Below are 144,179 nucleotides of genomic sequence, written 5' to 3'. Positions count from 1 at the left end.
CTTTCATCAAGAGGCTTTTTAGTTCTTTGCTTTCTACCATAAGAGTGGTGTCATCTCCTTACCTGAGGTTATTGCTATTTCTCCCAGCAATCTTGATTCCAGCTTGTGCTTCATCCAGCCCAGCATTTCTTATGATGTACTCTGCATATAAGTTAAATAAGCAGGGTGACAATATACAGTCATGACGTTCTTTCCCAATTTGAAACCAGTCCATTTTTCTGTGTCCAGTTCTAACTGTTGCTTCTTGACCTGCATACAGATTTCTCAGGAGTGTCCCACAAAACCTGTATCCTGTCTACCAGTTTCCCCCTGTGTCTAGAATCCTGCTATAAGTTTCATTCTTGGGCTTAAAACACAGGCATCTCCAGAAATCTTTCCTTTTCATTACTGATAGTATAGGAATTGATAACACGTAGTTTTATTTCATTTTGTTTTGAATTTTTATCAGGAACTCTGTAGCTTCTTAGCTCAAGAAAATCACTGCTCACCCCTGACACCTGGCTGAAGCAAGTTGTTGGGACTAAATGAGGATTTTGAGAAAGATCGAAAAGAAGCCCAGAACATTCTAGCTACTATTTGAGAGGCTGGGCAGGGAGGGGGGGGCGGGGGCTGATTGCCCAAGGCAGTACCCTTCAGAGAACAGAGGAGATCTAGTAACTGACATGCTGAGTCACTGAAGGGCTGGGCAGGAGCGTCTTCACTGCAAGCTCCCGAGGTGAGGCCCCGCTGCCTGTGTGGAGGGACTTCATTCTTCTCCTGTTTGTCTCTAGCTGAAGTTCCACATCCAGCACACGGGGGTCCAAAAGTCGTTTTTGCTCTTCAGTGAGTATGGGAATCACCTGGAGAGCTCCTTGAAGCCAATTCCTGGGCCCTACGTCAGAGATTCTGATTGGTGGAAGGCCACGAATTTGCTTTTCCAACTGCTGGCTGCCTGGCACTGACTTTGAGTGGTGAGCTTTAGACAACATATCTCCAGGCAGCATCTGCAACCCTGGCACAGCAGCCAATTTGATGTCCCAGCATAAGCTGAAGTTCTAACGTGGGCGTTTTCTGACATGCTGCAAAGATGAGCCCAGCAAACTCGTCTCCAAAACATATCATCTAGGAATATCTGCTGTTCAGTCTCTCGTGGTGGTGTCCTTGTCTTTTTAAGCTTAGTCACACAGGAAGATCAAGATTTTTTATTGATGGCTTGTGTGCCAAGGTATCGGGAGGATAAAGAACAGAAATTCAGTAGGCATAGAACCTCAAAATCATTTTTGTCAGTTTCCTGGCCGTGGTGGGTTGAATTGGTTGAAATCCACAGTGTACTGGCGGATGCTCAGCAGGAGTTAGGGATGATACTGTTTTAAATGTAGCAGGCTTTTCTTGGCAGAATCTCTTAAGAACTTTGATAGAGATATTTTAAGAACTTGGAAATTCTTAGTTTTTTTTTGGTTTGTTTTTTTGTTTCTGGAATTAAGAATTAAACACTGAAAATACATTGAAAAAGCATTCATAGACTACTGGAAAAAACTTCTTAAATTTCTTGTCTCCTTAAAACAATGCTTATTATATTATGGCTAAGGTAAAGGATAAAGATGAGGCTAATTATAAAATGGCTAATTATAAAGTGGTAAAGAATCTGCCTGCCAAGCAAGAGATGCGGGTTCGATCCCTGAATCGGGACGATCCTCTGGAGAAGGAAATGGCAACCTACTCCGGTATTCTTGCCTGAAGAATCCCATGGACAAAGCAGCCTGCCGGGCTACAGTCCATGGGTTCACAAGAGTCAGATGTGACTAAACAACAACATGTATAAAATATTTTAACTTGAAGGAGATTTCAGTCTCTGTTATTGAAACAGCTTAAAATACAAAACTTGTTTGCAACCAGCATCTCCCTTTCCATTTTAATCAGTTCTTTTTTCTCCAGTATCTTTGTGTCGTTATCCTTATGAGAAAATATGGTTACAGTTTTTAATAATCATTACTTCAGTATTAATAATCATTAATTTAAGGATTATCAGAATTTGTCTCAAAAATTATACCAAATATTAAAAATATTTTTAAAGCATGTTAAATATAGAGGTTTTTTTCACCTTTAAATCAGTTTTACTTTTATTAATATGTAGCTATTCTCTTTGAGCCATCGTGTGCTGTAACTTGTAAAGTTGTTCTCAGTGGGCATGCGTTTAGGAGCGTTAGCTTATTAGCTCATTGGAGATTTGTGAGAACTGATAAATAATAAAGTACCCTGTGCCACAGCTGAGTATTTCAATTGGAAATAGCTAAGAAACTTTAGTTACATAACAACATGTATTATATGAAATGACAGTAATAAGATTTGTCAAGTGTTGCTTGTTAAGAGTCTGGTCTGCTTAGCACTGCTAATCTCAATAAATCTATCGAGAGCACATTTCTTTTCCTTCCATATTTATAGAAACCTCTAGGACATTTACTGTAGTGGATGGATTTCTTAGGTACCGTTCAGTTTTAATAATTCAGTTACATTACTTCCTGTTCTTTCACTATAAGATTTTCAAATGGGATAACTTTACCCAACAGCACAGGCCAATTTCCTTTGTTATATGCCGTCCATAAGCAGGCTTTTTTATTAGCAGAAATCACTGTAGTCCGTAACTAAGGTATTTTCTTATTTGTGGGTCTGTTTGACTATACATCGTCACGTGTGCTTCTGAGCACATGTGCACAAGGAGCATGCCTTACTTGCAACTCAAGAACTGCTTTTTATTAGTTGTAATTTACTATGAAAGAGTTTTCTAAACTCACAAGTAACAGATACTATTTCTCTAGGTCATCGGTCTCAGGGACCATTCAGAAGTGTGTTAATGGTTGTTAAATGTGTACTTTGGTCCCTCAAATGTCTCTCTAGTTCAAGTAAAAGAGAGGTGATTTCTAGCTGCTGTCTTCCTTCTGTTAAAATGTGGCTGCTTTGATTTTTTCTCTCTGAATTCCTACAATAAGCCTGGCAACCCATGGGCTGTGGCTGCTGCTGCCTCTGCCCCACAGTCCCCAACCCCCTGTCCTTGGAGCCATCACTTCACACAAAGCCTGCGTCTTCCATGATGGAAGCTAGTAAGTCTTGAGAAGCAACATCTCCTCCATATCATGAAACCATACTTTTCTGCTTACACTGCTGGTGAGCCTGGCAGCTCTCTGTAGCTGGAGACTATTGGAAATCTTGTTTGTCTCACCCTAGACTATGAGTAGGCTCCTTGGAAACATGGTCATCATTCTTCTGTAATCACAGTCTAACAACGATGGACACATTTTTGTGCCCTTAGTAAATCTTTGGAACAAATCATATTTGAGGTTATTTTTCTACTTCTGTCCTAGGAACTTGAAGCTTCCATTTTGCTCCTCCTGGTAAAGTCGAACCTCTTCCCCACCCCTCTGCTGAAGACCATCATCAAAGGAGCTTGCTAGCCAGGCTTCTGAAACTATGAGTTATCTCTTAGCATTCTCAACACAAGCCAGCCTGAGCATTCTCTCCTAGCTCTTGCAGGGAGATGTGTGCTCATCAGCTAGGCTATGTCCTAGCTATGTGGCCTTGCCAGTCACATGTCTCCCACTTCTGGGCATAATTTCCTGTGAGAGAGGGTAAGTGGCTTTTTGACTTGAGAAATGTGCATTCGTTAAAATGCAACATGAAGGAAATAAATATTTTGCGTCAAATTTGTTTCTATGTTTAACCTTATTGCTATTTGAGGGAAGGGGTTGTAGATACAAAATGTTTCATGAGTTTTATGAACTTGAAATAAAAACCCTCGGGCTGTCTGCACCATTTCCATTTCTTTCTGTCTTTAATAGGAAAATTGTTTTAGACCTTAAGAGCATGCTTGGCTTCTCCTCACCCCAGTTTTCATCAAGATAGTACCTTTCTTTCCTCTGTCTTTATGGTATATTTTTTACAGTATCATCTTTTAATCTGGGTTAATTACATCTTTAGTTTTGTGACAGAACCAAACTTTGGTCAACTTGCCTGTGTGCAGTAAACTACTGACATCAGTTCGTGGTGAGGGGAATTACAGCATTTACTGCAGGGCTCCAAGCGAGGAGTCCAGGACAGCTAGTGCTCAGAAACACTGATGTCCCCAAAAGCTGGCAGCAAAGCATTTATTCACTTACTTACAACATTTATTTTTGGCAGTGCTGGGTCTTTGTTGCTGCATGCGGGCTTTCTCTAGCTGTGGCGAGTGGGGGCTCACATTGCAGTGGCTTCCCATTGCGGAGTGTTGGCTCTGGAGCACGTGGGCTTCAGCAGTGGTGGCACTTGGGCTTAGTTGCCCTACAACATGTGGGATCTTCCCAGACCAAAAATCAACTCATGTCCCCTGCTTTGGAAGGTGGATTCTTAACCACTGCACTGCCAGGAAAGTCCCAGCAAAACATTTTTAAAGGCAAGGTGAGGGAGGGGCATCCCAGGGTATGTGATCAGCTCATGGGCAATGCTCTGATATGTTGGCAGTGAGGTAACAGGGCAGTGTGTCACAGGGTAAGTGTGCCGCTTACCCCCTCTCATGGGAAATTATGCCCAGAAGTGGGAGACGTGGCTGGCAAGGCCACATAGCTAGGACACAACCTAGCTGATGAGCACACATCTCCCTGCAAGAGCTAGGAGAGAATGCTCAGGCTGGCTTGTGTTGAGAATGCTAAGAGATAACTCATAGTTTCAGAAGCCTGGCTAGCAAGCTCCTTTGATGATGGTCTTCAGCAGAGGGGTGGGGAAGAGGTTCAACTTTACCAGGAGGAGCAAAATGGAAGTGTTTCATTATCAATCCCTAGTCTTCAGTAGGCTGGGGAGGGATGGGTGGGGGCTACATGGTGGGGGTTTCAGCATCTAAAACAACTCAGGGAATGGGTATCAAATGCTCTTATATAGAAACTGCAGAGAGAAGCTAGAGAGCAGAGGATATGGGGTAGAGGTCTGTCCCTGGAAGGCTCCATAGGGTCCTACTTGGTTACAGTTTTATGCTCAGTAGAGAATTATGATTTGATTGTTACTCTAAAGCTTTTAACAAGGTTTTGTTTTTCTAGTTTATGGGGAGCAGACAAAATTTGATTAGTTAAGTTTATCAATATTACACAGTAAGACAGTCATGTAGTATGGCAGTTAATTACATGGGCTGTTTATCTAGAGTAAATTACTTCTCTGGTTTAAATTTTTCATCTATAAGATACACATTACAGTAATACTTATTTTTTAAGGTTGCTGTAATGAGATTCAGGTTGTCAGAGATACTGGAAACGTAGCCTCTGTGTACCAATGCTGAATTGAATCTTGGAGGCAGAGTTTTGGATTCAGCAGAAAAGAATAGCTTTATTACTTTGCCAGGCGAAAGGGGACACGGTGAGCCCCTGCTCTCAAACTGTGTATCCCAACCTGGGAGAATTTGATAAGGAGTTTTATAGCAGTGGGTGAAGTGAAGTTGCTCAGTCATGTCTGACTATTTGCGACCCGGTGGACGGTAGCCTACCAGGCTCCTCCCTCCATGGGATTCTCCAGGCAAGAGTACTGGAGTGGGTTGCCATTGCCTTCGGGCAGAGCTAATGATGAGAGTGTGTGTACAGGGCCTGCGCTCCTTTAATCTGGTCTCAGGTAATCTCTTGATGAGTTTCTCTAGCTTTTTTAATCTGACCTCAGGTGGTCTTCTCTGGAATGAAGAAGGCTGACTTCACTTGTTCTTGTGTTCATTTGCTCTTGTTGAGTAGCTAAGCCTCACCAGCTGTTTGGGACCACATGAGCTGCAACATGCCACATCTCCACCCTTCACTGCTTCCTGGAGTTTACTCAAGCTCAGGTCCATTAAGTCTGTGATGATATCCAACCATCTGTCCTCTATCGACCCTTTCTCCTCCCGTGTTCTGTATCTCCCAGCATCAGGGTATCTTCTCATGAGTCATCTCTCCAAATCAGATGGCTAAAATATTGGAGCTTCAGCATCAGTCCTTCCAATGAAAATTCAGGGTTGATTTCCTTTAGGATGGACTGGTTTGATTCTCCTTGCAGTCCAAGGGACTCTCAAGAGTCTTCTCCAGTACCACAGTTCAAAAGCATCAATTCTTCAATGCTCAGGTTTCTTTATAGTCCAACTCTCACATCCATACATGACTCCTGGAAAAACCATACCTCTGACTAAATGGACCTTTGTTGGCAAAGTGATGTCTCTGCTTTTTAATACTCTGTCTAGATTTGTCATAGCTTTTCTTCCAAGGAACAAGCACCTTTTAAATTTCTTGGTTGTACTCACCATCTGCAGTGATTAGGGAGCCCAAGAAAATAAAGTCTGCCACTGTTTCCATTGTTTCCCCATGTATTTCACATTACGTGATGGGACCAGATGTCATAATCTTAGTTTTTTGAATGTTGAGTTTTAAACCAGCTTTTTTTACTTTCCTCTTTCACCTGCATCAGGCGGCTCTTCAGTTCCTCTTTGCTTTCTGCCGTTAGAATGGTATTATCTGCATATCTGAGGCTGTTGATATTTCTCTCATCAATCTTGATTCCAGCTTGTGCTTCATCTATCCCAGCATTTTTCACAATGTACTCTGCATAGAAGTTAATTAAGCAGAGTGTCAATATACAGCTTTGATGTACTCCTTTCCCAATTTTGAACCAGACCATTGTTGCATGTCCTGTTCTAACTGTTGCTTCTCAACCTGCATGCAGGTTTCTTAGGAGGCAGGTAAGGTGGTCTGGTATTCCTATGCCTTTAAGAATTTTTTATAGTTTGTTGTGATCCACGCAGTGAAAGGCTTTAGCATAGTCAGTGAAGCAGAAGTAGATGTTTTTCTGAAATTCTCTTGCTTTTTCTATGATCCAACAGATATTGGCAATTTGATTTCTGGTTCCTCTGCCTTTTCTAAATCCAGGTTGTACCATATGAAAATCCTCAGTTCACACACTGTTGAAGCCTAGCTTGAAGAATTTTGAGCATTATCTTGCTAGCCGGTGAAATGAGTACAGTTATGCAGTACTTTGAACATTCTTTGGCATTACCCTTCCTTGGGATTGGAATGAAAACTGATCTTTTTCAGTCCTGTGGCCACTGCTGAGTTTTCTAAATTTGCTGGCATATTGAGTGCAGCACTTTAAGAGCATCATCTTTTAGGATTTGAAATAGCTCAGCTGGAATTCCATCACCTCCATTAGCTTTGTTCATAGTAATACTTCCAAAGGCCCACTTAACTTCACATTTGAGGATGTTTGGCTCGAGGTGAGGGACCACACCATTGTGGTTTGGGGGGTCATTAAGACCTTTTTTTATATAGTTCTGTGTATTCTTGCCTCTTCTTAATCTTCTTAACCTCTTCTTAATCTCTTCTGTTTCTGTTAGGTATTTGCCATTGTGCCTGTGTTTGCATGAAATGTTCCCTTGCTATCTCCAATTTTCTCAAAGAGGTCTTTTCCATTATAATCGTTTCCTCTGTTTCTTTGCATTGATCACTTAGGAAGGCTTTCTTATCTCTCCTTGCTGTTCTCTGGAACTCTGCATTCATTTGGGTATATTTTTCCCTTTCTCTGCCTTTTGCTTCCCTCTTTTCTCTGCTGTTTGTAAGGCCTCCTCAGACAACCATTTTGCATTCTTGTATTTATTTTTCTTGGGATGGTTTTGGTCACCACCTCTTGTACCATGTTGTTCTTCGGTCACTCAGTCATTTCCAACTCTGTGACCCCCACGGACTGCAGCACACCTTCCCTATCCTTCATCATCTCCCAGAGCTTACTCAAACTCATGTCCATTGAGTCATTGATACCATCCAACCATCTTGTCCTCTGTCATCCCCTTCTCCTCTTCCCTTCAGTCTTTGCTAGCATCAGGGTCTTTTCTGAGTCAGCTCATCGCATCAGGTGGCCAAAGTACTGAAACTTCAGCTTCAGCATCAGTCCTTCCAATGAATATTCAGGATTGATTTCCTTTGACATGACTGGCTTGATCTCCTTGCAGTCCAAAGAACTTTCAAGAGTCTTCTCCAACACTACAGTTCAAAAGCATCAATTCTTCGGCGCTTAGCCTTCTTTATGGTCCAACTCTCATATCCATGTGTGACTACTGGAAAAACAATAGCTTTGACTAGGTGGACCTTTGTTGGCAAAGTAATAATGTCTCTGCTTTTTAATATGCTGTCTAGGTTTATCATAGCTTTTTTTCCAAGGAGCAAGCATCTTTTAATTTCAGGGCTGCAATCACCAGCTGCAGTGATTTTAGAGCCCCCCCAAATAAAGTCTTTCACTGTTTCCATTGTTTTCCCATCTATTTGTCATGAAGTGATGGGACTGGATGCCGTGATCTTTATTTTTGGAATGTTGAGTTTTAAGCCAGCTTTTTCACTCTTCTCTTTAACCTTCATCAAGAGGCTCTTTAGTTCCTCTTCACTTTCTGCCATACGGGTGATGTCATTTGCATATCTGAGGTCATTGATATTTCTCCCTGCAAACTTGATGCCAGTTTTTGCTTTATCCAGCGTGGCATTTTGCATGATATACTCTGCATATAAGTGAAATAAGGAGGGTGATAATATACAGTCTCATTTTGCATGATGTACTCTGCATATAGGTTAAATAAGCAGAGTGACAATATACAACCTTGATGTACTACTTTCCTAATTTGGAAACCAGTCTGTTGTCCCGTATCTGGTTCTAACTGTTGCTTCTTGACCTGCAAGCAGATTTCTCCGGAGGCAGGTAAGGTGGTCTGGTAGTCCCGTATCTTTAAGTATTTTTCCGCAGTTTGTTGTGATCCACAGAGTCAAGGCTTTAGTGTAGTCAATGAAGCAGAAGTAGATGTCCATCTGGAGTTCTTGCTATTTCTATTATCAGTTTGATGTTGATGATTTGATCTCTGGTTCCTCTGCCTTTTCTAAATTGAGCTGGTACATCTGGAAGTTCTCGGTTCATGTATTGTTGAAGCCTTGCTTGGAAAATTTTGAGCATTACTTTGCTAGCATGTGAAATGAGTGCAATTGTGCGATAGTTTGAGCATTCTTTGGCATTGCCCTTCCTTGGGATTGGAATGAAAATTGACCATTTCCAGTCCTGTGGCCACTGCTGAGTTTTCCAAATTGCTGACATGTTGAGCACAGCACCTTAACAGCATCATCTTTAAGGATTTGAAATAGCTCAGCTGGAATTTCATAGCTTCCACTAGCTTTGTTCATAGTGATGTTTCCTAAGGTATACCATGCTAGGAACCTCCATCTAAGCTCTTCAGACACTCTTATCAGATATGATCCCTTCAATCTATTTGTCACCTCCACTGTAAGGGATTTGATTTAGGTCATACCTGAGTGGCCTAGTGGTTTTCCCTACTTTCCTCAATTTAAGCCTCAATTTGGCAATAAGGAGTTCATAATCTGTGCCATAGTCAGCTCCCAGTCTTGTTTTTGCTGACTGTATAGAGCTTCTCCATCTTTGGCTGCAAAGAAGATAATCAGTCTGATTTCAGTACTGACCATCTGATGATGTCCATGTGGAGCATCATCTCCTGTGTTTGTTGGAAGAAGGTGTTTGCTATGACCAACTCGTTCTCTTGACAAAACTCTGTTAGCCTTTGCCCTGCTTCATTTTATACTCCAAGTGCAAATTTTCCTGTTATTCCTAGTATCTCTTGACTTCCTACTTTCCAGTCCAGTCCCCTATGATGAAAAGGACATCTTTTTTGGTGTTAGTTATAGAAGGTCTTGGAGGTCTTCATAAAACCATGACTTCAGCTTCTTCAGCGTTAGTGGTTGGGGCACAGTCTTGGATTACTGTGATGTTGAATGGTTTGCCTTGGAAACAAACAGAGATCATTCTGTCATTTCTGAGACTGCACCCAAGTACTGCATTTCAGACATTTCTGTTAACCTGGGGCTACTCCATATCTTCTATGCGATTCTTGCCCGCAGTAGTAGATATAGTGGTCATCTGAATCAAATTCACCCATTCCTGTCCATTTTACTTCACTGATTTCTAAAATGTCAACATTCACCCTTGTCATCTCCTGCTTGACCGTGTCCAATTTGCCTTAACTCTTGAACCTAATATTACAGGTTCCTATGCAATGTTATTCTTTATAGCATTGGACTTTCCCACCAGACACATCCACAGCTGGGTGTTATTTCTGCTTTGGCCCAGCCTCTTCATTATTTCCGGAGTTATTTCACCACTCTTCCCCAGTAGTATATTGGACATGTGCTGACCTGGGGGGCTGATCTTCCAGAGTCATATCTTATTTCCTTCTCAGACTGTTCATGGTGTTCTCAAGGCAAGAATACTGAAGTGGTTTGCCATTCCCTTCTCCACGTTTTGTCAGAACTCTCCACCATGACTTGTTCATCTTGGTTAGCCCAGCACAGCATGGGTTATTATTTCATCGAGTTACATAAGGCTGTGATCCATGTGATCATTTTTGGTTAGCTTCCTGTGATTGTTGTTTTTATTCTGGAGGTTCTGAGATTATAGATCTTGTAGAAGGCAAAGATATTATTATGAGTCTTCCTTAGTGCTGAAGCCAGACCCTGCCCCAAGGCTGCTCTATTATTTCTCGGATGTTCCTCCCTTGTCTGCATGTCCCCTTCCTTCCCTGATTAACAACTGTTTGAATCTGCCCTTTGAGAATCAGGAAGGTCATGAAATCTGGAATCTGTTACCTACAAACTAGGAATGGGAGACTGAAAGGCTTCCATGCCCAGGATGCCCACAGGGTCCTGCTTGGTTTCGTCAGTAGCATAACTCTACTTGAGCCTAGCATGAATTAGGTGCTCCATCAGGGTCAGTTACTGTGTTTTTGAATGTCTGATAAGTTCCTCATAATTTTTATTTTCAGAAAAGAGTCTAGATGACTTAACTAGTTCTCTTTCTATCTAACTTCATGATTAACTACACCTTCTTATAGGGGGCTTATTTCTTTATTTTGCATCAGCACTTCTGGCCACAGATGAATTAAAAAAAAAAAGATGGAATAATAAAGCAGCAGGTAAGTAGTGTCACAGAAAGTCTCCTTATCATGTTACAAAAGGATTCACGCTTCTGCCGGAATCCCAGAACACTTTCTTGTAGTAACTTCATGAGGCTATTTTGTATTTGGGAAATGTCTGAATAAATATCTTCACTATTGTCTGGTCCTAAATATGTTTAACCCTACTGAGGACAGATTTCCTGACCATGTACAATGGAGAGGTCCCTAGCGCATGTGTGCACTGCTTTTCTTTTCCTGACGGTTCTAAGTTTGCCACCACTGAGTATTTAATTGTGCTCTCAATAAGTGGCATCCAATCTTTCAGAACTTGGCTCTAGGAATTGGTAGCAACAAGAATAAGGCAACAACATTCTTGTTCTTTTTGATCATCACTTCCTATTTTGTATAATTTTACTCTTTGCTATTTCGCTTTCAGGAACTATTTGGAGGAACCAAGGTAGGGAGGCTTCCCTTATGCTTCCCTTGTGCTTTCTTGTGGCTCAGCTGGTAAAGAATCCACCTGCAGTGCAGAAGACCTGGGTCTGATCCCTGGGTTGGGAAGATCCCCCGGAGAAGGGAAAGTATACTACCCACTCCAGTATTCTGGCCTGGAGAATTCCGTGGACTGTGTAGTCCATGGAGTCGCAAAGAGTTGGACATGACTGAGCGACTTTCACTCACTCACAAGGTAGGGAGGTGGAGTAGATATGCTTCAAGAGAAATCATTTGAAATGTTTTTCTTTCTTGAGTCCATAATTCAGGTTTCCCTACTTTCAGAGATTTTTTTTCTGTCAATGTCTTTTGATTTTTTTCTACGCTGCCACATTCCTCATTAGCATGGGTGCTCTTTTTATCATGACTCCCTTTGTTACACACACAGGATATACACACTCCTTTAAGTCAAATGAAAATAATGCCTTCACTTTATCTGACCTAAGATACCTGTGAAAGGGGTGATTCCTTTTTCCTTCCTCAGGGGTAAGCAGCAGGGTGCAGGCTGGTAGTGGGCACTGTTTTGTACAGGCTTTAGGAGTCTCAGGAGAGAGCAGGGGTAGTTAATAGATATATGAAGGAGCACGACCATCTTCAAGACTCCACCCAGAGCTCGTGTTAAAAGGTCACTCTAATTCCTAGAGTCAGGATCCGAATGAAGAAAGAGCTGAACTATAGGGTCTAGTCGAGGTGTGCAGTGTTATTACCCATAGGAAGCCTGTGCAGCGCTGAATGATCAAAAGTGTGTAGCACTGTAAAAGCAGGATACATCACCCTCCTATAGAGGCATAGAAGAGGGAGAACAATCTAGAGAGGGGAGGCATCAAGTATTAAAAGGGCTGATAGAGCAGATGGCATTGCTGAGATTCCTAGGAGCAGAGTTAATTGACTTACTGACTAATTGGATAAGAACCAAAGGGAGTGAATTTTTTTAAATGACCCTGAACCTTCTAGTTTGGATGACTTGCTACATAGTCACGCTGTCAATCAAGAAAGGAGATATTAGGAAGGAAGAGGGGATGAGAACTCACCACAGCTGTGCCTTGCCATCTCCAAGTAGGAGTTCTTTGATTCCTTAATAAACCTCAATACAGGAAATTTTATTGAAACTTAGGATCTTGCCCAAGTTTGCAAAGCTAAAGTGGCAGAGCCAAGATTCAAATTCAGAACCAGCCACTATAGAGTCAGTGGCCTTTCGTTACACCAAAGAGAATAGAACATGAAGCGCTCTGTCTTAGGGTGCTTCTTATCTTGCTAGCACTGCACCCCAATAATAAAAATGATCCTACATTTTAGGATCATTTAGGAAATGCCCCCCGGCTAAAATTAATCATTGTAAGGACTCAATGTCTGCAACAACCTGCCCAGTCTGACTTTCTCAATTTACATCAGATGCAGTTTATTTAATTTAAACTTATCCACACAGCTGAACCAGCAGACACACAGCACTGAAGTGTTTTCCTGTTTTGATGTAGCAAACCTCCTTTACTGGAAATTTTCAAATTAGAGCCTGCCCTTCCCTAGTGCAGGGTGCTGTTGCAGGCATGATTAACAGCCTCAGAACCCAAACTGGCTCAGGTCCTGAACAATATTGGCAGGAGACCCATCAAATTTATTTCCATTTCTCACTATGGAGAGCATAGGCCCTATGTTGTCCAAGATCTAAGCAGTGTATCTTAAAGCGTGCGTGGTTCCACAACTCTTCATCTGGGCTGAAGTTAATATAAGAATGCTTGTTGTTTTTCTGATGCTCAGTCATATCCAACTCTGTGACCCCATGGACTACAGCACGCCAGTCTTTCCCGTCCTTCACCATCTCCCAGAGTCCCCTCTCATGTCCATTGAGTCGGTGATGCCATCCAACCGTCTCATCCTCTGTCATCCCCTTCTCCTCCTGCCCTCAATCTTTCCCAGCATCAGGGTCTCTTCCAATGAATAGGCTCTTCACATCAGGTGGCCAAAGTATTGGAGCTTAAGCTTCAGCATCAGTCCTTCCAATGAATATTCAGAGTTGATTTCCTTTAGGATTGACTGGTTGGATCTCCTTGCAGTCCAAGGGACTCCCAAGAGTCTTCTCCAACACCACAGTTCAAAGGCATCAATTCTTCAGTGCTCAGCCTTTTTTATTGTCCAGCTGTCACATCTGTACATGGCTACTTGAAAAACTCCAAATGTATTCACACAAATTATTGCAGAGTGATCCAAGAATCTGTATTTTAATGAACATCTAACATAATTTTCATATACTCTTAACGTTTTTAACAGCTGGTAGAGATGTGTGTAGACAGGTCACTGTTACAACTGGGTCCTAGACAGCAGAGGCTTTCTTTCCAAGAGAACAGGGAACAGGTTCTTAGAAATACTTTTTTCTACAACTGTATATATTGTTCATTTGTTTTCTATGAAAGTAAAAGCGTTAGTTGCTCTGGCATGTCTGACTCTTTCTGACCACATGAACTGTAGCCCTGTCGCGCTCTACTGTCCAGGCAAGAATACTGGAGTTGGTAGCCATTCTCTTCTCCAGGGGAATCTTCCCAACCCAGGGATCAAACCTGGGTCTCCCACACTGCAGGCAGATTCTTTACCACCTGAGCTACCAGGGAAGCCCCTCGTTTTCTATAAGTGATGCCATAAACTTGGCTTCCGTGGTTGCTCATGTTCAGTCACTTCAGTCCTGTCTGACTCTTTGCAGTCCCATGGATGGTAGCCTGCCAGGCTCCCCTGTCCGTGAGCTTCTCCAGGCAAGAACACTGGAGGGGTGGCCATTTCCTTCTCCAGTCTTCTGTGCACTGGTGCTGAATCGAATCTCAGAGTTTTGGGTGAAATAGAAAAGAATTGCTTTGCCAGACAAAGGGGGACATAGCCAGCTTGTGCCCTGAAAAGCTATGTCCCCACCCAGGAGGGTTTGGTGAGGAATTTTATAGCAATGGTTGCTGATAAGGATCAGGGCATATGCAGGGACTACAGTCTTTTAATCTGACTTCAGATGGTCTGCTGATGAGCTTCTCAAGGTTATTAAACTGATCTTCTTTGGAAATAGAATGCTAACATCTCCCATTTGTTAGATGTTTTTTTTCTATAATGAGCTCAAAGATATTATATGTATCCCTTGAGTTTGGAACCAGGACCCTGACCCAAAGCTGCATTATTGTTTGTTGACTGTTCCTTCTTTGTCTCTGCATCCCTTCCCTTTCCTGATTACCAATTCTTTGATACAGTCAAGATACCCAGGTGATAGCAACAACTTTCTAAAAAGCTGCCTTTTTCTGGTTAAAAATGTATATGCTCTGGTGAGAGGGACATTTAATATTCTATAAAACACTGGTGTTTAATTTTCATGACATTGTCCTTTTTTAATTTATGTAGTAGTAATCTGTGGTGATTTTTGTTGAAGTTGGCCAAGAATATTTTTCTTCCAAGTAATGCACTTATAAAATGTTGTGCTGGGCTATCCCCAAACAATGCTCAACTAGTGAAGCTAGAAGCAAGATGTGCCCCAGAGGGAGCATAGCTTGTCATCATCACTGATTTTTTTTTATAGTATCGTATGAAACCAAGAGTGATCAAGAAAGAGCAAAGCCAAGTGTTTCTATGGACAAATTTGTGGCTTCAAAATATCATTGTTTCTATATTTATAGAACGATCAATAAAATAATTTGAGGGATGCACCCATCCTTGCTGTTAACTGTGAGAGGTATTGACTGAAGATGCTTAGCTAAAAGCGTTATGTCCAGAAAACTATACTTATTATAAAAATGGAGTCCTTTTTGAGAGATATCTCAATAAATGTTTGATAAATAAGCACCAGAGATCTGTTCTACTCACTGGAGCCCAAGTCCTAACCTTCCAAAATGACATGTTTTGTAGCTTGTCATTATGATGAAGGTTAATCTGAGAGTATCAGCCAAAGGATTGTGACACAAAATTAGTATAAAATCTCAAAAAAATGAGAATTAACCAGATTTTGTTATTCGTAAAACATTCGTAAAATGACTTTCACTTCATTAAGTTTACTGGCCCCTTCCCTGCAGTGGCTTAGAGACTAAGGTAAATGCATCTGAAAAGATAGGGACTAATCATCAATTCAATTCAGTTCAGTTCAGTTCAGTCGCTCAGTCGTGTCCAACTCTTTGCGACCCCATGAATCACTGCACGCCAGGCCTCCCTGTCCATCCCCAACTCCCGGGGTTCACTCAGACTCATGTCCATCGAGTTGGTGATGCCACTCAGCCACCTCATCCTCTGTTGTCCTGTTCTCCTCCTGCCCCCAATCCCTCCCAGCATCAGGATCTTTCCCAATGAGTCAACTCTTCGCATGAGGTGGCCAAAGTATTGGATTTCAGCTTTAGCATCAGTCCTTCTAATGAACACCCATGACTGATCTCCTTTAGGATGGACTGGTTGGATCTCCTTGCAGTCCAAGGGACTCTCAAGAGTCTTCTCCAACACCACAGTTCAAAAGCATCAATTCTTTGGCACTTAGCTTTCTTCCCAGTCCAACTCTCACATCCATACATGACCACAGGAAAAACCATAGCCTTGACTAGATGGACCTTAGTTGGCAAAGTAATATCTCTGCTTTTCAATATACTATCTAGGTTGGTCATAACTTTCCTTCCAAGGAGTAAGCGTCTTTTAATTTCATGGCTGCAGTCACCATCTGCAGTGATTTTGAAGCCCCAAAAAATAAAGTCAGCCACTGTTTCCTCTGTTTCCCCATCTATCCCATGAAGTGATGGGATCAGATGCCATGATCTTCGTTTTCTGAATGTTGAGCTTTAAGCCAACTTTTTCAGTCTCCTCTTTCACTTTCATCAAGAGGCTTTTAGTTCCTCTTTACTTTCTGCCATCTGTGTATCTGAAGTTATTGATATTTCTCCCGGCAATCTTGATTCCAGCTTGTGCTTCTTTCAGCCCAGCGTTTCTCATGATGTACTCTGCATATAAGTTAAATAATCAGGGTGACAATATACAGTCTTGACATGCTCCTTTTCCTATTTGGATCCAGTCTGTTCCATGTCCAGTTTTAACTGTTTCTTCCTGACCTGCATACAGGTTTTTCAAGAGGCATGTCAGATGGTCTGGTATTCCCATCTCTCAGAATTTTCCACAGTTTATTGTGATCCACACAGTCAAAGGCTTTGACATAGTCCATAAAGCAGAAATAGAGGTTTTTCTGGAACTCTCTTGCTTTTTCGATGATCCAGCGGATGTTGGCAATTTGATCTCTGGTTCCTCTGCCTTTTCTAAAACCAGCTTGAACATCTGGAAGTTCACAGTTCACATATTGCTGAATCCTAGCTTGGAGAATTTTGAGCATTACTTTACTAGCATGTGAGATGAATGCAGTTGTGCGGTAGTTTGAGCATTCTTTGGCATTGCCTTTCTTTGGGATTGGAATGAAAACTGACCTTTTCTAGTCCTGTGGCCACTGCTGGGTTTTCCAAATTTGCTGGCATATTGAGTGCAGCACTTTCACAGCATCATCTTTCAGGATTTGAAATAACTCAACTGGAATTCCATCACCTCCACTAGCTTTGTTCGTAGTGATGCTTTCTAAGGCCCACTTGACTTCACATTCCAGAATGTCTGGCTCTAGGTGAGTGATCACACCATTGTGATTATTTGGGTTGTGAAGCTCTTTTTTTGTACAGTTCTTCTGTGTATTCTTGCCACCTCTTCTTAATATCTTTCTTCTGCTTCTGTTAGGTCCATATCATTTCTGTCCTTTATCGAGCCCATCTTTGAATGAAATGTTCCCATTAATGTTGGAGAGTGGGGTGGGTAGAGAAGAGGCTGGATCTGGGCTGGACTAATCAGAAAGGTTTCCTGGAAGAAGTGGCTATTGAGCTGAATGAACCTTGATAGGAATTAAGTAGGGAGCAGAAAGTGAAAGTGAAGGTGAAAGTGAAGTCACTCAGTCGTGTCCAACTCTTAGCAACCCCATGGACTGCAGCCTACCAGGCTCCTCTGTCCATGGGATTTTCCAGGCAAGAGTACTGGAGTGGGGTGCCATTGCCTTCTCCAGAAGGTGGGAGGAAAGGACGGTAATACCTCCCATTATGATGAAAAAAGCATGTTTTGGTAGATGGTATGCTGAGAAATTAGAGAAGGAAATGGCAACCCACTCTAGTGTTCTTGCCTGGAGAATCCCAGGGACAGTGGAGCCTGGTGGGCTGCAGACTGTGGGGTCACACAGAGTCGGACATGACTGAAGCGACTTAGCAGCAGCAGCATGCTGAGAAAAAATTTTAGGAAAATACTTATTTTAAAAAAGGAATGAAAATAAGGTTGAAAAAGTGAATTTACTGAAAACAAGAAGTTCCTTGCGGATTGTGGGGTGCATGCAACATCTTCTGCCCTGAGGATTTCAAAATATATTCTTCTGAGAGTAAAAGTACCAGCATACAGATGAAAGCCCTTCTTAGCATCCAACACACACTGAAGGCCAATGGGGAAACAGTGGCAATATGAATTTGCATCACAGCCAAGCAAATACCTTAAAGTAGCGCAGTCCTGTAGAATAGTCCTTCCCCAGCCCCACTGCCACCAAGGGTTTCATTGACTCCTCTCACCTTCCCAGTTTTCTTTCTATCTTGCTGGCTCTCCTCCCTCCTTCTCTCTGACCTTTACCCACGTTTGCCCCCTTTCATTTAGAGCTGGAAAAAACAAATGACAAATCCCTCTCTTCATCCCATGCTTAGTGGCTTCACGGTCCTCTGACATCTTGCTTCCCACAGTGCTTTGCACTAAGAGGGAATGAAGAACACAGGTCAAAGGTGGTTCTCTCCCCAGAGCGATTCTGGTGCTAGCTGTGGAAGTCCTGAGGAAAAGTTAACTTCATTGCACAAACGAGGACTAGAGGAAAAAAGTATTTTCTCCAGGCTCTCTTAGCTTCCCCTGTAGCTCAAGCTCTATGTCTCACTAACTTCGACACACTGCCTACACACCCTTTATAAATGGCAGCTGGTTTATTTCCTGGTGACCAGGCCCCTCCTCCCCCAACCCCTCCCTCTTCTCGCCCCCTTCTGTCCCCTGTGGTGACGAGAGAGAAATAGAACTCCCCCTGCCAAGAAAACTCAGTTAGGACCTGGTGTCCTTTGCAATGCTCCCTGGAAGCAACTAATATTCATTACTGGTTAATGACATCTTGCCCAACATAATGTGGATTTTACATTCACATAGCTTCTCTTATGTAATTATCTCCATAACCTTGTAAGAGAGGGATAATTATCCCCATTTTTATAGAAGTGGGAACACAAGATTTGAGAAATGAAATAACCTGTCCAAGACAACACAGCAAATTCAAGATAGAATAAAGACTCGAAACCAACTCTGTCTTTAGGGATTTAAGAATAAGCTAGTTGATTCGTTACTGTTTTCTACTATTTTGGCTTCTCTTCCAAAGTTTTCTTCAGTTCGTGGCTTGACTGAGAGAAGAATTGCAGCTGGTGATGAACATACCACCAGCATGTCATCCCTTAAATTACTATTAAAATTACAAAGATGTTTCATCTTAATGATCCTCTTTATGCATTTCCCTATGCTGCATTCACACAAAACACCTGTCAGTTTATCTCTGCTTTTTCATTCTCTGTGCTGAGGATTTCTTTAGAGCATGTCCTATATTACGTAGTTCAGACTCATCCCTCTCAGCTTGCAACTCTACTCTCGGTATATCCCTAAAAACACTCTTATACTAGTCAGATTCTCCAGAGAAACAGAACCAGTAGGATGTGTGTCTATAAACACAAGAGATGGTAAATATCAATCAAAAGAGAGATGTATTTTAAGGAACAGGTCCTAATGACTATGGAAGCAAAGGCAAAATCTGCAAGGTGGGCTGGCAGGCTGAAGACCCTGGAAAAAATTTCAATTTGTGTTCAAAAACAGGCTCAGAGACAAAATTTCTTCTTCCCTTAGGGCTTTTGGTCTTTTCCCTTAATGTCTTCAGCTGATTAGATGTGGCCCACCCACCATATGGAGCATTATTTGATTTACCCAAAGTGTAATGATTAAATGATTAAATATTAATCCCACCTCAAAAATTTCTTCACTGAAACCTCTAGAATAGTGTTTAACCAAATATCTGGATACCATGTCATACCCACATTGACACAAAATTAACCATAACAACTACTTACCCCCAAGCCGTGTCTTTTACTTAGGTGCACTTTGCAAGTGTGGGGAAAAAGAAATGACCTGAAGTATATACACTGAACGACTGGAGAGGATACGTCACCTTGGGCAGTCGGGGTGGGAAGAAAATTACATTTTTGGTAGGACTGTTCTTCATTGCTTGAATTTTTTCAGAGTGCATTGTGATCACTATTACTTATACAGTCATTCCTTGGTACCTGTGGGGGATTGGTTTCAAGACTGTCATGGATACCAAAATCCACAGATGCTCAAATATCATAGTCAGCTAGCCATATCCATGGTTCTGTATCCATGGATTTAACCAACCATGGATCATGAGGTATTGGAGTATTATTTTTAAAAATACTGGCATATGAGTAGACCCAAGCAGTTCCAACCTGTTGCTCAATGGTTAGCTGCATTTTCAAATTAGTTTTTAATCAAAATAGAATATACCTACAATTAAAGTAAAGCAGTAGTACAAAGCTTATGAGGAACTTCCTAGGCATCTGTTCCACCGCGCCCTACCTTCTGATTCTTATTTCCCTCAGGCTTTCACTTTTTACTCTTTACTTTTTTTTTTTTCTGGTTTTAATCTCTGTTTTCAGTAGCACATTTTTACAGCTGCATCTTGCTATTCCAATTTGAGACACTATCTCTTGACACAACACTTTATCAGGGAAGTTGGAGCTTTGCGTTACCTCCTCCAGTACTTTCTCCACATTCCCCTTATTCCATTCCCCACAAGCCAGGCCAGATTTGGGTTAAATATATATTTCGTGTTACATTATTATGAGAGTGTAAGCAATATATTATTTTATAATTAAATTTATTTTCTTATACAGCTTACTTCCCCCCATTGTCCAATTTGATTTTGTTTCCTTAGTTTTCTATATTCTTATTGTTAATTTATTTCCATAATATTACATATCTAAAACTTGTCTTAATATAGTATAATACATAGCTAACCTATCAGTTTAAATGTTTTCCTCAAAGTCAGCACTTTGAAACTACTTCCATTCTAGTCCTAATCACATACTAGTAATTATTTAATAATTTATTTCCTGTTTATTTTATCTGAATTAGTTTTTGGAACTCTTATTAAGTGATATTGGGACTCATCTGATTCCATTATTTTCTTATTTTTTCTCTCCTATTTTCATGTTTTCTGGTTTTGTTTTGTTTAATTTCTAAGATATATCCTCAACATTGCCTTCCAACCTGTTATTGAATCTTTTATTCTGTTTCTTTATTTCAAGAGATTGTTCTTATTCTCAGAATATACCTTTCTCTAATATCTTGCTCTTTTGGGGAGATATTTATATATATATGTATATTATATATTATATATATATTTTTTTTACTGAAGGAGAGTGAAAAAGCTGGTTTAAAATTCAACATTCAAAAAAATGAAGGTCATGGCATCCAATTCCATCACTTCCTGGCAAATAGATGGTGAAACAATGGAAACAGTGATAGACTTTAGTTCCTTGGGTTCCAAAATCACTGCAGATGGTGATTGCAGCCATGAAATTAAAAGATGTTTGCTCCTTGGAAGAAAACCTATGATAAACCTAGACAGCATATTAAAAAGCAGAGACATTGCTTTGCCAGCAAAGGTATGTATAGTCCAAGCTATGGTTTTTCCAGTAGTCATATATGGATGTAAGAGTTGGACCATAAAGAAAGCTGAGCACCAAAGAATCGATGCTTTTGAACTCTGATGCTGGAGAAGACTCCCAAGAGTCCCTTGGACTGCAAGGAGATGCAAACAGTCATTCCTAAAGGAAATCAGTCCTAAATATTCATTGGAAGGACTGATGCTGAAACTGAAGCTCCAACACTTTGTCCACCTGATGCAAAGAACTGACTCCTTGGAAAAGAACCTGATGCTGGGAAAGATTGAAGACAGGAGGAGAAGGGGACGACAGAGGATGAAATGGGTTGGATGGCATCACTGACTCTATGGATATGAGTTTAAGCAAGCTGTGAGAGTTGGTGATGGACAGGGAGGCCTGGTGTGCTACAGTCCATGGAGTCTCAAACAGTTGGACATAACTGAGCGACGGAACTGAACTGATAGTTGACTTACATTGTTTCAGGCGCATAGCAAGGTGGTTCAGTTATACAAATATACATATATTATTTTTGAAATTCTTTTCCATCATAAGTTATTACAAGATATTGACTAGAGCTCCCTGTGCTCTTCAGTAAACCTTGCTGCTTGTGGCATATCTATTTTTAAAATAGAAATCTAGCATTCTATTCATAGAGTCCAACAAGTAGAATGAAAATATCATAATATTTTTTAGTTAGGCAAAAATTCATAAGTTTCCTAAAATATATTTACATATTTATACATATGTATAGAAAAACTATTCTACTACACTTGATAAAGAACATCAAAAAAGGAAAAAAGAAGAGATAAGAAATTAGAAAACATAAACTAAATGAAATAGGAGCATTAAATATGAAATAGAATAAATGAAACAAACTAGGTAAAAGTAAAAGATCATCATATAGTACAGTTGTTTTTAAACATGATTGCTCATTAGAAACATCTGGAGCTCTGGGGAAAAAAGAAATACTAGGCATTTGTATTTTTCAAAAAATTTCAAGGTAATAATTTTGATATGCATCTGGATTTTAAAAAGTGATTACAGGTTTTTCAATTAGATCCTAGTTTTGGTGATAATAGACTTCTATTATTTTTCTGTTGACCAATCATGATACAATGGTATTGCATTCATACATGCTAAATCACTTCAGTTGTATTCAACTCTATGCAACCCTATGGACAGCAGCCAACCAGGCTCCTCTGTCCACAGGATTCTCTAGGCAAAAATACTGGAGTGGGTTGCCATTTCCTTCTCCAACAATGGTATTAGGTGAGTAATAGTTACATAATTACAGCAGTAAAAGATATCTTCACAACCAATGTGCATGTGTTAGTCATTCATTCATGTCTGACTCTTTGCAACTCCGTGGATGGTAGCCTGCCGGGCTCCTTTGTCTTTGCCTGGAATTCACCAGGCTAGAATGCTGGAGTGGGTTGCCATTTCCTTCTCTGGGGATGTTCCCAACTCAGGGATTGAACCTGGATCTTCTGCATTGGAAGGCAGAGTCTTTACTGTCTAAGCCACAATTTTTGATACACAATCAATAGCCAGACCAAAAAAAAAAAAAAAAAAGATAATTACTGCAAGCCATCAGAGAAAAGAAACAATTTAATCACATGGACCACAGCCTTGTAAACTCAGGGAAACTACGAGCCATGCCATGTAGGGCCACCCAAGATGGATGGGTCATGATGGAGAGTTCTGACAAAATGAGGTCCAAAGGAGAAGGGAATGGCAAACCACATCAGTATTCTTGCCTCAAGAACCCCATGAACAGTATGAAAAGGCAAAAAGATAAGACACTGAAAGATGAACTCCCCGGGTTGGTAGGCCCCCAATATTCTACTGGAGATCAGTGGAGAAATAACTACAGAAAGAATGAAGAGACAGAGCCAAAACAAAAACAACACACCGCTGTGGATGTGACTGGTGATAGAAACAAAGTCCAGTGCTGTAAAGAGCAATATTGCATAAGAACCTGAAATGTCAGGTCCATGAATCAAGGCAAATTGGAAGTGGTCAAACAGGAGATGGCAAGAGTGAACATCAACATTCTAGGAATCAGCGAACTAAAATGGACTGGAATGGGTGAATTTAACTCAGATGACCGTTATATCTACTACTGTGGCAAGAATCCATTAGAAGAAATGGAGTGGCCATCATAGTCAACAAAGAGTCCAAAATGTAGCACTTGGATGCAATCTTCGAAATGACAGAATGATCTCTTTTTGTTTCCAAGGCAAACCATTCAATATCACAGTAATCCAAGTCTATGCCCCAACCAGTAATGCTGAAGAAGCTGAAGTTGAACGGTTCTATGAAGACCTACAAGACCTTCTAGAACTAACACCCAGAAAAGATGTCCTTTTCATTATAGGGGACTGGATGCAAAAGTAGGAATCCAAGAAACACCTGTAGTAACAGGCAAATTTGGCCTTGGAGTACAGAATGAAGCAGGGCAAAGGCTAATACAGTTTTGTCAAGAGAATGCACTGGCAGAGCAAACACCCTCTTCCAACAACATGAAAGAAGATTCTACACATGGACATCACCAGATGGCCAACACCGAAATCAAATCGATTATATTTTTTGCAGCCAAAGATGGAGAAGCTCTATACAGTCAGCAAAAACAAGACTGGGAGCTGACTGTGGCTCAGATCATGAGCTCCTTTTTGCCAAATTCAGACTTAAATTGAAGAAAGTGGTGGAAAACCACTAGACCATTCAGGTATGACCTAAATCAAATCCCTTATGATTATACAGTGGAAGTGAGAAATAGATTTAAGAGACTAGATCTGATAGACAGAGTGCCTGATAAACTATGGACAGAGGTTCGTGACATTGTGCAAGAGACAGGGATCAAGATCTTCCCTAAGAAAAAGAAATGCAAAAAGGCAAAATGGCTGTCTGAGGAGCCCTTACAAATAGCTGTGAAAAGAAAAGAAGCCAAAAGCAAAGGAGAAAAAGAAAGATGTACCCAATTGAATGGTTAGTTCCAAAGAATAGTAAGGAGCTATAAGAAAGCCTTCCTGAGTGAGAAACAAATAGAGGAAAACAATAGAATGGAAAAGACTAGAGATCTCTTCAAGAAAATTAGAGATACCATGGGAACATGTCATGCAAAGATGGGCACAATAAAGGGTAGAAATGGTATGGACCTAACAGAAGCAGAAGAGATTAAGAAGAGGTGGCAAGAATACACAGAAAAACTACAAAAAAAGATCTTCAAGACCCAGATAATCATGATGGTGTGATCGCTCACCTAGAGTCAGACATCCTGGAAGACAAACTCAAGTGAGCCTTAGAAACCATCACTACAAAAAATGCTAGTGGAGGTGATGGAATTCCAGTTGAGCTATTTCAAATCCTAAAAGATGATGCTGTGAAAGTGCTGCATTCAATATGCCAGCAAATTTGGAAAACTCAGCAGTGGCCACAGGACTGGAAAAGGTCAGTTTTCATTCCAATCCCTAAGTAAGGCAATGCCAAAGAATGCTCAAACTACTGCACAATTGCACTCATCTCACATGCTAGTAAAGTAATGCTCAAAATTCTCCAAGCCAGGCTTCAGCAATACATGAACTATGAACTTCCAGATGTTCAAGCTGGTTTTAGAAAAGGCAGAGGAACCAGAGATCAAATTGCCAATATCCGCTGGATCATGTAAAAAGCAAGAGAGTTCCAGAAAACATCTATTTCTGCTTTATTGACTATGCCAAAGCCTTTGACTGTGTGGATCACCACAAACTGTGGAAAATTCTGAAAGAGATGAAAATACCACACCACCTAACCTGCCTCCTGAGAAATCTGTGTGCAGGTCAGGAAGCAACAATTAGAACTGGACATGGAACAACATATTGGTTCCAAATAGGAAAAGGAGTACGTCAAGGCTTTATATTGACTGCTTATTTAACTTCTATGCAGAGTACATCATGAGAAACGCTGGGCTGGATGAAGACCTGGAATGACCTGGAATGCTGGGCTGAAGAAACCTGGAATCAAGATTGCTGGGAGAAATATCAATAACCTCAGATATGCAGATGACACCACCCTTATGTCAGAAAGTGAAGAGGAACTAAAGAACTTCTTGATGACAGCGAAAGAGATTAAAAAGTTGGCTTAAAGCTCAACATTCAAAAAAATGAAGATCATGGCATCCAATCTCATCACTTCATGGCAAATAGATGAGGAGACAATGGAAACAGTGGCAGACTTTATTTTCTTGGGACCCATAATTGCTGCAGATGATGACTGCAACCATGAAATTAAAAGATGCTTGCTCCTTGGAAGAAAAGCTATGACCAACCTAGACAGTATATTAAAAAGCAGAGACATTACTTTGCCAACAAAGGTCCATCTAGTCAAAGCTATGGTTTTTCCAGTAGTCATGTATGGATGTGAGAGTTGGACCATAAAGAAAGGTGAGTGCTGAAGAATTGATGCTTTTGAACTGTGGTGTTGGAGAAGACTCTTGAGAGTCCCTTGGACTTTAAGGAGATCCAACCAGTCCATCCTAAAGGAGATCAGTCCTGAATATTCATTGACTGATGCTGAAGCTGAAACCCTACTTTGGACACCTGATGCAAAGAGCTAACTCATTGGAAAAGACTTTGAGGCTGGGAAAGAAATCGAACGCGGTAGGAGACGGGGACAACAGAGGATGAGATGGTTGGATGGCATCACCAACTCAATGGACATAAGTTTAGATAAACGCCAGAAGTTGGTGATGGACAGGCCGGCCTGGCGTGGTGCAGTCCATGATGTTGCAAAGAGTCGGACATGACAGCAATTGAGCTGAAATGAACTGAACTGAACTGCAAGCCATAATGGGAACGTGATTAACTTAACAATATAAAATAATCACATACAATTCTGAGTGAGGGAGTCAACCAGAGTGATGTGGTAAGAGGCAGTGCATACATGCACATATTTTTATCCACCCAGTCAGTCTATGTCTTTTGGTTGGTGCATTTAATCCATTTACATTTAATTAATTATCAATGTGTATGATCGTATTACTATTTTCTTAATTGTTTTAGGTTTATTTTCTATAGATCTTTTTCTTCTCTTGTGTTTCCTGCCTAGAGAAGTTCCTTTAGCATTTGTTGTAAATCTGGTTTGGTGGTGCTGAATTTTCTTAACCTTTGCTTGTCTAGAAAGCTTTGATTTTTCCATCAAATCTGAAGAAGTGTCCTGCTGGGTAGAATATTCTTGGATTGTAGGTTCTTCCCTTCCATCACTTTAAATATATCATGCCATTCCCTTCTGGCTTATAGAGTTTCTGTTGAGAAATCAGCTGATAGCCTGATGGGGGTTCCCTTGTATGGTTTTTTCATTTTTCCCTTCATGCTTTTAATATTTTATCTCTGTCTTTAATTTTTGTCAGTTTGATTACTATGTGTCTCAGTGTGTTCCTCCTTGGGTTTATCCTTCCTGGGACTCTCTGTGCTTCCTGGACTTGGCTGACTATTTCCTTTCCCATGTTAGGGAAGTTTTCAGTTATTATCTCTTTAAGTATTTTCTCAGGTCCTTTCTCTCTTCTCCTTCTATGACCCCTATAATGTGAATGTTGATGCGTTTAATGTTGTCCCAGAGGTCTCTGAGGCTGTCTTCATTTCTTTTCATTCTTTTTCAATATTCTGTTTTATGGCAGTGATTTCCACCATTCTGTCCTCCAAGTCATTTATCTGTGCTTCTGCCTCAGTTATTCTGTTATTGATTCCTTCTAGTGTATTATTCTTGGAGAAGGCAATGGCACCCCACTCCAGTACTCTTGCATGGAAAATCCCATGGGTGGAGGAGCCTGGTGGACTGCAGTCCATGGGGTCGTTAAGAGTCGGACACGACTGAGCGACTTCACTTTCACTTTTTTCTTTCATGCATTGGAGAAGGAAATGGCAACCCACTCCAGTGTTCTTGCCTGGAGAATTCCAGGGATGGAGGAGCCTGGTGGGCTGCCGTCTATGGGGTCACACAGAGTTGGACACGACTGAAGTGACTCAGCAGTAGCAGCAGTAGCAGTGTATTATTCATCTCCATTCTGGGACATAATAGACAACTCTAGGACATAACAGACAGCTTTTTCATCGTGATTAACTTTCTATATATGGTTTTTGTTTTAGCTGCTGTGAGACTGTGCTTCTTGCTTCTGTCTGCCCTCTGATGGCTAAGGCTAAGAGGACTGTGTAAGCTTCTTGATGGGAAGGTCTGTTGATGGGAAAAACAGTCTTTCTCTGGTGCCAGGGCCTTGCTCATATAACTTTATTCCAATTATCTGTTGATGAGTGGGGTTGCACCCCCTCCCTGGTAGTTGTTTAGACTGAGGCAACCCAGCCAGGGGGTCTACGGGCTCTGTGGTAGGATTAATGGCAAACTCCAAGCGGGTTTATGCCAAGGGAGGCCTGGGACCTTCCAGTGCCACCGTCCCTGTGTTGAGCCCCTGCAGACACACACCTTCACAGGAGGCCCTCCAACACTAGCAGGTGATTTTGGTTCAGTCTCCTGTGCGGTCACTCCTCCTCTTCTCTTGGCGCACGCAAAATTTTGTTTGTGCCCTCCAAGACTGGAGTCTGTTTCCCCTAGTCCTCTGGAAGGTCTATAATCAAATCCTGCTGGCCAGATTCCCCAGGGATTCCCAGTCCCTTTGTTGGATCCCCAGGCTGGCAAGCCGGGTGTGGGGTTGAGAACCTGCACAACAGTGGGAGAACTTATGTGGTATTGTTATTGTGCTCCAGTTTGTAGCTTACCCATCTGGCGGGTATGGGATTTGAATTTACTGTGATTGTGCCCCTCCTGCCGTCTCACTGCAGCCTCTTCTTTGTCTTTGGACATGTGGTATCTTTTTTTTTTTTTTTTTGGTGGGTTCCAGCATCCTCCTGTCGATGATTGTTCAACAGCTAGTTGCAGTTTTTGTGCTCTTGCAGTAGGAGATAAGCGCACGTCCTTATCCTCCGTCATCTCGAACCAGAAGCCTTTATCTTATTCTTTTTTCACGAATGCAGTATTTCTCTGTCTCTTTAAACTTTTCTTCTACTCACTGCCTTTTTCTTGATTCTTCCAAATATTATTCTGCTTCATTTGGTTTCTCTCTTTCACGTCAGATGGTTTCCTTGAACACCAGGTGATTTTTTTTTTAAAAGTCTATTGAATTTGTTACAATTCTGCTTATATACTGTGTTTTGAGTTTCTGGCTTAGAGGCATGTAGAAATCTCAGCTCCCTGACCAGCGATCAGAGATCAAAACCGTACCCCCTTCATTGAGAGGCAAAGTCTTAACCACTGGACCACCGGGGAAACCCCACGCAAATTTACAATGAACCTTGTTCTTTGTCAGTTTTATCAGTCTCTCTCTGTGGCTATGGGTGTAGCCTCATTTGGAAGATAATGGCTAACAGCACAGTTCTTTGTGACAGTTGATATCAGTTCAGATGGTCCCGATCTCATTTCCTTCCTTAGTGATGACTGTATGCACTGGGACTTCCCTGATGGTCCAGTGGCTAAAACTCTGTGCTCCCAATGCAGGAGACCTGGGTTTTATCCCTGACCAGGGAGCTAGATCACACATGTCTCAACTATGACCCAGCACAGCCAAATAAATAGATTTTATTTTTACAAAAAGGATTATACATATTTCTTTACCTTTACCTCCTAAGAGTTCTTGACTTTTCTGTTTTTAATATTTTTAAACATCTGTTGATCAACTAGTGCTGCCTACAACATACTTTTCTCAAGCAGTTCAGCCCAGAGTATGTGCCCAAAACATCTTTGAAAAGAATGTTCCTCAACTCAGGTCTCTAGAGTTTGTCAAACTGTGAGAGTAAAATGGTTTTACTATTTCACTACTTTATGCCTTTTACAAATGATTTCCCTCCTTGGGACTATTGTATCAATATTTCATTTTATAGAGAAAAATGAAAAGTTCCGTTTTGTCACAGTTACGTTAAACATGACGAAGTTTTCTTCAAATGAAAAATTTCAGAGGTTTTATTGATTAAAAAAAAAAAAGCCACATGAAATACTTAGCTTTTTTTCACGTACTGTTTTTTAGGATTAAAATGTATCTAGTTTTAAATAGGGAATACATCCACATGGTTTAAGGTATAAAACAACAGTATCCTTCCCAATTTGGCTTCCCACTCCTCCAGGTCCCTCTGTGATGGTAATTTTTCCAGCTTCTTGTCGTCCTTCCAGAGAGACTGTATACATGTAAGAGAAAACATGTTTTCGTAGAAGTGATAGTTTGTAAAACACATTGTTCTACATCTTGTTTTTCCCTCACTTAACCAAATATCTGAGAGACTGTTCCTCAGCTAGAAAAAGGTCTCTTTTATGCTATACTTAAGGGCTGTGCCATAATTTACATAAACTGAGCACCAGTGAAGCTTACAAATAATTGTGTCATCTTGCACAGATAGCAGGCTTCCCTAGTGGCTCAGACCATAAGAATCTGCCTGCCATTGCCAGAGACCTGGGTTCAATCCCTAGATTGAGAAGATCCCCTGGACAAGGGAATGGCAACCCACCCAGTATTCTTGCCTAGAGAATTCTATGGACAAAGGAGTCTGGCAGGCTACAATCCATGGGATAGCAGAGTCGGACACGACTGAGTGACTAACACTGGGAGAACACTGTATGTATAACAGTTCAGACACATAGAATTTATCTGTAGGTTCTGTAATGTAGGATAAACCCCTAAAACAAAGCAAAAATGGCTTTGCTGCTAAGTCACTTCAGTTGTGTCTGACTCTGCGACCCCCTGGACGGCAGCCCACCAGGCTCCCCTGTCCTTGGGATTCTCCAGGCAAGAACACTGGAGTGGGTTGCCATTTCCTTCTGCAATGCATGAAAGTGAAAAGTGAAAGTGAAGTCGCTCAGTCGTGTCCGACCCTTAGCATGGACTGCAGCCTACCAGGCTCCTCCATCCATGGGATTTTCCAGGCAAGAGTATTGGAGTAGGGTGCCATTGCCTTCTCCCAAAAGGGCTCTAATAATGTTTTAATTTTAATTGATAGCATTCTATGAATTTTGTGAGGAAGTAGATCTTAAGACCTAGAAATTGTGTCTGTACTTGCTTTTGCTTGGTTTCCCTATCTTTTTCTTTTTCCTATTCATATTCTCTTTGCTGTACTTTTTTTCCTCCTGTTTCCCTCCCTTCTTTCCTCTCCTTCCTTCCTCCTCTTCTCCGTTTGTTGTGATCACAACAGCTTCTGTTTGGCTTATTAACGTGCCGATTGAGAGCTTCGTAGCCACTAGGTGGTGGTACAGGAACACAGGGAGTGGTATTTCTGTAAACAGATGAAGACTTAGTTTTGTTCCTGCTTGGTTTTTAGACTGCTATCCACTTAGGCCCTTTAATACCTCCTAAGGGACATCATTGTGATCGCTGTTTAGCAGTTGAGCCAACATAAAATTGATGTTGAGCTTTACAACAGCTGTTATAGACCACTTTATGCTGATGTTGAGACTTTTTAAAAATGCTCATGGCTTGAAAATGTTAACTCTTCGATTGGAATCTTAAGTTTTCTGAGTGACTTGAAGGGCTTGCTTTTATTTCTGACTGATTTACAAATCTTAAAATGTTACAGTGGAGACTACTTAGATTTTACCTTCATGCTTTATTTAGCTGGCTGAATTTTCCGTCAAAGAAAAACAAAAACGGCAGTTTCCTAGCTCCTTCCTATGGAAACAAAACAGGCATCTGCTTACTGTGCTTTTACCCTGTTGCCTGCAATTCAGAGTTTTATACAAACTTGTAACATTGATCTTCTAAATAAATAAATAGGTGCTTTAATGATTTTGGAATTTGATGCGAAAGTATTTTTTGTGGGTGAGTTTGCTTAATAAGTGTTTGGAAGTCTATCCTGTCCTTTTTAATACTAGGAATCTGTGTTTATATTTTTTTGTAGTGAATGCTGCTGCTGCTAAGTCACTTCAGTTGTGTCCGACTGTGCGACCCCGCAGACGGCAGCCCACCAGGCTCCCCCGTCCCTGGGATTCTCCAGGCAAGAACACTGGAGTGGGTTACCACTTCCTTCTCCAATGCAGGAAAGTGAAAAGTGAAAGTGAAGTCGCTCAGTCATGTCCGACCCTCAGCGACCTCACAGACTGCAGCCCACCAGGCTTCTCCATCGATGGGATTTGCCAGGCAAGAGTACTGGAGTGGGATGCCATGGCCTCCTCCATACTGAATGATTCTCCTTAAATCTCTCTTTTTCACTTACACATGCATGAATCCAACATAAATATTGAAAGATCTTTGCTTATTTTAGAATTGTATGATCATTTACATTCACTCTATAAAATGCTGCATAAAGTATTCAGTACAGGAGTGTGGTTATGTGAAATACTCTGGTGGAAGACGCACACACAAGCTCTCATCCTGTGTAACATCCCTCTTGGATTTGTGGAAGTGGATATACAGCCACCTGCTCTGTCGCAGCATGTTCATGTCAAGTGAATCTCATATCAAGTCAAGCTCACCTCTTCCTGAGACATAACCTTACAACAAAGTACCTACTGACTTGCTTTGACGGGTCAGATATTTTTGGACAAGTGTTGAGGCATGTCACCTCATTTCCATAGCTATTAATAGTTCTACATATAATTTTTGCCAGTGCTCACTGGGTTAGAAAATGAAGAAGCAAATGTTTTTGCTAAATTGTTTCACAGGTTTTAATGCCAATTGTGCCTTCTTACCATTTAACATGTCTAATCTTCCTAATGAAATTCTGTGATCTAGTATCCAATAGGGATCTGTTATGGCATCACACCTGAAGCCTTCATTTAAGGCATTGGGTGTTTCACTAAAGGGAAAACTGCCTTCTTTGTACCTGTTAACACATTAGGGGAAAAAAAAAAATAATTGCAGGGTTCAGTTCAATAGAAGAACACTAATTTAAAAGAATTCTCCCTTAAATGATGAAACCATTATAGCATTATTCCAGGGAATAAAATCAACTGCAGCTGATTTCTTGATTTTATTAGGAAAGATAGCCCATTTGGTGATCTGCAATGTTTAAATCAATTGAACGATAGTGAAATCTCTCCCCTGAAATGGCTATTACACAGCTTGCAACCTTTTGTTCAAGAGATTAAGTTTGCATCTCCTCGCATTATCTCCTTGTAATTGGAAAACTTTCATTTTGACAGAGAAAATGTGCCAGTACCCCTGTGAGCTTTGCCACAAGCCAATGCAGAATGCCATCTGGAGGATGCCTGCCCCAGTCATGCAACAGCCTCCTGTCGGCTTGTATCTGGAACTTTGCAGCAGAACAACTAATAGCATCTTAAGCTCCATTTGTCTAGCTCGCTAGTGCTCTTGGCAGAGGTCATAACCAGCAGTGGTTTTGTTGATTTGCTGCATCAAATGTAATTAGGTTAAAGCACTCACTGACAGAGGCTCTGATAATGGCATAAAAGCCTCAGGCTTAAGTTTACCCATTGTGTCAAATTTAAGTTTAGGTCGACAAAGACATACTAATTTCATCACTAGAACAATAGAACTTAATAATTTTTAAAGATGCTTATTTGGGATAACAAGATTTCCTTTTCTTTGGACCTCACAATTGTCTCGTTTTTCCTTGTATTTTTCAGTCTTCGGCTTCCAATGAAGTGGTTGATACCTCCTGCTGGAAGAGGTTAGTGTCATAGTACGCCAGCCATACATCCCCTCTGAACCTTACTTTTGAGTGTCTTGTGGAAAACGAGATGTTTTTATCAGGATAGATCAAATATCTTTGAACTCTAGCAGTTTCATATTCAGAGGGTAGAGGTAACATTATTACTGACCCTTTAACCCTTGCTTACTGGGAAACGTCAGTTGTGTCAGAAGCCTCTTTATAAATGAGTAAGTTTCAGGCTCTGAGTAAGATGGAGAAACTATTACTTGGGGTCGAATATAGGGCAAAGCTGGGCCCAGGACATACGACTCTTAGTTGCTATTGACTCAAGAGAAAAATACAAAAAGTTTTGCTGAGAAGGAAAAATTCAGCAGGTATAAGGTTTAACAGTTTCCTGCATAAATGTCTTGTAACAAGTCAGCAGGGGCCTGTGCAAGAGAGGCAGAGCAGGGACTTGGTCTCAGCGGGGTGGTAGCACTTCCCTGGAATGGCTGGGCTGATCATCTGGATAAAGCTTCTTAAAGAACTAGCAGAGGAGTAAAGTGTGATGTCATATGCAAAAAATAACTTGTGCATATTTTTTTGACCTCTAAATTTCCTCTCCCGTCTATTGATTGTCTAACATCCCTCCAATACTAGCGCCTGCAAAGAAATCACTCTGAAATTTCTAGGAGTGAGCGGGGGTGGTGACAGTGATTTTGGTGGACTTTGTACCTCGCTGTAGAAGCTGTCTTAGTTTGAGTGTTCCAGGTACGTTGTTTTTGATAAAAGCGACAGACATAATGTGAGAATGAGGTTAAATAAGTGTTTATTTGAGGATTTAATATCTCACACACTCTAGGAATAAAGCAATTATCGTGCTGTTAATTTCATATTCATGTATGGCTTATTTATTTGTTGTTTACCTCTCTGCATAATGAAAATGCCATAGAAATCTGCATCTTCTGGTGCTCTAATTTTAAATGATGCTAAATGTTATGTATAATTTTAAGTTAAAGATTGCTAATTCCATTCTATTTTAAATACTCTATGTATGAGATGCCCCTATGTTCTTGCAGAATCCTTTTTAAGCAGAATCAAAGTGTAATTGTCTAAGTAATTACAGAATAAGTAGTTAATTAAAACATGAATTTTAAGCATTATATTTTGAACTATATATTTATTGGAACCACATATTTATATATGTATGTATATATATATATATATATATATATATATCTATCTCCTGTACCTCTAAGAATCAACACCATAATTACTTTTTTGACAAATGTAATATAGGCAGAAGATAACAGCACGTTGCCCCTACTGGTAAATTATTTGTATCTGGTTTACTTATTATCTCATGGCAGAATCAGTGTTTGAAGTGGTTCTGAAAGCTTCAGGGCACTATTTTCATCTATTTACATGACATGATATTTTTAAAGAAACTGTCCCTGGCAGAATGCTAAGCCAATTCATCTTCTGGGGATATAACTAAGAAAAAGAAATTCATATCCAATGTATGTGCAGTCTCTCCAGTCTGGGAATCCACTCAAGTTACATGCCTCAAATTCCACTTCCTGATCCTTCCTGACTCTTCTCTGCTGAATACCAGATCCATACCTAGTACGCCACACACACATCCAAGTTTGTCTAAATATTTTATTTATTCAACAAGTATTACTGTGTGCCCTCCATGTACATAGATAAGGTCCCTGCTCCTGGGCATCTGTGCCCAGAATGAGAGGATAACACACAGATATGAAATACTGAATAAATCATACTGCAAGTCAGTGTACATTTAAATACTCCAAAGGCAGAGACTGTTGAGGAAACTCATTTCTGAACACCCTTAACACAGTCTGCAAAGCTTGGTGTGTGCCAGTTGTTCAATTTCCATTGTTATTTACAAAAGTGAAGCTTCGAATTAAGAAAGAAAAAAAAAAGCACCATCTGCCTACCAGAGTAATAATGCTTGGTTTTATTCCCAAGCATATCAACCACTGGCTTGGCATTTTAACTAACAGAATCACTTTTCTCATTAGAGTGTGTCTATGTCTACAAAGGACCTTTTTTCCCTGGTTGCTCATTTTAACATTTCTGCCCTCTGATTTAGCCTTTTGATGAACTTGAAAGCTTTCTATTTATTAGTATGGTCAGCTTGTCAAATGACCCTTGCATTCTAGGTAACTCATGTACAGACTATTAGCTTTTGCCAGTTACTTAGTAAATCCTTTTTTTTTTTTTTTTTTTTTTTTTTTTTAGCAGCAACAATGCTTTATTTACTTATTGTTCTAGGATAGTTTTTTTTAATTTATGGTTTTTTTTTAAATCAATTGACAGTTTATATTGAGTGCCTAGTTTTTGGAGACACAAAAAGCATATATAGCTCTTAAAAGATGCAAGTCAAAGAAAAAATGCATATAAAAATACTGTTTTAAGAACCTTCTTATTGCCAGATTGAATGTTACATATTTATTCATTCAGTCAATCATTTACTCAACAAATATTTATTGAGTGTTGTGATGTGTCAAGTACTCTGTGATTCACTGGAGATATAAAGATGAATAAATTATGCATGATGTCTGCCCTGCTCTCTGTGCATTTAGAGGAAGTAGATAGCTCTGCCAGCTAGAACCTTGTTACTCAAAGTGTACCTGAGGGCTTCACCTAGAAGCTTGTTAGAAATGCATACTCTCCTTCTGTATTTTTAACAAAATACCCAAGTGAATTGAAGTTGGAAAAGCCAGGAGGATTATGGAATGCTTTATAGAAAAGCTTATAAACAGAAGTCATCAAGTTTTATTAAAAAAGGAAGGAAGACACATTTAGGCAGGTTATAGTGCTTTCTTATTCAGTTTGGGCTGCTGTAAGAGAGTATCAGAGACTAGGTGGCTTATCAACAACAGAAATTTCTTTAACACAGTTCTGAAGGCTGAGAAGTTCAAGATCAAGGTGCCTAGGAGATTTGGTGTTTGCTGTGGGCCTGCTTCCTGGTTCATAGACTGCCTCTTCACACTGTATCCTCACATGGGATAAGGGCAGTGGGACTTTTGGGGTCTTTTTGATTAGGGCACTAATCCCATACAGGAAGGCTCTGCTCTTATGACTCAACCACCTCCCAAAGGTGAGTGAGTGAGTGAAGTCACTCAGTCATGTCCGACTCTTTGCGACCCCATGGACAGTAGCCTCTTTGCAACCCCATGGACTGTAGCCTACCAGGCTCCTCCCTCCATGAGATTCTCCAGGCAAGAGTACTGGAGTGGGTTGCCATTTCCTTCCCCAGGGGATCTTCCTGACCCAGGGATTGAACCCTGGTCTCCTGCATTCCAGGCAGACGCTTTAACCTCTGAGCCACCAGGGAAGCCCCACCCTCTAATACCAGGACACTGGTGATTAGGTTTCAACATATGACTTTTGGTGGGGCCTGGGGAACACAAACATTCAGTCATAGCAGAGAGGATTAGACATAAATCTAAAACGTAACTCAAGATGTAAGCTAGTTGGAAATATTTTAAGAAAAGATGGGAAGTGACCCAGTAATTGGTTGATAATCCAGAGTGGGGGTAGTAGTGATTGATACAATTTGGTAAGATGAGACTCAAGGCTGAGAGGAGGCAGAATGATTTGGATTTGGGACTCTAGAAGTAGGGACCAGTTGTCAATGATAATGCAGCGATGCGGGGTGGGACTTTCTTATCCAGAGCATGTCAAGGTAACTATTAGTGTTTTCAAAGGTGATTTCTAAATTAATTTTTAGGGCTGACATTTTTTGAATCTTTAAGTTTTAGTGAAAATCAACACGTAGTACTCTTGCCTGGAAAATCCCATGGACGGAGGAGCCTGGGAGGCTGCAGTCCATAGGGTTGCTAAGAGTCGGACACGACTGAACGACTTCACTTTCACTTTTCACTTTCATGCATTGGAGAAGGAAATGGCAACCCACTCCAGTGTTCTTGCCTGGAGAATCCCAGGGACGGGGGAGCCTGGTGGGCTGCTGTCTCTGGGGTCACACAGAGTCAGATACGACTGAAGCGACTTAGCAGCAGATATAAATCAAGGTATAGTGTCTTGAAGTGAAAGTGAAGTCGCTCAGTTGTGCCCGACTCTTTACGGCCCCATGGACAGTAGCCTGCACCAAGCTCCTCCATCCATGGGATTTTCTAGGCAAGAGTACTGGAGTGGGTTGCCATTTCCTTCTCCAGGGAATCTTCCCGACCCAGGGATCAAACCCAGGTCTCCCGCATTGTAGGCAGACGCTTTACCATCTGAGCCACCAGGGAAGTCCAACAGTGTCTTACATACATCAATTTTTCTAAAATACCTATGATTGATTAGACCTTAGGTATGGGGAAAAAGGAGTTAGGTAAACTGGATTAATAATCTTGCTTCAAAATTAATGGTGAATGCTAGTAGGAGAAAAAGGCTCCTTACATCTTTATCTGCATAGCGTTGTATCTTTATAATCAAGCAAGGTCCTACCAAAACTGTGAGAAAATCAGTTCTATCTGTGGTGCCTTGATCATACTTTCTGTTCCCCTCTTCTCAGCTGTCATAATCTTGAACACACAAAGGAATAAAGATACCGTTATGGGGAAAGTCAGTGAGGGTATTATTGAGGGACTGGTAACCTTTTCAAATACATCCTTTTGAATCACACCATGTCAAGCAGTTTCTGTCCCCTTGTGAGGCCCATCCTCTACACAGGACTGCTTCCATTCTCAAGTTGGAAAGAATTTGGAGGGGGCAATTCTGTGTAAACCAATCAACCCTAAGATAATCATAAAAAATGTCCATTGGCTGATTAGGCCCTTAAGATGGCCTCTGAAAATGATTTCATTTCTGAGATACTTTAAAAATGACATCTATCCCGGAGGAAAAAAAAGATAAAAAATAATGAAAAAAGAAAGATATCTATATCTCACATTTTATGGGCATCTGTTAGTGTGGCATCCAGTGGGCTTTACACACATGACTTATCTGCACATAAACCTGAGCTGACAGGGAGAAGCCTGCGGCCCTCCAGTAAATGACAGACTGAATCAGTGAGATGCAGAGCCCAGAGCAGTGTCCTGGACAAAGTTTACCTTACAAAGCTCAGAGAACACCCTCTGAACATCTTTAATGCTGATATTTCCAGTGTATCAGCACAACTGTGAGGAGTTATTCTCTTCTCTGAAGAAAGTGTCTCAAGACAACGTGATGGATGAGTCCAGGATTTTTGTCTTTATCAGAAAGTATGGGAAGCTGGACATGTGAGAGTAACTATGCAGGGGTTTGGAAGAAGAGTTTTTTAGCTGGAGATGGGGTCCATTTGTGAAATTTTTGTGGCAGACTGAGATTAAGTGATTGAATCATTTGAAATGCTATTTTCAAAGTGAATTTTTAAAAATAATTTAGACCCATTTTGGGGTGAACATTTTCTACACAGCCATAGAAGTGTGCCCCCATGAAATGAAATAGTAGGCATACTGAGCACTTCTCATAACTGTAGTTCCACAGGTAAAGATGTTGCATTACAAACCGCTAGTGGCAACTCTTCAGCATTTAAGGATGGATTTGATATTTTATTTATAGAGATCTTAGATTTCTAGTAAATTAGGTTGAAAGAAAGATGGAATGAAGAATGGATGAAAGGAAGGAGGGAAAGGAAAAAAGAAAGACCATGTAACTGTGAAGTAAGTACGCTTTTACACATATGTATTGAAAATCTCTCATTAGTTCCACAGGGAACCAGCAAGGCTTTACAATTCCTTTCAAAGAAACTGTGATGGAAGCAAACATTTGGATATCTGTGTTCCAGTGTGTTTGTCTCAAATATATGTCATTGTCCTGTGGTCTGATTTAATGCTTATGAGTTACTTGATTTTAGCAGTTACTTTTCAGTCGTTAGTTCTATAATGAAAGCCACACCACACATAAAAATGCGCTATTTCTATCACTGCTAAAAGTAGAAGTTCTCAGTCTGATTATTTTATGCATGACAATGAGAATTTATCAAACAAAATAAACATCATATAATTGGAAAGTACAGAGCAAGTCAGAATATTTTCTTTAATTCCTCAATGGATAGCTGCATGTTATGAGAAAATTCATGAGGATTCACAAATACTGGGTTGTTCAAAAAGTTCATTCAGTTTTTTCCATATGATTACCATTTCTGAAAATTTGAGGTAGAGTCAAAAATTATTTTCTAACAGATACACTAAGAACATATTTTCCCCTCCTATCTACACTGGACATCCTTTGGCTCAGTGTCAGTTCTATATTTTGTCTCTCTTTATGCCAATATTTTATCTCAAACTTTTTTCCCAGTGCTTCAGAGTCCCACCAGTGAGAATGACTCAAAATAGCTTTCCCAGTTAAGGGAAATCAAAACAAAAAAAGATCTGTGTGCGGACAGAGTGACTGGCTCCTGGGGCTCAGCCTGTGAAAGCGAAAAATGTGGCAGCCCCAGTGGCACCGCAGAAATGGTCATCAGTGGGAATGCCACGCGCCGTGTGGCCTCTGTCTCTTAGTTTAATACGATGCACTTGAGTGTAGAAATAATGGGCTCTGTCAGCCTTATTAATTATCTATGCTTGCTCTAGAAGTCAGGATCATGAGATGCCGCCGAACCACCTGATGTAATGGGCCATTTTAGAGCTTTATATGCAAGTCTCTGAGCGAGCAATTGGCAATCCCCACAGCTAGCTCATCTGCAGTCAGGGATGTTGTGCTGAGCTGAACTCGCATACCAGCAATATTGCCACAAGATGATGGAATAATCGATCTTTCTAGAGTGGATTTCTTTAGCCTGGTGGGACAAATTTCCTAGTTAATGAAAACATTTTGATGCCTGGGGCGCTTCCCTAGCTCATGCTGCCTCTGTTTGTCCATTATAGTTTAAATATACTGCATTGAGGTTAATGGTGGAAGCAAATCAGTCTGTTATAATTACTCACATTCATTTATTTGGTGTATTCTTTCACATGGTCCTTTGAAAGCAAGAGGATAATCTAGAAGATAGCTAGCTTGGGAGCTATTAATACCTTCATGCCTGAGAATTTACTAATGGGACATTTCAGGGAAAAAAAATTGTGGCTGCTGAGGGCCGTTGCTTCTCTCATTCTTCAAGTAGGCTGATCCATCTCAGTGTGTGCGTGTATGTGTGTGTGTGTGCATTTACACTGAGCTGCTGTTGAGACCATGTCTCTCTTTCTGACTTGGATCTCTGTGTTAAGTACACAATGATCCTGTAATGCCTGTTTGTGAGGGGATAGGTATTCTAGTGAAAGCACACAAAGTTTGGGTAAAGAAACTTAGGTTTCAGTTCTGTTTGATACTTGCTGGCTATTTGACCTTGGGCAAGTCACTTATCTTCTCTGAATCTCTGTTTCTCACCTGTAAAATAATTATAATAATATCCATTCAACTTATGAGATTATTATTTGAGGATCAAATTAGATTATGGAACTAATAATAAAATGCTTTCTTGGTGTTTGATGCCATTATCCCTCCATTACTACTACTACTAGCAATGGTACTGCTCCTATCACTAAGTAAACTTTAAGATCTGGTCTACTCAAGGAGATTTCTAATATTGTGATACTCTTTCTTACGAAGTTCAGGAAATCATTTTATTGCTTTTGTTGTCTATGTGTCCATGTAGCTAGTATCCAAAGAATGGCAATCTTCTTAGGTCATTCTGGAAAGAAAAATCATCATGAGTGAATAAAGGTGAAAACGTTATCAAATATTTAGGTCTACGTACCACATAAGAGTTAGGCAGCAATCTAGCTAGATGAAGATGATTACTTAGTCTCTTCCCATTGTAACTGGATTGATAACCAAATTTAGTGATGCCATTTAGATGTATGTCTAACCAGCACAGAATAATTGGTAAATTAATATATCCCAACCGAGCTGCTCCCTTTATTCTTTAACAGGGAAAGCTAACTGTTCAACTGAAGTGATAGGACAGAGTAAGTCATTTAACCCACCTGAGTTTTAGTTTTATTGTATAAAATGAGGGAATAATGATTAAATGAAGCTAAATGATTTCCAAAGCCCTCTTTAGCTCTGAAAAGATTTGCTCTTTGATCTGCATGTCTTTGAGTATGACGCAGTCAATGATATTATACTTTTCACACCAGGAAAATAATCATCTTCAGCCATTTGAAATAGCTCTTCTCATTCAACTTTTATTGATTATATTACCTGTTCATTTCCTTTATAGATCTTACCACAGTCTCTATTTATCTTGTTTATTTGCTTACTTTCCTGTTTAGGGTTTGCCTCTCTGTGAGGTTAGAGACTTTTTGATCACAGATAGATGTCCAGTGCCTTGAAAAGGGAGAGAATGGCACATAATTGGGAGTCCAATAAGTATTTGTTGAATGAATAAATAAATGAGTTCATGAATTCTGCTGTTTCTCAAGTACAGCCTTCTTACTTTAAAAAAAAAAATAACTTCATTGCTTGATTGTGCTGGGTCTTTATTGCTGTGCGAGCTTGTCTCTATTTGCTGAGAGTGGAGGGTGCTCTGTCATTGCAAGGTGAGGGCTTCTCATTGACATGGCTTCTCTTGCTGTGGAGCATGGGCTCTAAGACACACGGCCTTCCGTAGTTACAGCTCCCAAGCTCCAGAGCACAGGCTCAGCAGTTGGGGTGCACGGGCTTAGTTGCTCTGAGCCACGTGGGATCCTCCCAGACCAGGGACCAAACCTGCGTCTCCTGCATTGTCAGGTGGGCTTCCCACCACTGAGCCACCAGGGAAGCCCCCAACAGCCTTCTTATTCCTTAGAATAGTTTCACCAGAGTTCAGTGGGATAAAGTTGTGGTTGAATCTACTATTCATGTAAAAGAATCACTAGGGAATATAATTAAATCTTTTGTTTTCTATATATGAGAACCATCTGTATTTTATTTATATATGGCTTTATTACTTTGGCTAATCTAGAGTGGGATTTTTATCAGTAAGTTTTTTATGTGCTTGGTTTTTTTTGCAAATAAATTTGATTAGCTACATTTGTTCCTAAAATTTATGATTAGTTGTCATACTTGAATGAATACTAATTCTAAATAAAATTTTGCAATTATTTTATTTTGCAGAATGAATTTGTCCGTTAGGGGCATGCATTTCCATGTGACAGGAAAATTTTATCACCATTAAATGTGAACTTAAAATTTTATAATTCACTATGAAAGTAATACACCTTGAAATTTCCTACCAAGATATTAGAACATTACCCATTCTTCCTCACTTATGTAGTTTCCCATAACATGAAAATGTTTGAAGATCTTGACATTTATCTGTCATGAACTCGCTGAATTACTCCTTGCTTCGACACACATTCAAGTTAATGTCAACTGGGGAGCTATTTTCTCAGCTTTAAATTGGTTGGAAATGTAGATCTTTCTTTGTAAGACATTACCCCTTGTACTTTGGCTCCCTTTAATTCCTTAGTTCTTTTCAAATTAGAAAAAAGAATTCAAATTGATTTGGAGTGCAGAATTGTGAATATCAGTGACTGCAGAGTCTGTTATTCCCTGTCATAGAACTCTAATCACTCTCTTTTGAACAGTTAATGGGGGCATTATCTTTATTGTCCTTGTTTATATATAACATGAAATAGTTTTCCTAGCAATGCTAACTGTATAAGCTAATAATTTTTCTCCATTGAAAAGCTGTCACATTTTGGTAGAGTGTATTAACGACAGTTTGTTGGAGACAAACCTTTGCAACCATCTCTTATGATGCCCCTGCCCCTGCCCTTGGACCTAGGCATTATTCCTAACGGTACAATTAAACTCATGCGTGTTTCATAAGAATACTTCAGAGTACAAATTAGACAGGAGGTGAGAGCAAGCCTAGTGCCACACTAAGGAATGCACATTGTGGTGACATGGTCAGGAAAAGAGAAAGAAAACAATTTCCCTTCGCTGGCTGCTAGCTATTAGTATTGTGGCCGTGGACAAAACACTCTTCAGAATACCCTTGCTGTGCAGCAAGAATTGAACAAGAGACTCATCACAAACTTCTTTCAGGATCACACATGTGTGTGCATGTATTTTCATGATACTTTTATTTTGACAATTCTTGAATGCAACACTTTGCATATTAATTGAGTACAACTGGTTTTGAATAGTCTATAAGAAGGTGCAAATTATGGCTTCAAAGTGACCCAATAGAGGTGCAAATGAACGTTAGCACAACGTTTCTAAAATGAAATCATTTAAAATATACACATATAGTTATGAATTCAGAGTCAGTCTACTTCATTTTTTAGTTGGGAGTTTATTGCCTTAAAATGGGAAATAAATGTGTGAATGCGATCCAAGGTGTGAAATTCTCCATTTGTACCGACTGGAAACTTGGTAATAATTATGAATATAGAAACAGCAGAAACTATACAGAAGTTTAGGAAACATTTTAATTTTAAATGCAAGTATTTCAGAGGAAGAATTTAAGATCTGCTTGGAGAGATTTTTTTCTTGCAGGCTTTGATATTAAAAAGTTAGGGATTTCCATATAGCCAAAAATGATACTTTTCTTGTCATTTTAAAAAAGAAAATTGCGTTGACTAATCTGTTTTCTTTCTAAAGCTGCTTATTCTAAATGTCTGAATCTGATAAACCCACGAGCCCCAACTTAACCCAACCTCAATTGAAACTTAACCTTTTCTCTCTCCTCACATCTGTGGACAATGGGCCTCAGCTGCAGGGAGCATTCGAGAAGCTTGCCTAAACTCTAGGCCAGCTGGAAAGCTAGGCTCCCCTGCTTTCAGCCAAATAGACACTGGCACTGAGTTACCCGAGGGCAGAGGTTTAACACGGCTTGAATGAAGTTTGGATTTGAAAGTATCCATCCCCTTAGGTTGATGTCACTGGGAGTCCAAGACTCTTCTTTCATTAACCAGCCTCTCACATCGATAGCAACGGTGACACAAAACAGCCAACCCCTAAAACAGTTGGTTCTTTTTTATTATTTGTAATTTTGTCTATTTGCATGAGAGCCTGGCAGCATATGGCCTGATGAATTAAAAAAAACAAAACCCTGTACAACCCTCATCTACTGGCTAGAGCCTCCAGTTTGTGGCATCAGTAGGGGCTGGTGTGGCTCCACCTGCCACTTGTCTGGAGAGTCAGGGCATAAACTGATGACCTATGAGGCTTCCACAGCCAGATAGTGCTCAGCTAATGCCATGATTTAATTCCTAACAGTATTGTCAGAAATGGCTAAAAGTGGCAACACCCACTGTTTCAATAGTAAATCTGGTTGGCAAGCTACCCGTTCTCTGCCCTGACTAATATTCTACACTAATTACATCATATCAGGCCAACAGGAATAGAAAGTAGTTTGAGATGCTTCAAAACCATGCACACAGGTCAGCTGTGGGTAGAAATACATAGGGATGTATACTCATATTATTGTTCCCTATTAAAAGAGACCAGCAGCAAACCAGGGGAAGAAACAAACCTCTTTTCAGTGCATTGATTTACGTTTTTATTCACTTGATCTTTCAAAGTCAAAGATTTATATGGTTCCTGCATTTTGGTTTTTCTGTATTAGCCATTTTCTTTAGTAATAGTGTTGGAGAAAAAAATTATGATAGTTTTTGAGAACTGAATCTTTTTTGCCTGAAATATAGAAATCACAATTTGGATTAATACTTCATAGTTAAATGAAATTGCAAACCCTTTTTCTCTCCTTAATTTTGTATGCATTTATGATTACACAATGTCAAACCATACAAACATAGAAACAATATACACATCATTAATTTAATGAATTGGCTTGAAGATAAAAAAGCAAGTAATTTTGAAATTCAAAATCATTCTACTATTTCATTTTTATTTAGTTTAGAAATCCTTCATTTCCCCTGCATTTTAAGATTTCTAATAGGGCTTCCCAGGTAGCACAGTGATAAAGAATCTGCCTGCCAATGCCAGTGACTCAAGAGACCCCGGTTCGATCCCTGGGTTGGGAAGATCCCCTGGAGAAGAAAACGGCATCCAACTCCCATATTCTTGCCTGGACAGGCAAAATTCCATGGACAGTGGAGCCTGGCTGGCTACAGTCCTTGGGGTCGCAGAGTCAGCCATAATTGAGTGGGCAAGCAAATATCAATATGTCTACATTCAAGACAGGTAATCAGAATTGCTAGCCATCAAAGAAAAGAAGAAATAATTTGGGGGCAAAAGCTCTATCATCTTCTGAAGTGAGAGATTTTCCTGACAAGCCAAAGAGGACACATTCAGTCCTATGACACTGAGCATATATAGGACAGTTTATAATACAGAAGACACATTCCTGCTTAACGTGAGGCATTGCTATCTCACTAAATCCTAGGAATATCTGTGTGAGGCATTTCACATGGTGCAATTTAGGCAGCAGCTATTTATTAATGTGTGGAAGTGTTTCAACTCTTTATTAACCAGTGTAGCAACACCTCTCTGAGCTGGCTGAACATGGATCCCAAAGATAGGCAATACTCTACAGATGGAGACACTGCTGCTTAGAGAGGTTAATTAACTTGCTCCAAATCACACAGCTATTGGAAGGCAGAGTCAGCATTCAAGTTCATAGCTGTCTCACTCCAAAACTAAGCTCTCTCTCTCTCTCTTTTTTTTCCCCCAATGGTGTGCTGCTGCTATAACGCTTCTTAGAAATTTTGCACTGAAGACTTCATTTTTTTTCCTAAGATTCTGTCTGTGTAATGTGGATAAAGACATCAGAGATACCCTAACAAGTGAACGGTGAAGGCTGACTGAGAGCAGAGCAAGTCTATTTCAAACTCAAATGATTGCCTTTAGAGTGGTACACGTTCCTACATATAACTGATGCATAATAGTGAATTAAAGTAAAACATTTATTGTTGTACTTCTACCTAGAGAAGTATGTGGGATATATATTAGCCTTTTTTTTTCTTTTTTACATAAGATGCAATTCTAGGTAAGAGCAAGATATTAAAAATGCTATTAAAAATGGTGTTATTTTTTCTCAGTGGAGGTAATTTAGTTTAAATAGAACTGAACCAAGGGAGAGAATTTTGCTTAAATTTGAAATGAACATAAATAACTAAAGCTTAAATTATTGGGGATACTTTAAGGTTTAAAATTTATATATATATAAGTGGTTTGTCCTGAGCAGTAACGTGTATAAAGTGCTATCTGGTAGCTGGTTTCTTTCTAAGGAAATAAATATATTTTTACAAAGAATACAGATTGATTATGTGCTGAGCTCTGTCCCTTCTTATGGGTCCAGTCAAGGAAAGACTGTGGATATGCTTTAATGTGTTTATCATATTCAATTTATTAATAGAACATTGAATAAGTTCAAGAACATTGAGCTTACTAGATAAAATTTGGCTGCAAACAGCCCCTAATGTATGAACAGATTTTGTTCCAAGGGTTTATTTGTAATTTGATATTCTAAGACTTTATATTTAAATTTCTACATATAGAACTGCAAAGTCAGATATGTCTTTAATCTGACTAGTGAAATTTATTTTACCTATGATGTAACTCAACTATAGAACTAACTGTGCTTTAGGCCCTGCTTTTCATGCATTATATTGTTAATGAGGAAACAGCATTAAGAGTACAAACAAACCAAAATCCCAGGGTTGAAGTCATGTCCTTCCATATTTTCTCAGGATAAGGCAGAAGTTCAACAAGGAAAGGACTGAAGGGTGAAGTTATTTGCCAGATTTGCAGTATAATGAGGAAAACATTTTGTAGAATATTGCAAATATGTGTTCCAAATTCCAACTACCAGCATGGGTTATAGCACATAGAACTTAAAACCTGGATAGAACTTTCATGATCAGCAAGTTAGGCATACTCTTCTCTTTATTAAATTAATTTATTTTAGAGGATAATTACTTTATAATATTGTGATGGTTTTGGCCATACATCAACATGAATCAGCCATAGGCAAACACGTGTCCCCTGGTCCTGAACCCCATTCACACACTATCCTTCCAGGTTGTCACAGCACTGGCACTGGGCGCCCCGCCTCAGGCATCGAACTGCACTATATGTACATATGGTAATGTATATGTTTCATTGCTCTTCTCAAATAATCCCACCCTCTCCTTCTCCCACTGAGTCTAAAAGTCTCTTCTTTACATCTGTGTCTTCTTTGCTTCCCTGTACGTGGGATCATCAGTACTATCTTTCTGAAATCCTTATAAATAGGCATACTCTTCTGATTTAGGTAAAGTGAAAGTGCTCGTTGCTCAGTTGTGTCCGACTTTTTGTGACCCCATGGGCCCTAGCCTGCTAGGCGCCTCTGTCCATGGAATTCTCCAGCAAGAATATTGGAGTGGGTGGCCATTCACTTCTGCAGGGGATCTTCCCAATCCAGGGATTGAACCCAGGTCTCCTGCATTGCAGGCAGCTTCTTTACACTTGAGCCAACAAGGAAGCCCAAACTGAATGACAATTCTTTCTCCTCCCTCTTTATCTAATTCTTAAACACAAGTTAGGTCCAAAGAATCTTCATGCTTTGCCTGGCCCTCTTTTCTGTTTGCTATGTGTAAGCACACTATATAGCAAGATTTACAGAGTATTCAAACAAAGGTCTTCATGCCAATAAATGTTTATCTTCTATTATAGCCTTTCTTTTCTTAAAGCATCAATTCTCTTCCCAGGGTCTATTCATTGTGCAAATATTTCTTACATTTCTGTCCTGTGCACAGCACAACACTAGTTGGTGAGTAAACACGGAAACAAATGTGGTTTTTACATCAAGAAGACTGTCTTCTCAGTCAGCTCAGTCACTCAGTCGTGTTCGACTCTTTGTCACCCCATGGACTGCAGCATGCCTGGCTTCCGTGTCCATCACAACTCCTGGAGCTTGCTCAAACTCATGTTCATTGAGTCGGTTATGCCATCCAACCACCTCATCCTCTGTCATCCCCCTCTCCTCCTGCCTTCAATCTTTCCCAATATCAGGGTCTTTTCCAATGAGTCAGTTCTCCGCGTCAGGTGGCCAAAGTATTGGAGTTTCAGCTTCAGCATCAGTCCTTCCAATGAATATTCAAGATAGATTTCCTTTAGGAATGACAGGTTTGATTTCCTTACAGTCAAAGGGACTCTCCAACCTTCTCCAACACCACAGTTCAAAAGCATTAATTCTTTAGCTCTCAGCTTCCTTTATGGTCCAACTCTCACATCCATACATGACGACTGGAAAAACCATAGCTTTGACTAGATGGTCCTTTGTTGGCAAAGTAATGTTTCTGCTTTTTAATATGCTGTTTAGGTTGGTCATAGCTTTTCTTCCAAGGAGCAAGTGTCTTTTAATTTCATGACTGCATTCACCATCTGCAATGATTTTGGAGCTCAAGAAAATAAAGTCTGTCACTGTTTCCATTGTTTTCCCATCTATTTGCCATGAAGGATGGGACTGGATGCCATGATCTTCAGTTTTTGAATGTTGAGTTTTAAGCCAACTTTTTCACTTCCTCTTTTACCTTCATCAAGAAGCTGTTTGGTTCTTCTTCACTTTCAGCCATATGGGTGGTGTCATATGCATATCTGAGGTTACTGATATTTCTCCCAATCTTGATTCCAGCTTGTGTTTCATCTAGCCTGGCATCTTGCATGACATACTCTGCATATAATTTAAATAAGCAGGATGAGAATATACAGCTTTGACATACTCCTTACCCAGTTTGAAACCAGTCCATTGTTCCATGTCCGGTTCTAACTGTTGCTACTTGACCTGCATACAGATTTTTCATGAGGCAGATAAGGTGGTCTGGTATTCCCATCTCTTGAAGAATTTTCCACAGTTTGTTTTGATCTACACAGTCAAAGGCTTTAGTGTATTCAATGAAGCAGAAACAGATGTTTTTCTGGAATTCTGTTGCTTTTTCTATGATCCAACGGGTGTTGGTAATTTAATCTCTGGTTCTTCTGCCTTTTCTAAACCCAGCTTGAACATCTGGATGTTCTCAGTTCACATGCTGTTGAAGCCTGGCTTGGAGAATTTTGAACATCACTTTGCTGGCGTGTGAATATTTTTTTGGCATTTTCTTTCTTTGGGATTGGAATGAAAACTGATTATTTCCAGTGCTGTGGCCACTGCTGAGTTTTCCAAATTTTCTGGAATATTGCCTTCTAGGTAAGAAGAAAAGATACAGAAAAGTAAGTCAAGTAGCAGTTCAAGAACTTAAGAAAGTAAAAACATGCTGATGAAATAAAGTTCAGATGAGAGGTGCCATGAGTTCAGAAGGTTCAGATGAGAGGTGCCATGAGTTCAGAAGGAAAGAGTACTGTACTGGAATTGAGATAGATGGATTCATGGAAGAGCAGGACAGCTGAGGTTGGAACTTGAAAGTATGTGTTTGAGTGGATGAAAATGGAACAAAAGAACAGAGCACTGGATAAAAAAGGACTCAATACCAGTTGGTGATTTATTGGAAAGTGTTAATGAAACAGAAGACAGAGTCTAGGTTTGATGTGTGCTACCTACCTGAAGCCATAATCATCCACTAACCAGTCGTGTAGGAACAGTGATAACCTGACCTAGTAGAATGGCCTTTGACTTGGTGGGAGGCAGGGGGAAGGGGAGGTTGTCAGGAGACAGCATTTCATCTCTGCTGTGCATTAGAGATATGGGTTTGGACGAGAAGCTAGTCTTTTCCTGTCTCTTCCTTTAAATGTGAGATGAGGGATTTGAGTTTGGTCTCTAAAAACCCATCTAGCTAATAATTTGACTGCTTGATTCATTTTGATGAAAAGCGTAATGAGATCATTGCAGAACAGAGTGAAGGGCTTCTCAGGAAAGGGGTTCTAAAGGGTACTGGAGGGAGCAGAATGACAGAGAAGGGGAAACCTCAATAGCGGCAGGAGCCAGGGTAGAGGGGCCTTTCTGGGGTGTGCAGTGGTATCTGGTCTGGCCCTGAGGTTCTGTGTCGCTGCCTTCGGCTCCCTCTGTGACGCAGCCTCGTCCTCTGCCTGCTTCCTTCTCACTGCTGCGCTTCCTTCACTGTCGTCTCCACCCCACGCCCTCGCCGTGTGCACCCAAATAGTCGAGAGCAGAGAGAGCACGGAGGAGGAGGCAGGTCTCTGCTTCTGTACTGCAGCAGCTCCCAAGCTCTTGCTTTCCCCTCTGCGATTTGTGTGTTTTGAATTGCTGCTGATGGTGGTCCCTGCAACTCAATGACTGCCTCCTTCAAACCTGCCCAGTCATACCTTGGGACAACATTTTCAAGCATCTCCAGCTCTGTGTAGGGCAGGGGAAAGGTTAGTTATGAGTAGGGACTGAAAAGAAACAGAGTAAACGTTAACTCTGGGGACCGCAAGGGAAAAAGACTCTAGTTATCAAATAAACAGGAACAGGAACAAGTGGAGAGCCACGGGCAGTATCCGAAGCATTTCTTTACTTGTCACATGCAGCCTGATGAGGAACTTCCATCAACAGTCATTTTTGAGTGCCCACATGTGCCAGACACTGTTATAGATGCTATAATTTTCTGTTAGATCTAAATCATTATAATAAATGAAAATAAAGTGAACCAGTTTCTTCAAAAAGGATATGATTTTATAACTCTTTCTGCTTCATGAGGTAGCACTTAGAACATTTACTGTTGTGAAAATCTGTTAGCATGTATACTTTTTTTCTGGCATGGGCTCTATTATTGAAAGCACCTCAATACACTTCATTAATATTTTTCTTTAAAGTGATCAACCTAATTAAGATTTCCTAAGTATTACATGGATAAGCTTGCCATTTACTTGTGTTCTGTGAGAGAAATGCCTCCTGCCATTGAAAATCATCTTGTTGATACCTGTCTCATCCCTTGTCAGGGTCCTCTCCCCCAGCAATATACTGATGAACCAGCTGCTGTGCTATTTTGTGTCTCTAGATCTTTGCAGTTAAGCGCCTGTCTGGAAATTCATTTCCTTGCATGGAAAATATACATGTAATACTCTTTACAACTGTTAAAAAAAATCCCCATTGATCAATTTTCTGCTTCTTTGGGGTCCAGTGTACTCTGTACCAACTCCTATTATCTGTGTTCTCAAGTGGTGTTCACAGTTATTTCCCCAGTTTCTTTTCCCAGCTAGACTTTATGAATTCACTGAAAGCAAGGACTATGTCTTCTTTGTGGTTATAGCCTCACAGTGTAAAGAGAAGCTCAATATATGTCTAATAAATTAGATGAATGAATAAATGGATGAATGGGTAGACAAGTAAATGATACATATGTACATGCATACCTTCAACTGCTAGGAACACATTGTGCTAGCATTGTGAGAATGCAAAGACACATGGGATGGATCCCTTCCTGAGAATGCTGACAAGGTGCAACAGTGATGCCCTGTGAGGGTGCAGACAGTGGTTCCTGAAGAATACACCTTAAAGGAAAACGGCTCCCCCTTCTCAAAAAAATAGCCTTATACAAGTCTTTGTAAATTGGAAGAAATAGTTTTAAAAGTCAGTATTCTGTAGTTAAAGGCAATTCAGCAAAATGCCTCGTTTCTCCACGTGTGCGTATAGTGAAAATGTTTAGCTGTCTGCCAGCACGCTAGCACTGCCGTTTACTTCTCAGTTTTAGTATTCGAAACTATCCTGAACTTGGCATGCTCTGTTAGATTAATCAACCTGTCTTCCCCACAGGAATTCACCTCCCTAACCACCGCCTTCTGTTTTCTCTTTTTGAGTATGCCTACACCCAAAGCCAGTGTCAGAGGTCATGAAGATGAGACTTTACAAGGGTAAATTGAAAAAAAACAACAACAACAACAAAATAAAACAAGAACAAATGCTTTTCAAAACAGTTTAGTGATGGCAGTGGCCCAAGAATGATAGGAAACAGTACCTTGCAAGGTTTCTTATTTGGAGTGTGGAAGGGCCACACAGCCCTGGTTCATGTGGAATCATAGATGATGTGAGTGAAAAGAGACAGAGCCCAGGGTCCCAAGAGCCCCATCTGAAAAGGAAGCAGGCTATGTTGTCTAGACAAGAGGAAATGTTTTATTTTTGAGGAAAAATTACTAGAATTGTAAAAGCCAAATGATCGCTAGAAAATATAAGTGAAGTTTTACTTGTTTTTTTAGAAGACTTTCTTTTTGTCTCATTCTAAAAGTCTGTATTTAAGCCCAGAATGGAAAGTAAAGCTGAATTAGATTAGTGATTCCAGAAAGATATAGTCTTCTTGTGCTCAGCAGACATTCTCTCTCTCTCTCTTTTTTTAAATTTCCCCTCAGGAGTTTCAAAGCTGGGGTGAAATCAACATCATGATTAAGACTTTCTTAGCTTCCTTTCAGCAAATACAGAGTACATGGCTGTTTTAAATGGCCTTTTAACAATCAATTAAAAATACTCTAAGTTTCAATGTTTGAAATAGTTTTATTCCTATATTGTAAGTATTAGATTATTAAGGGCTCCTTAACCTTTTTCATGAAGAGGCAACATAGACGAGAGAGATTTTGTGGTCCTCTTTCTTCAGGGTTCATCTCCTGTTGACCTTCAGGCTTTTTGTGCATTTTCTGGACTGTTTTCACTCCTGCATCTTCCGCCCTCATGGAATGTAAGCTTTACTGATTAAGACATATCAATTGAGAAATGAAACCAGAGGCTTTGAGACTAGACTGGAGAGTGGCAATGAGAACAAATTTCTTTTAACTTTGATTGTTGTATGTTCTATACATTTTTGTCGATGTAAAATATTTTCTTATATTTGAGAGTCAGCACTTGGGCATATTTGCAAAACTTTCAAAACAGAATATTGTAACCTGTGTTCATAGGTATTGGGCCTTTTAGCAATGTATCTTGTCCAATAACTTTGTATTATATATCTGTGCCAATCTGAAGTCTGTAGTTCTGACAGTGGCAGTTATTATCCCAGAGGACACTGGACCCGAGATCACACCTGAATTCCACTTTTTTTCTCAGATGACTTATGTTTTCCAGTGTAAAACTGTCTTCATTTTCACTGCTGGATCTAATATCCAGATTTCTCTTTGGGTTCGTTAAGCCAACAAGAATATTTTGCATTTGTGTAAATTTTACATATATTTATTTTATTCTCTTAATACCTATTCAGATTATGGTTAGCTTTTATAGAATAGCAAACTCAAATGGCTGACAAATATCTGTATAGACTCCAGAGTCTGGTTGCTACATTAAATTCCTCAACCACTGCTAACTGGTTATGTGATCTTAGGCAGATTACTTAATAGCCATCTGCCTTAGTTTCCTTGTCTGTAAAATAATGATTTCTACCGCACTGAGTTGTTAAATGGGATTATTTATGAAGTGTTTAGTAGAACAGTGCATGTCGCGCAATGAGTACTATTAATGTTTTAATGTTCATATCTAGAAAAGCACTAAAGTCATTAATGGAGACATCTGCTCTTCATAAGTAGCAGCAACTGTCTTGTGACCTTCTTGTCACTGCTAGTCACAAGACGGTTGCTGCTGGGCAGGAGGAGCAGACACCTCCATCAATGATTTCAGTGCTTTCCTAGAAGGAGAAGATGCAAGAAATCGGGCTAATTTCTTCTGAAAATATCTAACTGAAGGCCTGTTCTGCCAGGTTTTCCCAGAGCACAGAGTGCCTCATTCCTGGTCTCTGCCCTGAACTCCTTTAGGGTGTGTTGAAGGTGAGCGGCTGCAGCGACTAGTGATCTGCTCCTTGTAGAGGCAGATGGCGAGTGGCGCCTTCTAGTCAGCACTGTGTGTGTGCTGGTCACGCAGGCATGTCTGACTCTTTGCGACTCCACGGACTGTAACCTGCCAGACTTCTCTGGCCATGGAATTCTCCAGGCAAGAGTACTGGAGTGGATTGCCATTCCTTTCTCCAGAGGAACTTCCCGACCCAAGGATCGAACCCTGGTCTCCTGCTTCACAGGCAGATTCTTTACTGTTTGAGCTACAGGGAAGTCCTTTCTAGTTGACACTAGTTTATTACTATCTTAAAGATGAACATCAGTGCTGTAACTTAGGAAGGATGTTAAAAATTATCCTAGTACAATAAGAATCTGGACTAATACATAAACCATTTTGGATAGTTTTAAATTAATTCAAAAATTATTTTTCTAAGAGGAGAAAAATGTTTAAACCTTGAGGTTGGGAAAAAGAAATCTTGAGTAATTTTTGTCTTAGCTTTAGATTTCCTTTGAGTAATTTCCCCATCAACATATTTATAAAACCAAACTTTCCTTTTCTCAAAAAATGTTATGCATTGTAAACAGAAGTAACGGAGTAATAGACTAATACAGCGTAAGAATTTGGAGTGTCTAACACATGATCAATAATCACCAAACAGCATCAGATTACAAAGGTTGGTAATTGTCTTCTTTCCCTATAAATGCCATGCTTTGATGATCACTTGTTTAGGACAGAAGTCTTTGGAATATGTGAACTGGCAGAGTCTAAAGTACATAAATAAGGAAATGCAAATATCCTTGTTGAAGAAAATCAACAGTGCATCATGAACAACCATTTACTTCCTGTTATTTTAACTTAACTCTTCTGACAAAAAGAGTTTGGTTTCGGGATGTTTTCAGTGTCCTTTTCAAAATTAATGTAGACTTCTTGAATAATCAAAACATTCTGAAAGCCTATACTTAGAATCCTGTGGGAAGTTTTCATCTGTTCATTAGCTCAGATGCTTACTTTCAGTATTAACATGCAACAGTCAGTTGCCTTCTGATAGAAGTCAGTATAGATAATTAGACATCAGCTCAATAACTCTTGACAAGACAGGTTTCCACAGAGAGGATCCCCCCAGTACCTTAGGGTTTTGCTTAATTGTAAAGTCTAACATCTTTACCCTTTTTAAGATCTTGAAACCTAAAACAAGTAAATAATATACTTCAATCTTATTAGGAGAGAAAATAATAGAGAAAATGAGTAGTGGAAAAAGTATCGACTAACTACAATGGCCTTTCATCCCAGACACCAAGAGTCACCCTGGAGAATCTTCATAATAATTGAAATAAAAGCCTTTGCAGACTCTTCCCTGTGTTATAAATGTGTCTGCCAAGCAAAATGCTCAGAAACTTATTAGTGGACAGCTATCTAAGATTATGTTCTTTATAAATGTCATTGAATTGCTGGCTCCATACTTACTGTCTCTAAGATTTATAATTTTCTGTTCTCATCTTTAAACTAGATGAATATAAATCACTCCTAGTAAAGAGTCATCAAAGAATAATAAACAAAATGATGTTCTTTTAACTGTATGTATGTCCTGCTGTATCCGTAGTACATTAAGAGGAATATTGCAAGAAAAATAGGTTTAAAAATAATTTCATGTGGAGAGCTCACAAAATGTTTTCAATGTGATTCAAGTATAAAAATGATCACAAAAGTAAAAAAAAAAGAAAAACAGACATGTTACTGGGAACATAATGAGAGATATGTAAGTGTTTTTACATATGAAAGTAGACATCTTTAAAATAAGTATTTAAAAATTCTTAACTAAATCTTATGTGTAGTAAAACTTCTAATATTTTGTCTCATGTTTCTTATATACAAATTTAATAAATGTTTTATTATATCATCTCTTAATCCCATTCTTTCCTCTCTCTCTTTGCACACACACACACACACAAACACCCCTGGCCCTATTTCTTTACCAAATGCACCCTTGGAATATTTTGATGGGCATTAACAGATTGGGGTCCATGTAAGACTTCAGACGATAACAGCTATCAGCACAAAGATTTTATTTAGAAAACTTAAGAATTTCTAAGAAATGAAAAAAATAGTTGAGTATACAGATTAATTTTCCATAATTATAGAACACATGGACACAAATTATATACACTTGCAGTTCAGTTCAATCGCTCATTCGCGTCCCACTCTTTGGGACCCCATGGACTGCAGAACTCCAGGCTTCCCTGTCCATCACCAACTCCCAGAGCTTGCTCAAACTCATATCCATCAAGTCGGTGATGCCATCCAACCATCTCATCCTCTGTCATCCCATTCTCCTCCTGCCTTCAATCTGTCCCAGCATCAGGGTCTTTTCCAGTGAGTCAGTTCTTTGTATCAGGTAGCCAAAATATATACACTCTATTCCTCATAAACTGTGATTTGATTAAGAATTTCTTCAGTGAGGGCTTCCCTGGTGGCCCAGCTGGTAAAGAATCTGCCTGCAATGCAGGAGACCTGGGTTCGATCCTTGGGGGAAGACCCCCTAGAGAAGGGATCGGCTACCCATTCCAGTATTCTGGCCTGGAAGATTTCATGGACTATTCCATGGGATCACAAAGAGTAGGACACGACTGAGCGACTTTCATTTCTTCTGTGAATAATTTGATTTAGGAATGAAGAGAAATTTGCTTTTGTGACAGTAATGCATATTCTTTCATTAGTGGCATCTACCAGAATAAAGCCTTCCCAAATCCTCCGGGTTCCCTAACCACTAAAACATTCCTCACTTACCTCTTATGCTTAGTCCAAAGAGGTTTATACTCAAAGTGTAGCACTTAAATTGGCTTCCTCTAGAACAGTGAGGAGTGAGGAGTCACAGACACTAGGAACTGAGTTTCTCTAGCTTCAGCAGAATGCTTTATCCTCTGGTTGCCAATTATACCTCAATTTACTTTTGTTTACTTTCAGCTAGACAGGATGTTGATGAGATTCATGTAGAATGGACCCTGGCTCTGGGCCAAATGGGAAGTTCTTGCCCTTTTTTAGCTTTTATTTTCTAGCGCCTTTCCCCACAACTTTTATATACTGCTCAATAACCGACGGCCTCAAGTTTGTACTTGTTTTTGTTTGTTTATCTAAAACCACTCCTGAAGTAATTTCGTTAAAAATTGGAACTGATTTTAAAAAGTGAAAGTGAAGTTGCACAGTCGTGTCCAACTCTTTGCGACCCCATGGACTGTAGCCTATCAGGCTCCTCTGTCCATGGGATTTTCCAGGCAAGGGTGCTGGAGTGGGTTGCTATTTCCTTCTCCAGCGGACCTTCCCGACCCAGGAATCGAACCCAGGTCTCCCGCATTGCAGGCAGACGCTTTACTGTCTGAGCCCCCAGGGAAGCCTTTAAAAAAGAGTATTGCAATATAATTATGCTAAGGTTTATTCAGACTTGCTTATTGATGGATATGGCTTCTAAGCCATTAAGAATTCCATATTTTCTTTTTAAAAAAATTATTTATTTACGTGGCTGCACCAGGTCTTAGCTGTGGCATGCAGGATCTCTAATTGCAGTATATGAATTCTTAGTTGCAACAAGTGGGATCTAGTTCCCTGACCAGGAATCAAACCTTGGCCCCCTGCACTGGGAGAGCTGAGTCTCAGCCACTGGACCCCTAAGGAAATACCAAGAATCACATATTTTCTTGATATGAGTCTTTCAGTTCCAGTGTGAATAAGCCAAGAAACTAAAGTAGGCAAGTGTGTTTGACTCCAAGAGGGAGAAAAATGAAGATGCAAACAATTTAGGAGGCATAAGGGGAAGACATGATGGGGACAGAATTGTCCAAGAAGAGGGAAGAGAAAGAGAAGAGGAGACAGACGGAAGCACACAAACTTAAAATTTAAACTGAGAATGAGAGACTCTGAAAAGGATAAGTCTGCAAAGTGAGAGAATGTAGGATCTCAGAAGGGGAAGGAAACTGTGGGAAGAATGGGGCCATATGTAATGTCAAATGTTGCGGTGACATCTCAAGTAGCAGGAGACAGCCGGGTGCTCAGGGATGCTGGCGCCCATGGTTTCGTGGTGGACTTTGGGAGAGCAGTTTGAGAAGAGTGACTGGCTAAGAAGGGTGGGAAGTGGAGCCAGTGAGCGTTGACACTAATGGGAATATTTGGTAATGGGAAGCAGAGTGAATAGTCTGAGCTGGAGGGAAGATTGAGAGAAGAGATGTGTTTGATTTTTTGGTTTTTAAAACTAAAACTCCGTTTCTGATATAAATATGAGAATTTGAAAAGCTCCTGTAGTACTTAGAAGGTTTCAGGACTAGAGCTTTAATATAACAAAATAGAAATAAACTGACAAAGTTAATTTAGCCGCTTGAACTAATTTATACTAAGCATAAACAAAATTATTTTTCTTAAACTCTAATCAGCTTGAGTTAGGACACAGCGACATATCTCATAAGTAGCAATTAAAATGACAATGTTCACATTTACATTTCTGTGAATACTTTATATTCTGTATGCTATTGATGACACATTCCAAATATAATGTTGTTAGTTGAATATTAAATGAGTGAGAATGCATTGTATCTTCAGAATATGCTAGCATATTTCATAGAAAAAAAAAGAAATATTTTCACTATGATAGTTTGGAATGAAACCTTAAAAATAATATTAAGGAAAAAATAAAAGACTATTTTTATCAATTAAGATCAACAATGATTGTGTTGTATGGACTTATGAATAGGAAAAAGGATAAAAAGACAGTAAGTTTTGTTACAGGCTATCTTAAATGGGTCTGCATTCCTACTGATTCAGCCTATAGTGAATCAGATAATGATCAGATGCTTTAAACTTGATGTTAAAGTGCTTGATGTGCTTTAAACATAATTTAAATAATTTAAGAAAACTGAGCAATGTGTCAAGATCCTCTTCATCCTAAACTTCTAAATTCTGGTGTTTCTTAAGGCAGCACCCAAGGTCCCCTTCTCTTTTCTGACTAGTCTTTCCCCGGGTGCCTTCATTCACTTCCAGGGGCTGAAGTACCATGTTCATTCTGATGACTTCCAAACTTGTCTCTCTATTGAACATGACTGCTCTCGATTCATGCAGCTACTTTCTCCTTCCATTCTCCTGCTTCTTCTAACAGCTTAGAGGAATAATTTGACATGCAGTAAACTGCATATATTTAAAATGAAATCCTTGGTGAGTTTTGATATACGTATTTGCCCACGAAATGATCACCACAAATAAAACAGTGAACAACGTGACATTCCCAAAGTTTCTTCATGCCTTTTCTAATTCCTGCCATTTCCCTCCCCCACCTCTTTGCCGCTGCTGCTGCTAAGTCCCTTCAGTCATGTCTGACCCTGTGCGACCCCATAGGCAGCAGCCCACCAGGCTCCCCCGTTCCTGGGATTCTCCAGGTGAGAACACTGGAGTGGGTTGCTATTTCCTTCTCCACCCCCACCTCTTTAGTCCCCAGTAAACCAAAAATCTGCTTTCTATCACTGGGCATTGGTTTACAAGTTCTAGAATTTTATATAAATGGGATGATCTAATATAGTGTACGAGGAATCTTCCTATATTATTTAAAGGGTTTCAGGGCTTTAGCTTTAAGGTGGCAAACTACAAATAAACAAGGTTAATTTAAACAGCCATTTGCAATAATTTTTTTCATCTCTTTTTGGAGGAGGGGTGGTCTGGCCTTTTTTCACTCATCCTAATTATTCTGTGGTTCATCCATGTTGTTGAATTTATCAATAGTCATTCCTTTTTCTTGCTGAATAGTGGTATACCATTGTGATGGCATTCCATTGTATGAATATATAACAATTCATTTATCCATTCATTTACTGACAGGCATTTGAGTTCTTTCCAATTGTTGCCTGTGACAAATAAGGCTGCTATGAATATTTGCATAAGCCTTTGCATGGACTTATGTTTTAATTTACCATGGGTGAATACCTAGGAATGGAATGGCTGGATCATATGGTAGTCTTACGTTTAAATTCCAGGAAGCTGCCAAACTGTTTTCTAATGTGGTTGTGCTATTGTTATTCCCACTACCAATGTATGAGAGTTCTAGTTCTTTCTCATCCTTGTTAACACTTGGTATGGTCAGTAGTTTAATTTTAACAGGTATGCATTATTTTCTCACATATTTTCTTCTCAAAGTTTTATGATTCTATGTTCTACTTAGGTGCAGGATTCATTTTTACTGAATTCTTGTATGGTAATTATGGATTCTAGCTCATTTTACTGCATATAGAGATCGAATTCCTGCACAAAAGTGAAAGTGTTAGTCAGTTATGTACGAGTCTTTGTGACCCCATGGACTATAGCCTGCCAGGCTCCTCTGTCCATGGACTTCTCCTGGCAAAGATAATGGGGTGGGTTGCCATTTCCTTCTCTAGGGGATCTTCCCAACCCAGGAATCGAACGTGGGTCTCTTGCACTGCAGGCAGATTCTTTACCATTTGAGCCACCAGGGAAGCCCAGTTCCTGCACATGGATATTCAATTGCTTCAGAACCACTTTTCAAGAGACTGTTTTCTCAATTGAATTGTCTCTCATCCTTGTTAAAAAAAAAACAAAAAACAAAAAAACTAGCTATCTCTATGTGTGCAGTTCTGTTTTGTTTTTCTATTTATGTATTTTCATGTCAATGCCACCTCACTTTCGTTAATGTAACTTGTATCCATTTTGAAAACAGATAGTGTTACTCTTCTTCTTTTAAAGTTACACCCGTGGTGGATTCATGCCAATGTATGGCAAAACCAGTACAGTATTGTAAAGCAAAATAAAGTAAAATTTAAAAAAAAAGTTGTTTTGACTAATCATTCTTGATTTCCTTTAGGAAGTCATAGATTATTCCTCCAAAGCATACCTTCAATCCAGTTATTTCTCTCCATCTTTTCCATCATCCTAGTTGAGCTAGGATTATTGTAATAGTTTTCTGATCTCTCCATTTCCTCCTTTACATTCTCCTACAGTCCACTATAACATTCATCACATAGCAATGTTTTTGAGCTTTAAAAACTGCAATCCAAGTCAAATTACACTTCTTAAAAATCCTTTAAAATACTTCTCACTGCTCATAAAAGTTCTAAGTCCTTACAATGTTTTATAAGATACAAAAAATTTGACCAACATTATCTTGAATTATTCCCACCCTCTTTGTCTCTGCTTCAGTTACACTGCACCTATCCTTTCTAGAAGATTCCAAATTCTTTCTTGCCTTAGAACCTTGCCATCACGTAGAATTTTTTTCTTCTGGTTTTGTGGTATGACTATGCTCTCTCAGGCTTCAAGTCTTGATGATCTAAGTAATATCTCTGCAGACAAGCTTTCACTAATTTTCCCGTTTAAGTACTCTGTTGTTTGTTATCATGGAACCCTGCCTGTTATCTTTATGGAACTTGATCATCTTGTGACTATATTTGTCTTTATATAGCCATTATTTACCTATTTTATATCTGTCTCTACTAACTTGTAAACTTTGGAGCATCTGAACCATATGTCTTCGCTCACTGCTATATACGCAGCACTTAATACTGCCTATCACATAGCAGGTATTCAATACTTTGTTGACTGAATGAAGGAAATGACTGAATTTAAATCATATTTGATGTGATTTCCTGATGATGGAAAAACTATCATTGCTCATTTTTAATTGAGTGCTAAAATTCACAATTTGATAATAATCTCTTTTGGTCTAAGAGCTATTACTTTAGAGAAAAATTAGACTTTAATTTATAAGATCATTTCCTGAGGATAAAGATCAGAGGGTAGAGTGATATGTGAATATTGTTTCACATGAGAAGGATATTGAGAGGAGAAAAAAAGTGAGAGAGTGGAAGAAATAAGTGAAAAAAAGAATTCTGGGACATACAATATAAACATTCCCTGTGTCCTATTTACCTGTGCTAGGTGAATCCTAATCTTGTATTATTTATGAATTGACATTTGTGTCGACTGTATGTTCCATTGCCTATAATATAGTTAACTTTCAATTGCTCAGCCCTACTGCCAGACAACTTGGAGTTCTTGAAAGCTCTTTCAAATATCCGTGAGGAATATTCAGGAAAACACAGGGACTATGAAGGACAGGTGATAGTTCTGAGAGATCAGATTGTTTTCTGTAGGTTCAAAATCATTGTTTTCATTTTCCCAAGAGGCTCTCACATTGAGAATTCTGTTCTCACACATAGAAATTGTTTTGTGCTTCCAACTAAAATTAGCTGTTGGATGACTGACCCCACTCTCCTGTGATGTTTAGAATTTCTAAAAGACAGTTACTAAGCTCCTCTCAGGCTTTGTGTTGATCTTTTGTTTGTGTGCTGCTATGTGGTTACCTGTCTGTTGGAATGTGAGTTCAGAGACTGACCTTCTAAAACTATTGGAAAATGTGGCTTACTTCTAATATCTGAAATACTGTGCAGACGCTAGTTCATCAAAGTTTACGATCCAAGTTCTTGGCCCTTTCCACCTTTCAGTAGATTATACTGACTAGATCAGAGGTAATTAGGGTTTAATCTTTGTTCACACTGGTATGCTTTATTGCCCCATAGAGCTTTAACCAGCTATCACAGGGCAGACTGATCTTACCGCCAAGTTGAGATTGGGTTCAATGCAATAGAAAGGTATGGTTTCCACTTTCTTTCCACTCTTCCTGCCATATTGTCCATCAGATTCTATCTACTGTGTAACCTGCTTCATTTTATTGCTTTCCTATTGTTTCATTCGTTAATGAATATTTATGAGATGAAGACCATGCTCCAGGCCCTAACTTTGTGCTAGAAATTTAATAGTAAGCTAAAAGATGAAAATATGAGCTTGAGGAGTTTATATTCTAGCAGGGAGTTAAACATTAAACAAAACAAGTAAATTAGACAGTTCGTTAGACAGTGTTATGCACTTTGAACAAAAATACAGCAGGAAAAGGGAAATTAGAGAGCCAAGGGTGGTTTGGGATGGGAAGAACTGAGATGGTCAATAGGGTACCAGGGAAGGCCTCGCTGAAAAGATGACCTCTGCTAAGGCATGAAAGAAGTAAAGGAGAGATCCATGTAGGTTTGGGGGCGGGGTGAGATCTTTCTAGTTAGAACAGCAAGTGCTCCACGGTGGGAGTGTGCCTGGAATACTCTAGACAGAGCAAGGAGGTCAGACAGGGTAGAATGGAGTAAATGAAAGGAAAGTACTGTAAGGTGAAGTAAAAGGAAAAAAATACAGAAAAACACATTGTGTAGGATTTATATAGTATTGTAAATACTTTGGCTTTTACTCTTTGAAACAAGTCTCTTGGAAAGTCTTCACCAGATTCCTGATATGACCTGACAAATTTTAAAGCATCATTTTGGCCTCTGTGCTAAAAATAGACTTCAGTTGCTCAGTCTCTCAGTACTGTCCAGCTCTGCGACCTCATGGACTGTGTAGCACGCCAGGCTTCCCTGTCCTTCATCATCTCCTGGAGTTTGCTCAAACTCACGTTCATTGAGTCAGTACTGCCAACCAAGCATCTCATCCTTGTGTCATCCCCATTCAATCTTTCCCAGCATCAAAGTCTTTCCCAGTGAGTCAACTCTTCACATCAGGTGGCCAAAGGATTGGAGCTTTAGCTTCAGTATCAGTCCTTTCAATGAAAATTCAGGGTTGATTTCTTTAAGGAAAGAAATTTGGTTTGATTCTCCTGCAGTCCAAGGGACTCTCAAGAGTCTTCTCCAACACAGTTCAAAAGCATCAGTTCTTTGGTACTCAGCCTTCTTTATGGTCCAACTCTAACATCTATACATGACTACCTTTGGTTTGGGAAAAACCAAAGCTGTGACTAGAGGGACCTTTGTCAGCAAAGTAATGTCTCTGCTTTTTAAAATGCTGTCTAGGTTTGTCATAGTTTTTCTTCTGAAGAGCAAGCATCTTTTTATTTCATGGCTGCAGTCACCATCTGCAGCGATTCTGGGGCCCAAGAAAATAAAGTATATCACTGTTTCCATTGTTTCCCCATCTACTTGCCATGAAGTGATGAGATTGGATGCCATGATCTTCATTTTTTGAATGTTGAGTTTTAAGCCATGTTTTCACTCTCCTGTTTCACCCTCATTGAGAAGCTCTTTAGTTCCTCCTCACTTTCTGTCATAAGGGTCATGTCATTTGCATATATGCAAAATAGTTGTCTGAAGAGGATTTACAAATAGCTGAGAAAAGAAGTGAAAGGCGGAGGAGAAAAGGAAAGAGGCACCCATCTGAATGCAGAGTTTCAAAAATAGCAAAGAGCGATAAGAAAGCCTTCCTAAGTGATCAATGCAAAGAAATAGAGGAGAAAAATAGAATGGGAAAGACTAGAGATCTCTTCAGGAAAATTAAAGATACCAAGGGACCATTTCATGCAAAGATGGGCACAATGAAGACCCATTTGGTATGGACCTAACAGAAGCAGAAGATATTAGGAAGAGGTGGCAAAAAAACACAGAAGAACTATACAAAAATGATTTTAATGACCCAGATAGCCACAATGGTATGATCACTCATCTAAAGCCAGATATCCTGGAGTGTGAAGTCAAGGGGGCCTTAGGAAGCATCACTATGGGAAGAGCTAGTGGGGGTGATGAAATTGCAGCTGAGCTATTTGAAATCCTAAAAGATGATGCTGTGAAAGTGCTATAAATATGACAGCGAATTTGGAAAACTCAGCAGTGGCCACAGGACTGGAAAAGGTCAGTTTTCATTCCAATCCTAAAGAAGAGCAATGCCAAAGAATGTTCAAACTACCATACAATTGCACTTATTTCACATGCTAGCAAGGTCATGCTCCAAATCCTCCAAGCTAGGCTTCAACAAACAGTACGTGAACCAAGAACTTCTAGATGTACAGGCTGGATTTAGAAAAGACAGAGGAACCAGAGATCAAATTGCCAACATCTGTTGAATTGGACACGACTGAAGAGACTTAGCAGCAGCAACAGTTGGACCATAGAAAAAGCAAGAGAGTCCAGAAAAACATCTATTTCTGCTTTATTGACTACCCCCAAAGCCTTTGTGTGGATCACAACAAACTGGAAAATTCTTCAAGAAATGAGAATACCAGACCACCTTACCTGCCTCCTGAGAAACCTGTATGTAGGTCAAGAAATAATAGTTAGAACAGAACATAAAACAATAGACTGGTTCAAAATTGGGAAAAGAGTCCCTCAAGGTTACATATTGTCACCCTGCTTATTTAACTTCTATGCAGAGTACATTATGCAAAATGCTGGGTGGATGAAGCACAAGCTGAAATCAAGATTGTTGGGAGGAATATCTCTTGCTAGACTTTTGCTTGTCTTTTAATTCAGATTTGCCTGTCACTATAGGTCAAGGATCACATCTTTACTCATAAAGCACTTAATGCAGTGCTTGACATATTACAGTTAGTGAAAGTGAAATTCGCCCAGTCGTGTTGGACTCTTTGTGACCCCATGGACTATAATATAGTCCATGGAGTTCTCCAGGCCAGAATACTGGAGTGGATAGCCATTCCCTTCTCCAGGGGATCTTCCCAACCCAGGGATCAAACCTAGGTCTCCCTCATTGCAGGCAGATTTCTTACCAGCTGAGCCACCAGGAAAGCACAAGAACACTGGAGTGGGTAGCCTATCCTTTCTCCAGCAGATCTTCCTGACTCAAGAATCGAACTGGGGTCTCCTGCATTGCAATCGGATTCTTTACCAGCTGAGCTACCAGGGAAGCCCCTGGCATATTACAGATGCTCAGTAAATAAATTTTAGCATGAATGGAATAGGTGAATAGTTTGAGGGAGCAACATTGTTATATATTTAACTACAATGGAAAACTGTTTATTTTCCTCGCCAAGATCCTCAAGATAAAAAGAGAATGAATTTTTAAAAAGTTTCCAAATCAAGCAATAAAATTAAACAAATAAAAACTGAGATGCCCTGTTCAGGTTACAGTAAATATTAAAAATAAATGAGTATAGAGAAATGAATAAGAGACAGCACCATGGAATCAGATTATAGTATAGTGGTTTAAATTCAAGCTACACATGAGGTTTGTGATATAACTTGTGTAAACCTCAGTGTTTTCCTTTCTAAAATGAAGATTCTCATAATCTAATGTCTAGGTTGTCATTAGGTTTTGATATGTGCAAAAGTTATATGTATAGTAAATGTTCATCAAATATTATCCCAAGTTTCTAGTCTCATTTTTATTTGGTATAAAAATGATTGAATTTAATGAAATAAAGGCAGAAGGATGTAGCTTAGTGGTGAGAGCGTGAGAAAAATTGATGTTTTTGATCTGTCGTGCTGGAGAAGACTCTTGAGAGTCCCTTGGACTGCAAGGAGATCAAGCCAGTCAATTTTAAGGGAAATCAACTGTGAATACACATTGAAAGGGCTGATGGCTGAAGCTCCAATACTTTAGCCACCTGATGGGAAAAACTGACTCATTGGAAAAGACCCTGATGCTAGGAAAGCTAGAAGGCAAAAGAAGAGGGCAGCAAAGGATGAGATGGTTGAGCATCACCAACTCAATGGACATGAATTTGTGCAAATGCTGGGAGATTGTGAAGGACAGGGGAGCCTGGTGTGCCGCAGTCCATGGGGTCACAGAGTCGAATACGACTTAGTGACTGAACGACAATGAAATTAAAAAAAATATTTCAAATAATACTGATAACTCGTATACAAACGTTTTCATGTCTTGAACGTCTTAGTAAGAGAATTGTGAACTTCTAGAAGGCAAGGAAACTGTCTTGCTTTTCAGTTTATCTCCTATATCTGGTGCACACCATGCAGCACATAAGAATTTTGTCACCAAATAGACAATAAACATGAAAACGTTCATCTTTCTTTCTAGTCTCTCCTCTGTAGTATGCTTTCATAGCTAGGAAAAATTAAGCCAGACTCAAGAGTGCAGTCCCTGATGAAAAACTGAGATAAGTATCGTACTAAAAGTATCAAGGTCTTAAAACTAAAATAATGAAACGGGCAGATTATGAGGTGGTTGGTAAGTCTGCAGGCTAGACTTCGCTTGACAAAACCAGTTCTGACCTGTTAGATAATCGTAGCGCAATTACCTTATCTGCCATCTAACCCTCACAGTCTCTTTTGATTATTAGGTAGCTCAAGTGTCATTTTTTAAAATTGAAAAACAAATTGATTTTGTTTTTCTGCACTGCCACTACCAAAAAGCAGTCTGCTCGCATTTCATTAGTAGAACTGTCTGTATAATTTACACATAAAGCTATCATAGACTTATCATCCGAGACAGTATGCCTGGGGATAATGTGGAAATTATGCTCTTTTGAGTAACTGGGAAGGTCTCCAAGATGAGTGCCATTTCTTGGAACAGCAGAATTCTTTTCTCACATGAGCTACATGACAGAGGAGTGTTACACAGCTCATCCGTGGACGCTGGCAGCCAAGTGACACCAAGACAGAGTTCGGATTCTGCATTATGTAATTGGAAATCCCTGCAGTGCAATAGCTTTTCTGTGGGTACAGTGATCTAAATTAATGTCTCACTTCTGCTCGGGGAGAACTAGCCAGCCAATGATTTCAATTTTTTTTCTTTTAGTTGAGAGAGACAATTTATCTTACAGAAAATTGTAGTAGATTTTTTTTTTTTTGCTTGTGTTTTTTGCTAAGTGAAGATATGTACTGTGCTGCCCTTGCTTTTCTGCTTAATCCTTCGAAATGTATGAGCTTAGTACATTTCAGTGTGTTTGTATGTGGTCCTGTGTGTGTGTGTGTGTGTGTGTTCGCATTCATTCAGTTGCTATGCGACACTGGGAAGATGCCTTGGCTATTGCACATATCACTTTTATGTACAAAGTATCTTTGCTTAGTGGCCAAAATATGGGAGATACTCTTCCTAAGGTAGCAGCGAGTCTTCTGGCAAATTCCAAAAATAATGCCACTGGTTATTTTATAATTACTATCAGAGCTGTTTCCTGTGACTTTCTTTCTTTCCTGGGTCTGTTTGCCTTTTTTTCAACTTGAAAGGTGTTACTGCTCTTTGATCCAATTTTTAATAAATGATTGTTTACCTATGGCATTTTTGTAATAAAAACGTGCTTCAATGGAAATTATTTCCTTTTTTGTTCATATTTGGTATTTCATGGTTTTTAGTGGAACAGAACAAGGGCTTTCACCCCAAGGGAGATGATGCTGATTATTTAGAAACTGGCATTTTGATCCCTCATTGAATTCAAGTGTGTGAAAACCCTTTACCTACCATTAGCCTTTACTTGTATTCTCTAGAATATTCCAAAAGAAAAACGTTTTTACATGAAAAAATGTGTCCAGACAGAGAAAGAAAAGGATGTATGTTTTATGGAAAATGAAACTCTTCCTCTGTATGTCACTCGCAGACATTTCTAGCTCAGCTGCCCTAATCTATGCTTCCACATTATCTTTCTGGAACCCTGGCAACAGTCTTCTAACTGGATTCTTCATATGTACTCTCATCCTCTCTAAACTGTTCTTTGCACATAGAATTAAGATTGCATCATGTCAACCCCTTCCTTTCCTCAAAACCAATCACATACCAAGCTTAACATTCTTCAATGGATTTCCTTTGTTCTTAGGATAAGAAAACGGACTCTTATCACGGCGTACAGCCCCCTTCATTCACTCCCTGCTTCTGCTTCTCTGAGCTCCCATCTCACCTTCCTTCATGCCCTCAAAAGAGGCCAAGTTCCCTCCCACCCACACATAGATCCTTGTACTTGAAGCACAGCAGCTCACACTTTTTTATCCTGTTAATGCCACTCATTCTTCTGATATCAACCTAATTATCTTTTCCTTAGGGAACCTTTCCTTCACCGGCACATTTGCTCATTTCTTTTTAGTATTATACTCCCATAAGCACTGGGTTCCCTCCTTTATGCCACTTTTTACAGTTGGCAGTTTTACATTCATTGTGTGTAATAATTTTGATCAATGTTTACCTTCTTCCAAACATGAAAGTAGAGATTATATCTCTTTTTTGCTTGACCTTGTATCCTACCACCAAATACAGTGCCTGGGATATGATAGGGGTTCTATAAATACTTCTTTCTTTCATTTACGGCAAGAATTTGGCATAAAGCTTTACTAGGTTTGGTTTGGTTTGGTTTTGTCCGCGCAGCAGTCAGACTCTTAGTTCCCATGTCCCCTGCAGCTCAGGAGCAGAGTCTTAACCACTGGACCACCAGCAAGCTCCCTGTTGTAATTAGGATAGAAAATATGTCCAGTAATTGTGAAAGTGTATTAGAGCTGTTTTTGGTGAGATGATTTTGGTTGCCAAGCTCACCAGCTGCATTCAAAAGCAAGGATCACTTAGATTTCATATGTCTGAGATGCTCATGTAAGGACATACATAGTCATATTGAACAGCAAACACGTATTGCATTCTTACTATGTGTCAGACAGTGTACTAAGCTCTAAACTTGTGACAACTCATTTCTATCCACAAGTCTTCTGAGGCATAGGTATTTCCACCGTCTGCTTTTTGTAAGTGAAGAAACTGAAATATGTTAAGTAACTTAACCTGAGATTGTAGAATTATTAAGTGAATCTCAGAACTTGGTAGGATTCTAGAACCCAGCTCTTCTACTGCCTTATTTAAAATAACATTACTAACATCTTTATGTTTTGTTTATCAAATAGAAGATGAACATTCTGTACTTTACCAAATAAGTAGGAGCAGGAGATAAACACTCACTTTTGAAGATAAGCGCAGATTTTCTGCTTTCCCTCCAGTACAAGTATAATCTGTCTTCAGTTCAGTTCAGTTCAGTTGCTCAGTCGTGTCCGACTCTTTGTGACCCCATGAATCACAGCACGCCAGGCCTCCCTGTCCATCACCATCTCCCGGAGTTCAGTCACACTCACGTCCATCAAGTCCATGATGCCATCCAGCCATCTCATCCTCGGTCGTCCCCTTCTCCTGCCCCCAATCCCTCCCAGCATCAGAGTCTTTTCCAATGAGCCAACTTTGCATGAGGTGGCCAAAGTACTGGAGCTTCAGCTTTAGCATCATTCTTTCAAAATGTAAATAATAAAATGATCATCTGTTTTCCTCCTTATAGTCACTTGCAAAATTTGGGGGATAGTTTGAATCAGTATACTAGAATTTTAATGCTGTTTATGACTGAGTTCAGGTATTAGTAGTGATAACATGATACTTTCCACTTGTATATCATTTTATAGTTTTTTAGGTACTGTTGTTTACATACTAATTTTTAAAGTAATTTTTATTGGAGTATAGTTGATTTACAATGTTGTGTTAGTGTTAGTTCAGTTCAGTTCAGTCGCTCAGTCGTGTCCAACTCTTTGCAAACCCATGAATCATATCACTCCAGGCCTCCCTGTCCATCACCAACTTCCAGAGTTCACCCAAACTCACATCCCTCGAGTCCGTGATGCCATCCAGCCATCTCATCCTCGGTCGTCCCCTTCTCCTCCTGCCCCAATCCCTCCCAGCCTCAGGGTCTTTTCCAATGAGTCAACTGTTCGCATGAGATGGCCAAAGTACTGGAGTTTCAGCTTTAGCATCATTCCTTCCAAAGAAATCTCAGGGTTGATCTCCTTCAGAATGGACTGGTTGGATCTCCTTGCAGTCCAAAGGACTCTCAAGAGTCTTCTCCAACACCACAGTTCAAAAGCATCAATTCTTCGGGGCTCAGCTTTCTTCACAGTCCAACTCTTAGTGTTAGGAGTACAGCAAATTGAATCAGTTACACATATATCCAGTCTTTTCTAGATTTTCTCAGATAGGCCATTACAGAATATTGAGTAGAGTCTCCTGTACTATATATACAAAACGTCCTTATTCAGTTCAGTTCAGTTCAGTCACTCAGTCATGTCCGACTCTTTGCGACCCCATGAACTGCGGCATGCCAGGCCTCCCTGTCCATCACCAACTCCTGGAGTTCACTCAAACCCATGTCCATCAAGTCGGTGATGCCATCCAACCAACTCATCCTCTGTCATCCCCTTCTCCTGCCCTCAATCTTTCCCAGCATCAGTGTCTTTCCAAATGAGTCAGCTCTTCACATCAGGTGGCCAAAGTATTGGAGTTTCAGCTTCAACATCAGTCCTTCCAAGAAACATCCAGGATTGATCTCCTTTAGGATGGACTGGTTGGATCTCCTTGCAGTCCAAGGGACTCTCAAGAGTCTTCTCCAACACCACAGTTCAAAAGCATCAATTCTTCCGTGCTCAGCTTTCATTATAGTCCAAATCTTACATTCATACATGACCACTGGAAAAACCATAGCCTTGACTAGACAGACCTTTGTTGTCAAAGCAATGTCTCTGCTTTTCAATATGCTGTCTAGGTTGGTCATAACTTTCCTTCCAAGGATAAGCATCTTTTAATTTCATGGCTGCAATCACCATCTGCAGTGACTTTGGAGCCCAGAAAAATAAAGTCAGCCACTGTTTCCACTGTTTCCCCATCTATTTGCCATGAAATGAGGTCCTTATTAGTTACCTATGTATTTTATATGCAGTAGTATCTATATTTCAATCCCAGTCTTTCCGTTTATTCCTCCCCCGATAACCATGTTTGTTTTTTACATCTGAAATTCTATTTCTGTTTTGTAGATAAATTTATCTGTACTCCCCCCTCCCTTTTTTTTAGATTCATTGCCGATAGACTCTTTACCAACTGAGCCACTATGGAAGCCCCTTTAGATTACACATACAAGCAATATATGATATTTGTCTTTCTACCTTACTTACTTCACTTAGCATGACAATCTCTAGGTCCATCCATGTTACACCCTAAATTTAATTCTCTCAAATATCCCATAAGACAGAAATTAAGATCTTTTTAAAGATACAAAGGTGAGAATGAGCTCTCCAACCTAAAGTGGATGGCTCGGTCAGGGGTAGGCTCCAGATCTTCTGACCCCAAGACCAGTTACGTGGGCTTTGTCATCAGAGTGCGTCTCAGTTACCTCAACAGCACAGGATAATCTGCCTCTGGGATACATATCCACAGACAGTGTCTGAATGCTATTCAATGTCTGCTGAAATATTTTATTACCATGTGTTTTCCTTTGTTTAATCTCTACTGTGAAATTCATTAAACATGATGTGTTATATGGAAAAGAGAGAAACTAAAGTTTTGGATATCTTTTTTTGGATTAAGATGTTTACCTCTCAGGCTACCCATGCACATACACGCATATATCTTTACTTTGTGTATGCTTTATATTTAAGCGTTAGTGATTATTTTACAAGACTGCAGAGGAAGTATGATTAGCAACATTTTCTTCACAGCTCATTAGTATCATGATTTCTAGTAAAAATGGTCTCAAACTGAGCTTAATGCTGCTATTTTCTTATTGTTAGCTGCTGGGAATAACAATAAGTACAAAACATTTAAAGAGATGTTAAAACAATTAAAGTGGCATTTTTATGATAGGTTATAATATTAAGGCATAAACGATGGAGCTTTTAATGCAATAATTATTGCCTTTTTTATTTTATGAAAATCTATTTTCTAGAAGCTTTCTTTTTAATCTTCCTCTGTTTACACCAAACTATTAAAACTTTCACCAGTGCAGCATTAGCACAGGAAATGAGTGACAACAAGGTAGCCTGCCTGACCTCCAGACCTCCCCTTTTTTAACTTTGAAGGCCTGAGAGCTAGTTGACATTCTACGAGCACTAACAGAATGTAGTAGGATTGAAAACAACAAATTTTGAAGAATGTTTTTTACTTATTGAATAGCCCAAAGTAGAGTATGAGTTAGATTTCCTATCAAGTTTTGACTCTTTCAGAGTACATTATACAGACTTGCTTCCCTGATGGTTTAGGCGGTTAAGAATCTGCCTGCAATGCGGAAGACTTGGATTCCATCCCTGGGTTGGGAAAATCCCCTGGTAAATGGAATTCTTGCCTAGAGAATTCCATGGACAGAGGAGCCTGGTGAGCTACAGTCCATGGGATCACAAAGAGTCCGACATGACTGAGCAACTAACACTTTCACTTCAATTTATATTAACTTGCTACCACATTGCCTCTCATTGTGGGTAGGAAGATGGGAATTATATGAGTGGACAGAAGTAAGATAAACATTTAACTCATATTTTTTCATTAACATATTCCTAGATATTAACCAATAAGGTCAGCCTCGGGTTGTATCAGTTGTTACAGTTGGTTATCTAACATCAAAATTACAGCACACAGTGTTCTGAGGTTCTGAGTCAAAAGCTCAAATGTTGCAATAGTATTTGTTTCCTTTTGTGAAATACAGCAGTTCCTTTTTAACAGTTTTTGACCTTCATAGTGAAATTTCAATTTAGATCTAGATAACATCATGTTGTTGGATTTCTCCCTCAGAATAGCAGTAAACTTTATTAAATATTTATATGTCTTTGTGAGACAATTGTGGAAGCATTTGCTCTGAGGAAGATGAAAACCCTGACACTCAGAAGACACAGAGTATATAATAGCAGTGACCGTGAACTCAGAAAGACCTTGGATAGAGTCCTGGTCCTGCCACCTACTAGCTTTGAAGCAGTAACACTAAATGATGGAAAGCATAGCTAATGACCCCTGCCCTACCTAACTGCCAGAGTCATCAGATTCTGCAAGTGATAATTCTGTGAAGCTTCGTGCCAAGTACCTCCATCATTTTTATCCTTTACACAAGGTCTAACAAATTAACAGTTCTTTCATCTTGCTTCCTAATACCAGAGTCAATGATATCCAGTCACAAAGTGAATGGTGCAGAAAGTGTAGGTCTGGAATTACCAGATTAATGCAGAAAAGTTGGTCATGTTAGCAAAGCTGTGATGGTATTCATGGACTTCATTCAGTTCAGTGCAGTTCAGTCGCTCAGTCATGTACGATTCTTTGCGACCCCATGAATCGCAGCACGCCAGGCCTCCCTGTCCATCACCATCTCCCGGAGTTCACTCAGACTCACGTCCATCGAGTCCATGATGCCATCCACCATCTCATCCTCTGTCGTCCCCTTCTCCTCCTGCCGCCAATCCCTCCCAGCATCAGGGTCTTTTCCAATGAGTCAACTCTTCGCGTGAGGTGGCCAAAGTACTGGAGCTTCAGCTTTAGCATCATTCCTTCCAAAGAAATCCTAGGGTTGATCTCCTTCAGAATGGACTGATTGGATCTCCTTGCAGTCCAAGGGACTCTCAAGAGTCTTCTCCAACACCACAGTTCAAAAGCATCAATTCTTTGGCGCTCAGCCTTCTTCACAGTCCAACTCTCACATCCATACATGACCACAGGAAAACCATAGCCTTGACTAGACGGAGCTTAGTCGGCAAAGTAATGTCTCTGCTTTTGATTATACTATCTAGGTTGGTCATAACTTTTCTTCCAAGGAGTAAGTGTCTTTTAATTTCATGGCTGCAGTCACCATCTGCAGTGATTTTGGAGCCCCCCAAAATAAAGTCTGACACTGTTTCCACTGTTTCCCCATCCTCAGCCCTATGTAGTGCTTTAAACAGCAGGGCTTTTGAGAATGGGTATCCCACACTGAGAGTCAAGGTTAAGCTTTATATAGGGTGATAGCAATTGGTGATTGGCCCTGGCTAGTGTCCTCATCTCTTTCAGGAACTGTCAAGAGTATTTATGATTATGCTGATAACGGCATGGATAACCAAATGTCCTGTTGCTATCATTATAACATAAAATATGGTGTGGTTTTTCAACTTCTTAAAAATTAGAAGCCAATGTCTTTGAGGTGGTAATGGAGGTGGAATAAGCCAGTAATGAATCATCTTACTTTAGCACCTTTTTTTCTCTTAAAGGTCATTTGTCATCACAGCTAAGTATACACTTGGTCTAGCTCACTCTCTCTTATCTACTCCATACAAGGATCAAGACTCCTTTCTTCTTTTTTAAATTGACATAACTACTGAGTAGATAGTACACCAAATGACTCAAAAAGCAGAAAGTGTGAAAATACATGAAAAGTCTTCCTGCGTCCCTGCTCATATCCTTAATTTATATACATCCTTCTCCACCCAGCTATAAACAGGGTAACCCTGCTATAGATTTCTTGTTTATATTTACAGAAATACTTTTTAATAGCTGTAACTCTATAAATATATATTATTTGTCTTAAAAATGTGAATATCTTAACTTACACGGTGTGGCATTTTGATTATTTTTATTTAATATCTTAATCTTTCTTTTTAGGCAATACTCACCCATGTAATTATATGTATAAAATTATCCCTTTGATGGATTGGTTCTCAGGATATACTTCTGTAACTTTTTTTCGGTTTTTCTTTAGAAACTGGGGAAAAACATGGTAACTGGTTTGTCCAGAAATTGAGAAAAAAAATGTGAAAAGAGTTAGATGTAATTCTGTTTATGTTTTGAGGATGGATCCTCTTAGTACATGATGTTTGAAGCTCTGAGCATCCTGTTAAATGTCCTTCCTGTTTTTCAAAAGAAAGTAAGGTCTATGAATATATGCTTTCCAACTCAAGTTGTTAGAATAATGACCTGACATTTAAAGAAAGTCACAAGTATCTAAGTCAATTTGACTTTTAGAGATAGCTAAGAAAAATCTTGGTCAAATTGGTGTTCATCACAGAGTTTTAGGCATTGCCTGCCTTTCTCTGTTCTTTAAATATATATTTTTTTTTTTTTAATTTTATTTTTTTTTTTAATTTTTTTTTTTTAAATTTTTTACATTTTAAAATCTTTAATTCTTACATGCATTCCCAAACATGAACCCCCCTCCCACCTCCCTCCCCATAACATCTTTCTGGGTCATCCCCATGCACCAGCCCCAAGCATGCTGCATCCTGCGTCAGACATAGACTGGCGATTCAATTCACATGATAGTATACATGTTAGAATGTCATTATTTTTTTTGGCAACAGATGACGTTTTTCTTGAGCTTCTCTGATAGCTCAGTGGTAAAGAATCTCCCTGCCAGTGCAGGAGAGATGGGTTTGATCCCTGGACTGGAAAGATCCCCTGGAGAAGGAAAGGGCAACCCACTCCAATATTCTTGCCTGTGAAATCCCATGGTCAGGGGACCTGGCAGGCTACAGTCCATGGGATTGCAAAAGAGCTGGACAGGACTTCGTGACTAAACAACAGGTTTTTCTTAGTTGGTCCTAATGTATCCAGCTCATGTTTTCAGCAAAGTTTAGCATAGTTTTCTCACAGTAGGGACAAAAAAATAAAAGTTTAAACACAGTTGATAAAATTGAGAATTTATGATCCTAACTAAAAGTGTATTATTTATAGAATTGATATTTCTTAAATATTTATCCATTAAAAAACCACACACTGGTCATGAGTACCATTTGACAGCTTTTAGTTATGTAAATTATTTCTCTCCTGACTGTATAATTACATGATGGACTGGTTTCTAGAGTATCATATACTTAATGTGAGTTTGTAAAAATCCTTTAATCATATAATTGCTAGTTTATCAAGTAGAAAATATGGGTCTGAGAACACTATCATTATGTCATTATTCTCCACAAAAGACTGTGAAACACACTGAAGAGGCCATTATGAGGCAAATAACAGTTTTCTATGTGTCTAAATTTGCAAGGATTAAAAAAAAAAAAAGAAGAACAGCAAAGAAAATGCCTATAGGTGAAGAGTTTAAGATCTAGCCATTCGGTTTATCTTGTGTCTCAATCTGTGAAAATCAGTCCAGTCAAAGGAAGTGAATAGGTAAGAGTAGAACAGGAGAGCTAGTGGATTATCTAACTCAATGAGTGACACTAATATTTAATAATTGATTCAGTAAATTCCATGTAGAAAGCCTAAAGGAAATAAACTTGAGACTCAGTATTTGCCTTAGGGTCTAGTTTCACTGTTTTTGTGCTTGTTATGATTGAGTGTACTATTTTCAAATGTGACTGCAAGAGATTACAGTTTTAATTTGCTTCGTCTAGAGACAGTGGGAAACAGGCATATAGCCTGGAATGATTAAATGGTACATTCAAATCTAGCTTTATAGAGCTCAAAGATTAAAAAGTGCTGTTGTTGTTGTTTTGACTCAGTGGGTATCATGAGTCGGAAAATCTATTTTCAATAAAGTCAAGTAAAGTGAAAAAGTGAAATTGCAGTCTCTCTGCTGTGTCTGACCCTTTGCGACTCCATGGATTGTATGTAGCCCACCAGGCTCCTCCATCCATGGGATTTTCCAGGCAAGGATACTGGAGTGGTTGCCATGTCCTTCTCCAGGGGATTTTCCTGACCCAGGGATCAAACCTGGGTCTCCCACATTGCAGGCAGATTCTTTACCATCTGAGCCACAAGGGAAGCTCAAAGCCCACAGTAAAACTGCTCTACTTCTGGGTTTAGTGTGAGAAGACAAGACTCCTATAAGCCTCTTTTTTGTTAGTAGATATTTGTTTTATATGTGTGTGTGTGTGTGTGTGTGTGTGTGTGTATATATGTTTCTCTCCTCCCCCATTTTAATGGTTATACCTCCAGCACTGTACAGGAGGGAAACCAAAACCATGGTGTTAGATTTAAAGATAACTGGGAAGGGCTGAAGATGTTCCTATATTGTGGCCTCAAGATTAGGTAATTGTTTACTCTATTATTGTTTAATCTGCTATCAAATCTAGCTCATGATTAACATATCCAGATAATTTATATTTTCATGTAATAGCATTTTTCTTCAATAAAGTAGTCATTTAAAAAAATAATAGGTTGCTAAATCACTGCTAAACTTTGCTCTTTAATCCTTTGATTTCCCTCTGCCTCTTAAAAAGCAACTAAAAATATTGTAAAAAAATGATTTTTTCAAGATTTCACTTTGTTATCAAGTCGAAGCTCACACTGCTCACCACATGACAGGCCAATAAATTGAGAGATTAGTTATTGGGGCGAGGAATGGTGACTTTATTTGAAAAGTCCACAGACCAAGAATATGGCTCATGTTCTAAGAACCTACTTGCCCAACTTAGACTTCAGGCTTCTTTTATACTAAAAGAGAAGGGAATAAAGTCAATCATTTCCTGGTTTGCGTCAGCCTTCAGAGAGGATGTGTTAATTTCTTCCATCCTGTAATCATTCACATGTGGGCCTGGTCAGGATCTTTCCTGTGAGCTAAACAAATATATTTTAACTTAATGTTCTTTATCTGGGAGGCAGAGTTCCCAGAGAGCGACCATTTTGTGTAAGTTTAAAGGCAGCATTTCTTTAATGATTGACTTGTATTAGAATACAAAGGTTCTTCTCTGTACAAATAAGCTAAAATTAGTGAAAATGGCTTCCTTTTTGATTATTTAGATCTGTCAAGAAAATCTGGAGCTGGAAGTCTGCTGATTGGTGACTTCTATGAGTCAGACTGGAAATAGTGTGAAGTAGGTTTCAGAGTCTGGAGTTAGTGGGTCACAAAGTGTGGGTTTCAATTCTGGCTCTGCCACTTACATCTCTGTGACTTTGATCAACTTACTTAGCTTCCCTGTACTTCAATTTCCCCATCTGTAAAATGGAAATGGGGAAACTAGGTACCTCATAGAAGATTGAAAGCCATTTTGTAAGAAAAAGGCTTGGAGCTCAGTGGGGCAGGTTGTCCACACTTAATTAAAGGTCAGTTCTTGGTTTATGTCTCAGTAATCCTTCTTGTTCTCTGGATCTGTGGCTTTCCTTCTTCCTCCTAGACCTTCTTCACAAGTCTATGATACCCCCTTTCACAAAATAAGTTGGTATTTAAAACATAACTAGAATTTGTTTAAAAAGTGTTTCTGTCACTTAATAGCTGAGCAATCTTGAGAGGGTTCTTTCATTTCCAAGTCTAATTTTTCTTATTTGTAGGTATCTGTTTTCTTGTGAAGCTCAAATGACATATTAAATGTGAAAATACTTTAAAAGCTGAATATTATTAGAGATTATAGCTGCAAATTGTTAGCGAGCTATAGAAAGGAAAAAATCACGTCCTTACCTTTTTCTTTTTACACAAAAATTGTTTTTTCCGTTTGACTAGATGGCAACCCACTCCAGTATTCTTGCCTAGAGAATCCCAGGGACGGGGGAGCCTGGTGGGCTGCCATCTATGGGGTTGCACAGAGTCGGACACGACTGAAGCGACTTAGCAGCAGCAGCAGCAGTTAGTTTGTGAAACTGAAAAATACAGAAAAGCAGAGAGAGGAAAGAAATTTATATCTCTTCCATTCAGATATTGTTAGTACTTTGATATACTTCTATTTACTTTCCACACATCATGTTATTTAAGTTATACTGTGAAAATGTAACTTTGTATTGATGTCTTTAATTAAAAAAAAATCTTATTAAAGGATAGTCGGTTTACAATCTTATGTCAGTTTTAGGTATACAGTAAAGTGATTCAGATGTATACATACATATATAAATACTCCAATATATTTTATATATATATGTTATGAATATATGTATATATAATATATCTGAATATACATAAATATTCTTTTTCAGATTCTTTCCTTATATAGGTTATTGCAAACTATTGAATATAGTTCCCTTTGTTATACAGTAGGTCCTTGCTGTTTATCTCTTTCATATAGAGTATTGAGTATATGTTACTCCCAATTTCCCAATTTATCCCTTCCCCTTCTCCTTTCTCATTTGGTAACTGTAAGTTTGTTTTGTATGTCTGTGAGTCTGTTTCTGTTTCCTAAGTAACTTTGTTTGTATAGTTTTTTTAGATTCCACATGTAAGTGATATCGTATATCTGTCTTCTCTGACTTACTTTACTTAGAATTATAATTTTTGAATTTGCTGTCATACCAACATTAAAATGTAATTCAAAGCCATTCTTCCTTAAGTTGCTGTTGTCAATCTCTCTTCATATATCATATACACATGTACATATAAATGTACAAAGCAATTTTTTCTTCTTCATTTATGTTTTGTTTGCATTTCAGTATGATATATGTACCTCCCTTATTGTGCACTTTTGGGTGGTGAAGAGTTTTTACTCATATATTAAAAATATAAGAACAACCATCTTTATCTTTAATTCTATCTCTAAATCAGGTACATTTTACTCAGCTACATTATAAGCAATCAAAATGTTCTGCTTTTATGTATATTTGTCTTTACACCTTAATTGTAGCGAAATTGAAAGCAAAAAGAATTATGAAAGTTTGAGGTTGAGGGAAGGAAGTTGATAAAACCCTCAGCTTTAAGAATGCAGAAATTTGAAACCCCTACGGACTAACAATCTGAACCCAATAGTCAGTAAAGCTAAGTTATAGAGTGAGAGTGATTTTCAGTCTGCCAATGATCAAAATAGGTATAAATACACATACGTTGAAATAATTTTAATTTAGTTAAACCATCGTTTATTAAACATCTTAGCATTTACGGTTACTTGTGACTTAGCAGCAGCAGCAGCAAAGACAATTAAAAAAAACATACATTGTGGTTTAATTTTTTAACTTTACTTATTACTAACTATATAATATGATTTGAGAACTTAGCAAAAGAAAAAAAGAAACAGACAATGAGTAAAGGTACAAAAAAAAAAGTACAATTATAAAAAAAAAACCCACACAGATTAAAAGAGATGCTCAGGTAAAAGGGGAGTTATAGGACCAGATTTGAGGCGAGTAACAGCCACAGAGATGCACACCAGCAGAGCTGAATCAGACCTTAAATTTGGATGATTTAGCTGAGCTTACTTTCTTCAAGCAGTTTCCAGCTTGTTTCTCTTAAAAGTAGGCCATCAAATAAGTAGGTGTTCTCAGACCAGTTACCTGTAACACTAGCAACACCTTCCTTTAAAGCTGCATCACATTGTTGAGCCACAGTTTACAGAGCACTTTCTGGTTGTCCTCAATAGCTGTGCAACAGCTGAACTTACTTTCAATACACACATTTAACTTTTTGCCAGGAAAATAGCCAGGAAATATTTACTGAATGTCTGCTACATGCTAGACCATCCACTCATACAAATTTGAAATTAAAAGAATTGATAAAGTCTCTGCCCTCCAGGTCACAGTGTAACAGTGAAGACAGACCCATACACAGGTAGTTTAAAATGCAACATGGCAAAAACAGGGATGGTGTTATGTCAGGTTATTATAACATCCAGGAGAAAGAACATGTAATCTTACCTGAGTGAGGGTGGGGAATACAGTCTCAGGGAAGGATACCTGGGGTGGTGACATTGAATTATATGACTATGTGGAGTTAAGCATAGTGTAAAATAGAAGACATAAACCAAACCCTGGAAGTGACAAAGTGCCCAGTGTGTTAGCTGTGTATTGTTTGTGCATAATCAGTGAGGCATATTAAAAAGCAGAGACTGCTTTGTCAACAAAGGTCCGTCTAGTCAAGGCTATGGTTTTTCCAGTAGTCATGTATGGATGTGAGAGTTGGACTATAAAGAAAGCTGAGTACTGAAGAATTGATGCTTTTTAACTGTTGTTGGAGAAGACTCCTGAGAGTCCCTTGGACTGCAAGGAGATGCAACCAGTCCATTCTGAAGGAGATCAGTCCTGGGTGTTCATTGGAAGGACTGATTTTGAAGCTGAAACTCCAATACTTTGGCCACCTGATATGAAGAGCTGACTCATTTGAAAGGATCCTGATGCTGGGAAAGATTGAGGGCAGGAGGAGAAGGGGATGACAGATGATGAGACGGTTGGATGGCATCACTAACTCAATGGACATTGGTTTGGGTAGACTCCGGGAGTTGGTGATGGACAGGGAGGCCTGGTGTGCTGCGGTTCATGGGGTTGCAAAGAGTTGGACATGATTGAGCAACTGAACTTAACTGAACTCAATCAGTGAGACTGGGAGACTGGCTAGGTAGGCAAGAGCTAGATCATGAAAGATTATGGTTAGCTATGTGAGCATGCATTACTCAGAAGGGGAAGGAGGAATCACTGGAGAGTTTTAAAGCTTCACATTTAGATTGGTTATCCTGCTATCTCCGTGGTGGATGAGTTGAGGGAAATGACAGATGCATAAAGCAGAGAGAATGTTGATGCTCTATGACTCTTTTTTCAAATGGGTTTATTTTATTTGTTCCTTTTCGGTTGCACTGGGTCTGCATTGTGGCGCACAGGCTTCCTCTAGTTGTGGCAGCTACTCTCTAAGTTGCGGTACACGGGCTTCTCATTGTGGTGGCTTCTCTTGTTGCTGAGCGCCAGGGGTAGGGTGCACGCACTTCAGTAGTTTGGGCACATGGGCTCTAAAGCCCAGGCTCAGTAGCTTTGGTGCATGGGCTTCCTTGCACCATGACATATGGGATCTTCCCGGACTGGGGATCAAACCCATGTCTCCTGCATTGGCAGGTGGATTTTTAACCACTGAGTCACCAAGGAACCCCTGCCCTTTGACATTTTAGAATTTCTTCATAGAATCTTCAGAAAGTTAACAAAAAAAGCTAAAAATCATTGTGTGGTGTTTGTGTGACAATTTTGCTCTCCTCTGTGGACAGAGAAGCTTATGGAGGAAAAACATAGGGGGTAGATGGATTATTGGAAAACAAAAACAATGAGACTTTCCTACCAGCCTCCCCTGTAATCGGGGGAAAATGGAAGATATGCTCCTTGCAGACCATAGAGGCGAAAACTGCTTAACTGTTACCACTGGAGGATGTCTTTCTTAGAAGCAAATGTTGATTTGAAGAAGTTATTTAGAAGTCATTCAGTTTAGTTCAGTTCAGTCACTCAGTCGCTCTTTGTGACTCCATGAATCGCAGCACACCAGGCCTCTCTGTCCATCACCAACTCATGGAGCTCACTCAGACTCACGTCCATCAAGTCAGTGATGCCATCCAGCCATCTCATCCTCTGTCGTCCCCTTTTCCTCCTGCCCCAAATCCCTCCCAGCATCAGAGTCTTTTCCAATGAGTCAACTCTTCGCATGAGGTGGCCAAAGTACTGGAGTTTCAGCTTCAACATCAGTCCTTCCAAAGAACACCCAGGGCTGATCTCCTTCAGAATGGACTGGTTGGATCTCCTTGCAGTCCAAGGGACTCTCAAGAGTCTTCTCCAACACCACAGTTCAAAAGCATCAGTTCTTCGGCGCTCAGCTTTCTTCACAGTCCAACTCTCACATCCATACATGACCACTGGAAAAACCATAGCCTTGACTAGACAGACATTTGTTGGCAAAGTAATGTCTCTGCTTTTCAATATACTATCTAGGTTGGTCATAACTTTTCTTCCAAGGAGTAAGCGTCTTTTAATTTCATGGCTGCAGTCACCATCTGCAGTGATTTTGGAGCCCCCCAAAATAGTCTGATACTGTTTCCATTGTTTCCCCATCTATTTCCCATGAAGTGATGGGACCAGATGATCTTTGTTTTCTGCATGTTGAGCTTTAGGCCAACTTTTTCACTCTCCTCTTTCACTTTCATCAAGAGGCTTTTTAGTTCCTCTTCACTTTCTGCCATAAGGGTGGTGTCATCTGCATATCTGAGGTTACTGATATTTTTCCCGGCAATCTTGATTCCAGCTTATGCTATTAGTTTAATTGATTTTGCAATCCAGTTTTTACTATATTTTAGATTCCATTTCTATTTCCAATATCCATTTTGAAGAAATAGAATAAATATATGGAGTGGAAAAATTAAGACATAAGAGTCTAAGGTAACAAATAATTTTTTCGTTGATCATAAAGGATTATAAGCTAAAGAAAGGATCATAGTAAAAATTAGGAAATTGTGTAAGAGGAAGTATGAATTTTGTTGATACTGTACAATCTTTTTCATTATGAACAAACCAAAATATAGAGAGCCCTAAATCAGGTGAAACATCCTTTACAATCCCTCCAGCTTTTTCATTATCCTTTTCAATGGCAGTCTCAAAATATTCCCTAACTCTCATTCTCTCCCCTTTACTCTTTTGATTTTATGCTGGCACACAAAGCTGCCACATATATTGGAGAAGATGGTTTAGAAGTGGTTGGGGTTGGCTTTAGAAAAGAAAGGAATAATTAGAGATAAACAGTTATTTTTTCACCATATAGACAAAGGTCCATTGTGAATTAGTGGTGACATTGTTTTATTGACTATTTTAATTAGTACTGGAGCAAAGAAGGCAGAGAGACATGTCAAATTTCCTTATTATACAGCTTTTTCCAGCCAGTGAAATCTGAGAGTATAAACTGTAAGACAGTCTGTATGGAAAGTAATTAGAACCTTATGAACTAATGGACATTTGTTTATTTTTTGCTGCACTGAGTCTTTGTTGCTGCGTGCAGGCTTTCTCTAGTTGCAGTGAGCGAGAGCTACTCTTCATTGTGGTGTGTGGGTTTACTGTGGTGGCTTCTTTTTGAGAAGCACAGACTCTAGGTGTGTGGGCTCAGTAGTTGTTGTGCGTGGGTTTAGTTGCTCCTTGGCATGTGGGGTCTTTCCAGAAGAGGAATCAAACGCTTGTCCCCTGCATTGGCAGACGATTCTTAACCACTTGACTACCAGGGAAATTCCTGAACTAATGGACATGTTGTAGGTTTTTTTTTTTTTTTTGTTTTTGTTTTTGTCAACATCAGCTTGACATTCTTTTATGACCAAATAGGAAATCATGAAAGTTATCAGAAATGCTCTTCAAAACCAACCAAAGTATTATAATAAAGCCATTTTAAAAAACAGAATTTTGAAATACATTATTAGTATGGATGTGAGAGTTGGACTGTGAAGAAGGCTGAGCACTGAAAAATTGATGCTTTTGAACTGTGGTGTTGGAGAAGACTCTTCAGAGTTCCTTGGACTGCAAGAAGATCCAACCAGTCCATCCTAAAGGAGATCAGTCCTGGGTGTTCCTTGGAAGGACTGATGCTGAAGCTGAAACTCCAATACCTTGGCCACCTCATGTGAAGAGTTGACTCATTGGAAAAGACCCTGATGCTGGGAGGGATTGGGGGCAGGAGGAGAAGGGGATGACAGAGGATGAGATGGCTGGATGGCATCACCGACTCAATGGACATGATTTTGGGTAAACTCCGGGAGTTGGTGATGGACAGGGAGGCCTGGAATGCTGTGATTCATGGGGTCTCAAAGAGTTGGGCACAACTGAGCGACTGAACTGAACTGATTAGCTATTATTGTTTTGTATATTTTGTGTCAAGAAAGCCAATAAACTGAAGGGAATGAGTGGTCATTTCTTATAGCTTCAAGCAGGAAACTTGAAAACATATAAAGAAGTTAGTAAATGTTTGAGGCTGAGGTGGTCCAAATTGAACCTATACATATTGTCAGAATATCTAGATAAACATATAATGGCAGATTCTGGTTAAATTCTTCAAGGAATCCAAGACAACAAAATCTTCCTATACAATGGATGTAAGCATGAGCTTGAAAGTCAGAAGAAAACATCTGAGCAAGTTATTTGAGTTAGACTCTCCTTTTTTTAAATAAAAAGAAAAAACATTTTATTTTGTGTTGGAGTATAGCTGATTAAAAAACAATGTTGTGATAGTTTCAGTTGATCAGCAAAGGGACTCAGTCATACATATACATGTATACTTTCTCCCTGCAAACCCCTCTCCTCAGACTGAACTGCTAATTTAAAAAATACATGTAAAGCTGATGTTGGTGCTTTGAACTTAACATAGTGCTTAGCATACAGTAAGCACTTTATAGGATGGTTATTGTTGTTTACATTATTGCTTTGTAATATACCCCTGTGTGAGTGACTGAAACAGAGGTCTGAGCTAAATCAGCCACAGATATGATTTTATAAACCATTTCTTAGGTACAGTCTTGCATGATTCAAGGTAGACTGCTTTATGACTTACTCTGAAATCTCAGTGGCTTAATACAACATAAGGTATATGGCTCAGATTACAGGCCAGTGTGGATTGGCAAAGTTTGGGTGATGTTGGGAGCTCTACTTCATGTAGTTACTTAAGGACATGACCCCCTTGTCTAGTGGCTCCGCTATGCCCTGGGATTTGAGTCCTCCCCTGGATAAAAAGCGTCTGTCTGCAATGCAGGAGACTCGGGTTTGATCCCTGTATTCTTGCCTGGAAAATCCCATGGACGCGGAGCCTGTTAGGTTACCATCTATGGGGTCACAGAGTTGGACACGACTGAGTGATTTCACTTTCACTTTCTGGATACTTGGCATTGGACCAGTTGGTGAGAGAATAAAGGAAAATTGGAAAGGTTTATGGACCAATCCTGCAAGCTTTGTATATTACTTCTGCTCACAGTTCATCATCTGGAATTTCAATACCTGGCCCACTTTAACCGCATTGGATGCTGGGAATTGTAGTCCAGCTGTGGTCCCAGAAGGAAAAGGAAGCATCTGTCACAGACCTCTTCCTGAGTTTTCATCTACATGTCAACCAGGATATTGTCATTGTTGTTTAGTTGCTAAGTTGTTTCTGACTCGATTTGCGACTGCATGAGCTGTAGCCCACCAGCCTTCTCTGCCCATGGGATATCTCAGGCAAGAATACTGGAGTGGATTACCATTCCCTTCTCCAGGGGACCTTCACAACCCAGGTGTCAAGTCCTCATCTCCAGCATTGGCAGGTGGGTTCTTTACCACTGATCCACCAGGGAAGCCTGTCAACCAGAATAGAAAGTAGAAACAAGAAATTCCTAGCGTATCACATCCTACTCAGAATATGAAGCAAAGGGCTAATCAACTCTATTAGATAATTATTCTAATCATTAATCCTTGTTTTCAATAATAATAATATTTAATAAAATTTTCAATTTACAAAATACAGTCCTGTTCTTTAGGTAGGTGGGGTGGAATAGTGACAAGAGTGTGGTCTTTGAGATATGAAAGGTTTGGATATAACCTGTGGCTCCCATACTTGCTGTGTTTGTCAGCTGAGTCTAGTTAGGTACCTCTTCTTGCCCTTATTGTTCATCTTAAAGTTGAAATAAAGAATCCTTTCCTTGAGAATTATGAAGATTAAATGAATTACAGTAAGGAAAGCATCTAGATTAGTAGTTACTCTTTTTTTTTTTTTTGATAGTGATTATCATTCAACTGACTTATTCAACACTTTACAGACATTGCTAGCTCCAGGCAACTGACTTAGATAAATAATTTTTTCAAGTTCAGCTAAGACTAAACCTACTTTCTCTGATTTCAAACTCCATGATCATTATTTCCCCAAGAAAATACATCAGAAATGTTTCAGTTAAGATGGTATAAGACAACTTCAAAGGCAAGCACTAAAATATATATGGGAGTGGCTTACTTAAAAGATTACAAGGCAAATCCATACTAAAGAAAAGAAAATCTTCAAAAATTTCAAATATTTACCTAGCTTTAAATTCTGTGCACCATACTCCTTCCAGATTAAAAATTAAGCTATGTTTTCCCACTTAGACATACTTTCTGTCTCTTGGGAACAAAATATATAGTGTTATTCTTTGTGTGATTCTTTGTGGTTCAGCTGTAAGTCAAACAGCAGAGTTCTAAGACACCACAACCGCCTAATTGGAAACTCTTAAGTTGTCCTTTGTAAGTCACCCAGTGTAGATGTGTATTGTATAGACTTTCAAGGGTTACTAATATTCTGAGCCACTATGGAAATTACACAATTTCTGTGTAGGCAGTATTTTTAAGGTCCCAGGACCCTTAGGCTGGTTGGTGAGAGTTCTTTTAGGAATCACAGTTGTAAACATGCACTTAATTAATTTTGCATACTATTTTACACTTTTTTTCTCTGCAAGCATTTTAAGTTATATTCACACCTATTAGTAAATTAATGACTGCATATCTTCTCATGCTTGCCCTTGTGTTTTTGTGTACATTTTTCTCACTTACTTCTAACTTGGCTTCACACTTTTTTTGATATCAGAGCTCATTAGTTTTACTTCCTTTCTACTCGGCCTGTATCACTCTCTACTTATACTTAGTGAAATAATCTGCTTTGCCAAAAAGTAATGCAGAAAATAATATTTGTATTTGAAATTATTGATAAACAATACCATATTATTAAGGAATGGTAAAGATAAGAAAAAGGAGCTAGTTTCTGGCAAGTTAAGATCTTAGCTAAAAAAAAAAAATACAAGCAGCACTTTTCCCAATAAAAGTTTCAAATTGTCAAATCAACATTTTATTTTTTTTTTAATTTTACTTTACAATACTGTATTGGTTTTGCCATACATCAACATGAATCCGCCACGGGTGTACACGTGTTCCCAATCCTGAACCCTCCTTCCACCTCCCTCCCCATTTTAAACCTTTTTTGTCTATTGGAGAAAATGGAGACCTCCTTATTAAACCCCTATATATGTGCGTCCAAGTTGGTATATGACTGTTAAAAATGAAATAATCTTTTTCAAGTTGATCTTAGTACTTTAAAATTTTGTTCTTGAATAAAAAAATTTCGTTCCTTCAGTCTTCTTTATTTGAATACTGTTTCTTTAGACTATACACTTTTATCTGACAGAAACAAGTTTATCCAGCTGAAACTCAGTTAAATGGATGTATTTTGAAAATGGGTTAAAGGAACCACAAAGAAAATATATACTGCTATTTCTAAACCAAATGCCTAAAATATGAGCGTTAGGGCTATTTATGCTTACCATACAATCACAGGAAAGTTTAAGATGCATGTATTTATGCAACTAGGGTTACTATTGGAGAAGGAAATGGCAATCCACTCCAATACTCTTGCCTGGAAACGCCCATGGATGGAGGAGCCTGGTAGGCTGCAGTCCATGGGGTCACGAAGAGTTGGACATGACTGAGCGACTTCACTTTCACTTTTCACTTTGATGCATTGGAGAAGGAAATGGCAACCCACTCCAGTGTTCTTGCCTGGAGAATCCCAGGGAAGAGGGAGCCTGGTGGGCTGCCGTCTGTGGGATTGCACAGAGTCGGACACGATTGAAACGACTTAGCAGCAGCAGCAGCAGGGTTACTATTAAATATTTTACAAGTAACATAGCAACTAATCATAACAGACACATATTATTTGGCTGTATACTGTTTCGGTGCATACAGTTAGATTCCCGTCAACATCCAAAAGTAATAATAACATTTTCCAGAAGGTTATTGCATTTCTATGTTATAAAACTGTTGTTTTTAATAAATAAAATTTTAAAATTTTTATTCAAATTTTTCATTGTAATCAATACAAGTTGCTTTAACAAAAATTACTGTCACGTATACTATTGGGTTGGCCAAAAGGTTCATTCATGTTTTTCCATAACATTTTGCAGAGAAACCCAAACAAACATTTTGGCAACCCAACAGTTTTGAAATAATTGCTTGTAATTTTTCTAGAGTGGCATATTTAGCAAAGCCATTATTAGTCAGACTGACTTGAGGGGAGAAGTAACCAAAACTTGAGGCACTACATAGATCTGGTACAAGAGCATTTTTGAAGTGTGAGATATAACTAAAATATACCACCTCATAATATTCAGTAATAGCTAAGCTACAGAACACTTTGATTCTCTAAACTTTCTACTTTCAGATTATTACAAATTATTTAGAACTCAGAGACTATAATTATGTATTCATTGGATATAGAATATATGTAGTATTTGAATATTTGTAGAATTTTCTAATACATATATATATTAATTTATCCTATATATGATTTATATATAAATTGTTGTTGTTTAATTGCTAAGTCATATCTGACTCTTTTGCAGCTCCATGGACTGTAGCCCACCAGGTTCCTCTGTCCCTGGGATTTCCCAGGCAACAATACTGGAGTGAGTTGCCATTTCCTTCTCCAGGGTATCTTCCTGACTCAGGCATCAAACTTGTGTCTCCTACATTGGCAGGCAGATTCTTTACCACTGAGTTACCAGGGAAGCCCATCTATTTAAATATACAGCACTACATTTTATATGCTATGTAAGAATATTATATATTATATAAACGTATATAGTTATATAGTTGTATACCGTGTATAATTTGATCAACTACTGTATATTACCGCACCTTGTTGAAAGAGATACAATAGGGAGGCAGTTGATAATGGAATCAGTTCCACACATTTTAGATTTTAGGTCTGCCCCTTATTAACTATGCAATTTAGGATACTTAATTTCTGTAACAAATTATGACCAACCTAGACAGCATATTAAAAAGCAGAGACATTACTTTGACAACAAAGGTCCGTCTAGTCAAGGCTATGGTTTTTCCAGTAGTCATGTATGGATATGACAGTTGGACCATTTTAAAGAAAGCTGAGTGCTGAAGAATCGATGCTTTTGAACTGTGGTGCTGGACAAGACTCTTGAGAGTCCCTTGGACTGCAAGGAGATCCAACCAGTCTATCCTAAAGAAAATTAGTCCTGAATATTCATTGGAAGGACTGATGCTGAAGTTGAAACTCCAATACTTTGGCCACCTGATGTGAAGAACTGACTCATTTGAAGAGACGATGATGTTGGGAAAGATTGAAGGTGGGAGGAGAAGGGGACGACAGAGGATGAGATGGTTGGATAGCATCACCAACTCAACGGATATGACTTTGAGAAAGCTCCGGAAGTTGGTGATGGACAGAGAAGCCTGGCATGCCACAGTCCATGGAGTTTCCAAGAGTGGGACACCATGGGTGGCTGAAATGAACTGAATTTCTATAAGTCTTAGTGTTTTCCATTTTAAATGGGGAAAATTAACATCCTCTTAGAATTTTTGTAAATTTTTGTAAATGAAGTAAAGGGATGTATACAAAATACTTACTGAAGTAGCTGGCAATTGAAAACATGAGATAAGTTGCAGACAAGGGAGAAAACAAGCGGGACCAGTTCACAGCAGCAAGAAGTTTTGTGAGTGTTAGTATATTCAGTTCAGTTCAGTTCAGTTCAGTCGCTCAGTCATGTCTGACTCTTTGCGACCCCATGAATCGCAGCACACCAGGCCTCCCTGTCCATCACCAGCTCCTAGAATTCACTCAAACTCATGTACATCGAGTCGGTGATGCCATCCAGCCATCTCATCCTCTGTCGTCCCCTTCTCCTCCTGCCCCCAATCCCTCCCAGCATCAGAGTCTTTTCCAATGAGTCAACTCTTCTCATGAGGTGGCCAAAGTACTGGAGCTTCAGCTTTAGCATCATTCCTTCCAAAAGAAATCCCAGGGCTGATTTCCTTCAAAATGGCCTGGTTGGATCTCCTTGCAGTCCAAGGGACTCTCAAAAGTCTTCTCCAACACCACAGTTCAAAAGTATCAATTCTTTGGCACTCAGCTTTCTTCATAGTCCAACTCTCACATCCATACATGACCACTGGAAAAACCATAGCTTTGACTAGACAGACCTTTGTTGGCAAAGTAATGACTCTGCTTTTCAATATGCTATCTAGGTTGGTCATGACTTCTTCCAAGGAGTAAGCGTCTTTTAATTTCATGGCTGCAGTCACCATCTGCAGTGATTTTGGAGCCTCCAAAAATAAAGTCTGACACTGTTTCCACTGTTTCCTTGTCTATTTCCCATAGTGATCATATTGAACTACTTTATAATATATGATGCGACTTTCAAAAACAAAGCATGGATTTACAATCTCTAAAACAAGGCAAAATAATTTGATGTTCTCAAACAAGTGGTGTGTTGTTTATTTTTTGAATGACTCAGAAGGGTGAGATTTATGAGAATGAAAATGACCAATATGAAGGAAGATTTGCAAATGTATCAGTTTTACTATGTGGTTTGTGATTACATAATTCTTAACAGAATACTTCGTGTGGTGGGAAAATAACTTATTTAAAATTACTCTTCAATTTGAAAGAGTTCATATCAGGGTTAAGACTAGTGTATGTAACATGAGAAGGTTGATGTATAAAATCAAGCCACAAAGTCAATACTCCCCAAACAGTACTTGGCTAAGGACCTCTCAGTTAACAATAGATTTCTCCATGTGGCTTACCTCAGTTCTGCACTCAGTACTCCTACCAGAAATGCTAATGGAGATTCTCTGAGACAGGAATCACTGTGAAAAATTTTTCTGCTTACTTTTCTTCTCAGACTTAGAAGTCAGCATTTCTGGTTTCATAACCAGATGTTTAAGGAAGGAAAATGGTCTTCAGGAGTCTTAGCAAATACTCCAGGCATAAACAACTCTCAGTATTTTTGTTTCATTAAGGGTTAATGGTTTTGTAAAGAGAAAACAGACAAAAATAAAAATTTCAGAGTTATATTTCCCAAAAGAAGATTTTATTATTGGTAGATTTAGAGAAAAAGAAAAATGGATATAGCAATGTTTCTACTTATTAATTTTATCATCATATTAAAGTTTTATAGGGTATTTGCTTATACAGGATATATGGTGTAGTTATATGATTATTTTGTCCATGGAATTCAAGTTACTTTATGTTTACATCTGAGTGCAGCTTGATTTTTTAACGTTGATAAAAACAACATTCTGATAACTTGCTGCATAAGGCTTTCAAAATATTGAAGTAACCCAAGCCCTTACTTGCCCTACCCTATAAGGGAAGTATTATCAGCTTTCTTGTTGATGGGAAATTAGAACATAGCTGAAATTCTAATGCAAGTCTCACATTTATAAAGGCAATGGCGTAACTGAGGGAGATATAAAGATATAGAAAGTAGGTCCCTAATCCCTACAAAGTTTACAAACTTGTTGATATAATAATGGGTAAATCAGCAAGGAAAACTCACTGTACTATGTGGAGGGTGGAGGATGCTTTGTGTGAATAGTTATAAATCTTGAAATTTTTAGGTAGGTTAGGAAACAAAATTTCTGAAGGAATCAAAGAAGCAGGGTTAAAGTGCAAATGATTCTGAATTTACTGGCGCATGTCTACCAGTATATATTTTGTCTTCATTCTAAAATATATTTTCACAACATGCAGAATTTTGGGTTGACAGATATTTTTTTCTTTCATCCCATGAAGGAGGGTTCTTGGCAGTCTAGCCCTCATTGTTTCTGAGGAGATATCAGCAGTCATTTGAATTGTTGTTCCCCTATATGAAATATACCATTTGTATTTGACTTCTGTCAACATTTGTCTCTTTTTATTTTTTATTTTTTTGGTTTCATGGCTGCGATCACAACCTGCAGTGACTTTGGAGCCCTCAAAAGTAAAGTCAGCTGCTGTTTCCACAGTTTCCCCATCTATTTGTTATGAAGTGATGGGACCAGATGCCATGATCTTAGTTTTCCGAGTTGAGGTTTAAGCCAACATTTTCACTCTTCTCTTTCACTTTCATCAAGAGGCACTTTAGTTCCTCTTCACTTTCTGCCATAAGGGTGGTGTCATCTGCATATCTGAGGTTATCGTTATTTCTCCCGGCAATCTTGATTCCAGCTTGTGCTTCTTCCAGCCCAGCGTTTCTCAGGATGTACTCTGCATATAAGTTAAATAAGCAGGGTGACAATATACAGCCCTGACGTACTCCTTTTCCTATTTGGAACCAGTCTGTTGTTCCATGTCCAGTTCTCACTGTTGCTTCCTGACCTGCATACAGGTTTCTCAAGGGGCAGGTCAGGCGGTCTGGTATTCCCATCTCTCTCAGAATTTTCCACTGTTTATTGTGCTCCACACAGTCAAAGGCTTTGGCATAGTCAACAAAGCAGAAATAGACTTTTTTTCTGGAACTCCCTTGCTTTTCTGATGATCCAGCAGATGTTAGCAATTCGATGTCTAGTTCCTCTGCCTTTTCTAAAACCAGGAAGTTCACAGTTCATGTATTGCTGAAGCCTGGCTTGGAGAATTTTGAGCATTACTTTACTAGCATGTGAAATGAGTGCAATTGCGTGGTAGTTTGATTCTTTGGTGTTGCCTTTCTTTGGGATTGGAATGAAAACTGACCTTTTCCAGTCCTGTTGTCACTGCTGAATTTCCCAAATTTGTTGGCATACTGAGCGTAGCACTTTCACAGCATCATCTTTTAGGATTTGAAACCTCAACTGGAATTCCATCGCCTTCACTAGCTTTGTTCATAAAGATGCTTCCTAAGGCCCACTTGACTTCACATTCCAGGATATCTGGCTCTAGATGAGTGATCATACCATCGTGATTATCTGGGTCATGAACATCCTTTTTTGTACAGTTCTTCTGTGTATTCTTGCTACCTCTTCTTAATATCTTTGCTGCTCTTAGATCCATACCATTTCTGTCCTTTATTGTGTCCATCTTTGCATGAAATATTCCCTTGGTATCTCTAATTTTCTTGAAGAGATCTCTAGTCTTTCCCATTCTATTGTTTTCCTCTATTTCTTTGCACTGATTACTGAAGAAGGCTTTCTTATCTCTCCTTGCTATTCTCTGGAACTCTGAATTCAAATGAGTATATCTTTCCTTTTCTTCTTTGCTTTTCACCTCTCTTCTTTTCACAGCGGTTTGTAAGGGCTCCTCAGACAGCCAGTTTGGTTTTTTTGCATTTCTTTTTCTTGGGGATGGTCTTGAACTCTGTCTCCTGTACAATGTCATTAACCTCCATCCATAGTTCATTGAGCATTCTGTCTATCAGATCTAGTCCCTTAAATCTATTTCTCACTTCCACTGTATAATCATAAAGGATTTGATTTAGGTCATACCTGAATGGTCTAGTGGTTTTCCCCACTTTCTTCAATTTAAGTCTGAATTTGGCAATAAGGAGCTCATGATCTGAGCCACAGTCAGCTCTTGGTCTTGTTTTTACTGACAGTACAGAGCTTCTCCATCTTTGGCTGCAAAGAATATAATCAATCTGATTTCGGTGTTGACCATCTGGTGATGTCCATGTGTAGAGTCTTCTCTTGTGTTGTTGGAAGAGGGTGTTTGCTATGACCAGTGCGTTCTCTTGGTAAAACCTTGTTAGCCTTTGCCCTGCTTCATTCTGTACTCCAAGGCCAAATTTGCCTGTTATTCCCGGTGTTTCTTGACTTCCTACTTTTGCATTCCAGTCCCCTATAATGAAAAGGACATCTTTTTTGGGTGTTAGTTCTAGAAGGTCTTGTAGGTCTTCATAGAACTGTTCAGCTTCAGCTTCTTCAGTGTTACGGGTCGGGGCATAGACTTGGATTACCGTGATATTGAGTGGTTTGCCTTGGAAACGAACAGAGATCATTCTGTTGTTTTGGAGATTAGTACTGCATTTCAGACTCTTTTGTTGACCATCATGGCTACTCCATTTCTTCTAAGGGATTCCTGCCCACAGTAGTAGATATAATGGTCATCTGAGTTAAATTCACCCTTTGCAGTCCATTTTAGTTCACTGATTCCTAGAATGTCGATGTTCACTCTTGCCATCTCCTGTTTGACCACTTCCAATTTGCCTTGATTCATGGACCTAACATTCCAGGTTCCTATGCAATATTGCTCTTTACAGCATCAGACCTTGCTTCTATCACCAGTCACATCCACAAACTGGGTGTTGGTTTTACTTTGACTCCATCCCTTTCTGGAGTTATTTCTCCACTGATCTCCAGTAGCATACTGGGCACCTACCAACCTGGGGAGTTCATCTTTCAGTGTCCTATCATTTTGCCTTTTCATATTGTTCATGAGGTTCTCAAGGAAAGAGTACTGAAGTGGTTTGTCATTCCCTACTCCAGTGGACCACATTCTGTCAGAAGGAAGGAAGGTTATGACCAACCTAGACAGCACATTAAAAAGCAGAGACATTACTTTGACAACAAATGTCTGCCTAAGACAAGGCTATTGTTTTTACAGTAGTCATGTATGGATGTGAGAATTGGACTATAAAGAAAGCTGAGCACTGAAGAATTGATGCTTTTGAACTGTGGTGTTGGAGAAGACTCTTGAGAGTCCCTTGGACTACAAGGAGATCCAACCAGTCCATTCTGAAGGAGACCAGTTCTGGGTGTTCATTGGAAGGAATGATGTTGAAGCTGAAACTCCAATACTTTGGCCACCTAATGTGAAGAACTGACTCATCTGAAAAGACCTGGATACTGGGAAAGATTGAGGGCAGGAGGAGAAGAGGTTGACAGAGGATGAGATGGTTGGATGGCATCACTGCCGCAATGGACATGAGTTTGGGTAAACCCCAGGGGTGGGTGATGGACGGGGAGGCCTGGCATGCTGCAGTTCATGGGGTTGCAAAGAGTTGGACATGACTGAGCAACTGAACTGAACTTAACTGAATTTTATTTTTAGTAGTAATTATGATATATATGTATGTGGATTTTGGGAGATATTTATTCTGTTTGGGTTTTGTTGAGGTTGAATCTGTACATTTATGTCTTTTTTAAAACCAACTTTGGGGAAAATTTGACCATTATTTACTTGAATATTTTTTTTAATGTAGTCTCTCTTCTATCATCCAGGAACTCCAGTTACACCCATGTTTGAAAATATCCCTCACGTCCTTCAGACTCTTTATTTCTTCTAATCATTTTCTCTGCTCTGAATTGGATTATTTATATTGATCTATCTTTAAGTCCACTGATTTTTCTGTTTTTTAAGTTCTGCTCTTAAGCTCATCCAGTAAATTGCTAAATATCAAGTATTTTATATTCAAATCTAGAATTTCCATTTGATTCTTTTTTAGCTTCTGTTTCTCTGGTGATATTTTATATCTTTTTATTCATTGAATACATATTTTCTTTTATTTCTTTAAAAGTGATTTTAGTGGTTGTTTTAAAATCCTTATTTGCTGATTTCAGCTTCTGTGTCATTTCATATGGTCTCAATTGAATGTCTTTTCTCTTGAGAATGGCTCATATTTTCCTCTTATTTTGTTTGTCAAAGAGCTTTAGATTTTATCATCATTGTGAATGGTACATGGTATAGACTCTGGTTCATGTTATTTATCTAAAGAATATTGAGTTTTGTATTGAGAATTTTTCAGCAGGAAGTTAGCTTGATAGAAGTCATTATAAATTCTTTCTCTCCTTCAGTGGGCAGCAGCTCAAATTTAACTTCAGTTACTTTTAATTGCAATTAGGCTACTTGTAGTTGCCCCACACATGCATAATTAAAGGGCCAAAGATTTGGGCTTCCCTTCTCAATCCTTCCTGACTTTCCAACTGAGTCTATCAATTATGAAGTATGTGACCTTGGAAGTATATTACTATCTCAGAGCCTCAGTTTCATCATAAAGAGGTAATGGCAACTTCAGAATTTTAATTTAGTGATAGTGTACAAGGTGAGTAGAGTATAAAGATGAAGAACCAATTAAGTTTTAAAACTTATAGAAAAATAGACTAAACTAGTCTGAGAAATTTATTTTAATTTTTTTCAGTTTACAGAGGAGTAATTTGATGCTTAGGAAGATGCAGGGACTTGAGTGACTTGTCCAAGGCTGTTAATCATTAACTTATTTTGGGCAGATTCTGGAGATAAGTTTCCAGAATTCTATTCAGCATTCTTTCCACTATAACCTACTTATAAGGCAGCTCAGTTGAACTCAGTTGGATACCCTGGGAATGCAGAGAAAACAAGTGGATTTATGAAAGTTTGTGGAGGAAGATTTGATCAGTGACCAATCAAGTGATGGCTTGGAAGTCCTAAAAGATAGATATCTACAACATAGATCACTAATAACTAAGAGAATATTGCCATCAACTGAAATGAGCAGTGGAAGTTGGTAGGAAAGATGGTGAGTTAGCAAAGGATTAGAGTAGGAAAAAAAAAACACACTCAAGCTAGCATGTGAAGGATTTAGATAGTGTGTGAGGAAGAACTGTTTGTGAACAAAGTCTGCCAGGGGTTTGTAATAGGATATTTGGGCAGGCTGGAAAAATCTTTCTATAACAGCTTTAAAACTAGGATAGTTTTCTGTCACAGCTGAAGTGTAACATTGCTTGTAAGCAAGAAGTCATATTCAGTGAATTCTCAAAGTCCTTCTGGAGTCTGTGATTCTTTGAAGTTCTTAGATTTAGTGCACTTGGCTTGGAAAATGGATGTTGGATATGGGACATAAAAATAGAAAGGATTTGAAATGACCTTTTAAATGGGAGGTGCATTAACCATTCCACTTCAGAAGGTTTACTATGGTATAACCTTTCCAGATCCTGCAGACTATAGTGCTTCTAAAGACTCAAGAATCTGAAACCTGGTCCACACACTAGCCACAAGGAGCCAGCATGTCTGCCAAGGCCGTTACAGAGAAGGAAGCTTGCCTTATCAAGAAACAACATCTGCACCAGAAGTAGGAAAGCCCTAGAGCTGAATTTCATCAGCACAAAAGGAATGATGAGTATGACCAAGTTTCCCCAACAGTTTCCTGTTGAAGGTGATTTTGTAAATTAAAGAAGTTACATTAACATCATTTTCCTTTTCTGGCTCAATTGGTAAATAGTTTTGCTTTTGTCAATGTTGATTTTCTTCAAGCATAAACATGGATTCCAAACAAGTCTAAGAACAAGTGTTTTTTTTTTCCTTTGTTGTTGTTGTTTTGTTTGTTTGTTTGTTTTTGAGGAAAATCCTATATTTCAACTCATATTATTGTGAGAAAAATCAGAATGATCAAAAATGATGTTTCAAAATCCTGCTTTGAACTTGTCTTAGTCTAGGACCCAGAAAAGCTGTTTCTGTTGTGGAAATATGTGGATCATGGTGATCTAGACACAATAAATTGTTCTCATTTCAGTGAAGTAGTTTATTTACAGCATCTTGATGGGAGAAAATGTGGAGGCTAGTAAGTCCATTTAACTACAGTGGTGAGTACACTCATAAAGATAGATGTGTTCAAAATTTGGTCTCTTTCTTTACAGTTCACAGATGTTATTTCATGACAGTTGTAGCCAGAGGAATATGGGATAGAAATTATTAACATTATTAATTTAGGCAAACTAGAGAAAAATTGATAGTCATTATTTCTGTTGATGTGTAGCAGTGCGATCTCACTGAAGCATGCATTGAAGTTGACCATTTGGGAATGGTGACTGCTCTCAGTACCCATCTATTGTATTTGTGTATAATGGAGAGGGTCTACAGGGATGAAGTTTTGTGCACTGGATCTTGGGGCCATAGAGAAAGATGATACTGAAATGATAAAGACATAATGGGGTGTATTTACAAGCCTAATCTATGAGTAAGAGTCATTCTCTCCAGCTTGGGGACTGAAGGGAAATACAGAGCTATTTTGGTACCTGAGAGGTTTTGCAGCTTTGTGAGCAATTGGAGGGAGGTTTGGTATACAGAAGTCTCTTAACCACATGGCAGCATGTGGCAAATGAATTAGAACTATTCTTAGACTTTTCCTTGTAGCATTAACTAGATTATATTCTTGTTCTACAGTCTATGACCATTTCATGGAGAATAGCAAATCAAATTCTTGATTAAAAGTAATTTGATCTTAATATTTGTCACAGTCTTTCTTTTAGCAGTGTTTTAGGGAAAAAAGCATTTATTATTTATTTCTTCATCATGAATTTTCAGCTGGATTCTAAAGTGTCAATGAGGAACAATAGGAAATGAAGACAGAATGCTAATCTAAATTATGATGGACCCTCAAGGGGCATGGCAGTGGGATAGGGTTTTATTTGTAACACAATGGGCAACAATTGAGGATCAAGAAAAGCCTTGAGAGCAAACATCAAACACTAAAGCTTTTTACTGCCTTTTTGTTACATCTAGATAGTGTTTCAAACTGTAAAACTTCATGTCAAGAGTGATGCTGGGTTGGGGTAGAGACCACATCTACTGTGTTATAGCTGGTGCACTACACATATTTATATGTATTGCATGCCCCCCTCAACCATCATAGACTTTGCTGTTAGCAATTCTTGATCTAGAATAGGTCTTTAAGCACCAGATAGAAGCACTGTATCTCCACATTTACATGCATGCCACCAGGTCTGACCAGCCTGTCTGTTCAAGTAGTCTCATAAGTGTCAATGCTAAACGATTATGGTTATTCACATGTATGACTATTGGAATTCAGCACCATCTATTTCTGCAAATCTTCAGTGATGTCTCACATACAAGAGAAAACAAATTCACTCACATTTTCCCCCAGGCTACCAACAAGTCTTCTGAGGGATTTGTCATATCACAACCACGGTAGTTGAATGGGGAAAGCATCTTCCCTGCTGGCCAACTGGCTACCACTGCTTGGCTACAATTCTGCAGGTGCCACCAGATGTTACTGCCCTCTCTGGTCCTGAGTTGGAGATGTTTCTGTTTGCATATTAGTTTTAAACTTCTCTTTATGTGCCAGAGACTATCAAGAGTTTTACTAGAAAATAGCATCTTCAGCTCTGAATCTAATCTTTCTTCTTTATATGTTACAAAATCCATCCTTAGGACTGTTTGGCAGAATGACATCAGGACATCCCATTATTGCCATTTTCCCCTTATTTCCCCTAGATTCTTCCAGTCTCCATCTCTCACATACTTCATTTCCTTCTTTCAGCAAAAAAAGCACAAAACCTAAAATGTATCTCATTTCATCCAAATGGACATTCAATTTGGAAGATGACCTTCAGATTCTCAGATAAGGAAGCCTAGTTTTGAACTAAGTTCAGTTCAGTCCCTCCGTCATGTCCAACTCTTTGCGACCCCATGAACCACGGCACGACAGGCCTCCCTGTCCATCACCAACTCCCGGAGTTTACCCAAATTCATGTCCATTGCAGCAGTGATGCCATCAAACCATCTCATCCTCTGCCAATCCCTTCTCCTCCTGCCCTCAATCTTTCCCAGCATCCGGGTCTTTTCAAATGAGTCAGTTCTTTGCATGAGGTGGCCAAAGTATTGGAGTTTCAGCTTCAACATCATTCCTCCAATGAACACCCAGGACTGATCTCCTTTAGGATGGACTGGTTGGATCTCCTTGCAGTCCAAGGGACTCTCAAGAGTCTTCTGCAACAACACAGTTCAAAAGCATCAATTCTTTGGTCCTCAGCTTTCTTTATAGTTCAACTCTCACATCCACACATGACTACTGGAAAACCATAGCCTTGACTAGATGGATCTTTGTTGACAAAGTAATATCTCTGCTTTTCAATATGCTGTCTAGGTTGGTCATAACTTTCCCTCCAAGGAGTAAGCGTCTTTTAATTTTATGGCTGCAGTCACCATCTGCAGTGATTTTGGAGCCCAAAAAAATAAAGTCAGCCACTGTTTCCACTGTTTCCCAATTTATTTTCCATGAAGTGATGGGACCAGATGCCATGATCTTCGTTTTTCTGAATGTTGAGCTTTAAGCCAACTTTTTCAGTCTCCACTTTCACTTTCATCAAGAGGCTTTTTAGTTCCTCTTCACTTTCTGCCATCAGGGTGGTGTCATCTGCATATCTGAGGTTATTGATATTTCTCCCAGCAATCTTGATTCTAGTTTGTGTTTCCTCCAGCCCAGCATTTCTCATGATGTACTCTGCATAGAAGTTAAATAAGCAGGGTGACAATATACAGCCTTGACGTACTCCTTTTCCTATTTGGAATCAGTCTGTTGTTCCATGTCCAGTTCTAACTGTTGCTTCCTGACCTGCATAGAGGTTTCTCAAGAGTCTAGCAGGATACAATAAATACTAGACTAATATTACTTAGTGTAGGTAACAAGCTGCATTTGCTTTCATGTTTTCATGGTTTGAAGGTGTACTCATAATCACATAAATATAGATATACCTACAAACACAATCTTTGTGAAAGTTGGAATTGTTATTCATCTATTCTAGTAAATTTTATTTAAATTCTTCTTTCTTTTCACCTTTAGTTTGTTTATACCACTACACTTAAGCTGAAGAGTATTCAGTTCTTTATATTTCTTCTAAATGAGAGTTGAAAAACTTGTTAGTCTTGCCTTGTTACAACTTTCCCATCTTCTCCAAATAGGTCATCCTCAAAGCTCAGTTCAGGACTTCTGTCTTTCAATCTTTTCTTGATTAATCATATTTTGTTTTAGCTGCCATTGTATTAGTTCTCATTTTCTGAAAGTTTTTTTTTTTAAAGGAGCACTGCTTTCTCAAAAATATTTTACCATATATTTTTACTTGATATTGGGGTATAGCCAGTTAACAATGTTGTGATAGTTTCAGGCGGACAGCAAAAGGACTTGGCTATACATAGACATGTATCCAAACTCCCTTCCCATCCAGGCTGCCACATAATATTGAGTAGAGTTTCATATGCTCTATAGTAGGTCCTGTTGGTTATCCACTTTAATATGTAACCATACCAATATGTTCATATCAATCCCAGACTTCTGCCTATCCTCCCCTCCTAGGAACCATAAGTTCATTCTCTAAGTCTATGAATATATTTCTGCTTTGTAAATAAATTTATTTGTATCATTTCTTTTTAGATTCTGCATAAAAGGGATGTCATACAATATTTGTCTTTCTCTGATTTACTTCACTCAGTATGATAATCTTTAGGTCCATTTGTGTTTTGCGAAGCTGATTTCTAATACTTGGAAATTAGTAGATTTTGGACCCAAAAGGTAGACATTCAGAGTTCAAAGGGATCTCCTATTACTTAAGAATTTGCACTAGTGTTCTACTATACTGAATTATAATCCATATGGTGCTAAAAGAATTTGGGCCACAAAAAGAATGGTTTTTGCTCATTTGGTAATTCAACAAAAATTTATTGGATCCCTATTTGATGTCACAGATATATTACACTCAGCAGTGGCAATAGTGGTTATGGTTTAGTTAAAAATCAGTGTCTTCTGAGGAGAATATAACCTTTAGGGAGAGATAGAAAGTTTAATGATATATGGAAAGCTTAAAAATATAACACAAAAGAAGTTTGTAAAATGTTACTATAACCTGGTAGAGGAAAGAAAGTGAAAGTGAAGTCGCTCAGTCGTGTCCAACTCTTTGTGACCCCATGGACTGTAGCCCACCAGGCTCCTCCGTCCATGGGATTTTCCAGGCAAGAGTACTGGAGTGGGGTGCCATTGCCTTCTCCAGGGGATCTTCCCAACCCAGGGACTGAACCCGGGTTTCCCGCATTGTAGGGAGACGCTTTACCATCTGAGCCACCAGGGACGTCCTGGTAGAGGAACACACAACAAAACTTTGAAAACCTCTTGAGAAGTTTCTGGTTTTGTTCCAGTTTATTCAGGAGGATGAAGAGCTTCTACATGAAGTGTGTGCTTGGCCACTCAGTCGTGTCCACTTCTTTGCGACCCCATGGACTGCAGCCCACCAGGATCCTCTGTCCATGGAATATTCCAGGCAAGAACACTGGAGTAGGTTTCTATTTCCTAAAGATGCACAAAACAGGAACAAAACAAAGTAGCTTGAGGAGGTGTAGGAAAACAAATATTAGGGTGAAATTTGGGTGAGTGAATATACATGTTATGTCACAGGGAAAAAACTGAAGAAACTGTTTATGGAGTTAGATGAGGCTATCTAGTAAAATATAAGGCTCTTCTCTCAAAACTCTGACCTTTGAAGCAGAACCTTCCCACATTCTGTGGAATAGTAGTGATCTTTGGCATCAGCCTTAGAGGAAAAATCATGTTGGTGTGGGGAGACTACTTGCTGTGGTGTCATTTCCATGGCACATCTCAACATGTCAATATTCTCATAGTCCATCCACTTCTACACACTTCTGCTAATACACCAAGAAAAAAAATCACTTAGAAAAATATCTAGAATATTTAATTTTGTAAAGTTTATTTCTAATACAGAAACTGAATGTTTGGGTTAACAGCTAGAATTTAAAAATCAAACAAAAAAACAAATGGAAATAACAACAGCAAAAACTCTTCCTGTATTTGTAAGTCAAGAGTTTGGAATAGAAAGAAGAAGGAAAGTAAAACACTGACTTTACATATAATGAAGTTTTTAGTACCAGTTTTTTGATACCACTGCTTATGATGAAAAACACATGGGTCTGACAAGAAGAGGAAACATCTGATAGCATGTGAGCCTGTCAAGATAATCTCAGATTTGAGAAGAGAATTTAAACTGAAATTGGAGAATTTGGGCATAAGGAAAGCCAAAGGAGGAACAGTGCCAAGTATATCATAGTAGGAAGAGTGATCAGAAGCTGTTTCCGAGGCTTTAGTTATCTATGTTCCAATTTCCAAAACACTATCTTTTATCAAAGAAAGAGAAAGGTTTTGGATGAATCTTACCAACCGGCTGTCCTCAAGGACGGTCCCTGCTGACAGCTCCCCTTGTTGCCCCACAGGTTTGGAGCTCTTTGCTTATGGAGGCTAACATGGACCAGGGATGAACTGGTCTCTCCATGCCATTTTTGGAGGGCCTAATTTAGCTGCCACATTCTCTTGAACCCCGATGAAGTTAATTTCATTTCTTAGCCCAAAGTCTGCCTTGTTCCAGTATTTTCCTTTTCTCAGGCAATTTAGGTCTTGGCAAGCCTGATGCTGAATCACTCTTTTGTTTAAAGTCCCAACATATTGGATAGGTATGTATCCTAATAAAGACTTTTGTTGTTGTTTAGTTGCTAAGCCAATAAAAGTCAAGGCTATCATTTTTCCAATAGTCATGTATGGATGTGAGAGTTGGACTATAAAGAAACCTGAGCGACAAAGAATTGATTCTTTTGAACTGTGGTGTTGGAGAAGACTCTAGAGAGTCCTTTAGACTGCAAGGAGATCCAACCAGTCAATCCTAAAGGAAGTGAGTCCTGAATATTCATTGTAAGGACTGATAGTGAAGCTGAAACTCCAATACTTTGGCCACCTAATGCGAAGAGCTGACTCATTTAGAAAGACCCTGATGATAGGAAGGATTGAAGGTGGGAGGAGAAGGAGTCAACAGAGGATGAGATGGTTGGATGGCATCATCAACTCGACGGACATGAGTCTGAATAAACTCCAGGAGTTGGTGATGGACAGTGGGCCTGGCATGCTGTGGTTCATGGGGTCGCAAAGAGCTGGACATGACTGAACAACTGAACTGAAGTGAACTGAGTCGCTAAGCTGTGTCTGACTCTTTTTGACCCCATGGACTGTAGCCTGCCAGGCTCCTCAGTCCATGGGATTTTCCAAGAATACTGGAGTGAGTTGCCATTTCCTTCTCCAGGGGATCTTCCTGATCCAGGGATCAAACCCCTGTCTCCTGGCAGGCAGATTCTTTACCACTGAGCCACCAGGGAAGCCAATAAAGAATTTTTGTGCCTGCTCAGTCGCTTCTTGTGTCTGACTCTTGGCAATCCCATGGACTGTAGCCCGCCAGGCTCCTCTGTCCATGGGATTCTCCAGGTAAGAGCACCAGAGTGGACTGCCATGCCCTCCTCCAGGGGATCTTCCCAACCCAGGGATCGAATCCCTGTTTCCTGAGACCTCCTGCATTGCAGATAGATTCTTTACCCGCTGAGCCAACAGGGAAGCCCAATAAAGACTTTAAGGAGGCTACTTAACTACTAAAATCATACCTGTGATTTTATGTTCTGTGTTAAAAGCATGAATATGATTAATTTAAAATTGAGACTACCAAATGTCTCTGTCTTTAGTGACAATCCCTAATGAGCTGTCTGTGGAAAATTATGGGAACAGTTTCTGAAGGTGTTTCTTTACTTTCCCTAGCTGATGAGGACAGAAATTTTTTGCTCTATGAACAAAGAAGTGTAGGAGCTGATGGTGACAGTGCAGGAAGAGGAGGAGGAAGAGGAGAGAAGGAAGAGGATTGGGAGTTGTCTCACTTTCATTATCCTGACACCTCCACCCTGGAACTCACCATGTCCAATATCTGGGTCTGACTCTTTACCCACAACCAAAGCCAAACTCTCCTCTGGTTCATCAGTTCCTCTCATTTCTGCCCTACCAAATTGCAGTTTTCAGAATGAACTTAGTTTTTTGAGTTCAGATGAAGTTTTTTTAATAAAAGTGGTACATTTGGGCAGATCTGCTGAATATTTTGTGGATTCACAAAGACATTCATGACATACATATTCTAACCCAGACAAGAGACCATTATCGACTTATCATTGCTAGAATCAAAATGTATATAGAAACCAATAGTTTATAATTAACTATTATTATTATTTTACCAAATATTTGGTGGCTCAGATGGTAAAGAATCTGCCTGCAATGCAGGAGGCTGGGTTCGAACCCTGGTTTGGAAGATTCCTTGCAGAAGGGAATGGCAACCCACTCCAGTATTCTTGCCTGAAAAATTCATGGACAGAGGAGCCTGGCAGGCTACAGTCCAGTCACAAAGAGCTGGACTCGATGAAGCAATTAACACTTCAACATTTTAAATAAATTTAAAAGCCAGAGTATAGTCCACTGAAATGCAAAATAGCTAATATAATAGAATAAAAAGCACTTTAACCTTCTCATATATCTTCAATAAAATTATTTTGCAGATATTAAGAGAATAAAATGTTAAAGATTAAATCTATATTTCTTCTGTAAGAAATGATTATAGAAGATGCTATGAAATTTGTACTTAATTGTATTTATAATAGCCTGGCTTGGAGTATGCTAATAGCATATGCTATGCTAATATGGTAGTATTTCCATTTATTCTATCTAATATTTTGTTTTAATATTTATTCTTTCTTCACTCTCTTGGTAAGATACAGAGACGTGGATGAATCTGTTAATTATCATGAAAATGTGAAATGTCTTTCTTTTCTAGCTGAGACTTCTAATTGATTTCCAAAAATCAAAGGTTCTAACTCCCACTTCAGTGCTTTAGTTAAGACTTCCAAATAAGTTAAGTTTAATTTTAAAAGAGAGCAGCTAATATGACTAGTCTTTAAACCCAAGATTCATATTAAAATGACTGTTAAATCAAATGTATCAGTGAGCATATATATCATTCAAAAATGGTTAAGTGAAATCTGATTCTCTAATCAGAAGAGACAATGTTATCAGAGATGTGGCAAAGCAATAACATTGTATAGGATCCATGTAGAGACGGAAGAAAGCTGAAGACAGTGCTTCTCAAACCATAATAGGCAAAAAGGAAGCCGCTGAAGATCTTCTTAAAATAAATATTCTGCCTTCTTCAGCAATCAATGCAAAGAAATGGAGGAAAACAACAGAATGGGAAAGACTAGAGACCTCTTCAAGAAAATTAGAGATACCAAGGGAACATTTCATGCAAAGATGGGCTCGATAAAGGACAGAATGGTCTGGACCTAACAGAAGCAGAAGATATTAAGAAGAGGTGGCAAGAATACACGAAAGAACTATACAAAAAAGATCTTCACGACCAAGATAATCATGATGATGTGATCACTAATCTAGAGGCAGACATCTTGGTATGTGAAGTCAAGTGGGCCTTAGAAAGCATCACTACGAACAAAGCTAGTGGAGGTGATGGAATTCCAGCTGAGCTGTTTCAAATCCTGAAAGATGATGCTGTGAAAGTGCTGCACTCAATATGCCAGCAAATTTGGAAAACTCAGCAGTGGCCACAGGACTGGAAAAGGTCAGTTTTCATTCCAATTCCAAAGAAAAGCAATGCCAAAGAATGCTCAAACTAGCACACAATTGCACTCATCTCACGTGCTAGTAAAGTAATGCTCAAAATTCTCCAAGCCAGGTTTCAGCAATACATGAACCGTGAACTCCCTGATGTTCAAGCTGGTTTTAGAAAAGGCAGAAGAACCAGAGATCAAATTGCCAACATCCACTGGATCATGGAAAAAGCAAGAGAGTTCCAGAAAAACATCTATTTCTGCTTTATTGACTATGCCAAAGCCTTTGATTGTGTGGATCACAATAAACTGTGGAAAATTCTGAAAGAGATGGGAATACCAGACCACCTAACCTGCCTCTTAAGAAATCTGTATGCAGGTCAGGAAGCAACAGTTAGAAGTGGACATGGAAGAACAGACTGGTTCCAAATAGGAAAAGGAGTACGTCAAGGCTGTATATTGTCACCCTGCTTATTTAACTTATATGCAGAATACATCATGAGAAAGGCTGGGTTGGAAGAAACACAAGCTGGAATCAAGATTGCCGGCAGAAATCTCAATAACCTCAGATATGCAGATGATACCACCCTTATGGCAGAAAGTGAAGAGGAGCTGAAAGCCTCTTGATGAAAGTGAAAGAGGAGAGTGAAAAAGTTGGCTTAAAGCTCAACATTCAGAAAATGAAGATCATGGCATCTGGTCCCATCACTTCATGGGAAATAGATTGGGAAACAGTGGAAACAGTGTCAGACTTTATCATTTTGGGGGACTCCAAAATCACTGCAGATGGTGACTGCAGCCATGAAATTAAAAGACGCTTACTCCTTGGAAGAGAAGTTATGACCAATCTAGATAGTATATTCAAAAGCAGAGACATTACTTTGCTGACTAAGGTCCATCTAGTCAAGGCTATGGTTTTTCCAGTAGTCATGTATGGATGTGAGAGTTGGACTATGAAGAAGGCTAAGCGCTGAAGAATTGATGCATTTGAACTGTGGTGCTGGAGAAGACTCTTGAGAGTCCCTTGGTCTGCAAGGAGATCCAACCAGTCCATTCTGAAGGAGATCAGCCCTGGGATTTCTTTGGAGGGAATGATGCTAAGGCTGAAGCTCCAGTACTTTGGCCACTTCATGCGAAGAGTTGACTCATTGGAAAAGACTCTGATGCTGGGAGGGATTGGGGGCAGGAGGAGAAGGGGACGACCCAGGATGAGATGGCTGGATGGCATCACGGACTCGATGGACGTGAGTCTGAATGAACTCCAGGAGCTGGTGATGGACAGGGAGGCCTGGCATGCTGCGATTCATGGGGTTGCAAAGAGTTGGACACGACTGAGCGCCTGAACTGAGCTGAACTGAACTGAACTGCCTTAGGAGAGGTGGGTGAAGACTTAGATTCTGCATTTCTAATGAGTTTCAGGCAATGCCTAAGTTCCTGATCTTTGCACCTTATGTGCATGAGGAACTGCAGTACATGCTATGATTCCACTTCATTTTTCTTTATCTCCTTTTTCTCCTGCAGTTGACCTATCTTTTAACTGAGGCAGGTCAGAGTGGATTGTGATGTTAAGGGGATGAGTTTAAGGATAACTTTTACAAAACTTTGCTGCTTCCAAATCAACTGAAGAGAAGTTACATGTTTTTTTTTTAGTCAAGATGGCTCATGGGATACAACAGAAATCACAAAATCATTGGTAATATGCACTGAGTTTTTTCTTTTTTTTTTAAGCTTCATGTAGTTTTGCTGATAAAGGTAGGAAACTTGGAATTCTCCACCAACCTGCAAGTTTATTATCCTTAATATGTCTCTTAGTTTGAAAACAAGTGCAATTATTACTAGGTTTGGGAAAAAAGTATATAGGATACAAATAAATGATTCAACACAATTGTAATGTCATTTCTGGATTATAAGATTAAATGTATACACTGTTTTTCTGGTAATTATGTGGTTTATCATCACCTGCAAATCCATGCATTGCTTGATGGCAAGGACTTTGCCTCGTATTTACCCTGTGCTCTCTACAGGGCCCAGCAATTTCTGAGTGCGTGGTAGCACTCCGGACATCTGGTGCAAACTTGTCTGCTCTTAACTCTGCATTCTTCTGCTTTATTTTGTAAACAAGATACTTAAGTATAAGGCCCGTCCTGCCTGGAGAGCTGCAGTTAAGGGTGCACATGTGGTTCCGGTTTTCACTTCCTAAGAAACATTTGTTTTGAGGTGACTCTTGTCCTGTTTACTTTTGCATAGAGCCTTGTCTAGTGCTTGAAAAGGAACCTGATAAGAACTGTTGTACAGTGCTTTAAAACAAATTATGTCACTTTTAGGATTGTAAACACTGGCTAAATAATTTGTTGAGGTTTGGGGATGAGTTTATTATACTATTCTCCTTCTGTGTACATTTGAAATTTTGCAAAATTAATCTAAAAGAAACAGAGAATCAAAACAAGAGAAAACACTATTTACAAGGCTCAGTTCAGTTCAGTTCAGTCGCTCAGTCGTGTCCGACTCTTTGCGACCCCATGAATCGCAGCACGCCAGGCCTCCCTGTCCATCACGAACTCCCGGAGTTCACTCAGACTCACGTCCATCGAATCAGTGATGCCATCCAGCCATCTCATCCTCTGTCGTCCCCTTCTCCTCCTGCCCCCAATCCCTCCCAGCATCAGAGTCTTTTCCAATGAGTCAAATCTTCGCATGAGGTGACCAAAGTACTGGAGTTTCAGCTTTCGCAGCATTCCCTCCAAAGAAATCCCAGGGTTGGTCTCCTTCAGAATGGACTGGTTGGATCTCCTTGCAATCCAAGGGACTCTCAAGAGTCTTCTCCAACACCACAGTTCAAACGCATCAATTCTTCACTGCTCAGCCTTCTTCACAGTCCAACTCTCACATCCATACATGACTACTGGAAAAACCATAGCCTTGACTAGATGGACCTTAGACGGCAAAGTAATGTCTCTGCTTTTGAATACACTATCTAGGTTGGTCATAACTTTTCTTCCAAGGAGTAAGCATCTTTTAATTTCAGGGCTTCAATCGTCATCTGCAGTGATTTTGGAGCCCCCCAAAATAAAGTCTGACACTATTTCCACTGTTTCCCAATCTATTTCCCATGAAGTGATGGGACCAGATGCCATGATCTTCGTTTTCTGAATGTTGAGCTTTAAGCCAACTTTTTCACTCTCCTCTTTCACTTTCATCAAGAGGCTTTTTAGCTCCTCTTCCTTTTCTGCCATAAGGGTTGAGTATAAAACCAGAGAAACGAAAATGGAAATACAGATATGCATGGATGTATCTATTAATAAATTAAGGCATATGTATGTAATTTGGTAGTTTAAAATCTTACATGAGTATCTACTTGAAAAATTGTTCCTCAAGACTAAATAGGTCAAGCTTTTATAGATTTTTATCACTGTCTTGATCTTTTCAAATGGGTTTAAAATGGTTAAATAAATGTGAGGGGATATTTCAAAATGTTTTTGGGGTTTGGCTATTATATGGACCCATCAGTTCTGGCATTGCTCACATACTGAATCTGATCTGTCATTTAACATTGTCCACCAGGAAAGACTACATGAGGGCTTGGAATGATCAGTGCAAATATGATAATACCATTTGTGAAACAACAGATTAGTCATTCATGCCTTTATTTTAACAACAAACATTAAGGGCATATTTTATATAAGACACTATTCTAACGACTTCAGGAAAAGCAAGATACATTAGGTTTGTCCTTTCCTCAGCATCTTGTAGTTTAATTAAGAAGATTTCACTTGTGTATTTAACTGTAACAGAAAGAGACTTCCTGTCCCAGCAGGAAGTTATAAAGGAAGACTAGGCGGTGGGCAAAGTACTTCTGCCTAGATAGGAAGGATGCTTGATTGATGATGGACCAATGAAAGTATCTTCACGTTAAAAAGACCTGTAGACATGCAGTGTGAGAAATGTTATTTTCTTTCTTTTTTTAACTACTTGCTATAACAACAACTTTTATCTGTTTGTTGAAGTATAGTTGGTTTACAATATTTTAAGTGTACAGCAAAGTGATTCAGCTATACATATATCTATATTCTTTTTCAGATTCTCTTCCATTATAGGTTATTAAAAGATACTGAGATTTATTATTTTCTGACCTGAACACATCTTACCCTTTAGGTTTTACTCATCTAGATAGACATTAATAAACATAAGCAGGTCAATACTGTGATTTGACATTGTAGTGCCAGCTGTAGATGATAAACTATTGAATATACAAATACAGTTACAGACCTGTATGTACAGTATAATTCAGATTTGTAATAATTCATGTATTTCTATACATGCCAATGTAGATTTGTGAAATTTTAAGCAAGATATACACCAAACTATAAGAGTAAGTCTAGGGGAGGGAATTAAATGAAATAGGGAACGGGATTCTTCTCAGATCAGCTTTGTAAGATTTTTACTTTTCTTTTTAGTATTTTACAGATTAAAGAGTTATGATTTTAATTCCAATATAGAACAGTCTTTACAAAGTATTTAGTCCATGTCTGTGTCTTCAGAAAAAATAATAAAATCATGTGGAGAGGCTTTTCTTATTTTGGGGTTTAGATTTTCCTTTTATTTAAGTAAAACACTGTAGTATGTTTGCATATTGTTGCTGATACAACAATACTGGAAGGAAAATACACCAAAATAAACAGTGAGTTGTGTGAGACTGGAGAGATTATAGGTGACCTGTTTTGTTTTTCTCATAGTCTAAATTTTCTATAATGTGATTTTTTTTATGTTTTGATAAAAATTTATTTAAAGAATAAAACAAAAATCATCTAAAATATATTGGCTTATATAATGACATGCTTATACATTTCAAGACGATTACAGGATGACATTTACAATGCATTTCAAGACTATTACAAGAATAAACTTACAATTAGCCATGTCTTCTAAAATATAAATCACTTTTATGCATTATATCATACATGAGTAATTAACAAGTTAATGATAACCAACTTGGAGAAGACACTTATTCTACTAAGTAAGCACTGCATTCTCATTAAAACTGTAGCACACAAAAGGATATTTCCTAAACATCTGCTAGAAGAGCCAAGGTGTTTTGGTTATTTTTTTTTCCCCCTAAAAGTCAATGGTAAATAGGGTTATAACATCGTCAGATAAAACATATTTTATTAGGAAGCGTTCATTATGCATTTTCTACTCTAGTTTCCAGACAGATGCACACAATAGGAAGATCAACGACCCTGGTTTTAGATCTAGGTCCACAGACAAACATACCAAGTGGATTATCTCTTAGCACGTCACTTAAGCTCTGTGTCAGTTTCCTAATTTGCTTAAAAAAATAAATCTCTATATCTGCTATATTTTTGTCAAAGAACCCTTCTATGGCATAGATGGGAAGGGGTGGTCAGTGTTATTAGAGTGAGGGAATGACTGTGGGCGAGAAAGGAACTAATATTTGACTGTCTTCTCAATGACGGCAGTGCTAGGCTTCAGACACGTGACCAGTGCAGTCGTACAGGGCTTTGCATTCGGCAGGGTCCTGTGCCTGGTTTACTCATGGTAGTCACCATTCTAAAATCCTTAATAACGTTATCTTTGATTTTGTGGTCTGTAAGTGAAGCTAGATATGAGGATGGAGACATAGTTGGACCTCTGCGCTGCCTTCCCACCAGTCTGAGATGGTTTCCTAGGTCCCGCCTTTGCTCCTGGGCCCTCGCTAGCCTCCCTCTAGCTCCATCAGCAACAGTTGGGACCTCCTCCGTTAGCAGGCGTCTGGGCGCAGGCACAGAGCGGGTCTCTCCTGCCCCAGGTATTTCAGAGCGGGGCATTGCAGGGGCTGAGGGTGGGGCAAGCCTTTTACCCACTGGGAATCCAGGTAACAAGTGCATTCCTGAGGATTTGGGTTGGAGTGTTGGGCTAGGAAGAGGGAAGATGCCTGGCTCAACACCCCAGCCCCTAAAATAGGCCTGGTGTGTGGGCTAAGCGGCTGGTAAGAGTGGCTGCGCTCCTGGCAGCTATAAGCTCCCACATGCAGCTACGCATGCGCCACGTGAAAAGTGCCAGGTGAGGCGGGGTGGGCGCGGCTGGTGGCTGCGCGTTTACTCCTGCGCTTCAAGGAGCTCAAAGGAAACATACCGGAGAGAGAGACCAAGGAAGAGAGGTAAAAGCTTTGTGTTTTAGTATCTATAAGGACACACTGTACTGGCTTTTGGAACCAGGTGCCCCCATATTTTCATTAGGTACTGAGCCCTGCAAATTATTTAGCTTACTGGGTGTGTCAAGACATGCATTAGATTGTTGAAGAGGTTAGGTATAGGAAGCCTCTGGTAACGTGGTAGGTTCTGATAAACAAAGGGATCAGGAAGGAAACTGGGCGCCTTCCAAGTACAAAAACATTAGGAGGGAAGTTTTGGAAGGGACTGCTAGTCCTGCCAGAATCGTGAGCAGAGTCCTTTCATTTTACTTTTGCTTTTCTTTCCCCAGCTTGAGAACCCCTGGCTAATTCTAGGGCGTGGTTTGTTCCTATGGTCTTGGAGATTTTTTTGAGGATTCTTTTGCCAAGTTCTTGGAAAGTGGTATGGCGATGCAAGAGCAGTCAGAGAAAAGACACTAAAGCTAGGAAACCTTTTGCAGTGCTCCATCCCTGTGGTCAGCTGAGCAGTGCTTCGATACAGATTAAAAAGGTGGCTGTGAAATGTTAGAATTGAAAGGCTGCTTAAAGTGCCTTTACCCCAGCGTACACTTTAGCAGGTAGATTTCTTGTTCACTGTGTGTGTTTGAACTTCAAAGTAGAACAGGGGAAGGGCGGCATGAACCTGTGAGAGGTTTAAGGCTCTCAGTAGAAGGAGAAAAAATAATAACCTTAGCCTCAGGGGAAACCCTATTTTCTGTAGATGGTTGGATGGCATCACCGACTGAATGGACATGTGTTTGAGTAGGCTCCGGGAGCTGGTGATGGACAGGGAAGCCTGGTGTGCTGCAGTCCATGGGGTCTCAAAGAGTCGGACACGACTGAGAGACTGAACTGAACTGAACTGAACTGATTGGCTTAACTAAAGGAGTTTACGTAGCTTGTTGAGAAACATTTTCCAGATAAGCCGCTGTTTTCTCTTATCTCGTTTTTACCTTTGCCACTAACCCAGATGCAGTAAACTCAGAAATCTTATGAAGTTTTACAGCTAACAAGATAATTCATGAATGTAATATGTTTGGTCTGGGGAAATCTATTTTTATTCATTGCATGGTACATAGAGTGCACTGTACTTTCTTCCAAGTAACTTTTGGAAGATATCTGGCAAAATAATTCAATATGACTAGCAGTTATTTTTTGGAGACTGGTATTGTTTTGACACGGAGAGCATTGAAAACATATGGTCTTTCATGTCTCTTGCCTTGTGCTTTCCTTAAAAATGTTTATATTTGCTTATGGTAAAATGCATTAAGTTTCATAATCCTGAACAACCTTCTGGTACACAGATTCACTTTCAAGCAGTGCAACTGGGGAAACAGAAGTTTTTACAAAAAAAAGATGAGATTTTCTTATGTAGCTATGCATTTTATACAGTACAGGTGCCAATTTTGATCTTTATTTTTTTTCCCCTAATGTTTTAATTCCAAAGCAACTGTATAAATTATCTCTATGCCACCTCTCCAATAGCTTATATTCTCCATCAGTGAAAGTTTGGCCAGAATCTGTTGGCTCCAAAGTTAGGACAAAGTCTGAGCTGATTTACAGGGTTTCTACATCGGCACTGACCCTTGTGATTTTGATGGGGAGCGTTTCCTAGGCACACTGCGGAGTGAGATGGCTCGATTGAATGGTTTTCCTTGACACAGGATGACTATAAAAAGCACATTTTTGTCATATACTGTTATTGATCTGTTGGGCATTGTTGCTAGCCCTATTTCCTTTATGTCCAGAATCAGTAATCTTTCTTTTTCACATGTGCCATATTTAAATCATAGAAGTAAGAGGTAGTTTTGATTGTGCTCAGGGAATACAAGTCAGGTCAGAGGGATGACTGAGGTTTGAGGTGGGTAGGATTGTGCTTCTGCAGGAGAGTTGGGGTATACAACATGGGGGAATCAGTGCAGTGCCTTCCTATTATGCTTGCGTCAGAATAAGGTTTTCACAGTAAATCTAAACGTAAAGGAATTTGCAGAGAGAGGCTCAGAGGACATGAGCGGTAGCAGATTGTCACATGAGCTCTGAGGATGAGGTTTGGGTGAGTGGAAGGCAGAAGCATCATCAAGACACTGAGAATCTTTTTAGTAATCTTAGAACAGTCCTGCAGAGAAGGCAATGGCACCCCGCTCCAGCGCTCTTGCCTGGAAAATCCCATGGATGGAGGAGCTTGGTGGGCCACAGTCCATGGGGTTGCTAAGAGTCGGACACGACTGAGCGACTTCACTTTCACTTTCACTTTCACCAACAGTGGAAATCTAATGTAAATTTTGAAAACATCTTAATGTACATATTTTAAAAAGAGGGATTGTTTTTGAAATCAAATCTGAGATTTCATGTTAGTTGGGCAAGCTTTACATTTTGATTGATTTTGTTATGTGTTACAATTTAATAGAACACATGCCGTCTTTTAAAGCCATATAGACACTTTTACTTTGTTGGCCTTTATTTTAGTTGATGGCAAATTCAGCCTAAAACAGTAATTAGTACTAAATTTAGAACAGTCGTATCATGGTGGTGATGATGTTATACCAAAGGAGAATTCTGAGACCCCTCTATAATACCTTACTGTATTCAGAGTTGAAAGTTTGCAGCTTGTCTTTTTAAAGCCCCTTTATATTCCAGCTATGTCTTAATTTCTTGATTTATTAGAATTGTGTTTCTTTTAGAGAATGTTAGCATACCAAGGTAAGATTTTAAGAGATATCCCCTATCCCCAAATTTATAAAAACGCCAGTTGAAATATCAGTGTAACTAATGCCCAAATGCTCATCTTATAATGAATTTGGTTTTCTAAGCACACAATTTTCCAGTACTTTGGGCCAATTTTCAACAAAAAAATTATTTAATCTTTATTTGAGGTATTATTTTAAGGCAGAACAGCTTCACTCTTAGTACTTTGGAATTCATTCAAGAATCAAATTGTTACAAGTGATTCAATCTGTTCACTGTCTTGGGTTTTTCAGAGATTATCCACCTGTAGTAAATTGAAGAACCAAAAAAGGCTGTATTGTTAGAACATTTTCCAATTGGACCATTAAGTACTTTCTGGAAATTTCTTCTCTGAAAATGATGGGCATGGCATGCACTGTTCTGTTTTGAGGAGAAGATAATAATAGCAACAAAGAGACAATCATTAGGATATACGGATATTCCCATATAAACAGCATATTAATTCTCAAGGTTAAAGCACTTTAAAAAGGGTTTTACTTTTTGGAAGTTACATGGGCATAGAGAAGGGAGAATCAGGCCAATACTTATTAGTATGATTAAACTATTCTTACAAAGGGTCTAACTACAATAGAAACAAGTCATCCAGAGCCTGATTGAAGTGAGGTAATGAATATAATAAGCTTCAGAAGCAAGAGAAAACAAAGTGCTTCCAACTAGTTCAGTTTAATAAATATTAAAATTAGAGGGTGCTCATCTTGGAATATTTAGTAACATCACCATTCTCAGATGTTACTCTAAAAATTCCTACAAGTACTGTGGGACCTAGGTAAAGAGTAATTCTGATTATCCAGTTTCATTATGAACATTTCATTCCCAGGGAAGGAATAATAGAACGTGTGAAAAGTACATGCCATAAAGTCATCAGAAAGAGTATGCCTCTCTGTTTTGCAAATTCTTGATATTCTGGATGTGCTTCTTATGAGCTTAATTGCCTGAAATATGTTTGGCATGCTTTGTAATCTCTCCAAGTCAATAAAATGTTTTGTCTTTTGAACATAATTCTGTTCAGATTCAGCTAGTACAGCAGATTTCCGAATCTGATATTGAATGGTTTTAGTTCAGAGCTTTACAGACTGGGAATATTCTTGTAGTGAAAGCTACCAAGAAGGGAGATTTGCCCTATAATTGTATATTCTAAAAATCAGTCAAAACTAAAGAAATTCAGGTCAAATATCTCAAAGTGCATGTCTAGTTCCTCAGTTTTAGAAGTTGTAAAAACTATAGTTAAAATATTTTTTCTTACTACAAACCTCTTTTCAGTATATCAGGATGAACAGAATTCAGTTGAAGAAGAACAATCAGTGTATCTTTTGAGGATAAGCACTTCTGATGGATTTTGTTTTATTTAGACCTCTTCCAGCAGAATTCAGGTATGAGTCTGGAAGCTAAATGCTGGCCCACATAATCTGTGTGTCCTCCTCTAAGGAGGTTTGGTTAAGAACAGTATCTGAGCCACAAAAAGAGATTATTCCATTTTAAGGCAGTTTTGAGTTTTGGAGAAACTTTGTATCACTGCCTCTTGCTTGAATAAGGGAATCTGACAAACAGCAAAATCCACAGAAATGCTGGTCCCTCTTGAGAAACCAGTAGAAGGCAATGACCCTAACACTCTGTACAAGGAGCAACCGAAAGAGGTCCCTGGTGATTTCTCTTGACTACTTAGAAATTCTTCAAAGTCATATCTTGTTCCTAAGAAGCAATCTCTAGGCATAGCCTGATGAGAAGCCTTGGAAGATGGCCTTCACCTGAGGGCTCATTTTTATCAGTCATTCTGGAACCTAGTACTCAGGGAAATGAACAGAAATCAAGGTCTTCTATGAAGTCAGACAAGACACTTACTCATCCCAAACATACATTTTTGAGGAGCATTAAAAAAAGAAAAAGTGGACCATTTCTATAGAGTATCTTAAATTGTCAGATCTGGAAATTTCACAAAACTAGAAATTATTTAGTCTAATCCAATAACCTCCTTTTCCTATACCTTAAGTACTGGACTGATTTAGTGATGTAATTGCCAAGGCTTGTTTATGTGGCAGGGTGAAGTGAGTGGCCATCTGGCAAACTGCGACTTAAATTCCCATTTCCCTGCCTAATTATCAATTGTCCTTTTGAAGATTATTTCTTTCTAATAGACCTACTAAAGACATGCCCGTAACCCAGTATTGCACAGCCTTCACACATGACATCTTATGAATTCCTAAATTAACAAGTGAGATGTTTTTACAACTTTCAACAGTTTTAGCAATCTTTTCAACTTTCGATAAAGTTTTCTCTCAGTGACCGATTTTTACTCTGACTGGAGTACAGGTGAAAACTGTTTATTCCTTGCTTTTATTTCTGTGTAAAATATTTATATCATTCTAAGACACTAAGTCACAGCTGGGTTGAACATTCTCATCTTACAGACAAGATGTGCTTTCATTGGCTTCTATTTCCAACTCCAGGGTTCAGTATCTTGGAGAAGAGACACTGGAAATGGAGCTATATGCATACATACGTGTGTGTGTGTATTTATTTATTTTTAAATAAGAAGAATATTTACAAAATGCTGACTCTTTGCCAGGCCTACTCACTAGCTAGCTAGTTTTCTCTTTGGTCTGAGTACCAGTGAATTTTGTGAGAGGTTGAAAATACAAATGTTAGATTTACTAATACCAGGTGTGTCCTGTGTCTCTATGGAGAAGGCAATGGCACCTCACTCCAGTTCTCTTGCCTGGAGAATCCCGTGGATGGAGGAGCCTGGTGGGCTGCCATCTATGGGGTCACACAGAGTCAGACGCGACTGAAGCGACTTAGTGACTGTGTCTCTAAATTAACCTAGTGTAAAATATTTGGGGCTTCTCAGGTGGCTCGGTGGTAAAGAATCCGCCTGCCAATGCAGGAGACGTAGGTTCGATCCCTGGGTTGGGATGATCCCCTGGAGGTGAAAATGGTAACCCCCTCCAGTATTCTTGCCCGGAACATCCCCTGGACGGAAGAGCATGGTGGGCTATAGTTGATGGTGTTGCAAAGAATCAGACATTACTGAGCATACACACACAAGATATTTTGACAAAATATTTTTTAATTTCAGGAAGTACTTCACAATACGCCGTCTCCTCTGTCTAGTCTGTTGCAGAATTGCAAGTGGGTGACTTAGTCATCGCTGCACTTCTAGTTGTCCTCTTAGTGGCGTCCGTGTCACGCGCTCCCCAGTTGTCTGTCTATTTCGTTCATTCTCACAGCTTCCATGAGCTAACATGGCTAATTCTCAAATCAAATACATAACCATTGTTTTGGTCAGCAGTCACTGTACACTGGGCTTCCCTTGTGGCTCAGCTGGTAAAGAATCCACCTGCAATGCAGAAGACCCAGGGTTTGATCCCTGGGTTGGGAAGTTCTCCTGGAGAAGGGAAAGGCTATCCACTCCAGTACTCTGGCCTAGAGAATTCCATGGAATAGTCCATGGGGTTGCAAAGAGTCGGACACGACTGAGCAATTTTCACTTCACTTCATTGTACATTACACATTTCCCCAGTTAGGCCTCTCAAGGAATGTAAGATCTAGTATTGTCCTTCTACAGATGATTAATCTGAGCTCTATCTGATTCCAAAACCCAAGCTATGTTGGCTTTCAGAAACCACTGCACCTCTAGGATATTTACCAGGCAACACAAGCCCACCTTACTCCAAAGCAAATGATAATCCCCCTTGGGAAAATCGGCAACAGCTCCAGATTTTACTCAACTCTGTTTCTTTTAGTGGAACCACCATCCTAGTCTGGCCTGAGATCTCAGTGTCATTTTTAATGGCTTGCTGTTTCACCATCTCTTTTTCCAGTTCAGTAGTCTGGTCCTTTCTCTGCAGCATCTCTGACAGGAGTTTTTTTTTTTTTTCTGTTGCCCCTCATGCCCCAAAACCCCAGCTATCTTTACCTCTTACTTGAATGCTAAATTGGTCTCTAATTTAGTGTTGTTTTTTCCAATCTCTCTTTTTCCTCTGCAATTAATTTTATTTTCCTTTTCTAGCTTAATTTAAATCACAACTCCAATTAGCCATTTAAATCCTCAGAATATTTCATAGCTTCATCACTGGCTACCAAATGAAGAACAGATGCTTCTAGCTGATAGTCAGTGTTTTCCTTTACTGTTCAGTTGCTAAGTCACGTCTGACTCTTTGAGGCCCCATGGCCTGCAGCACACCAGGCTTCCCTGTCCTTTTCCATCTCCTGGAGTTTGCTCAAGCTCCTGTCCATTGAGTTGATGACGCCATCCAACCATCTCATTCTCTGTTGCCCTCTTCTCCCCCTGTCCTCAATCTTTCCCAGAATCAGGGATTTTTTTTCCCAGTGAGTCAGCTCTTCACATTAGGTGGCCAGAGTATTGGAGCTTCAGTTTCAGTATTAGTTCTTCCAGTGAATATTCAGAGTTGATTTTCTTTAGGATCAAACCAGTCTTCCTTTCTGATAGAGATTAGAAAACAAACAAACCTCAAACATCTGCCCTCATCAGACATATATGAAGCAAGGTTTGAGCAGAGCTTTCATCTATACTACGAACAACAACCGCATGCCAGCCTGGACATAATAAATGGCAACTGACACTCGCAGAGACAACAGGAAGTATGAGAACCTGAAGGCATCAGGAGAATCTGTACTCTGTCCAGGGGTCCACTTCTGCTCTCTCCACTGACCTGTCGGAAGGCAGGCCCAATGTTGTTGCCAGAACTTTAGATTTTTTTAAGAGAAGCCAAACTCTTAGACTTTTATATGTAATTCTCCCATTTTTTGGAGAAGGCAATGGCAGCCCGCTCCAGTACTCTTGCCTGGAAAATCCCATGGACGGAGGAGCCTAGTAGGCTGCAGTCCATGGGGTCGCTGACAGTCGGACACGACTGAATGACTTCACTTTCACTTTTCACTTTCATGCATTGAAGGAAATGGCAACCCACTCCAGTGTTCTTGCCTGGAGAATCCCAGGGACGGGGGAGCCTGGTGGGCTGCCATCTCTGGGGTTGCACAGAGTCAGACACGACTGAAGCGACTTAGCAGCAGCAGCAGCAGCAGCTCCCATTTTTAAAATATTGGTAGCTGCTTCATTACAGCTAGCTTTCACTCCCTCTCCCTCTTTCTGTGTCTCTCTTTCTGCAGTTAGAAAACAAAGCTAAACACTGACCAGGTCAAATAAATCATCGGGTAGCTGCATTCAGTTTGTGGTCTGGACATGTGCTCTCGCTGTAAGTAGCATGTTTCTCTCAATCCCCTATGTGGGCTTTATGGTCCATTGCTGACCTTTCTCCCAGCCTGACTTCTGTAGTCTTGTCTCTCTGCCTTTGTTTAGTTCTTATCTGCAGAAAAACCTCCTTTATATCCAGTCTGTTGAAGCCTTACCTCCTGTTGCAGTCTATCTCAAATTCTGTGTCCTCCACAAAGTCTCTCCTGATCCTCTCAGCCAGGCATCTCCCTTTCTTACACACTTGAGTCTCTCTTCTGCGGTCCATTTCTTCACTCTCTGCCTTGCATGTCGGCTGTTGTCACTGACCTCCTACTTGACTGGAAAATGCATGACGTAAGGACATCTCTGGAAGCTCACAGTCTTTGTCAATAGCTTCTAAATACAGCTGAACTTCAACAAATCTTATTTTGAACTTGCCAAGAATGGGAGGAAGGGTCTCTGTTTTTTGCATATTTTTGTTTCAATTTAGAAATTGCAGGTCACCTGCGTCTTATCTAAAGAAGATGGGTTCCTCTAGTCCTCTTCTTTCTTGCACAGCCAAGATAGCATTTCACCATATCTATGAAAACTCACCTTTGTAACCCAAAGTGTAACATGGCATCTGCTTGCTTTAAGGAGAAAAAACATCATTGTTCAGGAACATCTTCTGGTATATGGAAAAATCAATCTGAGCCAGGATCCTGTCTCAGTACTAGGATCCTAGCCCACTCCTTTCTCAATAATAAGGCTTCGGAATTGCTCATTCTTGTTCTCATTTAGAGCACGTGTATTCTTTCAGACCCTGTGAGGTATCACTCCATCTTCAGAAGCAGTGCTCTGAACTTGAAGTTTCCCTGCTGTGCCATATCAAGTTCTGGACTGTCTGCAGACCAGCAGGCGGGCTACCACATAGCCAGTGAATGACCACAGAGTACATTGGGAGCTTGGTCATGCATATTTAAAAGCACTCAGCCTGAGCACATTTTTATCGATGAATAATAATAGGTGCTTTTACATACCTATAGCACCATACAGCAGTTTAAAAACAAACCTGACAGCAGCAGCAGTTAGGTCCTCAAGTTTCAGGTGTAGAAAAGCCTTCACAGAAAGCAGTGCTCCTGTATAATCCTAATTCTTGTGCTCTAATCAGCTTGAGGGTTTTAGTTATAGTTTAAGAAACTTTACTCAAGCCAGGACATGCCCTAAACTATCTTCTCGCGAGCAGAGTTGCAGTTCTGTCTGTTTGTATCTAGCGTAATATACATCAAAAACTGTTAAAAATATTCAGTGTAACAGTATTCAAGAAACCCTAAAAGAAAAATACCAATCTCCCAACCACCTAACATGTAATCATTAATTTGATTTCTTGTTTCCTTTCAGTATTTCTTCAAATCTGCGAATATATTTTAACTAGTGTCAAGCATACTTTGTGTGGTAAGTACACGTTATGAACTGCAATTTTGTTTTATATTAAATATTTTTAGCCCAACAAAAATGATTCAGGTATATGCCAGTGTACTGTGGCATCTTTAATGGAAAGTGATCTAGAGCTATAATAGGACCTGCATGTGTATATTCTGAGGTTTTTAGTTCCTTGAGGGATTAAGAAAAAAGTCATAAAGTAGCAATAACCTCACTAACCATATGTGTTTAGCCTCACACTTCAATAGCTTCTTATTTGCCGGTGCTAGAAACACAACCCTGCGATGAGTATGTACAATAGAGATTCATATAGAAACCAAAATACTGCAAGACAGGTGCTGGCCAGTATTCATCTTTAAATGGGTTTAACTTGCATCTCTGAAAAATTTCAGTCTTAAAGAGTAATTGACACGGATGCCTGATCAGCCAGTCCTGAGTCCCACATGGTCCAGGTGGCATTTCCTGAGGGAATACTGGGACGTCTCTGAAGTAGAGAGGCTCACAGGAATATCTCCCTTCCTTGTTGACTTTCAATATATTGAACAGCATTACACTTTGTGCACTCAGTTAAGTAGGTTTATGGATTATATTTTTTAGTTAAAAAAATAACTCACAATGGACAATTAGCTTAAAATTTCACAAAAGAAGTAGAGTGTTGAAGATAATACTGATAATAACAAGCACATTGTAACAAACACAAGAATTCTTTTGCATAATTAGTGGAGGAGAAATATATATGATGATTCATTTTAATGTATTATTAAACAGCATTTTTCACTCTCAGTAATTCGTTTCTACAGGAATTACTGTTTTTTAAAGGCTACTGCTCCAACACAAGCTTCACTGTGATGTGGGACAGCACAGAATATCTGTCTGCCTTTATGGCCAGGAGTTTTGAGGCTGTGAACGATGAATCTGGGGACCCCAAATCCCCTTGGATGGGGTGCAGCAGCTTCAGTGGGGGACCTTGGGGACTCCCTGTAGCAGGCATGGGGGACATCTGCTGGGGATAGGGCGGATGCTCAACCTACTGCTGCTGTTGTTTCAGTCACGTCCAACTCTTTGTGACCTCATGAATCGCAGCACGCCAGGCCTCCCTGTCCATCACCAACTCCCGGAGTTCACTCAGATTCACGTCCATTGAGTCAGTGATGCTATCCAGCCATCTCATCCTCAGTCGTCCTCTTCTCCTCCTGCCCCCATCCCTCCCAGCATCAATGTCTTTTCCAATGAGTCAACTCTTTGCATGAGGTGGCCAAAGTACTGGAGTTTCAGCTTTAGCATCATTCCTTCCAAAGAAATCCCAGGGCTGATCTCCTTCAGAATGGACTGGTTGGATCTCCTTGCAGCCCAAGGGACTCTCAAGAGTCTTCTCCAACACCACAGTTCAAAGGCATCAATTCTTTGGTGCTCAGCCTTCTTCACAGTCCAACTCTCACATCCATACATGACTAGTGTAGTTCTGGCCAATAGACTTTAAGAAAGACAGAGGAAATCCAGAAAGTAGAAAAAGGAAATCATAAACTACTGAAGCAAAGTAGATGGTGGGTAGTGGGTAGGAGGAGATCACATTTTTGAGAGAGAAAAAAAAATCTAGTGTTTTGCAATCTGAAAGTCAGTGTGATAGTTTATTTGAAACCTCTTAAAACTTACTAAGGGATTCCCTTTATGGCTCAGCTGGTAAAGAATCTGCCTGCAATATGGGAGACCTGGGTTTGATCCCTGGGTTGGGAAGATCCCCTGGAGAAGGGAAAGGCTACCCACTCCAGTATTCTGACCTGGAGAATTCCATGGACTGTATAGTCCATGGGGTGGCAAGGAGTCAGACACAAGTAAGCGACTTTCGCTTCTCCTTTTTTCATGTCTGTCCATAGGCATTGGATGGAGAAATATCTGAATACCTTTTTTTTTTTTCTTTGCTATATAACACATTAGTGCCTTGGGCAGCACATTCTTTCTCACTATTCCTGTAAGTAGAAGATACTCAGAGTAAAGATTAAAATATCACTTCCTCAAGAAGAACCTTTATTTTCTTTTTCAGGTACCAATCCGACTGATTCTACCTTATAAAGGCTTTTGAATATCACTCTTCTCCCCATGTTCCTAGTTCAGGCCAGTGTGTCCTTCCTGGATTACTGCAGTAGTTTCCTAACTGGTCTTCATGCGTCCAGACTCATTCTCTCCTAGTCTATTCCGGTATCAGGACACACACCACTCTGTAATCTGGTCCTCCATTTCGCTCACATTCTTTCCCACCATCTAACGCAGTAGATGGCATGTAGAGGATAGAGAATAAATATTTCTTGTGTAAATTGAGGGATATAGGTCTTTGCCCTCTTTCCTCTTCCATTATACATGTACCACTCCAATCGCTTGAATGAGGAAGCTCTCTGGCTAAAACAGATGAGTTATGAAGCATGGCTGCAGGAGCAAGCGTGTGAAGAAACAGATACACTTATGCTCCTCAGATGAACTTGACATCACCAATTTGGAGATTATGATCAAATGCCAAGACTGTTGTCATTACCTTCCAAAAGTTCTAGGAGAGAACATTTCTGCTTTTTCATTTCTTGAATTAGTCAGTGCTGTACTGTGTAGGGGGCTTCCCTGGGGGCTCAGACAGTGAAGAATCTGCCTGCAATACAGGAGACATGGGTTCAATCTCCAGGTCAGGAAGATCCCCTGGAGAAGGGAATGGCTACCCATTCCAGTATTCTCGCCTGGTTAATTCCATGGACAGAAGAGCCTGGCGGGCTACAGTCCGTGGGGTCGCAAAGAGACAGACACGACTAAACGACTATGTAGAGTGAATAATTAGCTGCAGGTTTATGAATGGTTTTTGTTAGGTTGATTCAAATTTATAGCTGTATGTCTTTATATTCTGTATATTAGTCTACCCATGATACTTCATTAACTTTTACTTAATTCTAAATTAAATATTTCTTGTTCAATTTCCAGGAATTTGGTTGGTCACAGTAGCAATTTTAAACTTAAAATTGCCAAGTGCAGAGCATAGTGTGTCTAAAGCTGTGCTTTTCTATAACATTTTAATTTCAGTGTGGATAATCATAATTCCATAATTGCCATAAGATCATGGCATCTGGTCCCATCACTTCATGGCAAATAGATGGAGAAACAGTGGAAACAGTGTCAGACTTTATTTTTGGGGCTCCAAAATCACTGCAGATGGTGACAGCAGCCATGAAATTAAAAGACGCTTACTCCTTGGAAGGAAAGTTATGACCAACCTAGATAGTATATTCAAAAGCAGAGACATTACTTTGCCAGCGAAGATCTGTCTAGTCAAGGCTATGATTTTCCAGTGGTCATGTATGGATGTGAGAGTTGGACTATAAAGAAAGTTGAGTGCTGAAGAATTGATGCTTTTGAACTGTAGTGTTGGAGAAGACTCTTGAGAGTCTCTTGGACTGCAAGGAGGTCCAACCAGTCCATCCTAAAGGAAATCAGTCCTGAATATTCATTGGAAGGACTGATGCTGAAGCTGAAACTCTAGTATTTGGCCACCTGATGCGAAGAACTGACTCATTAGTAAAGACCCTGATCCTGGGTAATATTGAAGGCAGGAGGAGAAGGGGATGACAGAGAATGCGGTGGTTGGATGGTATCACTGATTCAATGGGCATGAGTTTGAGTAAACTCTGGGAGTTGGTGATGGACAGGGAAGCTGGCTTGCTGCAGTTCATTTGGTCACAAAGGGTTGGACATGACTGAGCGACTGAACTGAATCATAATTAGATGAACACATTTCAAAAGTTTCTTGAGTCTTTTAAAAAGAAATTTTGTGCATACATTTTCTGATTATTTAAACAAATGGAAATGTGCTTATATTTTAAAATTTAACATTATACTTCTCCTGATTTTTCCTTATCACTAGGAACATGGAGCACGTGGCATGTGCAGAACTTCAGTCGCTCAGTCCTGTCTGACTCTTTGCAACCCATGGACTACAGCACGCCAGGCCTCCCTGTCCATCAGCAACTCCCAGAGCTTTCTCAAACACATGTCCATCAAATCAGTGATGCCATCCAACCACCCCATCCTCTGTTGCCCCGTTCTCCTCCTGCCTTCAATCTTTCCCAGGATCAGGGTCTTTACTAATGAGTCAGTTCTTCGCATCAGGTGGCCAAAGTATTGGAGTTTCAGCTTCAGCATCAGTCCTTCCAATGAATATTCAGGACTGATTTCCTTTAGGATGGACTGGTTGGATCTCCTTGCAGTCCAAAGGACTCTCAAGATCTTTGCCAACACCACAGTTCAAAAGCATCAATTCTTCAGCACTTAGCTTTCTTTATAGTCCAACTCTCACATCCATACATGACTACTGGGAAAACCATAGCTTTGACTAGATGGACCTTTGTCGGCAAAGTAATTTGTAAATAGAGTAATTTGTAATTTGTAAAGCAAAGTAATTGTGCAGCAGTTAGTGACTCACACAATAAAGGTTGTTGGCAAGAAGAAAAAGAAAGGAAAATAATTTCTGTAGTTTTTTAAAAATTGTGTTTGTTATTTCTGTTATCAGCTTCCTAAGCCCTTGGTGAATTGTTGAAGGCATCAGCAATAGTTTCAAAACAAATTTTGAAAAACGGTATTGTGATCTGATATGCATTGTCAAGATTTTTCCTGAGATTAACTTCATGTTTATTGTCCAGATGTATTTCTTTTGTATAAAATAATTATTCCTTTATCCCATTTTTTAATTTTTTCCTTATTGATTTGTATGACTTGGTGTATTCTTGATACTGTCACCTTCCATGCCTTTTGTCATTTTGTGGCTAGTTTTACCCTTTTCTTTAAGTGTCTTTTAATTGTAATATGATTTTAACTATCAATATCTTTCTTTATGAATTAAGCCATTTATACATGAACATGCACACACGTATTAAAACCTGATATTTAACCTGCAAGTGAAGTCACTTAGTTGTGTCTGACTCTTTGCAACCCCATGGACTGTAGCCCACCAGGTTCCTCCATACATGGAATTTTCCAGGCAAGAGTACTGGAGAGGGTTGCCATTTCATTCTCCAGGGGATCTTCTCAACCCAGGGATAGAACCTGGGTCTCCCGAATTGCAGGCAGATGCTTTACCATCTGAGTCACCAGGGAATATACATGTGAGTTATATGCATATTTTTAAGTGTTATTTTAATGATTCTAAACCTCATTATTTGAAAAACCTATTATTTGTTGGGTGGGGGAAAACAAAACATTTATACCACATTGATTGCAAGTGATCTTCTGAGTAGAGATTTGTCCAATAAAAAATAATCTTCATATTGAATAAATAGTGCATTTTACATTTATTTATTATATGCAAAACTCCAACTACAAAGATTCTTCTGATACTTTCCTGTTTATCCCAGGCCAAAAAATTACACACAATGACAATGTATATTCTCTCTAGAGATAATATCGTCTGATAATTACCTGACATTTGTAGGCAGATGTCTAGTGATGGATCCAAAATGTAAGAAATCACTTCATATTATCTTGAGTCACAACATAAATGCCAGAACATAAAAATCATAGCACTGGCTAATTACCAGACACTGTTCTAAGCATCTCATAGGCATTAATCTGTATAGTTCTCACAGCCTCTCTATGAGGTGTGCACCACCGTCCCCACTTATGTATGATAGAACTGACAGAGGTCAAACAACTCACCCCGGTTGTCCTGGAAAATGCTGGAGCTAGAATCTGAATACAGGCTTACTGGGGCACTTTGGAAAACAAAAGCAACTGCTGCTCAAAACTCCTTGGACTATAGGTGTAACCAGGCAGGGGGTTGGTACCAACCAATCTGTGTGGCCACCTAGCCGTGAAACATCTTCCAAGGATTTTTATCCCTTTGGAAACATAATCTTTGTGGTTCTTGGCATCCTTTAATATGTGAACATAGCTAGTCCTTTTCCTTGTTGCTTTGAGGAGTCATCCGCACCTTGAGGCCCCAGAGCCAAGCAGGACTCAGCACCTGGCGTCCTGCCAGGGTGGGCCTCATAGACTCCTTGCTCTGTTTTCTCCGTGACGGCCTGGACCTCAGCCAGAGATGCCTCCAGGCTAAATCTGTGTGTTGTAAGGACTGGTCCTCGCACTGTGGCCTCTTCTAGATAGAAATAAAGATGACACGTCTAGGCTTTCATGCTGTGTAAGAGGAAGGGAATAAATACTGGGTTTTTGAAATATAGCTCAAGAGTGAGAGAGCAGTGAAGCTGAGACCGTAGGGCTTCCAAGGCCTGATTTGGCTTTTCTGCTGATTTATCATCCTATATATTGTTGCTTTATCATCCTATATATTGTTGCTGTGTAAAAAAAAATCTGACGGGGCACAAATCAGCATCAGTTTTCTTAAAGCATCCTGAAAAGTGACCATCGTTTACTACTATTTTTGTATAAAAATAAATTAAGTTTTCTCTTTCTTTGTCTCTTTCTTATTTAATTGGGCTCATTTCAAAGTCAGGTATTGTATATATTTAAAATTTTTCTGTATATTATTATACTTTGACACATTAAAAAAAAAAATCTTTCTGGCTGTGGAGAAATGGCCCCTTCTGAGGCAAGCTAGTTCTTAGAACCTTAGCAGAGGCTCCAGTGCAAGCATGCCTCTGTTATGTAAGTGAAAGTTGCTCAGTTGTGTCCAACTCTTTGAGACCCCATGGACTCTAAGTTCTCCAGGCCAGAATACCAGAGTGGGTAGCCGTTCTCTTCTCCAAGGATCTTCTCAACCCAGAGATCAAGCCCCACAGGCCTCCGACATTGCCTGCGGATTCTCCACCAGCTGATCCACCAGGGAAGCCCTCACCAGGTAAAGCAGCAGCACCTCTATCTGGTCCATACACCCCAGGTACAATATACCTCTACTTTCCTCATCCCAAGGCCAGGTGCCAGGCAGCTAGAGGACCATCCCTATTAGTCCAAGGCCCTTGGAAATACTTCAAATCAGCCAGTGCTGACCCTTTACCTGCCCTATCTTGCTTTCTGCACATCGATAAAGATGGAGGCCCATCCTTTCCTCCTCTCTTCTGCCTGTGACCACGTGGGTGATCTTCCACGTGGCCCTGCTGTGCCTCTCCCAAGACCTGTGAGTGTAATGAACTTTGTTTTTCTGAATCTCCCCTCTGTCCTGCTCTCACGGCCACCCCTGCTCTCACGGCCAGTCAGCAAAGTGCTCTGGGCGTCGCTCTTTAACCAGCAGCAGCAGTGCCCTTCTGAGACATTTGCTTATCTGACTGTCAGCTGCTCCACCTGTCCCTAGCTTACAGCTCCTCGGCTGCCTGAACGCCTCATGCTGTTGTCTGAGGATGAGGAGTGACAACTGTGTCGTAATGAGAAAAATGGTACTGCATCAAAGCCGCACTTCCCTATTAGGGCTGGTCCTGATTCAAGTGCTTTTCATTCATAGAGAAGTGTGACAACTGACATGGGAAACGTGAAAACATTTTCTTGATTTAATAGGTTTCTTGGTTGTATTTTTTGATGAAGGGCTTTTATTGACTCAACAATATTAGCCTTGTTGAATAAAGCATCTACACAGATGAGAAGAATCTGATCATTATCTTGTAATGAGCTACGAGTGATTTTTTTTGGGGGGGGGGCATTCCCTTATTGGCTTCATACAGAAGCCAGTAGGTTTGGTTTGATATGTGACTTAATTTCCCTTAGCCATGTCCAGAAACAGAAGCTCTTAACCTGAGCCACAGCTATTAATCATATAACAGGTGATTACTAAATGTGGAAGGAACAATAAAGGGAGTCACTGGTTATTTTTAGACTGTGATGTGATCCTTATTTTATCATGTTTTTCTGAATATTGGCATGCTTAAAATTCAAATGGGAAGATGGTGTTTCCATTGTACAATAGAGTGAAAAGTCATAGGTCAAGTTTATCTTAAAGCTACTTAACAGTTTGGTTTTAGTAATAAGTAATATATTTTTAATATGTTATCAATAATGGTAAATAATTTGGGGAGAAGAACACCTTCCCTTATATTTTCATTTCATGGAGGCTTGGCTATTCAGGATGGTATTCCAAAACTTTCATGTTCATTGTAAATTATAAATTTATTTGATTATTCGCTTGAGGTATTCAAGAGATTACCTAGAGATTCTTTTTCTGTTTTTTTTTTTTTTTTTTTGGTTTGGTTTTCGTAATTTTTAAAATGTAATTCAAATTAAATTCTATTCATCTATTTAAGCCATTTGGGAATTTCAAGAACTGCAAGTCAGATAAAAGCCACATTTATTAGCCCAAGGAGGTCACGATAAAGCTCATAAAGGTCACTATAAAGTTGATTGTAAAATCAGCTTCTCACAACACACAAAGGGTAGAACTTCCTTTAGTTTGTGGCAGCCATCAGGAAACGGTGATATATTGTTCTTCGGCCCTAAGTTGCTTCACTACCAGCAGGCTTTCATTAACATTATGATGATAGTGAATGACCCTAAAGAGGGCTCCCTCCTTCTTTCCTTTAAGGCTCCTTCCTAATAACCTGCAGCTGTCTGCACACCGCCAGCTGTGGGAGTTTCTGATGGGCGTGTTGAAAGTGTTGGAATGTCAGTCCATATGGTTCTTGAGGGCTTCCTTTGACGACTCATGTTCCGTCAGGCCAGCTGTCAATGGCCAATTTCTCAGCTGGGCTGATGACTTGAACAGCTACTCTCTTGTCTTTGCTGCTGTTAAAAAGCTCGGAGCTCGTTGTTTGCAGTGCGTAAAAGATGGAGAGACACTCCTGTTGAATTAAAGCAGCCAAGGTTCTGAATAGGACAGTCTCCTGAACTCTCTGTAAACTTTTTTTTTTTTTTTAACACATTAAAGTCCACTTGGTTGAGGAGAAACAGAGTAACTTGGAGAGAAATTACTATTGTTTCAATTGCATGAAAATGTAACCACACATTTGCAAAAGAGGACCCAAATGCAGCCCTGGGCACAGATTTAAGAAGTGATCTTATTTTGTTGGTTTGTAATGGATGTATTAACTTTAAAACTTGTTTGCTGAAGAAAAGCAAAGAACATAAAAAGGTAATGTCAGTTTTACTGTAAAACTTTAATTTAGAAAGAATTAATGGGATCATTATGTCTTTCATTTGGGAAAACAAAGAGGGGCATTATTGACAGAAAGCATAAAACCTGTAAACGATGTATAAAAATAAATAGAATTTAAGGGGGACAAGAGGTAAATATACAAAGCCTAAATCTGTAAAGAGGTTAAAGTTTTATTTTTTACTCCTTTATTTAGGATCAGTCTTGTAGAGTGTCTGAAGAAAATAATGTGTTTATGTTTATATGTTACTCTTTGTATATTTTTAGACATTTGTTTTTTTTGGGGGGGGATTATTTTGTTTTAAAAAGATAGGAAAGAAGGAGACAGTTTCTAGGGAAAACAATTTCAAATGATTGCCTTCCTATCTTTTGACTTGCCTTTAAACATTCATTTAATTTCTCTGTATTTGTTCATCTGTTTTCATGGAAGGCAAGAAAACACCAAGTTAATTCCAGGATATGAGGAATGTCTTTATAAATGCTTATACTTTCCCAATAGTCCTAAAGTCTGTACAAATGATGTTGTAACAGAAAGGGATAATAATGATTATTCCTATTTCATTAGGTGTTAGAGGAGAAATGTTCCTGCATTGCCAGGATCAATTAAAGCAAGTTTCAGTAGAAGCTCAAAGCTAAAGGCTCTAAAGAACTTCAGTGGATCTTCATTTACCCAAAATTAATGGGTCCCAGTGCAGTTGGAATTCCAAGAAAAGGGGTATCGTATGATGCTCACCTCTCTAATTACACAGCTACTTTAATTTTGGTTTAACACTATTCTCACATTTTCTGAGTTTGTGTATATCATGACAGCCATTTATTACTGTCCACACACCCACTACTTCTTCTTTCTGCATACATTTCATGTCTTCATCATGAAGACATGTTTTGTAGGAAACTTTTCTAGTATATCTTGCAAACAAATCTCAATAGTTGGCCCCTTAAGTCTTTTCTTACATAGTGTAAGAAATGTAATAATTATTCCTTGATGCTTCCTTGGAAAGCAAGTGCAAGTGTGGAAATAAAGTGCTTTATTCATTTAAACTGTTTTCTACAATGTGTTAACTTACTTAAGATACATCTTAGAAAATAGGATGCTGAGAATTGCCAAAATTAGAAGAGTGAACATTTGAAATGTGGAGGGTTTATTAAATATTGGCAAACAAGTACTTAGGTGCAAAATATAGAGATCATATATATAACCCAGTAAGTAAGCTTGTTTCTTAAATACTTCAACCAGGATTGTTATCAAGCCTATTTGTGGTTTTATTTCACAAAACATTAAGAAGAAAAAGATAAATAAAAAGCACAAGATAAAAATTGCAAAGATGTCAAGCACAATCATTGATTACTTTTTATATGATAGTTCTGGGTCTCTTTTGTCTGCATTTGGAGTAAAATTATGGCAGAGTCAGTGAGCACCCCCCTCCCATTCAGAAATTCACCTTCATGTTCTCACCGAGGACACGCAGGAAGGGAGCATCTCGCTTATTTAGATACACCTTAATCAGTGAGTTCAGCCCTGGGATTTGTTTGGAAGGAATGCTGCTAAAGCTGAAACTCCAGTACTGTGGCCACCTCATGCGAAGAGTTGACTCATTGGAAAAGACTCTGATGCTGGGAGGGATTGGGGGCAGGAGGAGAAGGGGACGACCGAGGATGAGATGGCTGGATGGCATCACTGATTCAATGGACGTGAGTCTGAGTGAACTCCGGGAGTTGGTGATGGACAGGGAGGCCTGGCGTGCTGTGATTCATGGGGTCTCAAAGAGTTGGACACGACTGAGTGACTGAACTGAACTGAACTAATCAGTGAGTTAAGTTATAAAAATTAGGCCCTATGTGGAAACTGAGAAGATGAAGAATAGGAACATTATTTCCCAATAAAAAGTAAACTGGAATTTGAGGAGCTCAGGGGGTGTGGAAAGTTAATTACAGAAAAAATGAGAGGGTGCTGGAACAATTAGACATCCACAGGCAAAAAAGTAAATTTAGACCCAAGTCTTTCTTACACACTCACCAAAACTGACTCAGAACAGAGCCTTGACCTAAATGCAAAAGGTAAAACTAGAAAATAATACAGGAAAGAAGTCTAAATGACCTGGGGCATGACAGTGACTTTAGATATAACATCAAGGTTCCATCCATTAAAAACGTATTTGATAAACTGGCCTTCATTAAAACTAAAATCCTACTCTATGAAGGACAATGTCAAGAGAATGAAAAGATGTTACATATCATATGTCATTGGGAAATTGCAAATTAAAGAACAATAAGATGTTAGAATGGTCACAGTCCCAAGCATTGAAACATCAAAACCTGGGGAGGATAAAGAGCAACAGAGACTCTTCATTCATTGCTAGTGGAATGCAAAATACTGGGTTGGTTCAAAGTTTGTTCGGGTTTTTCTGTTACACCTTGTGAAAAACCTGGATGAACTTATTGACAACCCAATAGTACAGCCACTTTGAAAGATGGTTTGACTGTTTTTCACAAAGCTAAACACTCTTACCATCTGAGGTAGCAGTTGTGTTCCTTGGAGGAATTTACTTAAAGAATGGAAAACTTATGTCTACAGAGAACCTATTCAGGGATGTTTATAGCATCTTTATTCGTAATGACCTCAACCTGGAAGCAACCAAGGTGTCCTTCCGTAGGTGAATGAATAAATAAACTGTGGTACCTCCAGAGAATGTTTTGTCACTCAGCAACTAAAAAGAAAGAAACTTGCAAGTCATGAAAAGACATGGAAAGACCTTAAATTAGCACCACTGACTGAAAGAAACCAAACTGAAAAGGCTACATACTGTATGATTCCAGCTATACGACATTCTGGAAAAGGCAAACCTATGGAGACCAAGATCAGTGTTGCTGGGGGTGAAGGGAAGGGAAAGAGAAACAGGCAGAGTACACAGGACTTTCAGTGCAGTGAAATTATTCTGTGTGATGCTATAGTGGTGGATATGTGTCATTAAATATTTGTCAACATTTATATAATATGCAACTCCAAGAGTGAACGCTAATGAACACTACGGATTTGGGGGTAGATACTGATGCGTCGATTTAGGTTCATCAGTTTCAACAAGTATCCCCTTGTGGTGCCTGGATGTTGCTGGTGGGAGAGATCGTGCATGTGTTGGGGGCAGGGGGTATGTGGGAACTCTCTGTACTTTCTGCTTAATTTTGCTGTGAAATTATAACTGAGCCAAAAAATTAAGTGCCTTTAAATGGCTGAGGACATTTAAAGACTAGGACTGATATTTTATCCCGAGATACCTCAAGCAGCTGCAAGCTGCTGCACATCCCCCTCTGTGGCCACAGACCTTCGATGGAGGCAATGCTGCGTGTCCTTGAGCTTAGTCGTCATCCGGGGGAGTGAAGATCTTGGGATGGTGGCAGCAGAGAAGCATGGCAAAAGCTCAGAAGGAAAATCAGGGCGCGGGGTGAATTCCTGTTAGAGAAGCAGCTGCCAGGTGGCTGGTTCTGGCGTGAGCCAACTCACCTTTTCCCTAGAGAGATATTAAGGAAGATAAATGTTGGGTGGGGTTGCACGCGGGGGCTGGATGATATCCCACAACTGCTTTCATCCCTGTGCAAAGGAACTTATTTTATTTTTCATTTTTGGTTCTTTTTTTGGGGTATGTAGGGGATAAAATAGTGAAGAAATGAGTGTTCAGCACAGAATAGATACTGTTTAAAGTTGTAAGTGAATGGAGAAAAAATGAAAGAGGCAAACTAAACCCGAGATGGGTAAGAATAAAGGTGTTGAATATAAATATTACGTGAAAGTAGTTCATTAATTTTCCATTTTTAAAAGCACCATGGCAAGCTTATAAGGAAACATAAAAATGAGCATATTTTAAGCTAATGTTTATGGGTACATGAAGAAATAAAAAATATTGAGGGAAATGGAAAGTGTTTTTTTTTTTTTTTTTAATTCTAAACTGTAACATAAGGAAATCTCATAGTTCAGTCAACTAGAAGGGAGATAAAATAGTGTCCAGGCATTTCTTAATTGGAAATTTCTTTTTCTCAGCCCAAAAAGAAATTTTCCATCTGTTCGAGCATCTGCTTACTGTGGTTCAAGAATTTCTCCAATTTAGCAAGTAGGTGTGACAATTGTGACATCTGGGAATTTTTCTGAGGGCTCACAAAAGAGTTGAGGTGGTTGGTAACTGGTTTCATGAGCTTTCCACAAATTCCTTACATACACACAGAATTAAAATAGTTGATCACATGGCATGTCTAAATAAACTTTCTTAAAAAGAAGCGTTAAACCAATGCGATGCTGGAACTGCACACGTTTTTTAACCTGTTTCCATGAGCAGAGCAGAAAGTGGTTTGCCCAGTTGCAAGCCACAGGAGGACTTAGGAGATGGGACTTCTTGGTCTGTTGGTAAGGCCTACCCTTTTGAAGCTTTCAGAAAATTGCCTCCTTTCTAAAACCACCACAATATTGTAAAGTAACTATCCTCCAATTAACATAAATTATTTTTTTTTAAAATAAAGTTGCCTCATTTCTCTTTGTCTCAATTTATCCACTGGTTAAAATGCAAGTTTAAATACCAGTGTATTCTGAATACACTGGAATGTTGAGGAAGGAAATATGCTAGGGATACATTTGCTATAGATGAATGTCTCACATTTCTGTGTTGCAATCCTAATGCCCAGTGTGATTATATTAACAGGTGGGGCCTTTGAGAAGTGCTTTAGCCATGAGGGTGAAGCCCTCATTAGTGGGCTCAGCGCCTTATGAAAGTGGCTCCAGAGAGATCCCTCCCTCTCCTGCTATGTGAGGACACAGGCTATGAACTAGGAGGCAGGCCTTCACCATAACACAACCATGCTGGCACCTTCTAGCCTCCAAAACTAGAAGGAAATTTCTATGATTTTTAAGTTACCCAGTCCATCACATTTTGTTATAGCAGTCTGAAGGGATTAAGAGAACAGTCTATGAATGTACATGAAGATCATTATAGTTGAGTCTTCTCCTACCTCTTATGTTTGCTTAGAAACTCTGGATTCTGAAATTTTGTAATTTCTTATTTTCACTTGAGGGGGAAAAAAACTATGGCCTTTAAAAATTTAGAACTTCTGAATATGTCTTGAATGTATAAGTTTTTCTTTCTACCTTTTAAAAGCTGAAAAAGCTATCTTGTTCAATTATTTTCAGTTTGTCTTTATAGCTGTATAATGTCACCAGGTTTTCATCGTGCCCTTCAGTGAGTGTCAAGCGCCTAGGAAAGCAAATGGTTTTGCTCAGTCATTCTCTCTCTATCTTTCCTGTTTGGGAAGAAAAGATGTGAGAGTACTCGTTTAGTTGGTAATCTGGCACGTGCTCAAAGCAATTCTCTCTTTCCCTTCTGAATTTAATGTGTATTCCAGTTCAGCTTTGGTTTGAATGGATTTTCTGTGGTCTCACAGTGCAGGACGTCTGGCTGTGGTCATCAGGGGTGGCTCCAGGTGGCCTGAGGGTTCCTGGCCAGTCAGCTGGTCTTCAGACCATGACTAGAACTCATGAAATATCCAGTTTGAAAAGGTCTTGGTCTCAGCTCACTCAGAATTATTCTGTGTAAAAGGGACCTTTCCAGTCCACATTCTTTTCTTTTGATTTGATTGGAATTCTGTGGGAGTGAGATGATGGGTGAGAAAGATTAGAAACTGAGGAATTTTGATGCAAAACCTGCCTGATGTTATATAAGGTAAATAGTAGTCAGGACTTAATATTTCCTTTAATTACTATGCCAAAGTAATCTTTTCTCTCATAAGAAGTGCATATTTTCTCTCAGCATCCCCCAAGAATCAAATAATATGAGAGATTTGACCTCTTAAGTGATCCTTTGTATTTTGTTGAATTGCTAGAATCTTGTATCTGCTATTCTATTATCTATGTCTATATCTGTACCTATAATGTTAAGAAAATTAACAGAGTCAAAAATAGAGAAAGAATGAGTATATTACTGCGGAATATGTGAAAAGGTGCTCAGCCTAAAATGAATTAGGGAAACAAGAGCACAATGAAATACCATTTTTACATACAACAGGCTGGAAAAAATTAAACACTCTAGCAATATACCAAGTATTGGTGTGGATGTAGATAACTGAATTTCTTATTCACTGCTGGTAGGAATATAAATAGGTTCAACTGCTTTAGACTATAATTTGGCGTTATCTTGTGAACTAGAGCCTTTGTAAACCACTTGACTCAGCATTTCTACCCCCTCGAGTATGTATGTGAACAGGTGTCTATGACAGCCGTCTCCACACCTGGAGACAGCCCACCTGTGGTCCCTGAATGGAGCAGTGATAGTGTCCTGAACCAGGGATAATGATTCTGCCCAACTGTGTGCATCCAAAGCAAGACTAAAGTGAGAAGGACCAAGAGGAGCACCTGATACAGCATCTAATGCTTAGAATGTATAGAAGCATTTCTTGAATAGATGAATGATAAAAGTCATCCATTTGGGGGACTATGTGAGCCTTCAGGTATTGACTGGTGAGTGTTTAAAGAGCCCCTCCCTTTTATCCTGTTTCTCTCTGATGAGGCCACAGATATTTACTAACAGCCCCTTTACCAACTATTTTCACATCACTTAATGATTCTGTATTTTTGTATTTTAAGGAGTAAATTTTTCTCTCTGTCCTTTTTCTTACTAAAACCAGCTTATGAACTTCTGGAGGGCAAAGGCCACATTCTGAATTGCATTTTTCTTTTCTTACAGAACTACATGGAGTAGGTAATCAGTAACTGCTTAGTGGTGAAACAAAATTCTACTCCAATTTTCCTCTTTAAAAAAAAAAAAATTTTGAAAAGAACAAGTCATGGTCAAAAGTAAGGTCTTTCAACCGGGTTAGGTGCTCCATGACTTCCAGTGGATACTCTCATTAAAGAAAAATTTAATATATAGATAGTGAAGTTGTAGCTACTAACTTTATGTGTAGGAATATGTTTGTGACAAATACGAGGAAAATTTTATGTGGTGATTCTAGCATGCAATGAAAGGCATCAATGATAGAAAAACATTGTCTGTCTGATATTCACCCAATTAAAAACATATAAACAATGTGCTATGCTCATTATCTTGCTAAGAAGAATGGAATCCAGAAAGCTGTTGTTATTTCTAAGAGGTTATTTTTGTTGTTGTTTAATCAAGTACTAATCAGGAGAGAGGTACTTTATATAGCAGGAGAGCCAATTTATCCGACATCAAGACTGTGCAGGCAGTTAGCCTTAGATGATTATTCTTAGAACAATGTTAGACATAGTTTTATTTCCAATTAAACTGTACTTTCTGTTGTTAACAGTGGTTGTAGGAGGCAAAAATTTAAAGAAAAGAGAAAAAATGTATTTCCCTACTCTTCCCCTTCTACCATCTCCTGTTGTAACCTTCTAATGTTAATTAATTCATGTGTATCAGATAAGGTTCTTTTGATAGACAGCAATAGAAATCCCAAACTGAAATAACTCAACCAAAAAGGAAGCTCATTGGTTTCATTAATTGAGCATTCTGGATCTGTTATGACTAGGGCTTATTACTAGTTCTACTTACTTAGTGGCATTTACTTAAGGGACAGGAAAGAGAACTTCTGCCTTCGAGAGTAGAGCAAACGCTTGGTTCTCATAAGTTGATATTGAGCCATGGACCCATCCTTGAATCAATCAGTGTGACCAGGGAAACAGAATTAGTTTAGACCTACAGTACTTCTTCTTTGGATGTGGGCCTGGAGAGTGTGTTCAGTTGCCTCTGAACACATTGAGATATGCCTGTTCAGTCCTTGCTGACCCTTTGTGACCCTATGGACTGTAGCTTGCCGGGCTTCTTTGTCCATGGGATTTTTCAGGCGAGAATACTGCCTTTTCCTCCTCCAGGGGATCTTCCTGACTTGGGATCAAACCCTCTTCTCTTGCGTCTACTGCAGTGCCAGGCAGGTTCTTTACTACTGAGCCACTTGGAAAGTCCCACAGGCTGCATCTAGAAGGAATAAATACTTGAACAAAATTTAGGGTACTGTTACCAAGGTTAACAGTGTTTGTGGCAAATACAAGGAAATTTTTATGTGGTAATGCTAGGATGTAATGAAATTCTTAGCATACAAGGCATCAATGATAGAAAAACATTGTCTGTCTGATATCCACCCAATTAAAAACATCTAAACAATGTGCTATGCTCATTATCTTGCGAAGAAGAATGGAATCCAGAAAGCTGTTGTTATTTCTAAGAGGTTATTTTGTTGTTGTTGTTTAATCAAGTACTAATCAGGAGAGAGGTACTTTATATAGCAGGAGAGCCAATTAGCGTTAATGCCATTTAGCATTCCTGTGCTAAATGGTGCAGTTATCTACTATATTATAACCTTTCAATTCAGTTTCACATTTTCTCATAGTAACTCTTGTGATTATGGGCTGCATTTTTATTTTACATTATTTTATTTTTTTATATAGAAGTATGAGGGATACCTGGCAAAACAATTTTTTGTTTCTTGATTGGTGAAAAAAGATGCATGCCACTTTTCTGGTAGGTGACTACAAGGGGTCAATTTGGACCAGACTGTCTTAATTCTAAGAATTTCTTGAAGGTTATTTACTATTCAGATAGTAAAGTCGGATCCCATTGACTTAGGGACAGGGAAAGTATATATAAGAATATTTTGTGACTCCTTAAAAGGTTTCTTCATGTTTCTTTTGCTATGTAAACGTGGAGAAAAATAGAGTAAGTTTGCATTGTCAAGGACTTCTAGGAGGACATAGAATGTTCGTAATGCATTTGAGACCACCTTATCATAGGTGGCTCAGCTGGAAAAGAATCTGCCTGCAATGCGGAAGACCTGGATTTGATCCCTGGGTTGGAAAGATCCCCTGTAGAAAGGAAAGGCTACCCATTCCAGTATTCTGGCCTGGAGAATTCCATGGACTTTAAAGTCCATGGGGTTGCAAAGATTCGGACACAACTAAGTGACTTTCGTTTAATTTCATTTTCATTATTTTAACATTGGAAAGACTGAGATGATTTCAGACAAGTTCACCTGTGTCCCCAAAGGAACATTTGTCCCAAAGGAAGGCAGATATTTGACAAGTGAATTGTAGGAAATCATGAAGATTCATTCCATAACATTCTGTGCCTAAAAGACAGCTCTGTCACAAGAGGACATTGTGAGAACAGCGACTTAGACAGAAGGGTCAGTGGAGATCTGTGACTTCAGTGAAAGACAGAAGGGTCAGTGGAGATCTGTGACTTCAGTGAACTTCTGCATCTCATGCTGCATCACTGGGGAGGGTAGTCTTCATCACAAAGGCTCAGATGAATGTGCTGGACCAGATCAGTCAAGTGTCGTGAATTTACATGGAACAGCAGAAATGACAATTGAATATTATGGCTAGTTTGAAACTGGTCAGCCAGCTCAAATGCCTTCTCTTCCTCCTCCTCCAGTTTTTCTCTTTCCCTCCCTCCATCTCTCCTACTGCCTCCTCCTGTTCTGCTGAAGATGAGGGACTGGGAAACAGAGATGATCCCTTTGGACTTGTGTAAGCATCACTGGTCCATGGTTCTTGACAACTTGGTTAAGGGAGAATTTTCAAGACGTAGTCTCTGAACTTCCTTTGAAATTGGTCCTGTGGGAGATTGACTGATTAATTTGAATATGCAAAAGATATACTGTCTTGATTATACCTCAAGCTGGTGATGCAAGTCACATTGATTTTACTGGGCCAACTTAAAAAAAGAATCATTCTTAAGGATTTTGCATCTCCTCCCCCTGCTTTCTGTCTTCCAAACCTGATCAGGCAAATCTGACCTTTAAAACAAACTGTTCCATGCCATCACATGGGGGCTTGAGTGGTAATAGCATATCTAAAGTAAAGTCCTACCATATTAATCAGATTTTAACAGTCTTTAATTTTTTCCCCATATCACTTAATGAACATTTGCATGGCCTTTCCTTTATGGCAGCCACTGTTCTAAATACTTTACAAATATTAACTCACCTAATCCTCCTAGCAATCCTATGAGCTAGGCACTATTAGTTTCTCTTTTGGACTGAATTTTATTCCTCCAAAATCAGTATGTCAAAGCCCCAACACCCAGTGTGACTAAATTTGGAAATGAGGCCATTATAGAGGTCATTAAGGTTAAATGAAGTCATAAGTGTGGGGACCCTGATCCAGTATGATTGATGTCAGAGAAGAAGGCAAGGTGCCAGACACATGCATGCAAAGAGAGAGAGAAAGTATCTGCCAGTAGAGGAGAGAGGCCTCAGGAGAAACTGTACCTATCGAAACTCTGACTGTGGGCTTCCAAGCTGTGGAATGTAGGAAGATAGCTTTCCGGTGTGTAGGCCACCCAGTCTGTGGTGGTTTGTTGTGGAAGTCCTAATAGAGTCATCATCATAGGTCTGGGTGAGTCAGCCTATTCTGACTTTCCTGTCCATTGTGGTAATCACTCCCATCTTGCCTTTGGTGGTTGAGGCTAGAGATAAAGAACCTGAGCTGAGAAGCACCTTGTTCATGGTCACACACCCGGTAAGTGGTAAGTCAGGATTTGAACTCTCTAAATGAATCTACTATGCTTCATCTTAATAAATACAGCTATACTTCCTCAAGGACTTTATATTCTGTACATGTTTTAAAACTGAGATTGTTGACATAGGTTCTAAATGGATTTAATGAGAAGTTTTAAAAACGATTTTGGACTCTGGTAGAACAGAGTAACTGAAAGATCCCTGATGAAAATCTTCAACTATTCGAGTTATTTCACTTTAGACTAAATGTGTGCTGGGATGCAGTGGACTGTAAATAATCTCTGTCACTGTGTCTGTCCTTTCACTCAAGTTTCCAAGTGCAGGCAGAAGCATCTGATTGCAGAGCTCACCTCCTATCTGCCAGCTAGATGCAGTCCTTAGCTGTATAACAGGAAACTCTCACATGGTAGTTGGGTACAGAGAGAAGCCCCAATTCAAGGATTTACCCTTCTGTGTTAACATAGCCCACATGTGGTCCAGGATATCTTCAGCCCTTGCCTTGCGCCGAGACACTTAGCACTTGATTGGTTCCTCAGAATACATCCAATTTTATAACACTTTCCTGAGAAATTACTATTTCACTGAAACTCTTCTCTTCAGAGGATAGGATTTCCATTACACACAGCCCAGCAGACTGTTGAAATGATTCTTTAGCAGATCATTTGGTTTTCATTCTCAAAATTTCTCTTTTTGTCTATAGCCTCAACTGTCATCTTTCTCCTTCCCTTACACAGTCCCTAAAACCCCCCTCTCCTGTGTTGATTATTTTAGTTCTGTGCAAACTCCACATGGATAAACAAATACCCTCCCTTCAGTGGCTTGGTAACTATGACAAACTCTACTCCCGGTAAGTACCACTGAGGTGTACTGAGGCTTTGTGCAAGGACAGGGGTAGTAGAACAAACTGTTGACGAACTCTGAAGCTGTGTGTCTTGCTTTAAAGATGCTCACATTAATGAAAAACAAGCATCCAAACAAACAAAACCCAAAGAACACCTGTGCTAGCTAGACAAAAGATTTCTGTGGCTGGGTTTGGTTGATTTGCTATTCTTTCTTCAGTGTTACTTACTGTACTATAAGTGCCTTCTCACAGTATACAAGTAATGCAAAGCTGTTTCACAGCAGGAATTCTAGGCTAAGAAAATAGCAGTATACAGTGACTTGTTGGTGTGGTGAGAAAGAGCGCTGGACAAATACTCCCCCAGTGGACTCAGGGCTTGTAGATAGGATGATGGGTTGCTGCTGCTGCTAAGTCGCTTCAGTCGTGTCTGACTCTGTGCGACCCCGTACATGGCAGCCCACCAGACTCCCCCGCCCCTGGGATTCTCCAGGCAAGAACACTGGAGTGGGTTGCCATTTCCTTCTCCAATGCATGAAGGTGAAAAGAGAAAGTGAAGTCGCTCAGTCGTGTCTGACTCTTAGCGACCCCATCGACTGCAGCCTACCAGGCTTCTCCATCCATGGGATTTTCCAGGCAAGAGTATTGGAGTGGGGTGCCATTGCCTTCAATCCATACTGAAATCAAAACAGACAAATCTCAGTCCAAATCTTTTAAACAGCTATTTTATAATTATGATAACAGGCTGCATCCTTATTCTGCACTTATTTTGCCATGTGATATTGAGGAGGTAGTTTGGTTTTCTACTCTAGACAAAGTACGTCTTCCACTCTGGATTCTGACCGAGTCCCAGCTGATGGAGAGGCTTAAATTATAAGCATAGATATTGATGCAGATTGGTAGGCATCTGGAACTTTGGCAGTTTTCTTTGTTTCTTTTCTTTCTTTCTTTCTTTTTTTTTTTTGCTAATTATAACGTTGCCTTTATTTGAATCACTTCAGGGCTGAGATATACCTGTTTCACATATATGGTAAACAAAGCAATCACGTCTTGGTAGGAAAGGGTACAAATTAACTTGTTCTAATTTTTCTCAAGTATTAGATTTTCAGTCAGGGATTTTTGTAGCATCTCAGAGAATGCTGTAACTGAGTAGAGTAGTAATGCTCTAAAAGTTAAGCATTGATAATGTATAATGAACAATCTGCTAAATGTTAATACAATTTATCCTTTCTAAAATTTATAAACATGACATATTGCATGCACTTAGTGCTAATCTGCTTTAGACATTCATTTGGTTTGACCTATGACCATAGTATATTATGATCCTTGAGATATTTATCTTGTCCTTTGGAAACAAGATTGCAATTAATGCGACACATATGACTTTAAATTACTACCTCAACTAGAGCTGTGTCAGTAATGAATTAGCCATGGCTTTGAACCCTCTACTTATAATTTAAATTACCACCCTTTTGCTGATGCATCATTGTAATCCATTAAATAAACTGCAGAATCAAAGAACCACATATTGTTTTTAGAGCTACTGATGACATTTCCCCCTTTAATTTACCTCACTCTAGGCTAATGTATCCAAATTTATGTAATAAAAACAATCATGAGAGAGAGCAATTGTATGCTTATGTTAATATTAGAATAAAATCCTAGCCAGACTTCATATAAACTAGATGTACAGAAATATTATCCTTTTTTGCTACATTCACTTTTAAGGAAAAAAATATTATGATACTGGAAAAACTGAGCTCACACTAA

General features: G+C 39.4%; 2 long non-coding RNA genes across 4 annotated transcripts; both read left to right on the top strand.

Annotated features, from left to right (window-relative positions):
* Positions 1-32,782: 32,782 nt before the first annotated feature.
* On the top strand, positions 32,783-126,926 carry LOC121818692 (uncharacterized). The gene is made up of 3 exons (XR_006058727.2): positions 32,783-32,828; positions 121,963-122,016; positions 125,900-126,926. It is a non-coding gene; the product is annotated as an uncharacterized LOC121818692 (long non-coding RNA).
* Positions 77,739-97,535, top strand: LOC121818693 (uncharacterized). Of its 3 annotated transcripts, none has more exons than XR_009599587.1 (3): positions 77,739-77,937; positions 88,914-88,976; positions 97,192-97,535. It is a non-coding gene; the product is annotated as an uncharacterized LOC121818693 (long non-coding RNA). The 3 variants fall into 3 exon arrangements; XR_009599588.1 differs by lacking the exon at positions 77,739-77,937 and adding an exon at positions 85,077-85,817; XR_006058728.1 differs by lacking the exon at positions 88,914-88,976.
* Positions 126,927-144,179: the final 17,253 nt, after the last annotated feature.

The sequence above is a fragment of the Ovis aries genome, chromosome 2 (genome assembly GCF_016772045.2).
Source record: "Ovis aries strain OAR_USU_Benz2616 breed Rambouillet chromosome 2, ARS-UI_Ramb_v3.0, whole genome shotgun sequence".
Classification (NCBI taxonomy): Eukaryota; Metazoa; Chordata; class Mammalia; order Artiodactyla; family Bovidae; genus Ovis; species Ovis aries.
The sequence above is the reverse complement of the archived record's forward strand: the minus strand, read 5'-3'. Positions and strand labels throughout refer to the sequence as shown.